Source organism: Phacochoerus africanus, chromosome 15 (genome assembly GCF_016906955.1).
Source record: "Phacochoerus africanus isolate WHEZ1 chromosome 15, ROS_Pafr_v1, whole genome shotgun sequence".
Lineage (NCBI taxonomy): Eukaryota > Metazoa > Chordata > Mammalia > Artiodactyla > Suidae > Phacochoerus > Phacochoerus africanus.
In genome coordinates, this window is record NC_062558.1 from 58,632,685 (window position 1) to 58,776,863 (window position 144,179).

Sequence of the window (144,179 nt, forward strand, 5' to 3'; positions counted from 1 at the left end):
CATTGGCCGGAATTTAGCCATATAGCCACATGGAGCAGCAAAGGACACTGGAGGGTGTGACCTTTACTCTGGGCAGCGTACTGGGTAAAGTTCATGGTTTTATTAGTAAAGGAAGAGGGGACAGCTAGCAGGATCCACTTCCGTTTCTCACAAGCAGTCACTGAGACCATTAGAAAGATGTGAAAGAGTCCAGTCCAGCCCTCCCTCATTCCGATTTCTCTTCATCCCAGTTCTGTCTCTCAGTGGCTGTCCTCTGCGCCCTCTGGGGAACCATGTCCATGCCAGTGGGCACTGGAGTGACATTTCCCTGTAATTTCAGGATAGAGGGTATGGGAGCCATGGCATCTTTAAAGCGGCATTTTTCAGCCCTCAGCTCACTGTTGGAGGCACGCAGGTTGTAATGCCTGGAAGGACTGAACTGGCTGGGAGGGCCCCAGAGAGGGCGGATTCTGGCGACTTTTCCTAAATTAGCAGGGTCAAGCAGATACAGGCTTGGCATTTAAGGCTTGCTTCTCTCCCTGGCATTGGCTCTAAAGTGAAAGCTTCAGTTGCTTATTACCAGCAAATGGTCTTCCCTTTTTCTCTTTCCCTTTGTCCCCGTCTCCCCACCCAGATGTTCACAGTGGGATGGTGACAAGGGGTGCTCTGGCTTTTGACAGAGAGAGACAGCCTCTAGGTGGTGGAGGACCTGCAAGCATTCTGTCACTTCGCTGAAGCTTTGGCCTCTGTGATGCCTGTCAGGTTCAAACCATCAAACCTCCCTCAATTTCTTGGACTTTGCACATTACACATAGGCTACAGGGACCCCCTTAGCTTTTGAGAGTTATCAGGGCAGAGCTGGAAGTCCACACAGAGCTGGAAAGAACAGCAAGGAAATGGATCACTTTTCCAAGTTCAAGGTGACTCGGCCTCCTTAGAGATTCCAGAGCACAGCACCTTGGGCCACTTTCAGACCCCAGCACTGCACCTTAGTGCCACACTAAGACCCCAGCACAGTGCCTTGGTGCCACACTCAGATACCAGCACAGTGCCTCGGGGTCACACTCAGACCCGTTTTTCTCATCAGAGGCTCACGCATGGCGAGCAGGGTGGGCAGCTAGCACTTGTCACAGGTGGGTGACAGAAACCACCCCTATGCCCGTTTTCCTTCTCACTTCCTAACTGCGGAGTGGAGAAGGTCTAGCCCCTTCCAGGAAGGCCCAGCTCTGGGCTTCCTCTGGCCAGGGAGGAGCTGCAAGAAGATCAATGCCCCTGGCCTAACTGCGTCACCACCCTGGCCCTTCGGGACCTGCATTCCAAGCAGCTTCTCAGTACATAAGCCCAGTCTCCTAGGATGGGGACGGGGCCCGGGTCAGAGCTCTCTGGCTCTTAGCGCTGATGAACTGGCAGTAAATTCCATAAGAAAATCCCTTTCCTTTCCATAATTTTCACTGGGTGAAGAAAAACACCTGACTCTTTCCTTAAGGCCTAGATTTTCCTAAGAGATTTAAAGCTTCTGGTTTTTCAAAGCCCAGTGACTGGATTGTTATATTTCTATATAGAAATGCCTCAAGGATATACTTCTTCCATTCCCTGAGCTTATATGTCGATTCATTGAAAACCATACCAATTAATTGTCTTCAACCCTGTCAGCAGAACTGCTTCATAGTGTGGTCATCATATTTTCTGAAGCCCAAACCAGGATTCATATCTTTATTACATGTTCAGTCAATAAACAGTTTACACTGTGACCAATCTGGAAAATCTGGGACATCTGACAAATTCCTTGGGTCCAGGCAGCCACTTGGTGTTTGGAGGGGGGGGGGCTCTGATCGGTGGCATGAGTAGCAGCACGCTTTCCGTGTTCCAGGCAGTGGGCAGAATGCTTTCAAGATAGAGCTATGTTGCTGGCTTGGGACAAGCGATGTGCAATGACCACCACCATGCCGACTAGGACCCTTCCCCCGTCCTTCTCTAATTTAACGGAGGGCTGCCATCCTTGCTGCTAGGGATGACCACGTGATGCCCTTCGGCCTAATGAGAGGTCAGATGAAATTTCTTCTCCTTTGGAGAAAGTAACAAAGCTTCACAGCAGAAGGCTTTGTCTGCTCTGCCGTCTTCCCAGCAGGATGGCAGACACAAACCCTGGACAGGACGCATGAGGATGAGAGGTACAAATCAAAGACGGTGGAAAAGAAAGTGCCCGAGTCCTTGGTGACACTGCTGAGACCCTGCTGGACTGCACAGCCTGGGACCCTAGCTGTGTGATAGGAACAGCACCTGTTCTGTTTAAGTCCGGGTTAACTGAGTTTTCTGTTAGCTGCAGCTAAAGAGTAGCAAATACATAAGTCATTTTCACTGAAGGAGCCCAAGAGATGGTTCCTGCTCTGGGCTGCCATGCAGCCCACTGCTGCTGATGCAGGGTCCAGTCTGTCCAGTTCCAGTGCCTGTGCAGGACCAGTGTGCTCTTTCCCTTCTTCAGAACCAGGGGTCTGGAGCCATGCAGGGGTGCAGGAGCCTCCTGCAGCAAGCTCACTGATGGTCTTCTGTCCCGATGTGGTCCTGTGACTTCAGCCTCCCTCCCAAATATGGTCCAGGACCTTCCTGGGATTGGTGGTGCACATCCCTCCCATCAGTGGGCCCCGGACAAGGAGCTTGACCCCAACCCCAGCCAGGCATGGGCCTGCTGGCCAATCTCCCGTGTCTCTCTACTGATCCCATGGCCCTTACCTGAGGGCAGCCTTCAGGTAAAGGTCTCCTTTCTAAGGAGAGCAACTCAGGTTTTGGTTACCTCGAAAGAACCCTTGGTACTTTTTCAAAAACCCCTCAGGGCCCACAGGTAAGGAGCAGTCTTACCGATGATGTTTCCACGTCCCTTGGACTAGGCAGCACATTCAAGACGGGCTCAGTCTGTTTGGTCCCCCTTAGGCAGTTGGGCTAAGGGGGCCCATCTGTGTCACACCAGACCTCAGGGGGTCCTGACTTCCAGCCCGATATCCCCGCTCACCCCAGGATCTGCATCAGGCAGTGGGTGAGGGCCAGCTCAAAATATCAGACCATGTCTGAATTCTCTCATTAACAATGGGGTTCATATCACTGGTTTCCTGATTGACTTGACTAAAAGGAAATTGTGTGCCCAGTTAGTGCTTCATGAATTCTTTTTTTTTTTTTTTTTGGTCACCCCAGTGACCTACATAAATCCCAGGCCAGAGACTGAACCCACACTACAGCAGTGACATGAGCCACAGCAGGAACATGAGCCACAGCAGGGACAACACCAGATCCTTAACCCACTGAGCCACCAGGAAACTCCCTTCATGAATTCTTTTCATCCTTATTTTACCCTCACTCTGATGTAGTCTCCAAATTCTGATATATGTATATTTTGAAGGTCACATGAAGTCCCCTCTGGTGAGAGGGGTGTGTGGACAAGTAAAACGTCACTCACCCCCGGACCTTGCTGACGGCTCCTTCCTCAGATGTTCCTTTTTCTGTTGCCAACTTTCCTCAAAACTAGGGGAGTCCCCAGGCACCATCCAAAATATAATGGGCAGTGACAGCTTCTCCATTGCTCACTTAGGCTGGAGCTGGCATCAGCTGAGGGTCCTGGATCTTGGAAAAGAAATCTGAGGACACCTGTCAAAAAGAAAGAGGGACACAAGGTTTCTCCAGTGCAATTAAGTGTTCTGACAGGTAATTATTTCTCTCAGTCAACCTCACCTAAACATTCAGGGCTTGGCAGTCAGTATGCAGATAAGAGATCTTTCTCTTATCAGCACTGTGTCATCATGACACCTGGAAATTCCAGCCACTGGGGCCCAGAGATTAGACCTGGAGCCTGGGGTCTTGCCAAGCAGGATGGCAGTGGCCTAAGCCCAGGAGAGGCCAGTGGAGTCATGCCCTTTGCCAATCGGCCCTGCAGTGAGTTTCAGAATGTATGGTTGAGATTCGGGGCTTTGAAGAAGTGGATCTAAATGTTAACTGAGGGGAGCATTAATAAGACCAGAGATCTCCACCCAGTGATCAATACGCACAGTTTTATTTCAAGAGCATCTCATATTCCTTTCAGTGAAATGATATTGTAGGAATTCTGTGTCTTTGTTCATGTGGCGGGCTATTTAGACATGTGCGCTTTGGGTAGAACTTTAAGATGCTCTTCGTATCTTAGATTGAACAAACTCACCTTCACTATCAAATATTGCCAAGGAGCACTCCCTTGTCTCTGGGTCAAGGCCCTTTTCATTTTTAATATCATGCTAGATTGCACAAATGGTCACAGGGTCTTCCCCCCTCCTATTATTCATACCCTTGCATGTGGCTTCATAACTCCTTCCATCAAGAGTCGGGCATGGGAGTTCCCGTCGTGGCGCAGTGGTTAACGAATCCGACTAGGAACCATGAGGTCTCGGGTTCAGTCCCTGCCTTTGCTCAGTGGGTTGACGATCCGGCGTTGCCGTGAGCTGTGGTATAGGTTGCAGACGCGGCTCGGATCCCGCGTTGCTGTGGCTCTGGCGTAGGCCGGTGGCTACAGCTCCAATTCAACCCCTAGCCTGGGAACCTCCATATGCCGCAGGAGCAGCCCAAGAAATAGCAACAGCAACAACAACAACAACAACAACAACAACAAAAGAGTCGGGCAGGTTTCCTTTATCCTATGTTTGGGCTGACCATGTGGCCTTCTTTGGACAGTAGCAAATGTGATGCAGTCAGAGACCTGAAAAGCACTTGCCCTATTTTGGACTTGGAACTTTCTGCCCCATGTTGAGTAAGCCCAAGCTAGCCTGCTGGATGACGAGGATATCACAGACATATGACATATGACCTTCATTCCTGTTGCCCAGCTCACAGCAGCATACCCCCAGCACAGAGACTATGAGCTGAATGGGAGTGGAGAGGTCACAAACATGTGAGTGAGCCTAGCCAAGGCCAGCAGAGAAGAACCAGGTGGCTGAACCCAGCCGGAATTGGCAACCCTCAACATCATGAGATAATACACGCTTATCGTTTAAACAACTGCATTTTGTAGTGGTACATTACATAGAAAAATGACTGATTAAATGTCTAGGCTCTCCCAGGAAAAGAAAATTGCAGCATGACTTTTTTTCAATCACATGCTAAAGGATGCCCTGGTTTTCTTCATTGAAGCATGCATATAGCGTCTAGTTTGGTATCAGGCACTAAGGAGTAATTTTAAAACATTATTTAAATTATCTATCTCAGAGTACTTGTCGTGGCGCAGCGGAAACGAATCCGACTAGGAACCATGAGGTCGTGGGTCTGATCCCTGGCCTTGCTCAGTGAGTTAAGGATCCAGCATTGCCCTGAGCTGTGGTGTAGGTTGCAGACGTGGCTCGGATCCTGAGTTACTGTGGCTCTGGCCTAGGCTGGCGGCTACAGCTCCGATTGGACCCCTAGCCTGGGAACCTCCATATGCCCTCAAAAGGACAAAAAGACAACAACAAAAAAATTTATCTCTCTCTTTTATTATATGTCTTTTTCTTTTTTGGCCACACTCACAGCATATGGAAGTTCCTGGGCCAGAGATCGAATATGAGCTGGAGCTGCAGCAATGCCAGATCCTTCATCCACTGCACCTGGCCAGAGATCAGACTAGCGCCACCACAGAGACAAGTGGGATCATTAACCCACTGCATCATTGTGGAAACTCCTCTATTGAGTTCTTTTTGTTTGTTTGTTTTCTTCCCTTAAGTAAAGTATAGTTGATTTATTTCTTTTTAAATGGCTCTGAGTTACTCTCTGGTGTCCTTTCTTTCACCCCTTAGAACTTCCTCAAACATTTCTTACGGCAGGTATAGTGGTAATGAACTCCTTTAGCTCTTGTTTATCTGGAGATGTCTTAATTTCTCACTCACTTCTGAGAAATAATTTCACCAGATGTGGGCTTCTTGGTTGGCAGTTTTTCTGTTTTGTTTTGTTCACAGCGCTTTGAATACATCCTCCCACAGCTTGCTGGACTTCAGTTAATGGATGTGTTCCTTCCCTATTGCTGCTGTAACAAATTACTGCAACTCAGTGGCTTTACACAGCACCAATCTACTATCTTCCACTCTGGAGGTAATAAGTGCTAAAAATCAAGGTTTCAGTAGAGCTGTGTTCCTTCTTGTGGCTTGAAGGGAGAATGCATGTCCGTGCCTTTTCCAGCTTCTAGACACTGTCTGCCTTCCTCCATCAACAACGCCAACAGCGGCAGATTGAGCCCCCACGTCGCCTTACACCACCCTTACTTCTAGCATCACATTTGAATTTCCTCTTCTGATTGGCTATTCCGCTTATAAGAGCCCTTGTGGCTACACTGGGCTCACCCCAGTAATCCAGATTAATCTCTCCATTGTAGGGTCACCTGATGAGCAAATTTAGCTCCATCTGCAAACTTAATTCTCTTTTGCCATGTAGCCCAATATATTCACATACTCCAAGATGTGGACATCTTTGGAGGCCATTATTCTGCCTGCTTCACTGGACAAACCATGCCCCTTCTTCCTCACGGGCATTGAAGCCTGGAATTTTTTGTCAGAGAGCTATTCCTTTTTGTCAACGTGTCACTGCAGGCAATACCAGTGAGCCTTCAGGAACTCTGAATTATTTCGCTCCTATCATTCTGATTTCCATGTTATGAGTCACTCTGGTGATAGAAAATTTCTTCCCATACAAACAAGTATAGATGAAATCATATTTTCCTCTAAGACTCTAAGACCTTCAGCCTCAGGCTTGTATGGGGGGGCAGGGAGGCTGTTGATACTCTTTGTTGAAAGCTGTTTATAAGCTGTGGGTCTTCAGCCCTTTTGAGCTAGTATTAGAGTCTGGATCACAGAACTGTCAGGAGAGACACAAATTGAACCAGGTTGCTCCTACTGAGATATGACGAATTCTAACTGCATCTTTAAAACCTAGAGCTTGCAAGTCAGAATGATATTGTGGAAGAAGCATTCATGTTTTTTAAAAAATTATAGTTGATTTACAGTGTCCTCTGTCAATTTCTGCTGTACAGCAAAGTGACCCAGTTATACATAGATACACATTCTGTTTTTTGTGTTATCTTCCATCATGTTCTATCACAAGTGATTGGATATGGTTCCCTGTGCTGTACAGCAGGACCTCATTGCTTATCCATTCTAAATGGAATAGTTTCCATCTACTAACCCCAAACTCCCAGTCCATCCCACTCCTTCCCCCTCCCCCTTGGTAATCACAAGTCTGTTTTCTATGTCTGTGAGTCTGTTCATATTTTGTTGATAGGTTCATCTGTGCCATATTTTAGATTCTACATATAAGTGATACCATATGGTATTTGCCTTTCTCTTTTTGAATTACTTCACTTAGTATGAGAATCTCTAGTTGCATCCAAGTTGCTGCAAATGGCATTATTTTGTTCTTTTTTATGGCTGAGCAGTATTCCATTGTGTATATATACCACATCTTCTTAATCCATTCATCTGTTGATGGACATTTAGGTTGTTTTCATGTCTTAACTATTGTAAATAGTGCTGCAATGAACATAGGGATGCATGTATCTTTTTGATTGAAAGTTTTGTCCAGATGTATGCCCAAGAGTGGGATTGCTGAGTTCTATATGTAGTTTTCTGAGGAACCTCCATACTGTTTTCCATAGGGGTTGTACGAATTTACATTCCCACCAACAGTGTAGGAGGGTTCCCTTTTCTCCACACCCTCTCCAGCAATTTTTATTTGTAGAGAAGCATTCATGTTTGAGGCTGAAAGAACTGAGTCCAAACCCATCTCTGTGATCATTTACTTGTGTGGCCTTTGGCCAGTTACTTCAAGATCACTGGTTTCTTCATTCGTAACATTATTTTTTACGTATATTGTTAACTCGTTAGGATTATAGATAGTATAATAAACCACTTCTCATAGCGCATGTTGAACAAATTTTAGCCACTATTACTATTTAACCTCCAAATCAATACATGCACCCAATAGAGAATGGCTGACATCCATGCTGGTCTCTGTGAGGAGCTCGGAGTAGAAAACACAAGACCTGCCTTGAGGCAGGTGGTGCAGAATGATAAGAACTCTCACTGGATACAAAGAAGGGAAGAGGAGGATCTTAATGCATTAGCTTTTCAAGGCTTCTGTTTCCTAATCTAAAAAATAATCTATCTAGATTAGGTGATACTTAAACACATCTTAAGATATTTAAGAACATCTTACTGTGCTGATGTTCCATGGTTTTAAGAAGCAGCCTGACTCTTGGTAGATATGACTAAGTCAGAATTTCCACCAAAGGTATGTGTAAAGAATGAAAAGTTATTATGTCTAGTCCTGACCTCAGGACCTTGAAAACAACATCACTGTCTTTCCACCACCTCACTTTTCATGTCTTCTTTAGACACACAAGGTATCTTGGAGCCAAAAGACACCATGATCTAGAACAAAATGGCACGCAGCTGATTTGAAGAGAAGTTTCACACAAAACACAGAGGAAGCAGTCACTCTGGCCATGAAAATGGGCCAGAAGGAAAGCGTTTAAAACAACTGGCTGAATTAGAGCTACTGGAATTCCAGCAGTGATGAGGTGACCATCCAACACTAATGAATGTCTTCCATTTGTCCCCAGTATTTTCTGATACCTTTTGCTTTTTTGTCCTCTTTAGGAAATAACAGGAAGATTTTGGTTTGGGTACCATTGGCTTTTAGGCTTTCTTTTAATGTGCAATTGTCTCAACTGTACAGCAAGAACAAATTATATGTCAACCCGTGATTGCATAATAGAACTAATTTCCATTTGAAAAAAGAGACCAAAAAAGACAATGTATTCTCTCTTAGGGATGTCCTCTCTTGCCGAGTGATGGGCTCAAGCACAAAGCCCAGCCAGATCCAGCCCAGAAACAGTCCAAAGAGACAGGATGTGAATTAGCAGCTGCCCATGGTGACAGCTCCATGACAGAAGGAGAAGGCCTGGAAAGACGAGCCTGGGGAAGGCAGCTGACATTGGGGTGTGTGAGTACTAACAGATAAGCGAGCAAACTCAAACTTCATGGAAAATAGGAATCTGTGAACAACACCCACACATAAAGAGGAAGTTGTCACAAACGCGGGACTTAAACAGTTTGGGAATTCAGAGCTCCTGGTTGTTAGAGATGCACGTTCAATGTTAGTCGAGAAGTATTTACAGACTATTTATTGAATCGACCCTACCAGATTGTCACTGGGTGTCCCATGGGAAGGTCCTGGTGTCAGAAGTGACCTGCCCAATATTGGGACAAAGATTTTGAAAACTAGAGAAACAAAGCAGATTGTATGACCTTCCTTCAGGACGTCTCATTCTAATTCTCTTATGGCTAGCAATGACAAGGAGTTGACTAGAACCTATTCCTGAAGTTGTATCAGCATAAGAATTCATTACAGAGACAACTTGTATTTCCCCATCTTTGGGGGTTTTGTCTCTTCTATGACTCAAATTGTCACTTTTCATTTTTGTTGATGTGTTTCCACTTAGCACATTTTAGAGTTTTACCTTTTTTTTTTTTGGCTTTTTATTAGGGCTGTACCTGCGGCATATGAAAGTTCCCAGGCTAGGGGTTGAATTGGAGCTACAGCTGCTGGCCTACGCCACAGCCACAGCCACAGCAGATCCTCAACGCATCTGTGACCTACACCACAGCTCACAGCAACGCCAGATCCTTAACCCACTGAGTGAGGCCAGGGATCAAACTCGCATCCTCATGGATACTAGTTGGGCTCGTTACTGCTGAGCCACAATAGAAACTTTCCAGAGTTTTACTTGTATTTGTCTTTTTATTTACTTGGCTGCACCCATGGCAGGTGAAAGTTCCTGGGCCAGGGATCGAACCTGAGTCACAGCAGCCACCTGGGCCACTGCAATACTAGATACTTAACCTGATGTGCTACAAGGGAACTCCTGGAGTTTTACTTTTAAAACTATTGCACCTGCTCTTTTCTGGGTTGGTGACGCCAGTGAATAGTCGCAGGAGCAGGGAACCTATAACTTGCCCAAGGGTGGCATGAATCAACAAAACTGGCCTCTATATTTCTAGTCCCTTCTTCCCCCTTGTTCCATGGGATGCACAGAAGTTATTTATGCAATGCTCATTTTTTAAGAATTCAAAGAAAGATGCAACTGGGTAAGAGTGAAAAATGAACATTTTGAAAGTTTGCCATGCACAGAGTTGATCACCAACAAATATTTATTCAATGAAAGAAAGTGGGAAAAGGAAAGAAAGAGAGAAAAAGAGGAAGGAAGGGAGAGGGAGAGGGAGGAGCTGGGGATCTGGGGAGCATCTTGAGTAAACATAAAGCTTCTGACCACCATTGAATGTATTTCTGGCATTATCTTAACACAGCTTTCAATTTCATCAGAACCACATTTTATGCTGAAAGGTACACGACACAAGCTTGACTCAGTTCTGAGGGCTTTTTTTTTTTTTAGATAGCTTTAACATCAAACTCTCTTTAACACTTTACTTTCAGCTCTCCAGAAAGTAGACATCAAGTTCCCTGCATTTCTTCCTCATTCACATCTTTCTTGTGTCTCTTCATCTCTTACGTATAGGCTGGAAGAGGAGGGGGTTAAGGTTAATTGAGGGGAGGGCTTCCTATAGGGTTGCCAGATAAAATATGGCATCGAATTAAATTTGAATTTTGGATAAAGAGTACATTTTTGGTTGTTTGGGTTTTTTTGGTCTTTTTTTTAGGGCCACACTCGTGGCATATGGAGTTTCCCAGGCTAGGGTTGGAGTCAGAGCTACAGCTGCCGGCCTACACCTCAGCCACAGCAACATAGGATCCAAGCTGCATCTGTGACCTACACCACAGCTCACAGCAACGCTGGATCCTTAACCCACTGAGCAAGGCCAGGGAATGAACCTGTGTTCTCATGGATGCTAGTCAGATTTGTTTCTGCTGAGCCACGAGGGGAACTCCAAGAGTAGGTGTTTCTTTTGAGTATAAGTATATCCCAAATATCATATGGAACATACTCATACTAAAAAAAAAATCTGTTGTTTATTAGAAATACCAAGTTAACCAGGCATCCTGCATCTTTATTTGCTAAACCCAATATCCTTTCTAAGGTTTTCTACTGCAGGTGGCTCCAATCCCTGCCACTCTCGAGTTTATCACCTGAAATCATGTGGCCAGCTTACTACCCCCCAGACAGAAGCGGCTTTCAGAATCTCAGAGGCTCTGAAAACCTGGCAAAACCCCTCCTGACTTGGGGAATGAAAGTTTTCTTTCCACCCCCCTGATTTTCCTCCATAATGTCATGCCCTTTAAAAGCAGCATTTGTACAACATTGCATCTCATTAAATCACATAATGTTACACATAAATTGACCCAACTGGATTAAAAAAAAAAAAGCCATGCTTTTGTTTTCTTCTGCCCATAATCTGAGTTTAAAAGTGAAAGTGACAGCACTATGGCTTGAACCTAGCCAGAACCCAGTCTGGGACTTGAACCCATGTACTAGGACTCGAACCCAGCCTAAACCCAGATTGGGACTTAAACCCATGGTTTTAAATTAGAATCACTCACCCAGTGTCTGGACTTACTGAGGTTCAAGTTCTTTGGGCCTAAAAGCAGAAAGAATTCAGTGATAGACAAAGTGATAGGCAGGAAATAGATTTATTAAGATAGGATGCTTGTAAGAGATACAAGCGGGCAGACAAGAAGGCTCTGCCCTGAGGATTAGGTGGGCTACAATTTTATCATCCAAGGGTTGTGGGGGTGGGAAAAGACCACCTCTTCCTCTTTTTTGGAGTAGTAGTAGCTCCTCCTTAGTATCCAGTAAGAGAGTATTTGACCTTATGAGGTCAAACTAGGACTGTCATGGTTCTTATTCAAATCATCAGAAGAGAGTCCTCAAACTCCTGCCCTTGGTCTGAATCTGAATGCAGTCCTCACCCCATCCCCCACCCAATTTCCTGAGGCATCGCCTCCACTAGTCAAACAAGCCTGCCTCCTTCTTTTTTTTTCTTTTTAATTTATGCTTTTTATTTATCATAGTAGAGATTTCATTTATTCCTAATAGTCTTTTATGACGGCTCGAGCAGTCATTAACTTACAGTGATCTCCCTAAGTCCCCTAGCTTTCCCTCTCTAACTATGGTCTCTCATTGGAACTTCTACAACCCTACCTGTGCCTATTCCAACCCTATCAAAAGCACTCATATGTAGACTTGTGTGAGCTTTGAAAGAAGCACAGAGTCTCCTTCCCAGTGTCCTTCCTGTGGTGGTGGCTATGTCTGTGTCACAGGGATGCATATAGCAGCTCTCTGCTCTGCTTGCCGGGCAGCAGGGCTGTCTGTACCTTGCCCAGGAGCAGGGACTGCTCAGCCTCCAGGTAAGAGGAGAGAACTGCCTGCTGGGGGCCCCTCGTGTCCCTAGCTTCCACATGGAGGGCTGGGCAGGAGCAAAAACCATCCTACTCATCACCTTGCTTCCTCAGTGGGAAGGAATTATCGAGACATGTCACTATTTTGACCAATTTTGTGTCTATAAAACCCAGAATTCACGCCCATGAACATGCCCATGAATAGTCAACAATTTGATACTGTTTATGAGTAAGAGCTACACACACACACACACACACACACACGCACGCACGCACGCACATTAACAGACACACATGCACACGTATTTTCTGCTCCTATGATGGTTCATTCAATAGAGAGAGGAACACCAGGAAGGTGAAGAAGCCACCCTGTGGGGCTCCTGGGCACACAAGCCTTTTTGGGTCCCCCATTTCTTGTTTTTAGGGAATAAGCTTCAGATTACAGACCTTCCCTGAGTTCCAAAGGGCAGCTGCTAATCAGAGAAGGGAGGGGATGCAGAGGTCAAGAGACAACAGTGCAGTCTTGGGACAGGGTCCTGGTTCCTCTTCAAGGAACATACATAAAAATATCTTTGAGCCTTTCTGCAGAACTACCCCCCTGCCCCCACCCCCAAAGGGAAGAACTACTAGATGAAGAACTACATTCTTCATTCTTCAGAGAAGAAGGACCACCAGAACCAGTCCAGGGGCCACTAAACACCAGCTGTGAAAGACAATGCAAGCTTACACCTACTCTGATCTTTATCTGCAGCCCTATTTTCCACTCCTAAACTATAAAACCAACTCCTAACCCCTCCCAAGGGCAGCACAGTATTTAAGGCAATAGTCTGCTGTGTCCTCCTTTGCCTGGCAAAGTAATAAAGCTATCTTTTTCTCCTTGAACTCTGTCTCCTCATTTGTATTCCGCACCCAAGCTCCCACAGAGGGAGATTCCCAACTTACATATGGAGGGGATTGCCCATGTGAAGGTGAGAGACTGCAAAACGAAATGGCTCAGTGAGGATGTCCTTGTGGGTGGGAAGCCAGGAGAAGCAGCTGGACTTGAATCAGTCACAGCAAGTTCTGCCTTGAACTGGCCAGAAGCAGGAAGGTAGCTGGGGTCTGTCCACAGTGTCCCTGGAGCCACGATGCCTTGAGTGTGCAGCTGATGGGAGACACCTCTGGGACACTCAGTCCTGCCTGGCCACACCGGATGGGTGGCTTTGCTAAGGTCACCAGACTCAAGCAGGAGCCAGAGGAACTGCAGGCAGGAGGGGAGGGGCCGATGGCTGCAGAAGGAGCCTAGGCTTGGGAGGCAGACCTTTCGGATGCACCACCTCCTGGCACCCTGACCTCACCTGAATCTCTGGGCAGTCTGATGAGAATCGGTGAAGGAAAAGAAAAGTAACAGAAAGCAAACAAAATGTCTGGCATCAATTTGGCCAGAGGAGCCAGCCTTCCAAACCTGAGCAGAGATGGAGAGTGGCCAGGTGCCTGGAGAGAAGCTGGAGAGCAAGGGCTCTGACGGTTACCAGCTATCAGTCCCCGGTCAAGTCCTTGACTCAAAAAGCCTCAGCACCTCCTTCAGAGAGATGCAAATGATGTGCACAGCGTGTTTATGGGAGGGGTGGGGGTGGAGGTGGAGGTGGAGGAGGTGGCGAGAGGAAGTACTAGCTCAGTGCCTGGTCTGCGGGAAGCTCTCGAAAAGCTAATGAAGGTTCTCAGAGCCTGGCTAGGACAGGGCCCCTCATTTTCTTTATTTTAATTTATTGAAGTATAGGGCCCCTCATTTTTGGAGCCCAGAGGTCACCATGCCATCTCTGAAGAACAATCTGGAGGCGGGGTTACACAAGTTGCAAGCTGCTCCATGGAGGGGAAGAGTGGTGACACTCCCACAGCCCCTCTGCTCCTAGAGCGGCATCATTGGCCCTGATGCCCATGACCTGTCTGTTTCCAGCATCTTTTTCTAAATGTACACAATGGCATCTGCATGGGTTCCTGGGACCCTGGGATGAAGTAGCCCCAGTACCCTGGAAAAGTGCCTCTCTTTTCCTGGGAGCCCCGGCTTTCCCAGCCTCCCTGGCATGGCCTGTCCCCCCATCCACCCCCACCTCCACACCCAGCCACCGCAACTGTGGGGACTCAAAGTTCTACCAAAGAGATAGTCAGATCCCCAGGCAGATGCTACAACTTGATCCAACATAGCTGTCACTGGCAGCACAGGAGAGCAAGGACCCTCTCAATGTCTCTCTCCCCAGCACTTCTTCCTTTTCCTACAGACCTTCCCTTTGGTCCCCCAGCCTGTTGTCCTCAGCACCTCCGTCAGGAAATTCTACTCTTTCCGGAAGGAGGAGGAGCTTCTGAAGCTCCCTCCTGGGCTGGGAGCCTCAGGCTGGATGCAGGAGATTGATTCCCTTTCCTTGGGGCCTCATGCCCATGGGAGGGAGTCCCGAGGGAGAGAGGCTCCCAGGAGCTGGATGGAAGGTACCAGTTCTACATCTGCTTCCTGACCAGCAAGACTGGAAGCCGTTCTCCTCACAAGTGAGGGAGATGCAGGTGAGCCAGGCCTGCCTTCATTCTTACTGGGAGGGAACACAGCCTAGTTTTGCTGTGGGAGAACATTTCCTTCATTCTCGGGCCTGGGACCCTGGCCCTTGTGAAATACAACCCAGCATTATCAGGCTGAGGGGACCTGCATCTTTTCTGGACCTTGCTTTAGAGCCAAGTAAGAGCACACTAGCTGACATGGTGCTCCATGGACTTGCCACCCTGGCCTGGTGGCCCAGCTCATATTAGGTTACACATTTTTTTTTTGTCTTTTTGCCATTTCTTGGGCCGCTCCCACGGCATATGGAGGTTCCCAGGCTAGGGGTTGAATTGGAGCTGTAGCCACCGGCCTACGCCAGAGCCACAGCAATGCGGGATCAGAGCCACTTCTGCAACCTACACCACAGCTCACGGCAATGTTGGATCCTTAATCCACTGAGCAAGGCCAGGGATTGAACCTGCAACCTCATGGTCCCTAGTCAGATTCATTAACCGCTGAGCCACGACAGGAACTCCCAGGTTATACATTTTTAATTCCAAAACAGTCCTCCTAATCAATGGGTTTTTAGTTTCCCCTCTAAGTTTAGTCCGCCACTGTTATTGACAGCTTGTCACGAACCTACAGCCCATGTCCTAAGAGAATCTAAGAAAGATGGAATCTTTGGCCTGACAGTAGAGATCACCCCAAGAGACAGTCTGAGACCCCATCTGTCAACAGGGCAGAGGAATGGCCTTCTTTCCCAACCCACAGGCATAAAAGCTAGTGAGGGTGAGTAAGCGGAAAACTGGGGGCTCCTCAGAGGATATGTAAGTGGGAGTACTGGCTGGAGTCCACAGGAAGTCCAGGAGCTAGACTAGGATCTCCCTGATCAAGAGGGTTTCCACCTTGACTGTGGTTGAGTGTTCTTCCCCCCACCCCCCACCGCGTGCCCCATACTCATTCATTTACAAGTAAACATTGACAAGAATGAGCCATCTTGGTTAAGATATCCTTGGTTAAGATTGCACAATGGTCACAAGACAGGCAGGTCTTTAATTAAAGTGTCCGATGATTATTACCCAGGACCAGTAGGGTGGAGTTATGGGCAGTAGGTTTTGTCAGAATTAGAGAATATAGGAAAGTTACTAGCAGAATCCAGGTGTTGGGGTCAAACCCTCCATCTCCCTAGTCGCCAGGCTAGGCACCTGTGAGGTGATGGAGGGGGTTCTGGTTGCCATTGGTCTGCGCCAATAGGCCAGTATGGAGACCAGTGACCCCCAGACTGGGTGGGATTGGTAAACTGCCATCCAGTTATCCCTTGGGAACCCACGGCACCATATCCTTCCCTGTGTTCACCAGGCAGGGGGAGGTGGCCAACACTGCTGGTCAGGAGGGGCTTGGGATGGCCCAGCAGGTGTGGCTCTCATGTTCCAGGACCTGGGTGGAATGGATCCTCCAGGTGGTGAACATCACTTAGGGCCTTTGGTGCAGGTGGCTGCAGGTAGACACAGAAAGACAAAGCCCTTTCAGGAGGGAGAAAAGGTGTTGAGCAAATGGACACAAGTGGGGAGGCTCACGGTGTGTTTGGAAGAGCAGGAGTTTTGTGCTATAGCCACAAAGTCTGTGAAGGAAGATGTAATTCTGGAGAGAGCTTGGAATGCAGGGTGTGGCCTTTCTGTTTATCATTACTGCAACCTCTGGCTTTCCCCCTGGTGTGAGAGGCATCCAGATAGGGACCGGGGGGTGGGGAGGGCTTGAGTCAGTTCCATTTCAGCCTGTGAGGTTAGCTTTCAGGTCCAGGGAATACAGCTCATGGCGGAAGATCCCGCAGGAGTTTCTTGAGTGGTAGCGGGTGCTCAGAGCTGAACTCAGTCCCTGCTGGTGCCAATGAAAACCCACCCATTCCAAAGCAGGATAGAGTGACCATTCTCCCCATCCTGGGGGAGGTCTGAACGGAAGTAGATTCTTGGCCTCTTTCCACAGAGCCAGGGGGGAAGGGAAACCTTGACAGCTACTCAGGAATGATTAGACAGGGTGGAAATGTGGGAGGATGGAAGAGGATGAGAAGAGGGTGACTCTGGGGGCTTCCAAGCCCTTTTGAGCAGCGGAGCTCCTTTCCCCCCAGTGGAAGCCCAGTCCCGGGCTGAGGAAGACAGCTGCCTTAGAGGGGTAATGACCCCACCCCCACTGACCCCTTGTCATCACCCAGGCAGCCGCCTCTGAGGGTCTCAGTCAGCTCATAGCGGAGCTGACAACCCACTGGTTTTCATTTTAACAAAAGGGGGAACAAGTTTAGAGTTTTAAGCTCTAAAATTCTGTCACTTATTCAGCCTTAAAAAAGGAAGGGAATTCTGACACTTGCTACAACATGGATGAAGCTTCAAGACCTTATTCTAAACAAAATCAGCCAGTCACAAAAGGACAAAGACTGAATGACTCTCAAGTACATGAGGTCCCTGGAGGAGCCAACTCCCTAGAGACACAAAGTAGAATGTGGTTGCCAGGGGCTGGGGAGGGGGATGGGGGTGCCGTTTAATGGGGACAATTTCAGTTTGGGAAGATGACGAGGTCCTGAGGATGGATGGTGCTGATGGCTGCAGAGCGACGTGAATGTACTTGATATCGCTGTAGGCAGACCCCGCACCCACCTCTTCTCCCCCAGGCAGGAGGGGTGAGCTTGTCCTAGAGGTGACTGCACCCTGGAGCAGGCCACGCTGTGGGGGCCAGGCTCAGAGTCACACAAACACAACCCCATATCTCTTCCTTCTCTTGCCTCTGTTATTTCTTTTTGTGTCTTTTAAGGGCCACACCCTTGGCATATGAAGGTTCCTAGGCTAGGGGTTGCATCGGATTTGTAGCCAATGGCCCACACCACGGCCATAGCAACTTGGGATCTGAGCTGCATCTGCGACCTACACCACAGCTCATGGCCACACCAGATCCTTAATCCAATGAGTGAGGCCAGGGATTGAATGCATGTCCCCAAGGATGCTAGTTGGGTTCATTAAACGCTGAGCCACAATGGGAACTCCTGTTATTTCTTTTCTTAAATCCTGTGTTGGATCAGAACAGTGGCCAAGGGCCCCAGAAGGAAGGTGAGGTCACGACCCCAGAGGTGGCAGGAAAAAGGGGTCTAACACAGCTCTCTAAAGAAATTGGACTTGAGAGGTAACAAATGTAGGATAAAGAAGCCCCAGGCTCAAAACTGCTGTGAGGGCCAGAGGAGGGACAGGACAATGGGTCAGACGGGGTGATGTCAGGGAAAGTTTCAGGAAGAGGAAGAGAAGCGTCCTGGTATTAACTGCAGGCAGACACTCCATCTGCTGAGGGTTCCAACCAGGCCCCAAAGCAGGGATAGCATTTTGGAAGACTGTCCTCTTTATTAAACTAAACATCCATATAATTTTGTTGTCAGTATTCATTTGCTTTGTGAAAACCTTTCTTCATAAAATATAAGCTGTAATAAAAGTCAGCTCAGCCCAGGCACTCCAAACCAGGGAAATAGGAATCACCTGTGCATTCAGAGCCAGGTCATGGGGACGCAGGGGCCTGAGGGGACGCAGGACGCATGGCGGTGACCGGGGCCAGGCGGAGTTGGATGAGAAAAGAATCTCGAGGGAGGTAAGCACTGTGCTGAGCTGAATGGGAAGGGCAGGAATGGGCAGGAGGGAAGCTGGGGGACACTCAGCCTACGGAGGAAAAGGACCTGAAAAGAGGTAATTCTACAGACCCTAGTCCAGCAGGGGTAACTAGTAATCTTCTCTTAACAGTGACCTCAGAGGATGGTCCAGCAGAGTGCAGCAAAACCGGAAACCAGATGAACGTGAGGCCAAGTGACTGCTTTCTGTGTCCTTGCTATCCTCTCCAGGTCCTCAGGTGCCCATCAAGTGGCTCTTAACCCTTCTTTCTCCATCTCAGAGATAGAATGGGTGAGGCACTCAGCTCAAGGCAAACAAAACCAACTAGCAATTCGGGAGCTTCTCAAAGGAACCCCAAGCTTAAACCCACAGCCAGACCTGTTTCAGAGCAGAGGGAAAGAGGCTCACCGGGACCTTTGTGAATGGTCCTCAGCAATGACTGAGGTCTTGGGGGCCCCAGAGACCAGCATTTCTAGGCACAGTTGTCCCTGGAGAAGCTGTGGACAGCGGGGCTCATCTGGTGATACTGCATCACCTCTGCTGAGTCTCCTTCTAAGGAGACTGCCATTCCCGTTGGCTTGGCAATTCCCTGGTTTTAGTCCTGAAAGTTCCACAGCTCAGGAAACTCCTCAGGTCCGGGAAAACTGGGACAGTTTGTCACCCTACCTCCTCATCAGTTTCAGAAGCCCTGATTTTGCATGTGAGCCCAGAAACCTACCCTTCCTCGGTCAACTCACGGAGTCCCCAAACTAATTAAAAATATGGTTCCAAACTCCAATAGCAATGAGGCCAGGGAGGTGACATACATGGGTAGATTTACATCACTCATTATCATTTATATTATTTATTATGGGGAGGAATGTTTGATTTGTTTCATAAAAGCTCCTTAGGTGTCCTTTCAGCATTCTTTGCTTGCATATTAAGCATGTATAATGACATGTACAATGGCCCTTGGGCTCCATGTTGGGGAGAAGACCAAGAGCCATGGGATTTGCACCCCTGGAGAAGCACAGCCCCATAGGAAGAGGCAGTGGCAGCTTGGTGCCTATGGGTGGCTACACGTGGGAATGGTGGCTCTGGGGGGACCAGGCTTTCTGATTCTTTAAGAGAAGCTAGAATTTGCAAATGTTATGTGGAATCAGTTTTGTAATGGGGATGAACAATAGAATATTCAAAAAAAATGCAACATGGTCCAAATTTGTGGGGGTGGGGGAACCAAAACACATCCGTGGGTTGCATCCAGCCCACAGGCTGCCCATCCCATGGGTTGACCATCCCGAGCAGTTATAGCAATCTTCCTCCCTCCAATCCCTGAATTGTGGCCTTAGCAACATGACATTTTAAACCTTGTTCACATACATCTGCTAGTTTCCAGGAAGGGTCATTGCAGTGGCCCTGGGAGGCAAAGCCTTAACCACACTCTACCTCAGCTTCCTCCACTGTGCTGTCTTCCCTAGGGATGGCTCTGGATGAACCTGCAATCCCAGGCATACCTACTCTGTCACCCCTCCATTCCTTCAATAGCCATCAAAGGAAGGAACCAAAGGGTGAGAAATGAACAAATGATCTTATCTCATGGGAGGGGCATGGGGTACCATCACCAACCATCTCTTCCTCCCTCCCTATCTGTAGAGATCTCCAGAGCTGAGGCCAGTCTCCTCAGGTTAGAGCATCCACCACCAACTCAACAGGCAAGGTTGTGTCTCCAGGGTAACAGCCCAGGCAGCAGCACCTAACAGCCAAGACCTCATGCCCTCCAGCCTGGAGAAAAATGGTTGGAGGATACAGCTATGCATGTGGCAAGGAGAAGCAGTCTTCTCTGGATATTTAAAGAGTCTAGCTTAAGGCAGGAGATGAGGAAGGGAGAGAAAGAAAACTTTGTACTTAAACATAATCAAAACGATTTCTTGTTGAAGTGATCTCTGGTTGGGGAAGAGGCCCTTGTCTCCTCTAGCACAACAGTCATTATCGTCATGTTCATCCCAGCCTGGAATTGCCCAGCTAATGGGCCAATGTGAGAACCCAGACATCTGCAGATGCTTCGTAAAAATAATCATTAAAAATTCATCTCAAAGATCACATCATAATAGGAAATTAACTGATTATGCTGTGTTAACTGGGATCTGTGTCTTATGACTGGAAGCCAGCAGTTACAACATGATATTTAATGAGTTAGTCAAATCAGATCTGAGAAGCAGGATCAGTTCCCTGGGGTTGTTAATCTATGCCCATATCTGGACATCACCTTTGTTCATAAGGGGCTGGGACCTTCTGCCAACTTCATCTTACTGCCAACATCATCTTCTAGGAAAAATGACCCTGTGTGTGGTCAGCTCTCAGGGAAACAAGCCTTCCCTTTTTGTTCACAGGGAAAGGAGACCCAGAGACTCAACAGGTTCAACAGGCATGGATAGCAGCCTGTGAGTCTTCCTGGAGGTTCAAAGGCCACCGAGTCCTGCAGAATGCCAAGGTACACACAGTGCCCAGACTCCCATGATTAGACTGGACGCCTATCTGGCCATTTTGTCATCCTTCCCTAAAAGTTTAGGCTTCCTCCTTCAATCTCCATTGAATACATCAGCCTCTTTCCATAGAGGTTAATACTTCGAATGCATTCCTGACAGACAAGATCTTCTCTCGGTATTTTTAAATATGTGATATGATTCCCTCGCTTGCAAATAGGGTAATGTATCTATTGTACTATATATATAAGTATATATAGTATCTATTGTATTTTATGTGTGTGTGTGTGTGTGTATCTACGATAGCCTGATCAAATATTTTAAGATTTAGTGAATGAAGTGGATATTTCTGCATGGATAGGTTTGCATTTCATGCCACAATGACTGGAATGACTGGATGAGTGAATGATAAACTGAACATCAGATGAATAACAATAAACCAGGTCAAGCAACCTCAATTCTCTGTTACTGTCACCTTCACTAAACCCAGTTGGAGAGTGCATCAGGAAGTCCTGGGGTCTGCTTTACTCCAGGATATGTCCTAAAGCTGCATCTGGTTTTATCTCTCATCTTGCATGCATATAAGTACACAACACACACACACACACACACACACACACAAAACCACTCTCTTTGTCAGGTGCTCAGTAAATATAGATACATAGAATTGATCTCAGAGAGTTATCAAGCAGATATGTACCTGATGAATAAATCACAGAGTAGCTACCCTTCATTAAAAAAATTCAAGAGTAAATCTTTAATGTGCCAGGTATTTGCAGAGCACTGTGCTATGCGCTATGGTGAGAAAAAAAAAAAAGTCATAGTTCTTGACCTTAAGGAGCTGACAGCTGTATCAGCTGGGTTTAACCAGAGGCAGAACCAGTAGCACAGATGACAGATAAAGAGATAGATGGATAGATGTTGGTTAGACAGACAGATGGATAGACAGATAGATAGAGGGATCTACAGATCTACTACAAGGAACTGGCTTATGTGGTTGTTGATCTGGTTAAGCAAATCCAGTCTGTTGGGGCAGCCATCTGGAAGGGACGATTGGGAGCAGCTGGAACCCTGTGGGCATGGGCTGAACTGTTGTCCAAAAGAAGGACCCCTCCTCAACTGACTAAGGCCCACCTAGGATAACTTCCCGAACTTAAAGTCAACAGATTAAAGACTTAATTACATCTGCCAAGTCCCTTCACAGCAGTAGATTCATGTTTAGTGGAATTCTTGGGAGAGGGAGGGTATGTATGCTACAAAAAGCTTGCTGCTTCCCTTCCCCACCTTTCAGGAGAGAGTGTCTCTTATAGCCTCTCACACCTTGAAAGGGAATGCTTGGGCATGTGGTTTGGCCTCATCAAGCTGACGCACCACAAAACCAGCATAACAGCATAGTTTAAAAACAAAACAAAATATGAACACCCAAAACAAGGAAATAGCATACAGCTAGGGGCCAACCAAAGTGAATGGAGTCTAAAGCGGATGCAGACTCACACTTGCACGTCCATCTGTGATCTTGTCCCCTCTAGTCCTTAAAGGAGTGGGGGTCTCCTTGGTCTGGCTGATGGAGGGATAGAAGTGCCAATGTGTTTGTCACACGCAGAGGCAAAAGAGGCTCTGACCTCCAGCTCAACCATCTGGGATCCTTGCCGATGGGCAGCAGACAGGTGATATTTGGTACAATAACAACCATAAACTATAGTGAAACATATTGAAAATGTCCAAAATGGCTCCACTGGGCATGGTGAGACCTACCAAGCATGAATTTTTCTCAGCAAACCGCATCTCTTCCTGGTTGGAGCACGTCTGTCTCGATTTTTGTGCCAGGCTGGGGATGGAGTGTTTTTCTTCTGCTAATCAGCCCCTGCTGTTGACACCAACGGTTGTTGAAACATGTCTGATGCTGAAACGCCAGTTCAAAGACCAACCCTGGTTCCCCAGGGCTTCAACACATCCGCTCCTGCTGCAGGGTTGAAGGGAATTGGGGCCACCACATTCCTTGCGATTAAACACTCTATCAGGTCATAGGGTTCAAACAAAACACGCCAAGCAGGGAGGGGCGGGGTGAAACCACAGCCTTCCTGGCTCTGGATAACTGCTTCTCAGAGCATGTTGAGCATCCTTGGTGAGGAAGCAGGGGGCGTTATTGCCTTGCCTGCTTGCAAGGTTTTGGAGCTTGCCCTAACCTAATTAAGTGTCTGTTTACCCTTAGGCCCGGCTCTTTTTCTAGATGAAGCAACAGCTGCAACACTGCAAGAAGCCACATGGAGGGCAAAATATTTGCTCATCAGTTGCTGCTATTTTCAGCCTTGCTAGAGTAAATAATGATGGGCTTAGCCCTACTGACTCCTTTTAAAAATGTATTGCATTGCTGCTTATGAGATAGAGGGAAGTGCTTGCAGAGAGCACAAGTTGGGAGAAGGCATCACCTGAGCCAGACGGTCTGGGGAAGGGACTTGTTCTATTTGTCCTATTTCAGTAAAGTGTACAAAGCACTGTTGTCAGCCTTATGGCATAAACAAGCAGTGCTCTAGGAATTCCTTTACCTGTGGGCTTCTGGTGTGTCCTCAGAGACTGATGCAGGTTTAGGGATGTAGGAAATCTGCATGTTTACAAGTACTGGACCATGTGATTCAGACAAAGATGTTTTGAAAAGCACGAAAGAATGGTGTCTAGGTTACAGCTGAAGAGAATCTTGGAAGATTTTAAATATAATTTTAACATGTAGTAAGAAAGGGCTGTGATCCATGGAAGCAAAGTGATGAAGTCTTATTCAAAGACTCAAAACAATAGCCAAAATGAACTGGGAGACTTCTACTAGATCTGATGGGAGAACTTATTTTCATAAAAGACAGAGAGAGGCAGAGACAGAAATGAGAAACTTACACAATAAGGTCCTGAAAGGGTACATGACAAAGCTGTACCTCCAGATAAGACTAAAGAGGAAACGGATGAGTTTTTTTTGTTTTCTTTTTTTGATTTTTTTTTTTTTTTGTCTTTTTAGGGTTGTACCCATGGCAGCAGATGGAAGTTCCCAGGCTAGGGGTCAAATCACAGCTACAGCCACTGGCCACAGCCACAGCCACAGCAACATGGCATCTGAGCCGCATCTGTGACCTACACCACAGCTCAAGGCAAGGCAGGATCCTTAACCCACTGAGGGAGACCAAGGATCGAACCCATGTCCTCATGGGTGCTAGTTGGGTTCGTTAACTGCTGAGCCACAACGGAACTCCAGGAAACAGATGAGATTAATGACCTTCTTTTGGGTTGACTTTAGATTTGAGGCACCTTGCATGAAGAGACCTCTGTCACATTATAATATGATTGAAAGCCAGTGACAAGGATGGAGAGGGGTCTGGAGACCATGATTCTTTCCCCACAGGGATGTGTGAGAACAAAACGAGATCATATAAGAAGAACACATAGTAAGCACTCAATAATGATTCTCTTAGGTTCGAGAACCTGCAAGTTTCCCCTGGAGAAGAGACACTATTAGAGGGAGACCCAATCACAGTTTTCTAACATTTAAAGAGTCTTGTGTCCACTCTGAGTGTGGTTGCAAGAAAATAGGTTGCAAGTCAATGAAAGGAAGGATTTCCAAACCTATGGCGGTGAATTCCTATCTTTGCCTCCATCTCCATCACTAATGGGGCTCCATGGTGATGGCCTGTCAAGGCTGTTTCATGGGAGGCTGGACCAGCCTGGTTGTAGGGTACCTTCCAAGTCAAGCTTGAAGTGTAAATCAAGTGAATCATCCATGAGAATCAAGTCAAAATAAGTTGCCTGATTGGAAAGTAGATCATACTAATCCACTGCACATATGGTCAATCAATGTCAGGAAAGGAGAATCAGAGGAGCCATCAGTGGTGTCATGTCAAGGTTTTTGAACTCGCCTCGAATGGTTCTTTTTTCTCTGATAGTAAGCTAGCTAACATATACAGTATTATGGTATAGGTTAGAACCTCAATATTATATGCAAGGAGTTTCATCAAAGATCCAAAATAATTTTATTAATTGGGTGTGTTTGCAAGTAAAAGCATAAAGAAAAGACATCCTTATAAAGAGTTCTAGGGGCATTTACTTACTTCCCAATGTCAGGAGACATCACGGTAGGAAACACTCAAGAAACAGTGTTTCAGATGACCGGCAGGCCAGTCTAATTTTCTCCAGAAATTGGGAAACACAATGCAGTGGAGTAGAGTGGAAAGAGCTGCAATTTTTAGGGTCAGTTCAAGCCCTGGCTCTGCCATAGGTTAGTGAGTTACTACGAGAGGCTTCATGTCATCTGCAAAATAGGAATGATGCCAGATAATGAAAAAATGAGCCAATGCACACATCAAATACCCAGGCCATCAAGACTTACTAAACATTAGTTTCTTTCTATTCTCCTTTTTTATAGTACATTCCCTGCCCACCACTATTTTCTCAAGAAATAAAAGTGGAAGATTGTGATGACTCCATCTGACCCCAAGATTTCCTCAGTGCTTGCCAGGGCCCTTCAGGGGAGCAGCGAGGAGTGCAAAACAGACACATCATGTCTTCCAGCTGTGCACCAAGGGAGAGACAGACATGAAGCCACCTTTGGATTCCCATGGTTTTTATAATTGGGGTAGGCATCATTTATGCTCACACATACTCAATTTCAGTTTAGAAAGTGTTGTTTTAACATGTTTAAAAATTATTACACAAATAAAGCATATTCTCGGACAAAAGATTGTAAACCACCAAAAAGAAAATAGGGTGAAATAAAACTCACCTATAATTATACCACCTAGAGGGAAACACTTTTAATAGGAAGTAGGTATCTTTCAACAGGTAGTAGATAGATAGACAGATATGTATCTAAACAGGTACATAATAATATTTGCAGTAGAATTATACATGTACTATTTGATGTGTATCTTGATTTAAAAATAATGCAAACAGGAAGTACAAACAATTCTGCTTCTGGGAAAATGGAATCTTAATGATATATTCACCTATTCTATATCCATTAAAATGCCAGATCTCAGTGACAATTTTCAATAGGGAAAGAAGAGAAAAAAATTACTATATCCAAAGGTTCTTTTTCCCCCCATACAGAATGTGGTTTCTTCTTGTTGGCCAAGGTGTAGGAGGGCTAGAACTTTTGCATCTAGAAATAGTGGGAAGTAGGCTTCCAATCAACAGTTTATGGTCTTTTTATTCCTGGAACTTCCTCCCTGGCAATCCATGAAGACAGAACAGAATTTCAATGTTCAGTAGGAGTATTTAGGCACATGTGAGAGCCTGAAAGGAGATGGTTGGAGCATTCTGTACAACACCAGGGGGCCATCTGCCTCCAAATATGCTGCCCGGGTGGACAACAAACCATTTACAAGATGGGTAGACAGATAAAATATCATGACAACATGGAGAAAGCCCTGTGCACTCGTAAAAAATGCTGTCCTAGGTAAATAAGACAGCTTGAGTTCATGGAGTCTCTCATATTCTAGCCATAAATATGGACTTTAGAGGCCAGAATTAACTGCCTATGTTTGTGACTAATGATACAATGGCATATGGGCATATATCCTGTGAGGTGAATATTTTATATACTTAACCTTATTAAAACAGCTTGGCTGAATAGATTCCTTCAGGCAGTTTTAAAGCATTATCCTATATCTAGGAAAGCAAACATCTTCTGGCTATTGTGTGAGCAGATGGGAAATGCTGAGAAAATCTGGAGCTCAGACAGCTTGGCAACTACTGTACCCTGTTAAATTGGTTTATACAGTGATGGATCTCACAATAAACTAACAAGGTGTTTTCTGATGTTGCCAGAATTTCTGGTACTTCAGTTATAAAAGAGGTGCAAATACTCTGCAGATTCGTCTTTGGGTGTGTAGAATAAAGAGAGAGAAAGAATCAGAACTCAGGGGTTCTCTCATAATTCCAAGGTCATTTTTTTTTTGTCTTTTTGCCTTTTCAGGGCCACTTCTGTGGCATATGGAGGTTCCCAGGCTAGGGGTTGAATCGGAGCTGTAGCCACTGGCCTACGCCAGAGCCACAGGAACGTGGGATCCGAGCCGCGTCTGCAACCTACACCACAGGTCACGGCAACGCTGGATCCTTGACCCACTGAGCAAGGGCAGGGATCGAACCCGCAACCTCATGGTTCCTAGTGGGATTCGTTAACCACTGAGCCACAACGGGAACTCCTCCAAGGTCATCTTGATTACAAGTCACTCCCTCATCAGCTTTGGGCTGCTCAACCTTCCTGCTGCTCTTACTAAAGGAAGTGATGTTATACCCAGCATGGTGTTTCAAAAACCAGTCATTTAATTTCTATTGATTGTAAAAAGAACAGAACTGAGTCATTCTTAAAGATAAGAACAGCTTTAGAACAATTTTATCCACTTCTAGAGCATACTTTCAGTGGATCTCTTACGTTTACCTAATTAGAGGTCAACGGTATCAAAAGTTGCTGATGAGGGCTATTATATTCCATTTCAAAAGTTAAACCTAGTAGGAAGCCAAATACCCTCTTTAAGACATTTAACTGAGTAGAAAACTTCAATCAGTATATCTATCGGTCTACTTCTGTATCAAGCCATTAACTTAGCTGACCCTTCAAAGTCATCATCAGTATTGAAAGGACCAGTTTAGGAGAGTGATTTTGGTATAGCCTTAAAGACATCAATGGATCCTAGGGATTTTAGAGATCCCAGGGTTGATTTCTAAATGATCATAACCCTGCTTTATTTTACATAGAACTTGGTGAATCATGGACCCTTGGTTCTGTCCTAGCTGTCCAAGAAGGAAGTTATTGCTGAAATATCTGCAGCTGGAAGTGAAAAAGATCATATACTGTTACTAGAATCCACTTTCCACCATTTCTGGGGATTAAGCCTCCAACACCTCTACAGGTGTGGCAGAGACTAGAGTCTGTATTCAATGAGGGGACTTAGATTTCTCAGGCTACTGGAAATCTTAAACATCAAGCAATTATAAATTAAAGGAGGATTAAGCTTTTTGGAAGAATGGCATTCCTAAATAGAACACCTTCTGATGAGACATCTGAGTATATTATCTGGCTTCTTTAAATGAAATCAACCATGCACCATCCTGCACAGACACCAGCTCTGCCCAGTGGTTCAGCAGTCACCATTAGAATGAGGTTCAGCAGTCAGGGATTTCAGACATTTTTCTGTCACTGGGCATTTCTGAACTCTCAGTGGATAACTGGGAGAAATAAAACATTGATTTTTCCACTGTATAAACTGACAAGGAAGAGTCATGACATTTTGTCCAGCCTGCTCTGTGAAGATACCTCCAAACCCTATGGAGATACTGCCAGCTTTAGCCTGAGTCTCCATCCCAAGATTTTGCAATTATTCCCTCCCCCACGGCTGGAGCCAGGCCATCCTCACCAGCAGGATCAGCAATGTGCTTTGTCCACAGAATCAGTTTTGGTCTTGGGCAGGAAGCATTGGGCCAGTTTCCTAAGGTGATATTCTAAGAAGATAGGTAGGTAGGTAGGTAGGTAGATAGATAGATAGATAGAAAAGATACAGAAGATAGACCATAAGTAGATAGGGAGATAGATAGATAGATATATAGATAGATAGATAGATAGATAGATAGATAGATAGATAGATAGATAGATAGATAGATAGATAGACAGACAGACAGATAGATAGACAGATAGATAAAGTAGGTATTTGGATACAAGGATAGAAATAGGTAGGTAGGGATATGTATGTATGTACATATTGCCACCTTCTATTGGTTTGTCCTTGCTGTTAGTCTGACCTGATATTGTGGTACCCCAGCTGCACTAAGTTTCTCTCTTCACCTTACTTTTAGGTGCCAGTCTAGGATCCCAGTACACTCTATTCTGGGTCTCTATTTGGATCTCATTAGGCCTTCTCCTGGGACCAGAACTTGTACACAGTTGATGTCCTATGTACTGACTACCAACCAGGAAGCTTCCAGCACTGCCCACCAGAGCACCTTCCTTCCATGAGCACTTCTTACCAGGAGGCTCTAACATCTCTGCTGGGAACAGACTGAACCCTCTGCTTACAGTGAACACCAATGGCTCTACTAGTGGACATCCTTTCTGTCTTTCTCATCAGACCACCACTGTACTTAGCCAGCTCCATTCATCTAGGTGCCCAGCAGGGCTGGTTCCATTACTCAGCCATTTCCCACCTCCCAGACTAGGATGTCAGAAAATACTACTGGAAAGTCACTGGGAATAAGAGTTGCCAGATTTAGCAAATAAAAGAGGACGCCCAGTTAAATGTGAATTTCAGGTAAACAATGCATACATTTTTAGTATAAATGTGTCCCGTGCTATTCTAAGTTCCCCATTGTTTTTGTAAAGTTCACATTTATCTGGGTGTCCTGCGATTTATCTGGCAACCTTAACTGGAATGCCATGTTGAATTCATAACTGGTTTTTGAAGATGGCAGCCACCGAAATCCATCCTGTTACTAACGTTTGCTCACTGGAGCTGGCCCCACTGGTCTCATCACTGTCTCCTACAGGAAGAACATAGTCTGTCCTGCCCAGTGCCATTGCTAACCCAGGGAGGAATCCTGGTTCTTCAAGCTTATTTTCTTTTTCTTTTGGGGGGCTGCATGTGCAGCATATGGAAGTTACCAGGCTAGAGGTTGAATAAGAGCTGGGACTGCTGGCCTATGCCACAGTCACAGCAATGCTGGATCTGAGCCATGCCTGTGACCTACACTACAGCTCATGGCAACACTGGGTCCTTAACCCACTGAGCAAGGCCAGGGATCGAACCCGCATTCTCATGGATACTAGTCAGGTTCATTTCTGCTGAGACACAATTGGAATTATTTCAAAGCTTGTTTTTGGATTTGTTCAAGTTGTTTGAAGTTAAGAAGACTCTCAAGATCTTTTGTCCAAAGAGACAGACCATTGTCCACTGTGGACCATTGTCCACCACTGTCCACTTGACCACTGTCCACTGTCTCCTATGCTCAAGGAATCCCAACAATATTCTAGCTCTTTTGCTGTGTCTCTGGGCTTCAGGGTGTTGAGAAAAGGAAACCTCTAGCTCTCTTTCCCACTTTGGACAAAATGTAAGCATTCCTTAGCTATCTAGCCTGAAACCTGTCATGTCTTTCTCTCTTGCACTGATTTTTTTTGGCCCCCTTCCCACTAGCCTCATCTCTGTTCTTCTGTCACTGTCAGTTCTGCAGTTAATTTCATTTGCTATTCTGCTTCTCCCAAGGGCAATGGTTCTCAATTCTTCTGTAAACTGTAATAACCCAGAGAGGTTTGAAAAAATAGCTGTGCCTGGCCCCCATCCCCAAGGATAAGAAGGAATTGGTGTAGAGTTGGCCCCAGGCACTGATAGCTGTAAAAGTTCCCTAGGTGATTCTAACGTGTAGTGGAATTTGGAAACCTTGCCTTAGGGCATCCTTCCAGAATGAGGATTCACAGGTGCAGTTGCAGTCCAGGTGCTGGGGCAGCTGCTGACCCAGCACATTACAGACCCCACGTCCACATTCAAGCACCGTCACCCTCTCCCAAGGCCATTCAAGTGATTTCTGATGATGCTGGCAAACAGCCTCAAATCCATCACAATAGAACAAAAACAGAAAACTAGAGAATTACAACCCCGTAGCATTTTTTTCAGTAAATTCCTGTGTAATTTGGGTACATTTGTTCCAGGTTTTGAGGTTCATGACTCTATTTTCTTTTAAAAAAAAAATCATAGTTGATTTACGATGTTCTATCAATTTCTGCTGCACAGCAAAGTGGCCCAGTTATACAAATATATACATACATTCTTTTTCTCACATTATCCTCCATCACGTTCCAACACAAGTGACTAGATATAGTTCCCTGTGCTGTACAGTAGGACTTCATTGCTTATCCATTCTAAATGGAATAGTTTGCATCTACTAACCTCCAACTCCCAGTCCATCCCACTCCCTTGCCCTCCCCTTTGGCAACCACAAATCTGTTCTCCTTGTCCATGAGTTTGCTTCTTTTCTGTAGATAGGTTCATTTGTGCCATGTATTAGATTCCAGATATAAGTGATATCATATGGTATTTGTCTTTCTCTTTCTGACTTGCAGCACTATTCGCAATAGCCAAGACAGGAAACAACCTAAATGTCCATGGACAGATGAATGGATTAAGAAGATGTGGGGAGTTACTGTTGTGGCTCAGGGATTAACGAACCTGACTAGTATCCATGTGGACACGGGTTTGATCCCTGGCCTCGCTCAGTGGGTTAAGGATCTGGCATTGCCATGAGCTGTGGTATAGGTCGCAGATGTGGCTCAGATCCTATGTTGCTGTGGCTGTGGCATACACCGGTGGCTACAGCTCTGATTCTACCCTTAGCCTGGGAACCTCCGTATGATGCTGGTGCGGCCCTAAAAGACCAAAAAAAAAAAAAAAGACAAGAAGATGTGATACATATACACAATGGAATACTACTCAGCCATAAAAAAGAACAAAACAATGCCATTTGCAGCAACATGAATGCAACTAGAGATTCTCATACTAAGTGAAGTAAGTCAGAAAGAGAAAGACAAATACCACATGTCTATACTTTCAATTTAAGGCTATGCTTGCATATCCAAAATGGAAAGTGAAATACATAATCCTATAGTGATCATTACATTCTAGAATGTATCCAACTATATATTAATTAAAATCTTTAAAGCTCAAGTCACAGTTCTCTATTATACATTTTATTTTCTATTTAACTCTCACTCACCTTCTGCCATTTTAAAATATTTCTCTTCAAAACGGTTCACTAAAATGAATTTATGATTTCTCAGGCTCATTGATATTTTCATCTAGTCCACAGAGCATTTCTCATCACACAGGGCTCTTTTATAACTTTCAATAGCCTTGAACACTTACAGGAAGAAATATTGTGTCTGCTCATAAAGAGAGGCAAAGAAAATTCCTGGAGATAACCTGCTCACACCAGATGTTCCCTGGAGCTTCCCTGCTGACCATGATTAGGGAGTGAGCTCTTCCTCTCTCTACTGATATTCAAGTAGTAAGTCCCCAGCCCCATTCACTGCACACATCACTACTGCGCTCTGCCTCTGAGGCTGAAGGATTTCTGGGCAATTGACTGCTGCATAGTACTGGCTTTCTTTACCAAATATAAGGGAAATATTTGAAGAAAGCAAAGGAAGGAACAAAGGGAGGGAGGGAGGGAGAAGGGGAGGAAGAAAGAAGGGAAGGAAGAAGGGGGAGGAAATTTATGTAGCAAAAAATTTATGTAGAAATTTATGTTTCAAGCAAGACTTGAAAACGAATAATATGCAGTAAAAATAAAAATGTAGGCTTTAATGACTTCTCATATTCCAGTCCTAGAATTTTGGCATTCTTCAGAAATGTGTTTGGGTTGAGATACCTGGAATTATCAATGTCCCATATCCGAAACATGAAAAAGCTTCATCAGTTTCACTAAGAAAAGTAATGGGTCTTCAGACAAATTAGCCATAGCTAAACTTCCAGCACACCACACCATCTTTGCCATGTAAGTGTAAATTCAAACCAGAAATGGCTATCGTGCCACACTCATATTTTCAAGCCAATGCATGGCACACAATATTCAGGTTTTTTAATTTTTTTAACTTTTTGTCTTTTCTAGGGTCTCACCCATGGCATACGGAGATTCCCAGGCTAGGGGTCTAATCAGAGCTGTAGTTGCCAGCCTATGCCACAGTCACAGCAATACCAGATCTGAGCCTCGTCTCCAACCTACACCACAGCTCATGGCAATGCCAGATCCTTAACCCAATGAGTGAGGTCAGGGATTGATCCTGCATCCTCATGGTTCCTAGTTGGATTCGTTTCTACTGTGCCACGACAGGAACTCCATATTCAGGGTTTTTGAATGAAAAAGAAAAAGGGATTATATCTTACTATCACTATTTCTTCCAATTCACCATCTAGATGCTTGAAGACATCCCTTTGAAAGTTGCTCCTTTCTTAACCTGGTCACTTCAACTTACATCCTTAGGGTATGTGGTGGATTCCCCCACACACACCCAGCTGTCCCTTTCCTTGCTGACTTTCCCTTAGAGGACACCTGCACCATTGCATTCATCCTGGCGACCAAAGATTTCAACTCTGTTCTGACCAAGGCATAGCATGGGAGCTAAGCCAGGGCAGTCAGATGCTGTTCTTTTGGTAATTTGGGATTTGAGAGGGGTGAAATCACTGTTAATGCTGGCCACCCTAACATCCACAACCCATCCCAATATCTCGAAGTAAAGTTTATTTCACAGCAGCTCTGGTGAGCTAGCTGGCCAGATCCAGCTTGCTGCTCTTAATTAAAAGGAGCTATTATTTTTCAACACCACCCTTAGGTCTGAACACCCCACACTCTGTTTTGAATCAAGTCATTTCCTTTGGAGAGCTTTAGACTTCTCTTTCTCTCTCTCTCTCTTTTTGTTTTTTATTTGTTTGTTTGCTTTTTAGGGCCACACTCGCAGAATATTGAGGTTCCCAGGCTAGGGGTCTCATCAGTGCTGTAGCCACCGGCCTATGCCATGTCTGCAACCTATACCACAGCTCACGGCAATGCCGGATCCTTAACCCACTGAGCAAGGCCAGGGATCGGACCTGCAACCTCATGGTTCCTAGTCGGATTCATTTCTGCTGTGCCACAATGGAAACTCCTCTCTCTCTCTCTTTCTTTTTTTTTTTTTAGGGCCACATGTATGGCATATGGAATTTCCCAGGCTAGGGGTCAAATCCCAGCTGCAGCTGCCGGTCACAGCCACAGCCACAGCAACATTGGATCCAAGATGCATCTGTTGCCCATGCTGCAGCTCGAAGCAACGCTGTATCCTTTAACTCGCTGAGTGAGGCCAGGGATCGAACCTGCATCCTCATGAATATTAGTCAGATTCTTAACCTGCCAAGCTACAGTGAGAACTCCTAGAGTTCTCTTCTTATTGCTTGCTTCTCTCCTGGACAAAACATCTGAGTCACTACTCTGCATGCAGGCTGGGAAATATCTCTGGTCTTTTTGACTCTTCCCTCCTGATGTAGAATCTTTATTACTAAGGAGGGGTGAGGCAATGAGGGTCCCAGGATTTTTGGCGTGCCCTGCCTATAGTGGAGAGCCATTCTCTCTGAGTATGGACTGGATGCAGGAAGGTCGCTGCCAGCCTCTCTGCCGCATTACCAAGAACTTAGCCTCTTCAACTTGGAGGTAGAACAGATGATGCATGCTGACTGCCTGCCCTCCCAATGGCAGGTAACCCTCGGTTGGGAGCTGAGGGGAGAGAGAAACATGTATTTTTGGCCACAACCTACTTGGAGTGGAAATTCCATCAAACTGAGCTGAGTTGGGATGGGGACGAGGGAAAAGGCAGGCTGCTGTTCAAATATCATAGACTCTTACAGTTCTCATGGAGTCTTAGTAGCTTTTCTTTTCTCTCTCTCTCTCTTTTTTTTTTTTTTTTTTTTGCTTTTCAGGTCTGCACTTGCCACATATGGAGGTTCCCAGGCTAGGGGTTGAATTAGAGCTACAGCTGCCAACCTACGCCACAGCCACAGCAATGCAGGATCTGAGCCATGTCTGCAGCCTACACCACAGCTCATGGCAATGCCAGATCCTTAACCCACTGAGCAAGGCTGGGGATTGAACCTGCACCCTCATGGATCCTAGTCGGGTTTTTTTTACCACTGAGCCACAATGGGAACTCCCTAGATTTGATTGAATAAATATTTCTTCATTTGTTGTATGCTCTTAGGAGAGTTTTTGGAGACTTTAAATGACTTGGTTTTTGAACATTAGTTTTCACCAGCTTTGCTTGTTTCTCTGGGGTGTGGGCCCACGGAGTTCCTCATACTGACCTTAGGAAGCAGAACTCACTGCCTAGAAGGGTTATTTCATCGTGCAGGTGGGCTACGGTCACAGGCTTGGGAGTCTATGCATCTGGTTTGGATTCCCATCATGGATTTGATGTGTGATTCTGGAAAGATAGGTACATTCTCTAAGCATTACTTTCATAATATGTACGTAGGGCAAATGTGAATCCTTATTTCAAAGAGTTATCAGAGCAATGCAAAATGACAGCAGAATAAAAATACAGCGCTTGGCACATTGTGAGCCCTTAATACATTTCAGTTTTATTCTAATCTTATGGGAAATGAGGGGCCATGGATGGAGCTCAAGCAAGAAAGTGTCATGAGGATACCTGCAGTTTAGAAGGATTACTCTTGGGAGAGGTCAGGTGATTAGGAAACCAAAATAAAGTATGAATGCTGGGGTGGGATCCCTGGAGACTGATGAAGGAGCTGTGAAGGAGGAAGAGTTATCTGGACTTGGTCTCCAGAGAGATGTGGTCATCGGAGATGAGGGAAAGGGCCATGGGATAACCTCTGGGCATCTGGCTTGGATGGAAACACTAAACCTCTTTTCATGACCAAGTCTTACTGTTTGATAGACATGGCCTTCAAGGGCTTGACTCCCCAGGGGCTGGTGTGAACTTCAAATCCAGGTTCTTTATTTCCAGCTTCCAGATCTTAGACCTCTTGGGTTGTTGTGATTTAGTGCACTGAAAGTTACTCAGTGTCTAACTATGTTTTCAAAACATCACAACATCAATTATTGGTGAGAACATGGAGAAACTGTGGGTATATAAAAGGGCACAATCACTTTGTACAGTGGAAACTTCTTAGGAAGTTAAATATACATCTACCCCATAACCCAGTGATCCTACTCCTGGATATGAATCCAACAGATAAAAAACATCCACATTTTTTATTTTTTACAGAAGCTCATCTATTTATATAGTTTAAATTGAAATGAAAATTTTTACCCAAGAATGTTTATAGCTTCTTTACTCCTAATAGCCTCAAACTAGAAACAGCAGGAGTCCATTAATAGAAAAATAGGTGAACTCTCTATTGGTATACTTTTATGCAACAGAATATACTCCTTGTCAATAGGAATGAGTGAATGACTGATAGTGTGACATGCAACATAGATTAATCCCCAGAACCTCTTTCATGAAGAAGCCTCATGCAAGAGTACGTACTGTATGAGTCCATCTATATGCCATTCTACAGTTAGGAAAAAATGAATCTGTGGTGACCAAAATCAGATCAGTGGTCACCTGGGAGAGGGCGACAGAGGGACTGATTGGAAAAGGGGACAAGAAAACTTCTTGGTGTGATAGAAACGTTCCATATATTGACAGGGATGTGAATTATGTGGATGTATCATTTGTCAAAAATGACTCAATGGTAGACTGAATGGTCTGTGAATTTCACCCTTTGTAAATTATATCTCCACACCCACCTGTCCCCAAAATTCCTAAACAGTAGTTAAAACTCATCTGCACTCTTTTTTTTTCTTTTCTTTTTATGGCCACACCTGCAGCATACAGAAGTTTCCAGGCTATGGGTCAAACTGGGGCTGAAGCTGAGGCCTGTGCCACAACCAAAGAAACACTAGATCCGAGCCTCATCTGTGACCTTTGCTGCATCTTGTGGCAGCCAGATCCTTAACCCTCTGAGTGAGGCCTGGGATCAAACCTGCATTCTCACAGATATTATGCTGGGTTCTTAACCCACTGAGGCATAACGGGAACTCCCTCATCTGCATTGTTAACACTCGCCTTGCTATTCCTTTTCTACCTCGCCTCCAAAAATAAATAAATAAATAAAAGGTAGACTTAGCCTTAATCCAAACAAAAGCTTACTTTCCTTGCTCTTGTCATCTGCCCAATCTTTTTCAAAAAGGTCATACCAAAAAGAAAAAGAGAAAGGCACTCTCCATTAAGAGCTAGAAGAGCTGAATTAACAGTAAAAGTCACTGAAGACTTTACCTTCTGGGATATGATATCCACTCAGTAAGCCTGAAAGGTGTAGGTATCTGGGCCTGGAGGCGACAGGCCACCCAGCCTGCAGATGCCTCTGGCAAATCCTGTCCAGGGCTGGATTCTGGCTACTGAATCACAGAGACATTACTCAGCAAAAGTCCAGAAAGAGTCTGAATAACTTTCCAAGGGCCTCTGAAGCTGTGGGTTATGCCTTCTATGATGAATTAGTGCTCTACTTAATTATACGCTTTTCAGAAGTGCACCAAAGAGAAATGACTTGGGATTATTTTTGGCTTATTCGATGGGAATGAAAATGAGATTTCTTTTTGACAACCCTCCAAGTTACTGCTTGAACAAGTAGAATTTGGGTGTGATTTCTTCCCTCTTGACTACCTGCAGCAACAATGGACATTCAAAATGGGGACAGATGAGCAAATGAGTTCCCTGAGTGGTGAGACACATTAAATGGCTAAAAACCACAGGCTCATTTGTTCTCCCATTCAGGAGGCAGTCACTTGTTCTGAGACTTGCTGACATTGTCAGGTGTTTTCCCTCCTGGGACATTCAACCACAGTCAGACCACAGTTGGATCATGACATCAGAGCCTCGAAGTGCTGTATCGGGTCCACGGATACAGGACTCCCAGCATGCAAAAATTTATTAGAGGCTTCTGAGGTTTGACTTTTGTGTCTCCCCTTTTCAAATCATCCTTTTATCTCACACATGACTTAATTTCAGTCTCTCCCATGAAAGTGGTGAATCAGCATTAACCAGGCCACTCTGGACTGTGTTGCACAGCCGTTGTAATTTACCTTCCATATGGGCGTCACTTTAAAAACAAGTGCCACACTTAGTGGCAGTGCTCACTTCCAAGAGCTGGTGAACAAATACATTATTTACAAAGTATGTAATCAGGGAACCTGATCCAACTCATTAACTTTGTGACATCCCACTCTTTATTTAGACAGTTTACTGGCTACGGGCTTTCGTATGGGATCTGTCATTTACACTTCCTGATAATAAAACTTAATTGAAATTTCATTCCTGTACAAGCAAGATGCCAGTTTAACAGATGGTCTGTAATTGTTATGTCCACATATTTTATATGGGATGGTATCACACACAATTTCACACAACTGCTATTCATTTAAATGCTACGTTCACTGAAGTCATTTCTTTCATATTAAAAATCTTATTGTTTAACAGGAGTGTAAAATCTATCATTGAAATTAATCAGTGGAAATTTAAAAAAACAATTAAAACAGTCCTACTGAAACTAAATAATAATTGATGATTAAAATCTGAGCTGCTGTTGTGGGGGAAGGACATTGGAGGCAAAGGTCTCAGGAATCTTCATCAGCATGTGTTCCTCTACAGGTGGCCATTTTGGAAAAATCTGGCCCCACCCATTAGTGATGAGAAGGCCCAGGCCAAACAAGAATCCAGGTGGGATCACAGCCCCACCCATCATGAAACAGGCTGCCTAAAGACCCCCCAGGAATATCTAGCTACCTCTAATATCACCCAGAGACAAAGCCCCACCCACAAGAGGGACAAGAATCAGCTCCACCTACCATTGGGCAGGTACCAGTCCCTTCCCATCAGGAAGCCTACAGCAAGCCCCAGTACCAACTTCATGCACCAGGGGGGCAAAGATTGAAGCAAGAGAGGCTACAGCTCTACCGTCTGCAAAAAGGAGACCACACCAAAAAAACTATAAAAAATGAAAAGGTGGAGAATTATGACTCAGATAAGGGAGCAAGGAAAAAACCCAGAAAAACAGCTAAGTGATCTGGAGATTATCAACCTCCATGAAAAAAACTTTAGACTGATGATAGTGAAGATGATTCAAGACACTGGAAATAAACTGGAGGCACAGATTCTTCAATTACAAGAAACACTGAGCAAAGAAATACAAGATTTCAGAATTAAGCAAGCAGAGATGCAAAATACATGAACTGAAATAAAAAATTCATTAAAAGCAACCAACAGCAGAATACAGAAGGCAGAAGAACAAATAAGCAAGGTGGAGGACAGACTAGTGGAAATCACTTATGTGGAACAGAAAAGAGAAAAAAGATTGAAAACAAATGAAGGCAGTCTAAGAGAATGCTGAGACAATGTTAAATGCACAAAGATATGTATTACAGGGGTGCCAGAAGGAGAAAAGAGAGAGAGAAAGGACCAGAAAAAATATTTGAAGAGAATATAGCTGAAAACTTCCCTAACATGGGAAAGAAATCACTCACTCAAATCCAGGAAGCACAACAAGTACCATATAAAATAAACCCAAGGAGGAACACCCCAAGACACATATTAATCAAACTGACCAAAATTAAAGACAAAGAGAAATACTGAAAGCAGCTAGGAAAAAGAAACAAATAAAATCTGAGCTGTGTTACTGAGGAGAAAATATATGTACAGAAACAATTAGGTTCTTGTGGATGAAGCAGGAATTGACACATGAGAAGGGCAGAGTATACACCGAGAATATCATATTTTAACAAGTGATCTGTCTTGAAATTTTAACGCTTCTTTGATCATTCCAAAACCTTTCTGTGTTCTTCTTAAATCTTGATTTTGAGTCCACTGACTTTAGTACTCTGTTTTCAGAATGCTAAGAATTCTCACCATCAAGATTGGGATGAAAAGGGGTTTGCAGAAAGGAATACAAAAGAGGCCCTGAATAAGAATTGCAAATATTTTCATATAACCCCGGTGCCATTCTATCTCAAGTGTTATAATTAGCAGAGTTTGAATACTTATCATTAGGATAATTTTAATTATTAGTGTTATATTTAGAGAAGATTTTAAAGAAACTTAGCAATATAGTTTCAAAGTGAAGTAATTTTTTTTGGCCGTGCCTGAGGCATGCAGAAGTTCCGGGCCAGGCCTTTGCAGTGAAAATGCCAGATCCTTTAACTGCTAGCCACCAGGGAACTCCCAAAGTAAAGTAAAATTTATTTTCGCTTGAAAGGCTGACTTGTTTCTCCTTTGCAGTAGTGGTAAGTTCAACTACCCTTCTCTACCTCCTCCCCAATAATTTCTGTTACCTATTGGTCAGTTTTGCTCTTTCTTACCCAAAACCTATTCTCAAAAAAAAAAAAAAAACCTCACTCATGCCAATGCAGAAGGGACTCAAAACAGTGGTTACAGTGGTTTCCAGAGGAGTTTTACATTTCAGCAGAGCACACACCTTTCTGAAGCAAGAATCTCTAAGTATGAAATATCAGACACTGATGAGTGAGGGAAGTCTGGAGTCTCTTAAATTGGGCTACCCCCAACCCTGGTGCTTTTCTTTTCTACATCTTACCCTGCCTGCCACATTGAAGAAGCAAACCACTTAAATAAGGAGACAGGCCATACTGCTTTCCTTGGAAGGAATGAGGGAGAACACAATAAACAGAAAAGACAGGAAAGGTGAAAAGGATCTACAGAAGGTATTGAAAGTCCACTCTGGAATTCTTGGAGAAATGAGATCCTTAGTGACCAAGAGAAGGAGGGGAACATGGGGGAATTATTTGGAAATGTTTTCCACCTCTCGTGAGAGCTTGCTGTATGCCAGAAGATATCTCAGTGATATTACTCCAGTATGTATCTATTCATCCAGGATGAGTGTGAAGGTGGTACTCTGGTGATTCCGTCTCATTTTCTGATTGGACCTGAGTTGTCATTTCCTTCCTTAGAGGGAAGGAGACCACACCTGTCCCAGTCACCATTATGTCCCCGGCACTTATGCCTGGCACAGAGTAAGTATTTGATAAATATTTGCTAAATAAATAAATGAATAAATGAATGAATGGCTTAACAGTTATTAAAGAATTAGAACACAATAAAAGTACTGCTTTATTTTAAAATACATTTTAAATTAATTATAATTAATTATTATTCAGCCATAACAAGGAATGAAGTATTAATATATCTTACATCAGATAAATCTTGAAAATTTAGTTGAGCGAAAAGTCCATCACAAAGAATCACATGTTGTATGATTTCTTTTACATGAATGTCTAGAATATGCAATATAGAGGCAGAAAGCAGACTAGGGGGAAGGGGTGATGGAGAGTGACTGTTATTTAAGGTTTAAAAATATTTTGCAATTAGGTAATGGTGATGGTTGCACAATTTTGCAAATAAAACTAAAACTCAATTATACACTTTAAAAGTGTGAGTTTTATGATATATGAATTTTATCTCTATTTTTTATGGAATAAAAAAGATGCATCCAGCCAAATCCAGCACGTAGAAAAGTTTATAAAATAAATGATCAAGTTCTTTGATAAATGAACAGCAGTTAAAAAACAAGGGGAGAGGAAACAGTTACATGCCACCCAAATGCAATAGTGGATTTTGATCTTTTTTAAAACAAACCAATTATTAATTATGGAAATTTAAATGTCTATTTTTTTTTTCTTTTTAGGGCCACACTTGCAGCATACGAAAGTTCTTAGGCTAGGGGTCAAATCGGAGCTGTAGCTGCTGGTCTGCACCACAGCCACTGCAACACCAGATCCCAACCCCATCTGTGACCTACACCGCAGCTCACAGCAATGCCAGAGTTTTAACCCACTGAGCAGGACCAGGGATGGACCCTGCGTCCTCATGGATACTAGTCAGGGTTCATTACCACTGAACCACAACGGGAGCTCCCAATTTATACACTGAATCAACATACACTATTAAGAAATTTTGTTAACTTTTAGGTGTTATAACAGTATTACGGTATGTTAAAGAAAGCGTTATCTCTAGCGTTATGTATCAATGTAGTTATAGATGAAATATATGATGTCTGTGATTTGCTTTAAAATTATTCACTTGGAGGAAGGGAAAGGTAGTATTGATAAAGTAAGATTGGCCACATATTGATTATGTTGAAGCTGAGTACTGGATGTGGAAAATAATTGTGCTGTTCTCCATTTTCATGTAGGTTTGAAATTTCCATAATGAAAAGTACAAAAAGAAAAGAAAGGAGTTCCCATCGTGGCGCAGTGGTTAACAAATCCGACTAGGAACCATGAGGTTGCAGGTTCGATCCCTGGCCTTGCTCAGTGGGTTAAGGATCTGGCATTGCCGTGAGCTGTGGTGTAGGTCACAGATGCGGCTCAGATCCCGAGTTGCTGTGGCTCTGGCGTAGGCCGGCGGCTATGGTTCTGATTCGACCCCTAGCCTGGGAACCTCTACATGTCGTGGGAGCAGCCCTAGAAAAGGCAAAAAACAAAAAACAAAAACAAAAACAAAAAACAAAAAACAAAAAGGGGAAAAAAAAGAAAGAAAAGAAAAAATAATAATAAACCTTCCTCTGCAGAATTACCCCCTTGATCATACATGACAGGAACAATGTGGCCCATGCTCTCTTGGAGGTTACATTTTGGTAAGGGGAAACAGTATAAGTAAGTAAACGCAGAAAGTAAAAGAATCATTGCCTTCGTTCATCATTTAGGGAGAAATCAACAAGCTACATAATAGAGAAGTAACAGGAAAGGCGTTTCATACAATATGGCCATGGATGGCTTTGCTGGGGAAGTCCCATTTAAGTTGTGACATGAAGTATTAGGATTATATAAGCATGTGAAAAGATGGAGAACAGGCCCAGGCTAGACGACTCTATTTATCCCTATGTGCCCTATAAATACTATGGATCTACAGGTGCCAAGACATGAAACCTGGAGACATGAACAGAAGGGGAGATCAGACAATTCTGGGAAAGGGAGGCGCATAGGATGATGTCAGAAAAGGAGCAATTCTGCACAAACTCCAAGGCCCAAATAAAAAGTCTAGATTTTATTTTTTTTATTTTTATTTTATTTTATTTTATTTTATTTTATTTTGTCTTTTTGCTATTTCTTTGGGCCGCTCCCGTGGCATATGGAGGTTCCCAGGCTAGGGGTCTAATTGGAGCTGTAGCCACCAGCCTACGCCAGAGCCACAGCAACGTGGGATCCAAGCCGTGTCTGCAACCTACACCACAGCTCACGGCAACGCCGGATCGTTAACCCACTGAACAAGGGCAGGGACCGAACCTGAAACCTCATGGTTCCTAGTCGGATTCATTAACCACTGCGCCACGACGGAAACTCCTAGATTTTATTTTAAGTGCAGTAAATCACTGAAAAGTTTTAAAAGCAAAACAATTTATTCATTTATTTGAGTATTCACCTAACGAGTATTCTTTAGCCTCTGCTCTACATTATTTACATTTTCAACAGTTCACTAGGGAAGAGAAGAGATTACAGTGAGGAAAAAAAAAAAGCAAACAAACCAAAAATCCTCATAAATCATTTTAGCTGTCATGATTTTAAAACAAAAGCTCTGAAGACAATAACTTCAAAACAAAATTTCTGAAGACAGTTTTCATTTGTGCCCAGTTGAAAAAATATGAGAAAAACTGAATTAAACAACCCAGTTCTCATGCCCCAAAAGGAAGTCACAGTGAACATTAGAATGAAAGAGAATGAAAACACAATCAAATTTTCAGGATGGAGCTACAGTAGGACTTCCAGAGAGATGTACAGCAGTGAAATGAAAAGAGAATGAAAACACAACCTATCAAATTTTCAGGATGGAGCTATAGTAGGACTTCCAGGCAAATGTATAGCAGTAATGCTTATTTTAGAAAAAGCAGAAAGGTCTACAATCAATGAGTTAAGCTTTGTACCATTAGAAATAAGAGAAGGAGAGAAAATGTAATGTGAAGCAAACAGAAGAAAAAAATCAATAAGATCAGAAATGAGGAGTTCTCATCGTGGCTCACTAGAAACAAATCTGACTAGCACCCATGAGAACGCAGCTTCCATCCCTGGCCTCGCTCACTGGGTTAATAGATCCGGCATTGCCGTGAGCTGTGGTGTGGGTCAAAGATACGGCTTGGAATTGGCATTGCTGTGGCTGTGGTGCAGGCTGGCAGCTACAGCTCCAATTCGAACCCCAGCCTGGGAACCTCCATATGCCGCAGGTGGGGCTTTAAAAAGACCAAATGTATATATATATATATGAAATGAACTCATGAAAATAGAGAAACTAGAGTAAATGAACAAACTGTTTTGAAAACTGATAATCTACTATCTTAGCATTTTGTTTGCTTCATCTACTTTTTTTCCTTTCTTCATGCCTTTGAAGCAGAAAGATAATCATTTTTATTCCATTTTTTCTTACTATTTATGCCTCTTTAAAATATTTCTCAGCAGTTACCCTAAGGTTCCAATACACATCATTAATTAATCATATTCTATCTTTAAATCATTTTATACTTTTTACATGTAGTATTAATAACACCTTACAACTATAGAGTCTCAATACCTCTCTCTTATCTTTTCTGCAATTGTCATACCTTTTTTCTCTTGTCTATGTTATAAACAAACAAAAATTTGCCATGATTTTTACTTTAAACAGTTAATTATATTTTAGGGTAATTTAAACTAGAGAGAAATATATTTCATAATGCCTTCATTTTCAGAGCGCCACTCTTCATTTCTTTATCTAGATCTAAGTTTCTGCCTGATATCATATTTCTTTTGCCTGAAGGAATTCCTTTAACATTTCAGGTAAGAAGGTGAACTGCTAATGTGTTTTTTCAGGTTTTGTTTGTCTGAAAACATCTTTATTTTTTCTTAGTTTTTAAAGCGTATTTTCTACTGGATACATGTTCTGTGTTGACAGGTTTTCCTTTTGGTATTTAAAAAATGTCATTCCATTGCCTTCTGGTTTGCATGGTTTCTCGTTAAGTTTACTGTAATTCTCGTCTTTGTCCCTCTGTGTGTGTGTATTACATCTTTATTTTCTTTGGCTGCCTTCACGATTTTATTTTTTCTTTAGTTTTTGTTTTTTGTTGACTATGTCCTAGCTAGCTGGGTGAGGTGTGTGTGTGTACATGTGTAATATATGTATGTATTAAATTTATACTGCTTTACTTTCTCCAAGCTTTCTGGGTTTATTATTTGTTATCTTTCATTTGCTCTGGAAAAGTCTCAACCATTGTCTCTTCTCCTCCTGAGATTCCAGGTATATATATAGTTAAACTGTCCAATATCATCCTACAGCTCTTGGATGTACCTTTTTTAAACTCTTTTTTTCTTTTAGTTGGCCTCATTTCTATTTGCCTGCTTTTAAATACACTGCTTGTTTCCTTGTCTGTGTCGATTTATTAAGTCCACCCAAGGTGCTCTCCATCTCTGTTAACTCTGTTTTGTATTTCTGAAATTTTCATTTCATGCTTTTTTATAGTTTCCATCACTGTTCTGAAATTCTCCACCTCTTCATGCATGTTGTTCATCTTATTAATTACCATGTTAATCACTGTTACTGAGTTACTGTTAACATTCTGCATGATAATTTCAACGTGTTAATTTCTTTTCAAAAAAATTTATTATAGTTGACTTACAGTGTTGTGCCAATTTCTGCTATACAGCAAGTTGACCCAGTCATACATATATAGACATTCTATTCCTCATATTATCTTTCATCAACACGTTAATTTCTAAGTCTGGTTCTTATTGATTGGCTTGCCTCTGGACAGTGAGTTGTTTTATTTTTTTTGATTATTTGTATATTTTGTAAATTTTGGTTAAAAGGTAGGCATCATCTGTGTAAGAGGAGACACTGAGGTAAATAGTATTTATGCCTGCAAGTGAACATGCCTCTTTTTATGCTAGATCTTTATCATAGGAATTGAGATAAATTAGTCAGTCATTGAGATGGATATGGGCTTTGTCATTATAATTTCTGTAAGTGTATCACAAAAATTACCTTTTAGTATTGCCTTATTCCTCATATATTATCTTATGTTCAGTATGGAGCTCGGGCTGCTGGAGGATTTTTCTCACTGTTCCCATTCCACCCTCATCTTTAGGCTTCTGGTGTGTGCCTGAACCTCAGAGAGAAAGTCTAGGTTCTTTCTCCTTACTCAGCAGTACATTGCTGTTACTTGTTAAATGACTTTTCCTAGGCTGGTCATAGAGTGGGGGTGTTCTCTTTTGTCCTGCTTCATCTTCAGTCCTAGACAGGCCTTGTGACACTGAATCTCAGTGGTGGAGAATTCTAATGGTCTTGGCCCTCTTCCCTGGGGCCACACAACCTGCCTTGTATTCTTGGCATATCTATGTGGGCGTTTCCTGCACCGTCCCCAATGGTAGGAGATTTCTGATAATTGGAGGCTATGATGGTGTCTTCCCTCTTCTCCAGGTATAGAGAGTTTTTGTCCTTTTGCTTTTCCACAGATGAGTTGTCCTGGGGACCGTGGCTCAAGTGTTTTGTTCTATCAGGAGAAAAAGGGGACAAAGAAAAGGGGCACCTGATGCCTTTCCTAGAAGGGTGGCTGCCTCTCTCTTCCAAGGTTGTCCGAGTTGGGAAACTTTCCCTGGTCTCCTGCTCTACCCTGAATCTGCCTTGTGAGTGCACAGTGCAGCCCATATGTGGATGAGAACTTCTCTGGGATCTGAGACTCCTGGGGATGCTATACTCTCACACAAGCCAGTACTCAACCTTGAGCAGTTTGTTATAATTTTTAGCTGAAATGTTTGTAATTAATTCTCTGGAAGCTTCTTCTTCCTCTCCCATAGATACACCAGGACTCTGACCTATCACTCCTTGGAAGTGCCGGTCTCTCCTTAAGTTTTGGACAGTTGGTTGCCCTGGGACTAACCTTCTGATAAATCTGAGAAAAGGTATGATTTTGTAGACTATTTGACTTTTTCTTGTTGTTAAAATGGGAGCTGCTCTCTTCTCAGATTTCCACATCTTCAGAAGAAGCCAAAAGTCCATATACTTTGTGGAATGATGCAGGATATAAAATAAAAAAACAAAATAAAATGATAGTCCTAGCAAAGCTACAAATAACAGGATATTTTGATATGTTAAAAAATTAAAAAGGAGGCCATACTCTAAAAATATTATTAAATATGAATGATAATGTAGTAAAAAGTACAAACTATGAAAGGCAGGTGATAAAAATAAACTTGTTAAAAAAGTTAAGATCAAGAATATACTTCCCTATCAATATGTATAAGCTGACCATTAAAAGGACAAAAATTGCAAACGTAGGCTGAACCGTCTGGCCCAAACTACAAATTGGGAGACATAAAATAGATTTATCTGCAGTATAACTCCTTTCTTCTCCAGATCTCTGGGCCTTGAAACTCAAGGTTAGTTAACATTAATTTCCTTTAAATTGCTTACAATTACTTTTCAGTGATTCTGAATGTGAAAATAGGACAAAGGGCTAATGTCTATTGACTGCCGACAATATGCTAGACCAGTGTTTCTCAAGCTTTGGGGAGTTTAACAATCACGTGGGAATCTTGTAAAAAGACAAGGAATCTTCTACCTCAATGCCTGTGGGCTTCTGTATTCTTTATTAATTTGTAGATGATTATGATACACATCAGGTCTGAGGACCACTGTGCTAGGTGCTAAGAAGTGTGGTCTCATTTAATCCTTTATCCTATGAAGTAAATAGCGTTACATTTATTTCACAGAGGAAGAAACCGAGGCTCAGAGTGACCAAGTAGCCAGCACAAAGTCACAGAGCAAATGAGTGGCAGGTATAGTGTGAAAATCCAAGTGTGTCCACCTCTGAACCCACGCTCTCTCGTCTCTACCACATGAGGATTCAGACTCTCACTCTGTGCTTCTTCAAGGGCATGGTAAAGGCTTGTCCCCACTGAGCCTGCGAAACAAACCAACTCTGTTTTCTATGGATTATAACAATTATTTTGTTCACCCTTAAAAAAAAATACAAACACTGTGGATTATAAAGGTCTTCTTCCCTAGAGGATCCATTAATTGAAACCCCACTGCACCGCCATCCATATGTCTATGACAAAGCTGAAGAATTTTTGGAAATGCATAATTAAGACCCAGAGGGGAAGCCAAAATTGAAGAAAACCTTCCAAAGGATGGAGTGACTGCCAGCGAGGCTTCCCAAGGGAATGTCCTGAGATAAATGAGGTGTGAACATAGGTGGTTTTCTTACAAAACCACAGGAAGGAAAAGGATGAAGGATCCCAAGGAGTATAAACAATGTCAATTAGGACAAGAAATGAAAAGAAGATATTACTGCCAGCTAGAGGGATAAAGGGAAGTAAGATGCCCTTTTACTGTTGTGTCAGGAGAGAAGCCAACGCCAGAGAGAATCATTTTAAACCTATTAAGAAATGAAGGGAGAATTAGATCTGAAGGCCCATTTGGAAGCTAAGGTGGCAAAATTGCTTTCTGTGTCTGCTAGTGGGAAGAGCAGCAGAAAACTAGAACAATTTATAACCATATTTATCCAAGAGATTTGGACTGCAAGGAACTGTAAAAGATTGGGAAAAGGAAAAAAAAAAATCTGAAATATAAAAAGTTTAGTGTGATTAATAGTTAACCCTTAAATTCAATCTGGTTCTGTCCTAGATTAGAAGGCTCACAATATATTTTCTGCCCCCCCCAAATTAAAATAATAACTTTTTATTTTGTGATTTCTGCAGTATACTGACATTATTGCGAGTTATCAAAACAACCCATTGGGAGGGATGATTAATGGGGACCTGCTTTATAGCATGGGGACCTCTGCTTAATATTCCATGAAAATATTCTATGTAAAGAATCTGAAAAAGAATGGTTATGTGAACATGTAGAACTCAATCACTTTTCTGTGTAGTAGAAATCCACACAACATTGTAAATCACCTATACTTAAATAAAATGTTTAAAAATGGGAAAAAAAAAAACCCCACAATCCATGATCTACTGGGTATTTAACTAACTCTCACATCTAGAGTCCCTAGTAAATTTCTTAAAAATGTTCTTATTTTGTGTGTTTTGAAGGAAAATAAGTATAGTAAAGGCCCTGGCAGGCTTAAACGGATGATTTTCACGGTTTGTCTGAAGTAATGATACCTTTACTCCATATGGATGGCATTTCTTTGGTGTGACCAATTGGCCAGCTGCTAGAAATTTCCCACTTTAAGAAAAGCTGGGAATTCCTGCTGTGTTACAGTGGGTTAAGGATCCAGCGTAGTCTCTGCAGCGGCTCAGGTTACTGCCGAGGCATGGGTTTGATTTCCAGCCCAGCAAAGTGACTTAAAGATCTGATGTTGTCGCAGCTGTGGTACAGGTCACAGCTGCAGCTCAGATTTGATCTCCGGCCCAGGAACTTCCATATGCTGAGGGTGCGGCCAGAAAGAAAAAAAAAAAAAAGAAAAAAAGAAAGAAAGAAAATAAGAAAAGCTGGACCTCACTATGTCCTTTTCAAAAACATATCCTACTTATTGGGTCTCATTTGATTAATTAATTGATTATTTATCTCCGAATGGGTGCTTTTCAAACTACAGGTTGTGACCTCCTGGCAGCAGCTAGTCATGGAATCAATGCAGTGTATCCTGGGGCGCATTGAAAGAAGTTAAGTAGAATACAAAACATAAGTTCAAGCCATATCTACTTACTGTTATTCTGTCTATTGCTCTTACACGTACGTGTACATGTGTGCTGAGTCACAACACGAACGTATTTCTCACCTGAGCATGTGTGAAGGTTGGTGTTCTGTATCATGCTCTACAAGGTTTCTTGACAGATGCCCTCACTCCAGTTTCTCTCTCCTAACTGGTCCTGCACCCTACTGTCAAGCTAATCTTTACAACTATGCTTTGATTATGTAATTCTTATCCATTCATTCTTTGCTCCATTCGACAAATGTTCAGTAAATATTCATTCTCCGCCAGATCCTGGGCTACCAGAAACAAATCACACCTGTTCCACCCCCTTTCCTTCCAAGGCAAGAGACTGCACAGAAGGCGTCATTCCACTGCGCACAGCTAGTTCCCCGTCTAGGGGTCTGCCCTTGCTCCCCACTCCATCCAGATTAAATGCTTCTCATCTATCAGGCTCCTCTTTGATCTAGATTTATTCTCTCTATCCAGAATTCTTTTCCATTGCCAATGCTGGTTCTAGCTGGCCTTGCCCACAAACCTGAAAATACCTGTCTACGTACCATGTTAATTCTGACCCTCATGTTCCTCTTCCATCACTGACATTGTCTTTGCTTCTCTCTTCCTAAGTCCTCTGCAGCCCCAGGATCTCAGCCTCCCCTCCTCCCTTCCGAGCATGCAGCCTCTCTACAGGCCACGGCTGGTCATCAGCCCAATTCCCAGCCCCCTCTTGCTCCAGCCATCAGTGCAGAATTCTTCTCTGCCAAGTACTTTCGAGTCCATTGTCCCTTTATTTAGAATGTCTCCAGGGACCGTGTTTCCATCACTTTACTTGAAAGCCTATTTCACAGTCTAATAGGTCTCACTGTCTAGAGAATTTTTCTTATCTTCCACTGAAAATGGGCTTTTCTTAATTTTAATCTATTATTCCTAGTTATACCACTGATAACACTATAAATAATACTTCAAATTTTGGCAAAATAAAGTATCTTTTCCTTGCGTAACTTCAGACTGTGTGTTTAAATTAATCCTCAGTCACCACTTAATCTCACTGCTCATTATTGAATTCTAGCAGTTCATCATCATACATAATCCTGAAAACAGAGCTACTCAGGCTAAAAGCAGTTGCAGCCTAAACATGAGAACCATCATTGTTCTCTTTCTGGAAGAATCCAGGAATGATAATGGCCTGGTCTCATATGATTTCCTCTGGCTTCCTTATGCTAGTATGAGGAAAAGAATATATATATTGAGTCACTGTGCTGTACAGCAGAAATTGATATAATACTGTAAATCAACTATAATTTAAAAGGTAAATACAGGAGTTCCCGTCGTGGCGCAGTGGTTAACGAATCCGACTAGGAACCATGAGGTTGCGGGTTCGGTCCCTGCCCTTGCTCAGTGGGTTAACGATCCAGCGTTGCCGTGAGCTGTGGTGTAGGTTGCAGACGCGGCTCGGATCCCGCGTTGCTGTGGCTCTGGCGTAGGCCGGTGGCTACAGCTCCGATTCAACCCCTAGCCTGGGAACCTCCATATGCCGCGGGTGCGGCTCAAGAAATAGCAACAACAACAACAACAAGACAAAAATAAATAAATAAATAAATATAAATAAAAAAATAAAAAGGAAATACAAACATGTAAGCAAAACATTTAAAAATTGACTGTGACATATTTTCTTTGGATGTCATCATTGGTGCAGGGGATCAAAGGTGAGCTGGACCACTTAAGCTGCACACTTTCTAGCTGCGGTAACAGGTTTGTCTTGCCAGCAGATCATTACAGCACTGTATTTATTAGGCAACTTTTTTTTTTTTTGTCTTTTCACCATTCCTTGGGCCGCTCCCGTGGCATATGGAGGTTCCCAGGCTAGGGGTCGAATCAGAGCTGTTGCTGCCAGCCTTCGCCAGAGCCACAAGCAAACGCCAGATCCAAGCCACGTCTGCAACCTATACCAGAGCTCATGGCAACACCAGATGCTTAACCCACTGAGCGAGCCAGGGATCGAACCCGCAACCTCATGATTCCTAGTCGGATTCGTTAACCACTGAGCCACGATGGGAACTCCTATACAACTTTAAATGAAGTCAAAAGAATCATTGCAACGGTGGGGAAAAAAAAATCAGCCTAAGAGTCATGATGGTTTCCCAGAAAAGCTGACATTAACACTGGGTCTGGAAGGGGTGAGTGGAATCTTAGAAAGAAAGAGGAAGAAGGATATTCCAGACAAAGGAGTATGATATATGTAAATATGCAGAGACCTGAAAGTTGCTCCATACTCAGGAAGTTGTGAAAAAGAAGGATGGCTAGAACATACGGTGCATAACTAGGAACGTTTGGAAATAATCTTGGGTATCCGTGAAGGCTTTTACACATGCTAAGGAGGTTAGCATCCCTCCTGAAGCCAAATGCAAATCCCTGGAGGTTTTTTACAGGAGGTGGAAGGGTGCTGGCCAGGTTTATTTTAGGTAAGCCATGGTACAGAGAGTATAGTGGAGACAGCTCTAAACAAGCACCATCAATTTGGAGATGGTTGCAATACTGCAGGTCAGATAATATTTTATACAGAAAACAAAACAAAACACATCTACCCTTCAGGGGAAAAAAAGGGTTATTTTTTCAAAAAGAGAGAAAGTAACTGCTTCTTTTTGAAAGAAATTTGCTATATGGAAAGAGCATCTTGAAAATGGATGTTTTGAAATGTTTTCATTGCTATGTAATTTTATTGCAGAAAATGTATGTGTCACCTATAACAACTCTCTTTGGATAGAAAATTTTCTAACATCTTCTTCCATTTGAAGAATTTCAATGGGTTTTAAACATATCTTTGTGTGTATACGTGCACTTATGCATGAATATATATGTTTATACACACATTGGATAAGAAATGGACATATATAAAAACATATATAACTATATCTAACTCCCTTTCAAATCAATCTACAAAATAAATGACTCATATCAAAGGGCATAGATTAGATTTTAAGACAAATATTGTAAACAAATTGGGAGGTAGGATAAAAAATAATTTTAAAATATTATAACAGGAGTTCCCATTATGGCTCCGTGTGTTAAGAACCTGATGCGGTCTCCATAAGGATGTGGGTTTGATCCCCAGCCTTGCTCAGAGGGTTAAGGATCCAGCAATTTGTTTTTTGTTATTTTATTATTTTTTATTACTCAATGAATTTTATTACATTCATAGTTGTACAATGATCATCACAACCCAATTTTATACCATTTTCATCCCAAATTCCCAAGGATCCAGTCTTACCACAAGCTGTGGTACAGGTTGCAGATGTGGCTCAGAACCCTCGTTGCTGTGGCTGTGGCATAGGCTGACAGCTGTAGCTCCGATTCTACCCCTAGCCTGGGAATTTCCATATGCCGCAGGTACAGCTTTAAAAGGAAAAATAAATAAATAAATAAAATTAAATATATTAGAATGTTGTAAGTGTAGCCCATTATGCATCACCTCCATTTGGATGTATTTGCATTCATGAAGTAATTTATTCAGCCATGATGGATTAACACCCATTACTAAGGTGAAAACCTAAAAAGAGAATTTTGAAGACCTTTGGAAAATCATGCATCTTTGGCCCACGTAACAAGAAAAACACAGAAAGATAAAAATAATACTTCTCTAACACCTTCTAACAAAGAGCATTAGACACAGGGATACTGGATGAATGGAATTCGGAAGAAAACCAAGCCCTTTATAGTTGAACAAAGAGCTGGAGCAGCATCTTTTCTTGAGGGTGGCAGACAGAAAAGCAGGCCTGCCGTAGATAAAAAGGTTTTAGGAGGACACGGAGAAATCATGTGAGCCTTAGATAACAGTGTAGGCAAGCAAGACATTTTGGGATCTGGAAGAGCCCCAAATGTAGAAACAAATTACTCAGTCTAAAAATTCTCCCATTCTACCTCAAATTATGCCAAGAACATGGCAATGAAGCATAGTTCTGCACATTCTCTTTGTTGTGGCAATATAAGTTTCACTCAGCCACAGTGACGATATCTTGGAAAACTCCAGCACTGAATAGAAACCCAGAAGGTCAGACCTTACTAGTAGTTCAAAACGACTCCCAGAATAAGGACTATGCTAGAATTGCAATAACAAAGCATTAAAAAAAAGGCTTGTAAAAATTAAGCTGACTACCTCCCCACCTGCCAAGCAACTAAACTCACTGCCCAACAAAGTTAAATACTTTTTCAAAGGAAGACAATAGTGCTCATCAAATTCACACTAATAATGTCCAGCATCCTATCAAAATTCCTATCAAAAATTGCCAGACATGCCAGGAAGTAGGAAAATGAAATAAAACTGGAAGAAAAATTAGTCATTTGAAACAACTCAAGAAATGTCATGAATGATGGAATTAGCATTCAAGTTTATATTATAAGCATATGCAATAATTTAACGGAAAGCAAACCTAATGGGGAAAGAGATGAAAGATCTAAAAAAAGAACTAAATGAATAATTCAGATATGAAAAATTATAATATCTTAAATTAAAAAAAAATCACTGGGTAGATTTAACAACAAATTAGAAATTGCAGATGAAAAGGTTGGTGAACTGGAAAACACAATAATAGAAATTATCAAATTGCACTACAAAAGGTAAAGAGATGAAAAATAAAAAACAACACAGTTCTTCATTACCTGTAGAATACTATAAAATAGTGCAATATATGTATAATTAGTGCCCAAGAAGGAGAAGAAGGAATGGAAAACAAACTATTTAAAAAATAATGGCTGAAATTTCCCCACATTTTTGAAATCTATGAAACCACATAAAAATCAAATAGGTGAAAACAATAATAAAGAGAAAATTCATTGGGAGTTCCCGTAGTGGCTCAGTGGCTAACGAATCCGACTAGGAACCATGAGGTTGCGGGTTCAATCCCTGGCCTTGCTCAGTGGGTTAAGGATCTGGCTTTGCCATGAGCTGTGGTGTAAGTCGCAGACAAGGCTCAGATCTGACGTTGCTGTGGCTGTGGCTGTGATGTAGGCCGGCGCTACAGCTCCAATTTGACCCCTAGCCTGGGAACTTCCATATACCACGGGTGTGGCCCTTGAAAAGACAAAAAAAAAAAGGGAAAAATCATAAATGTCACCAAAGAAAAAGTGACACATTTGTATACAGGGGAACAAAGCTAAGAATGACTTCTGCATGCTCATAAAAATGCAGCAAGCCAGAAGACAACTATACTGCTTCATTAAATTACTGAAAAAAAAAGTTAATGCAAATTACATATATAGCAAAAATATCCCTGTAAATTTAAAAGGTATTTCGTAAACATAGATATTTTAAGGCAAAACAAAAGTTGACAGAGTGGTATCCAGCAGACTTGCTCTTCAAAAAATATTAAAGGAAGTTCTTCAAGCAGAAGGAAAATGACGCTAGAAAGAAATGAAGGTCTATACAAAGGTCTGGGTACCACTAAAAATAATAAATATGTAATAAATAAAAGACTTTTTCTTATTTTAAGTATCTCCAAATGATAGTTGGCTGGCTAAAGTAAAAATAAGAACAATGAGAAGTAAAATGTATGGCAAAGAGAGCAGGAAGAAAAGAAGTAGAAGTACTCTGGTTGTGAAATTCTTTTATCATATATAAAGAGGCATAATAGCATTTGAATGTAGATTATGATAAGTTGAAAATACATACTAATGCTACAAAAACTTAAAATAAAAGGAAAGGAAAGGTAAGTCATAGAGCAATAAATGGAACTCTGAGAAATACCCAATGAATCCAAAAGAATGCAGAAAAATAGGAAAAGGAGTATAGAACAGATGGGAAAATATAAAACATAAGCAAGATTTAAGGCAAGAATGTTGATATTTACATTAAACATTCATGGTCTAACATGCCAATAAAAAGCAGGAATATCAGACTGGGTAAAAAATCAGGACATAACTACATGCTGTAAAAAATAAATACATTTTAAATATAGATACACAGATACTTTAAATGTCAAAGGATGGAAAAGTAGACCATATAAACTATAATCATAGGAAAGATAACATGTATATTTAAAAATCAGGAAATGTAGGCCTTGGAACAAATATTTAGAAACAAGTATTTCTAAAGATAAAAAGGAATTGTTCCTAAAAATAAAAGAGTCAATTAATCAGGAACACATAACAATCCTAAATGTGAACTGTGCATAATAAGAGTGCTTCAAAATACATAAAGGAAACCCAGCAGAACTGGAAAGAGGCATAGAAAACTTTACAATTAATAGTTGTAAATTTCAACATTCCATTCTCGGTCATTGACAGAACAACTAGTCAGTAAGGGTACTGAAGATTTAAACAATACTATCGGTCAACTTGACCTAACTGAAATTTGTAGAACAACTACAACAACTACAACAGTATATGCATTCTTTTCAAGTGCACATGGAACATATGCCATATGCTGAGTTACAAAAATTTTCAATACATTTAGAAGGGTCCATATCATAGAGAGTATGTGCTAGAATTGTAACAGAATTAAGTTAGAAGGCAACACACACAATATACCTAGAAAATCATAAATATTTAGAAGTCGAACAAAAATATTTCTTCACAGACCACAAGTCAAAGATTAAATTAGAAAGCATTTTGAACTGAAAAAAAAGAAAATAGGGCATATCAAAATTTATGAGATGCAGTTAAATCACTGCCCGAGGGGAAATTTATAATTTTAAATTCTTACATTAGAAAAGAAGAAAGGTTTCAAATTAATGATCTTATCTTCTACTTTAGGAAGCTGGGAAAAAAGAACACATTAAACCTAAAGTAGGTAAAAAGAACAAAATAATAAAGGTAATAAGGAAATCATTGAAATACAAAATGAGGAAGCAATAAAGATCGACAAAACCAAAAACTTGCTATTTGAAAGAGCATAATATACAATTACATAGATCAATTTTTAAAAATAGATAAGACACAAATTACCAAGATCAAAAATAAAAATGTCTTTAAAATAATAATGGAATATTATGAACAAAATCATATAAGTTTGACAACTTAGATAAAAATAGATGATTTACTTGAGAGATACCAAGTGCTAAAGCTGACACATGAAACTGAATTTGTAATTAAAAAATCTTCTCACAAAGGAAATTCTAGTCCTAGTGAGATTCACTGATAAATTCTAACAAACATTTAAGAAAGAAATAATACCAGTCTTTCACAAAATCTCTCAAAATTAAAAAAGGAGTGACTACTTTCCAACTCATTTTATGAGGCCAGAATTACCTTGACTGCAATGCCAGGAAAAAGCATTACAAGAAAAAGAAGGTCCAGATCAATAGTTTTTATGAATGTGGGTTCAATCCCTGGCCTCACTCAGTGGGCTAAGGATCTGGCATTGCCATGAGCTGCAGTGTAAGTTGCAGATGTGGCTCAGATCTGGCATTGCTGTGGTGTAGGCCAGCAACTACAGCTCCAATTCAACCCCTAGCCTGGGAACTTCCATAAGCTGCAGGTTCGACCCCCCCCCCCCCAAAAAAAATGGTAAGTCAAATCCAATATTACTTAAAATGGTAATGCATCATAAAACCTTGAACATCCCAAACTGCCAGGTTTTTTATATCATAAAGTTAACCAATATAGCTATAAAGTCACTGAATATATTTATGATATTATGGTGAAAAATAACAACCACAGAGTAAGAGGAAAAAACATGATCATACTAGTAAATGCAATAAAAGTATTGGCAAAATTTAAAACCCAGGGGAAAACCCTTAGAAAACTAGATACTCTTCAAAACTAGAAACTTCTCTTTTTTTTTTGTCTTTCCTAGGGCCGTACCCATGGCATATGGAGGTTCCCAGGCTAGGGGTCTAAGAGCTGTGGCCACTGGCCTACACCAGAGCCACAGCAACGCAGGATCCGAGCTGCTGTCTGAGACCCACACCATAGCTCATGGTAACGCCGGATCCTTAAACCACTGAGCAAGGCCAGGGATCCAACCCACAACCTCATGGTTCCTAGTCAGATTTGTTAACCACTGAGCCACAACGGGAATTCTAGGAACTTCTTTACCTAATAAAAGACATCTATGAATGACCTACAACTAATTCCATCTTTAACAGCAAATTTCTGTATGACACTGGGGCAATGACTTCCACTGTCACTACTACTAGTCAAAGACTTCTAAATTGAAATGCCCAAAGCATATCCATAAAGAATAAAAATTTTTTTTTCTGATACACAGAACTTCAAAAATTGAAGTTTCTTAACCTAAGAGGGAACTAAAAGTAAGGAGCTTACTGGTTAAAGACACCAGTGGGGAAAACGAAAACACATCCCACAGACTGGGTGAAATTATTCAAAATACATTTATCTGTTAAAGGAATTCCTACAACTCATTAACTAAAAACGTAACCCAATCAAAAAGTGGTCAAAGAACTTGAGCAGAAACTTTACATAAAAAAAAATAAACACAGACAGTGTCAAGAAGATGATGTATGAGCAAAATGGAATATCAATAAAGAGACAGAAAACCCAAAAAGAAATTCTGGGGCTGAAAAGTACAATTACTGAAATGAAAAATTCACTAGAGGGATTCCAAGGCATATTCAAGTAGGCAGAAGAAAGAATCAACAGCCTTGAAGAGAGGACAATGGAAATTATCAAATCTTAGGAACAGAATAAAAAGATACTTAAGAAAACTGAACAAAGCCTAAGAGAACTATGGGACACCATCAAGTGAACCAACATACACATTGTGGGAGTCCCAGAAGAGAAAAGAGGAACTGACAGAGAGCATGTTGAAGAAATAATGGTTAAAAAAATTCCCAAGTTTCATGAAAGTCATGATTGTAAACATCCAAGAAGCCCAACAAACTCCAGGTGAGATGAACTCAGAGACCTGCACCCAAAACACATTATATTCAACCTCCAAGGGACAAAGAGAGATTATTGAAAGCAGCAAGAGAAGGAACTTTTAATATAAAAGGGATCCTCGACAAGATGATAATCAGAAATCTCATCAGAAACTGGTGGCCAGAAGGCAGTGGGCTGATATATTCAAACTGTTAAAAGAAAAAAACTGTCAACCAAATTGACAAAAAAGAAACAAACAAAAAACAGAGCTGGGGAAGTTCATTACCCCTAAACTGGCCTTGCCAGAAATGCTCAAGGGTGTCCTTCAAGGTGAAATAGAAAGACACTAGGCAGTAACTAGAAGCTGTATGGAGAAATAAACATCTCAACAGAGGTAAATACCTGGGCAATAATAAAAGTTGGTATTATTGCAACAATGATTTGCAAATCTACTTTTGTTTTCAATATTTACTATACATGAAATAATTAATACATTAGAAAAAATTATTAGTCTAAAAGTTAGGATTACTGTAAGTTTGGTTTTAACTCCTAATCTTATTTTCTACATAATTTAAGAGACTAATGCATCTTTTAAATGTTATTAGTTTATTTTGGGAAGTAGACACATCTACTGATATAATTTTGTGATATTAATAACCAAAAGGGGTGGGGATGTAGTTGTAAAGGAACAGAATTTGAGTGCCTTATTGAAGTTAACCTACTATAAATTTAAGTTAAAGTGTTATATACTTAAGGATTTTAAATGTTACCTCCATGGTAACCATAAAGAAATTAGACATAGAATATACACCAAAAAAGAGAAGGAAATTTAAACATTTCACAAAAAAATCAACTAAACAAAAAGAAGACAGTAATGTAGCAAATTGGGGACAAAAAAAGCTCTGAGGCATATAGAAAACACATAAGACAATGGCAAAAGTAAGTTTCTCCTAATCAGTAACTATCTAATTTTTTTTATTTTTTTGTCTTTTTGCCTTTTCTGGGGCTGCTCCCGCAGCATATGGAGGTTCCCAGGCTAGGGGTCTAATCAGAGCTGTAGCCACCGGCCTACGCCAGAGCCACAGCAACGCAGGATCCGAGCCGTGTCTGCAACCTACACCACAGCTCACGGCAACACCGGATCCTTAACCCACTGAGCAAGGCCAGGGATTGAACCTACAACCTCATGGTTCCTAGTCGGATTCCTTAACCACTGAGCGAAGATGGGAACTCCCAGTAATTATTTCAAATTTAAAAGGATTAAACTGTCCAGACTGGATTAAAAGGACATGAAATAACTGCTATTTACAAGAGACTCACTTTAGATCCAGACACAAATAGACTGAAACAAAAAGATGGAAAAAGATATTTCATTCAAAAAATAACCAAAAGAGAGCAGAAGTGGCTATTCTAAGATTAGACAAAATAGACTTTAAATTTTTAAAAAGGTGACAAGAGACGAAGAAGGACATTATTAATAAAAGTTTCAATACAGTAAGAAGATATAACAGTTATAAACATTTATGAACCTAATAAAAGACCATCAAAATAAACAAAGCAAAAACTGCCAAAATGGAAGGAAGAAATAGACAGTTCTACCACAATAAGTGGAGGCTTCAATACCCTACCCTGCTCTTAATAATGAATACAATAAGCAAACAGAGGTAAGGAGATGGAGGACTTAAACAATAATAAACTAACTAGACATATACAGAACATTCTACCCAACCAAAAAAAGCATACACATTCTTCTCAAGTACACATGGGACATCTTCCAGAACAGACTATATGTTAAGCCACAAATTAAAACTCAATAGACTTAAAAAGTAAAATATCTTTCCTGACCGTAATGAGATGAAGTTAAAAACCAGTAACAGAAGGAAAACTGGAATATTTACTAATTTGTGCAAATTAAACAACACACTTTTAAACAACCAATTGATAAAAAAGAAATCACAAGATTAATAAAGACATAGAATAGAGAGGAAATGAAAATGAATACACAACATACTAAAATTTTATGGGACACAGTGAAAGCATTGCTAAATGCTTACATTAAAAAAGAAGAAAGATTTCAAACCAAAAACTTACTTTAAAAGTTAAGGAAATGGAGTTCCCATTGTGGCTCAGTGGAAATGAATCTGACTAGCATCCATGAGGAGGCAGGTTTGATCCCTGGCCTTGTTCAGTTGGTTAAGGATCCAGCATTGCCATGAGCTGTAGAGTAGGTCACAGACATGGCTCAGATCCCATGTTGCGGTGGCTATGGTGTAGGCCAGGAGCTACAGCTCTGATTCAACCCTTAGCCTGGGAACCTCCATATGCCGCAGGTGCAGCCCTAAAAAGACAAAAGAAAAAAAAAGTTAAGGAAAAGAAAAAGAAAAACAAAGTAAATAAAGCTAGCAGAAGGAAGGACATAAGATTAGAGCAAAGATAAACAAAATAGAAAATAGAAAAACAATAGAAGAATTCCCTGGTGGCTTAGCAGTTAAGGATTCAACACTGTCACTGCTGTGGCTTGGGTCTGATCCCTGGCCCAGGAACTTCTGCATGTCCTGGTCACAGCAAAAAAGAAAGAGAGAAAGAGAGGAAGAAAAAAGAAGGAAGGAAGGAAAGAAGGGAGGGAGGGAGGGAAAAAAAAGAAAGAAAAAGAAAGAAAGAAAGAAAGAAAGAAAGAAAGAAAGAAAGAAAGAAAGAAAGAAAGAAAGAAAGAAAGAAAGAAAGAAAGAAAGAAAGAGAAAGAAAGACAAAGAAAAAGAAAGAAAGAAACGAAGAAAGAAAGAAAGAGAAAAAAAGAGAGAAAGAGAGAAAGAGGGAGGGAGGGAAAGAGAGAGGAGGGAAGGAAAGATATTTATGAGAGAAAGAAAAAAAGAGAGGAAGGGAGGAAGGAAGGAAAACAATAGAGAGTATGAATGAACCCAAAAGTTGCTTCTTTGAAAAGACCAACAAAATTGGCAAACCTTTAGGTAGAAGCACTAACAAAAGGGAGAAAACTTTAACTACTTAAAAGATGTAAGAGTATGGCTATTACTATCAATCCTATAGAAATAAAAAGGATTATTAGAATACTATGAACAATTGTACACTATCAATTTGTATAACTTAGATGAAGTGAAAAAAATCTTAGAAATATAAAACCTACCAAGACCAAATTATGAAGAAATAAATGTAAAATATGAATAAGCTAATAACTAGAACGAAGACTGAATCAGTCATCAAAAATCTCCCAACAAAAAAAAAGCCTTGGACCTGATGGCTTCAATAATGAATTCTACCAAACACTTTAAGAACTAACACCAGTCCTTCTCAAACTTTTCCAAAACCTGAAAAGGAGAGCACTCTTAACTAACTTAATGAGGCCAGTATCACCCTGATACCAAAGCTAGGCAAAAACGCTATAAGAAAACTAGAGACCAATATCCCTCATGAACACTGATGCAAAAATCCTAAGAAAAATACCACAAACTTATTCAGCAGCATATTTAAAAGGATTATATACTCCATGAGCAAATAGGATTTCTTCCTGGAATTCAAGAATGGTTAAAAAACTAATCAATGTAATAAAACACATTAACAAAATGAAGGGAAAAATATAATCACTTCAACTGAAACAGAAAAAGCATTTGATAAAATTTAACACCCTTTCATGATGAAAACACTAAAAAACAAACTAGGAATAGAAAAGAATGACCTCAACATAATAAAGGTCATATATGAAAAGTCTGCAGTTTTTTTGCCAAGATCAGAGAAATGGCAAATATGGCTGCTTTCACCACTTCTAATTAACAAAGTACTGAAAGTTATAGCCAGAGCAATAGAGCAAGAAAAAGAAATAAAATGCCTCTTAATAGGAAAGGAAGAATATACCTTCCCTTTTCACGCCCAAAAGCACGTGAATAGATGCTCAACAACACTAATTAATGGAAAAACAAAAATCAAAACCACGATGACCATCTAACAACCATTAGGATGACTACCACCAAAAGGAAAAAAAAAAGAAAATAACATGTTGATGAAGATATGGAAATTAGAACCATTATGCACTCTTGTTAGGGATGTAAAATGGTATAGCTTCTGTGGAATACTTTTCGGTGTTCTTCAATAAATTAAAAATAGAATTACCACAGGATTTAGCAATTCAAATTTTGGGTACATACTCAGAAGCATAGAAAGCAAGGTCTTAATTAGATAGCTGTACCCTAATGTTTATAGGGGCATTATTCACAACAGCTAAAACATGGAAGCAACCCAAGTGTGCATCAGTGGATGGATGGATACGCAAATTGTGGTCTATATGAACAAAAGGATATTAATCAGTTTTGAGAGAGAAGGAATGTGTGCAATATGCTACAACATGGATGAATCTTGAGGACTTTATGATAAGTGAAATTAGCCAGTCATAAAGGGACAAGTATTGCATGATTCCATGTATATGAATTACTTAGAAGACTCAAAATTTTAGAGGCAGAAAGTAGCCTGGTTGCAGAGTCTAGGGAAGGGGAGCATGGGGAGTTATAGCTTGATTGGTATAAAGTTTCAGTTTTATAAGATGAAAAAAGTTCTTGAGATAGATTGGAACATAGCCACACAGCATTATGAAAGTATTAATACCACTGAACTGTACACTCAAAATTCTTGATATGGGACTTCCCGTCGTGGCTCAGGCGAAACAAGCCTGACTAGTATCCATGAGGACGCAGCTTCCATCCCTGGCCTTGCTCAGTGGGTTAAGGATCCAGTGTTGTTGACAACTGTGGCCTAGGTCATAGACGCCACTTGGATCCTGCTTTGCTATGGCTGTGGTGTAAGCCAGAGGCAACAGCTCTGATTTGACCCCTAGCCTGTGAACCTACATATGACGTGGGTGCAGCCCTTAAAAAGACAAAAAAAATGTTGATATGATGTGAGAGTGAGAAAAAAAACCCGAATTCTCAAGGGAAGTGCTGGCAGTGGGGCTTGGGCATGAGGGGCTTATTGAGCAACCCCCTCAGTTCTCTCCCCTCAGGGAAACTCACTCCTACCCTGCTCCTCTGCAGTCAATGGGGCTGGGAACAAGGAGGATGGTGTTGGGAGACAGAGGAGAAGCATCTGTCCTGAGTCACCACTTGGTGCAGAGAGCTGGGTTTTCCCTTCCCCTCTCCGGGGGATGTTGACGCAGCAAACCAGACAGAGGAGGCTCTGGGACAAGAGTTGCAAAGCACAGCCTGTGGCCAAGTGCAGCCCTCCCACCCCAACCCGTTCCTGTAAGTGGGGTTTATGGGAACACATCAATGCTCACTCATGTCCACATCTTTGAAGGATGCTTTCTCACTATAATGCTAAAGTTGTCAAAGCAGAAACTACCTGGCTCACAAAGCTGAAACATGCTTACTCTCTGGCCCTTTACAGGAAAAGTCTGCTGACCCCAGCTCCAGAGGGTCACTTACAGAGGGTACACATGCCAGCAAGGGGAGACTGGCTCCTGCTCCACGGCTGGACACCTGCTGATGCTACTGGCATCCATGCCTGTCTAAACAAAGGAAAGGGGAAGAGAGGAAAATGGCAGAGCGGGGAGAGGCTTGGCCAATAAGTCACTCCCTGGCTGTTAAGGATAGGAGAATTCTCCAGGGATCAGGTGGAATGATGGAAGGTTGTAGCCCAAGCCAAGGGCTCTGTCATCTGGCAAGAGTGGGTGGGACACCGTGCCGGAGGGGATGTTTGGAAAGGGTGAACCGACATCACGGGGAAGGCCCCTTTCAGCCCTCGAGACCCCTCTGAGAACTCCTACACTCTACATGGGGAGCTGACCAGGCACACTCGCTATGCCTGTCCCCGCAGTCACTCGGCACTAGCTAGGAAGCCAGACAGTCAAAGGAGGACCAGGCAGCGCCAATTACATAAGGGGAGCTGTGGTTTTTCCATAACCCTCTACCCCCAGACCCAGCAGTGTCAGGACCAAAAGCAGGAGCTGGCTGCTTGAAAGCCTCGCCCCTTCCTGCTCTCACTTCCAGTCCCGCCTGCAGAGGCCTGGTAGTGCTGGGGAGTTAAGACGCTGAGCGGATGAGATGGGACTGTTCATCTGGACCACTTGTGGGAGGGGCCGGGCCATCCCGGAGACAGTGAAAGGGCGGTTTGATGAAGGCCAGAAGCACACGAAGAATAGAAAACAAAATTGTTTCGGGTTTATACACACCCATCCAACTTGAACCTCCAGGAATTTAGACAAAATGTATTGACCGCATTAGTATGGATTTTGTTGAACGATTTATTATCAATTTTTACATACTTCCCTTATTATATTTCTTGGTTTCCTCATTGGGTTAAAAATAATGTTATCATTTGTAAACTAGAAATACATCTTTGCATGCCTAATTTAATCAATTTTGAATTTTTAGTTGCTGAATACCTGGAACCCAGTAGCAAATGGTGCAGGAAGCTAAAGGATAGAGTCAAATTCTTATCTTCATTTTAATTTTTTTTGTCTTTTTAGGGCCACAACCCGCGGCATACGGAGGTTCCCAGGCTAGAGGTAGAATCAGAGCTATACCTGCCAGCTTACGCCACAGCCATAGCAATGTCAGATCCCAGCCCTATCTGAGACCTACACCCAGGCTCAGTCATGCTGGATCCTTCACCCACTAAGCGAGGCCAGGGATTGAACCTGTGTCCTTATGGATGCTAGTCAGATTCATTTTTGCTGAGTCACAACAGGAACTCTCCTTATCTTCATTTTTAAAATATAAGATTAAAAAATAATAATAATGCTAAAGAGATAAGTATTCCTGCAGTGCCTCTAAACAATAATAGTTGGTAGCTATGGCATCGTACCTAGTGTATCTTTGCCACCAAATGCTGTACAGAACATTAAATTTTACCTGGCTTTCATCTAGGATTCCTAGTACAAGCATAGTACATAGATTTATTTCACATTGATAGGTATCTAGGAAAAGTAGGCAACAGGACTTCAGGCAGCTTTGTTTTTATTTTTTATTTTATTTTTTACTATTAAAGAAAGTGATTTAAGTTTTTAGAAAGTGGAATTGAGAGAAATTTACTGTCTTCTCAAAAAATACATATATTTAACCCCCTAACAGAAAAGTCTTTTTCCTCTGAGGAAGGCTGTTTCGTGCTTAGCTTTTTAAAATGGACTTTTTCAAATTATTAAGCAAGATAGAAGGTCATGTTGACCCTTTATTCCAGATCATTCTACTCTGGCCAGGGTTTTGCAAGATTAAAATCGTACACTTAGGAAATGGAACGAAGGCCACAGCACTTATAAACCAGCTGGATCCTGACTGCTGGCAGGCCCTCTGATAGAGAGGGAGCATTAAGGCAGCAACATAAACGTGTTACCTGTAAGCGAAATTACCTTTTACTCTCTATATCCCCCCAAAGCTAAGCAAAAATAGTAAAATAAAAAATGTTTTTCTAACTTGAGATGCTTTCCTGTAGCTACTTTCTGAAGTTACAAAAGTGGCCAGCCCTAGAAGCTGAAATTCAGTAAAGGCTATTCTGAGCTGGTTGTAATCACCTGCTGAATGATCTGTATCTTACAGGGAATGTAAACCATGTGACCATTCGGACATTGTCTGATGTACTTCTTGTGTAGCCTTGGTGCCTTCCGCAGCATCTGATGTGTGAGAAACACTCAGTATTTGCTGAACAAACAAGGGGTGATGACAAATACTTGAGAGCAGGCACCTTGCCTACAGATAGTTGGAATATTTTAAAACTCACAATTTACTCTGAATTGTTTAGGGATCAGCTTAGATTAAAAAAAAAAAAAAAAAAAACACCTAGCCTATTCATATGACTGTGTACCGCTTCAAACTATCCTTTCAGTAAGAAGAGTTCTCATATCAAAGTAAAGTATTTGGATTTTTAGCATCTAGGGTTTTTGTTTATGTTTTCATTCTGAATGACTCTTTACTAAGCATGGCATATCTCTCTGAAATAAAAGTAATCTAAACTCTAGGATCTCAGCATCAGAAACATGTTCAGGGAAAAATTTTAAAGAAAATGTCCTGGACGCAGTGCCAGGAAAATTCAACGGAAGGAGAAGCTTCCCCACAGGGCAGTACATATATTATCAGAACTTAGAAAATAATAAGCAAAGTGCATTTGAATGGGAAGAAGTTACTTTTTTTTCAGTAATGCTAACTTTCAAGATATGTATAGGAAGAAATTCAGAGCTAATGGACTGATTTTAGTGAGCTAGGAAAAACCTGATTTGGAAAATCTGCACTTCGATTAACCTAAAGTGAAAATTGTTGAGGCAGAAAAAGGATTCAGCTAACAGAAAATATTAAACTGATGCTTTTAATAATCCAAGAAAGAGAGAAACAAATCTGTCATGATTTACACTTCACATGGAGAAAAAAATATGACTACTTTTCCAAAATAGAAATCTGTTTCAAAAGAGTTAAATGGAAGTTTTGGTCTCCTTATTATAGATCCATCTAAAGAAAACATATATAGTAGATGGGAAAGAAAACAACTCCAGTTTTTCTTTCCCTGTGCCCACACCCCTTTGCAGTAAGTCTGTAGTTTCTCACATAATAGCATAGTCTCTTTTCCCACCCCTGAATCTCACTGGACCTCATGACTTGCTTTGACTGACAGAATGAGGCAAACAGACTGTCGTGACAGTTCCAAGTCTAGTATCAGGAGGCTTTGCACGGTTCTGTTCATTCTCCTGGAACCTTGCTGCTACTGTGTGAGCCATCTTGGGCTGAGCCAGCTTGGGCTTTCCTGGTGAATTCTGGAGATCATGTGCAAGAAAGGCAGGGTGCCCCAACTCATTCACTACAGTCAAGCCTGAAGCCAAGACATTCAGCCCTGCTGAAGTTCCCTGCAGACTCCTGAGTGAGCCTGGCCACCATGCCATGGCCAAGTCAGAACCACCCACCTGACACCTGCAGTCCTGAGCTCCTAGTCTTGAGGTGCATTTTCGCACAGCAGCAAAAAGCTGACAGTTCATCCATGAACAAAAGTTCCACCCCCTTAGTTACCAAAGAAATTCAAACTAAAACAGCAAAGTATGACCAATTATCATCACCTTCAACATGGTAAAAATAAACAAGACTGTTCATACACAGAGTTTGCACATATATAGAGAGCTGAAATTGTGATCTTTTTGGAAGGTGACTTGGCAATGTGTATCAAATTTTCAAATAGTGCTAGCTATTTCTTGAATGTTATTCTTAAAAAACTGCATACATATATGGTAATTTATCAACTCATTTACAAATACTGAAGTTAGGAAATGAACTGGAATGTTCTTTAACCAGGGAGGAGTTTCAAAAATTTACTAGGGTATCTCCAATGGAAAACTCAGCAGTCATTCAAAATTATGACACTTATATATGTTGACATGGAAATTTTGTCATTATTATTAAATGAAAAAAGCATAAAGAGAATATAAATAGGATGGTTTCATTTTCCTCATCTGACAAAAAAATCTCTACATATAGGAGTTCCCGTCATGGTGCAGGAGAAACGAATCCAACTAGGAACCATGAGGTTGTGGGTTCGATTCCTGGAGTTGCTCAGTGGCTTAAGGATCTGACGTTGCTGTGAGCTGTGGTGTACGTCAAAGATGTGGCTGGAATCTGTTGCTGCTGTAGCTGTAGCGTAGGCTGGAAGCTGTAGCTCTGATTGGACCCCTAGCTCGGGAACCTCCATGTGCCACGGGTGAGGTCCTAAAAAAAAAAAAAAACCTCTACATATAGAAAATGTCTAGAAAGGTATGTGTCAAGGTATCAGTGGGGCTGTGATTCCAAGTGATTGTTCATTTCCATTTCCATATTAAAGTCATTTAAACAGAGGCATTTATTCCTTTTAAGTCTGTAAAATTCATTTCGGTTTTTAAATAGCTTCAGATTTTTATTTTGTAAGACACAATATCAAACTACGCCACCATCACTGATTATTGGCAAAGGAATGTATTTCTAACTTTCTGAAGAGGATTCTTTAGAATAAATACCTCTAAATTGTAAATTAGTATAAAATTCAGAGATGGACTTTTTTTTCAGAAGTATCAGGGGGACAATTTTTCAGACACCAGGAATGGCCTGGAAATAGCAAAATATTAATACTTTTTGGGATTTCCAACAGAGGCGTTTGTCCCAGAAGAACTAAGGAACACTCATCATGGCAGAGATTTAGTTTTCCATTTTCAAATCAAGGGAACTTTTTAAGATTTTTGAAAGAGGCCTGGAAATGAGGAGGGAGTTGGTAAAAATTAATCAGAAGCAATCATAAAGTATCTACAGTGTACAAGAGTTGTTTTGGTTGCAATGGACAGACCTACCAATCCAAAGCTGTCTTGATTTTTTAGAAGTGAATTTATTTGCTTATGCACTAAGTCCAAGAATTAACTCTTTTCAGATGTGTGAGCAGGACCCAGCGTCCGGTCTCTCTGCCTGAGTGTTGGCTCCATCTCCAGGCAGGCTCTCTCCTGACCGCTTCCAAGATGACTTACAATACACCTCATACTTCAGACCCAGTGGGGAAAAGAGAGTGTTTCTCCCAGCACAGCTTTAAAACATTTCCTGACGTGGAATCGTATGCCCATCCGATTACTGTTGCCTGGGAGAGGAAATGTGCTTGTTGTTTTAAACTAGTGGTGGGATTAAGCTCATCAAATCACATTGCTCAAGAGCAGGTGTTGAGGGGATTCCCCAGAGAAAAATTAGGGTAAATATTTTATCCCAAGAAAAGTGAATGATTTTGAGTAGCAAGATTAAGAGATGCTCACTACAGCCCTCTAGAAGATTATTTGGACAGTAAAAGAAGTGTAAAATACATTCTTAGCCACAAAATTCATCACATAGCAGCGAGGAATAAACCACAGACCCATGAAAAAATTAACTGCAATTAAAGACTGAGCATACTAAGTGGTAGGTTAGTTGTGCAAATAGCCAATGCATCTCAGAGGAGGAGACACTGCTGCATGTTTAGATAATTAGCCAGATGTCATCTCTTCATCTAATGGTTCTGGTAATAGCATGATGATTTAAAATATTCTTGCCTCATCCAAGTGGTTTTTTTGTTTTTTTGATTCTTGACTTCTCAACACTATTAAGTGATTAGACTTCAGACCTTAGACCCAAGGTCTGAGGCTTTGAAATAATTTTTCTGTGGTTGTGATAAAGGCAGTAATTTGATTACCATTTGAAATGCTTTTCCATTGGGTTTTCATGTCTTTCTCACTTTTTTCTTTTTTTCTTGAGCAAATATAATGGAAAACATCTTTGTAATTATCCCCAAGTGCTGAAACTTTAATCTCCATTGTGTAATTGAAATTTCCTCCGCAGCTAAGTGGTTTTTCTGGATCCTCAATAGGCTAAGAACATCTAAATGTTGATCGTTCCCTCAGGGGGAAAAAAGGGAATATATATGTGTGTATATATATGTATGTATATTTCAAATTCCTCTCTCTCTTTGTTAAGAAAATTTTCTCTTCAGTTTCCATTGCCACTTGTTATGAACCTCTCAAGGAAATATTTTTTTTTCCACTTGAATACATAAGTATCTACACATTGAACAAATATTTATCAAATGCAATTGTGTGCTAGAATCCAAAGAGTTGTATTAAACACGAGGGATTCATCAGGGAACAAAATAATCGTTAGGTCTGACACAAAAGGTTTACAGCTGAGCAAAGAAGACAGAAAATAAAGAAGAACAAATAGAAAAGACTGCTCTCCTACATACTTCCACCTTGTAATAAACTCTAAAGGTATCAACAGTTGCCATGATAGGAGTGGAGGTGACACAGGATGGGAAAGCTAACTGGGTGTGACCGTCATAAGGCAAATAATCTAAGCAACACAGAAACACCAGGCTTAAACGGTTTTATAAGCAAAGTGTTACCAGACTTTAAAGGTCAGATCACTCCCATCTCATCTAAACCAGTCTAGAGAACATAAATAGAAAGTTCCATGATTTATTTTTCAAGCCTCTTATAATCCTGATATGAAGAGAAGATTAAAATAGTATGAGAAAGGGCAATTACAGATAAAGTATTGGCAAATTGAAATACAGCAATATATAGAATAGGATGCATCGGGACCAGGAAAAGAATGCAAGGGTGATTCAAAACTAGAAAATCTCTTATTTTAGTCACCACATTACAAGCCTGGGGAAGAAAAAGCCAATGATTAGCCCATTAGATACAGAAAAAGTGTTTAGTAAAATTCAAGAAGTATTTATGATTAAGAAATAAATTTCAATAATAGCAATTTAAGTAGTAAAGGGAACTTCCTTCTAAAGCCTATTCATCAAGCACCTAGAGTAAACGCTGCACATCCTGGTGAACTATTTGAAGCATTCCTTCTAAGGTCAGGAATAAGAGAAGGGTGCTCATAACCACTGCTTCATTGAACACCGAGGAATCCAGCTCTAGGCCCAAATCCCACCTCTGATCTTTCAGCAGCCCCACCCCCTACAAGCCCCACCCGAACACCCCTTGGCAATGAACCACCAAAGCTTCATGTAGCAGGACTGATGGGGAAAGGACTTGGTGCAGCCAGGATGGAGAGGTGCAGTCAAGGACTCTGCCCCAGCCACCCCCTACAATACTTGTACAGATACCTATATTCCTCCCCCAAATGCCTGCATTCAGAGGCCACTTTACTGGGGACCCTCTCTCAAGTCTTAGGTGCCTCTGCCAAGACCACCTGGCCAGGGCAGGGGCCGGTGAGGTGGAGTGAGGGTGGGAGTGGCCTGAAGATACTTTTCTCCACTCTGACTCAGAACTCAGCAGTGCCCTTCTCCATCTCCCCTCCCCTGGTCACAGGGAGCCACAAATGCTGAGAGACTTTTTTGTGCCATTCTGTTGGGAAAATTAATCAGTGGGGGAGCCAGTCCCCTTTCCTGTTTAGACTCTTGCTTATACTGTGGCAGTATGGCCTGTTACTGTAATTTTGTCTTGTTTTAATTGACCATCTGAATGTTCAGCTCAGCTCTGGACAAGCACTGGACAAGAAGAGGTCCTTGCCAACACAAGTTACCCCTGGTCCTCCCCTGATAGAAGAGCTTCAGAACTGTTATTCCTAGACAATGTGATTGTCTACTATGGAGAAAAGCCAAGAAAATCTATAGATAGACCATAAGAAAAAACAGGAGCTTAGGAAGCCTGCTAGAATCAATGTCAGTGTCCAAAAATCAGTATGATTCCAATGATATAACAGGAACCAGCCAATTTGAAATATAAATTTAAAATAGGCCATTAAACAGGAGTTTCTGTTGTGGCACAGTGGGTTAAGAATCCAACTACAGGGGCACGGGTCCCTGTAGAGGCACGGGTTTGATCCCCAGCCTGGCACAGTGGGTTAAAGGATCCAGTGTTGGTGCTGCCATGGCATAGGTTGTGGCTGCAGCTCGGATTCAATCCCTGCCCCAGGAACCTCCATATGCTGTGGGTATAGCCATTAAAAAAATAAAAATAAAATGGTCCATTAACAATAGCAGCAAAACACATGAACCAGCTAATTAAAACAGTGTATAAATATAAGACCTGACAAAGAAAATGTTAAAGTACTATCGAAGGACGCTAAAACAGAGCTTAGAGTTATAGGATGATATATTGTGTTTATGGATACACAATATCATCAATATGTCAGTTATAGCAAGAGAATCTATAAATTCCAAGCAATGTAAATAAAATGTTCTGCCTATTTTGTGGAACTCCATAAGCTGATTCTAAAATTCAAAGAAGTCAAAGAATCAAGAATAGCCTAGGACAGCATTTTCAAAGCATGGATCCAGGAATCCCTAGGCATCCCTGAGACCTTCTGGGATGTTGGGCGTAGTTCATGAGGTCAGAACTATTTTCACAATTAATACAGAGACACTATTTGCCTTTTTCATTCTCGTACTCTCACTAGTGTACAATGGAGTTTGCTAGAGACTACATGACAGTTAATATCACAGCAGACTGAATGCAGGAGCAGATATGGGAATACAGCTGTCTTCTATTAACCCAGACATTAAAGAGACTGCAAAAGTATAAAACAATGCCATTCTTCTTTCTGTTTTAGAATACTATTTTCTATGGAAAAGTGTTATATTCATGTCCATATGTAATAGGCTTACAAATGCTGCATTTAAGTGAATTTCATAATTACAGATTTCAAAAACTTTGCACTTCCAATTTCTAGTAATTATTGGTAGAAATAACCCACAAAAACAAAAGCTCTTTGGAGTACTCAATAATTTCTAAGAGTGTAAAGGGTTCAAAAAGATGGAGAACTGCTAACTTTAACAATATATAAAAGGAAGAAGGGTGCGCACTGCCTTTCTAGATATTGTTACTTATCCTAAAGCTACAATAGTTAAACACAGCAACAAAAATTAAAATGTCCAGTATGCACCAAGTTTCGTGATAAAGTATAAAGAAAGAAGAATTCCCATCATAGCTCAGTGGTAGATGAACATGACTATATCCAGGAGGACGCAGGTTCCATCCCTGGCCTCGCTCAGTGGGTTAAGGATCCAGCATTGCCATGATCTCTGGCATAGGTCACAGACAAGGCCTGGATACCACGTTGCTGTGGTTGTGGTGTGGGGCAGCAGCTGCAGCTCCGATTCGACCCCTAGCCTAGGAATCTCCATATGCCGCAGGTGCGGCCCTAAAAAGACAAAAAGGCAAAAAGTATTTACATTTATAAAGAAAAAGGAGCTGTGTGCTGCAGGTGGCACAGTAAATTGCTGCTCTGGAGAGTAATGTGACAAAATGCTGAAGATGCACTTAACACAGAACCTGGCCGTGCCAGTTTCAGGTAGGAAATCCCGACAAAATTTGAGTTCATGCGCACAGAAGGACAAGAATGTTAATGGCACATAGTTGGCAACAAGAAAAATCTGGAAACGACCTACATGCCCTCCTAATGGGAACGGGAAGGGTACACAGTAACCCAGAGTAATGGTTACCCCTCGGAAGGGAGGGCAAAGGGGCTTTCAGTGGTAGCTTTATGTTTTGTTTATGAGAGAGGAAGAGAGAAGTCTGTTGGAGGGAGGATAGGGGGGCGAGTAGGGAGCCTGCAAGCATGACACAATGCCAGCACAGGGTTAAATCTGGGTGACGTGTACACAGGCCTTGGCTGTACTACTTATTCTTTTCAATGTTTAAGATGTCACACAATAAAAACAAGTGAATGGGTCCACAGACTGGAGATCAAACACATCATTTACATTCTTGCTCTTTAAGATGCACGCAGCAAGAAACTGGTTGCCTCTAAAGGGAATGTTAAGAATTTAAATCCAGGCACAAAGTGGTCTAAATACACACCACAGTCTAGCTCCTCCTAACACTGAGAGAGTGTCAAAGGAAGTTTTATTTGTTGTGAGTTTTATAACCAAGCTATTTCAAGAAATGCAGTCGAAGCACAGAGATCAGAATATTTCAAATCCTCTGCTGCTTCTTAGGAGGTGCCATATGTTAGAATAGTTGTCAGCCAGAAAAACATCCGCTACACAAGTGCACCCAGGATTCTGGGGAGTCGGCTTGCATAACCAGTCTGAGAGTAAATTTGGAGAACAGGGTGACGTCAAGGATGAGCTGGGTATGTCCCCACTCTACAGTCAGCTCCATTCCTAACCCAGGTGGGGCTAAGGGTTATCAGCCAAAAGATCTGGTTGGAAAAATCAACCACAGAATTTTGGCCTAGGTTTATTCCTTAGGATCACGAGTTAGTTTCATGGGTCACGATTCCTAGGGCCCCAACCCCTAAATTACTGGGTGGCAGAGCTCTTAGTTAAGTGGTGAGGCAGACACAGTATAGGAGACCCTAATTTATAAACTATGACTAGATCCTAGGTTTTTGGTTTTATTTGTTTTTGGCAGCGCCTGCAGCATGTAGACATCCCTGGGCCAGGGATCGAACCCATACCACAGCAGCAACCCAGACCACTACAGTGACCATGCCAGATCCCTAACCTGCTGTGCCACCAGAGAACTCCAGAACAGATGTTAGTTTTGATTATTACTTGTATTCAATTCCACCAACATCCATTAAACACCTGCCTTATGAAAGGGGCTGTGTTAGGCTCCCTGCTAGGGATGAAGGAGGAAAACAAAACTGAATAGGACATTCTCAACACATACACATGTAGCAGGTGCCTGGCACAGAGAAGGTGAGTTTTATTTATTATTTTTAAGCCAATGACTGCCAACTGCTTTTCCATAACAGGGCACAGATCACTCGCCAGAAAAGTCTTCTGGCTCTTGTCACAACACTGCAAAGGTCTCTCTTGGTTATGTAAATATAAGTAAATATATATCCATGGGCCTTTAGAATCAGATCCTTTTTGTGATTTGATAGAAACTGAGAAAAGTAAATTTGCATGGGGTTCAGTAGGCTTCAGAGAAGAGAAAGATCCAGACCCTGACTCCTTACCTATACATGTTTGAAATTATTAGGAACTCAGATGTTTTAGGATAGTTTCAGTCAAAGTTCTCTAGCAGGAAAGGATGCTGAAGACCCCAAAGCAAACAAGAAAAGTTAAGAACCTGTCCTAGGGATCCTTGCTTCGCAGTGGGTCTAGATCATCAGGTGGAAGGGCCTGAAGACAACTCCAGATTCAGCTACTCTGCAAATGTGAGCTTATGAGCAAAACCCAAAGTAACTGGCACCCTTGCAAACTGTGCTAAAACAGGGACTGGGGGTAGGGGGAGGGCAGACTGGTCTTCAGATGCCACAATTTGTCACTGCAGTAGGAAACCAAGACCAACTAGAAAGTATGCCTCCTTTATAAGCAGGAGAGGCCACTTAAGTAAGACCAAGTAAGCTTCTCAGGACCTTGGTCCTTTGGGATGGTGCAGTCAATAAAAGTAGGGTGCTGGATTTCCTGCTAACATGAATATGTGGAGCTGGCACAATCTACTCAATCATTATATCTGTCCTCCAAAGTATGGAGTGCATCATACTGGCTACACAACATTATCTCCACAGCATCTACAAAACCAACCATTTTTAGGAGTAGCTCTATTGTAGAAGTACATACCTGCACATCCTACCAAAGCCCTCCACCACTGGCTTCCTGATGACTAAGGAAGAACTGAAAGATGAGGAACTCTGGGTTGCTCTTTCTCTTTCCTTCTACATCAACATTTTCAACATCAGTGGTTGGTTAATGCAGGGAAGTAACACATGCAACTAAAGATATGATAGGATTCCCTGGTCACTCATGCTGCTTAGAACAGCACTTCTCTCTGGGTTTGAATCAAGCTCTGGCCTCTCAGGGCTGCCCAGTTGCAGATGTAACACATTCACCTGTACTGCACTGAGTCTCACTGAACTCCCACGTTGTGAGTCCACTTGGATTCTGTGCTCACGGAGTGTCCTGAACACTGCCTGCGAAAAGGGCAGCAATGGCACAGTATGCACATTGTACACATTTTTTTCTACTCGGGTACATGCTGCACTGTCCCATCAGACTTGAATTTGTATGTCTGCACAACACACATTCAAAGATAGGGTTGTTAAATAGTCCAACAGATCACAGATAACAGAACCTTAAACCATGTGCAGTGCCCTGAGTGGGGCCCTGAGTGGCAGGTAACTGTGGAAGCAGCACGGCTGTGTGCGAATAGGATGGGAAGCAACAGGGGTGGGCACGCACATGGCTCACATCTCCCCTGCTAATGCGGATGAGTTATTGCCCCGTTAGACTTCATTCATAAACACAAGTTCAAAGGGAAAGTTACTGGGAATTTCAAGGTGGCCGCAGCAGGGCACTAAACCCAGCGTGAGACTCTTGAGTCCAGGGCTTATGTGATGACACAGGCTTCATTTCCATGAACCCTGTCCTACTGACATTTCCCTGATCCCCTCCTTTTTAGGGGGACATCAAGTGTGGCTGCACCATTCTTTCTGTTGCCCACCAGAAAGTCTAACCCACAGTTACCCAAGTATGTATTTAAGGGTGCAGACGTTCGCAGAACAGCTCTTCCGACCTATCCTACGTCACAGGGACTACACCCGCTGCTGCCTCACAGCTGTCAACAATCGACCTTCTGCTCTCTTAGTTGAGTTCCTCACTCTAGGTGAGGGCCAGGCCATAGAGAGAGGGACGGGAAGTAGGCTATCAAAGGCCAAGTTTATCAACTAGAGGAAAGTACAGCGCTGAACTGACATGGAGGTAAAGTTAAATTCTCGAGGCCAGTGGGCTCATGATCTATGTGTCAGTCATCTGGTTTCTGGCAAGATCAGGTGGTACCCATGAATAAGAAGTACTCACCACCAGGATGGCCTCTTCTGGTCGACATCCCCTACCTGGACTTAACCTGTACAGATACTGCCAGGTAGTGGGCACTAACAAAAAGTCATTTTCAATGATGTCACTACTGTGGCACTTTCACCATGATGACTGGTTTCTGTGGCCTCTATGTTTCCAAAAGGTAAGCTGAGATAGTTTGCAACAAAAAAAGCATGTACACTATTGGTACAACACTTTGTTAAACTGTTTGAAAGCATCTACTATAGCTCAACACAGGAAAATCTTCACTCTTACCAACAGAAATGTGTGTACATGTTAAATTAATTATATATAACATTATATAGTATATATCATATATAACAGCATATAAATAGGTGTGTATATATACACACACACACACATACACATATATCTACAGTTCATAGCACGATTCCTAATACTGAAACACTAGATATAACCCAAATGTCCACAATAACTAGCATTTAAAGAAATTGGGCTATATGCGCATAGTGGTAACTATAAAACAATGAGATTAACTACACGTGATCAACAACTATATGCCACAATTTGGGCAGATCTAATAAGCATAAAGTTGAGCAAGGAAGCCAGACACAGAAGTATGTGTACTGTATGGTCCTGTGGACCTAACTAGGTACTGGACTTCAGGAGAGTATTTCCCTTTGCAATGGTTGGGTGACGAGCAAACTTCATTATCTGGAGCCAACTTCCTTATTTATAAAATGAAGAATCTGAACTAAATCATTGCTAAAATATCTTCTAACTCCAAGGGCTGAAAGGGAGCCTGAGGGGTCTGCCAAAATTGTGGTAATTTCAGCTCTGGATCTGGATGCTGTGACCCAAAAGCGTTATTACTTGGGGAAATTCATAGAGCTGTCCACCTGTCATTTGTGCCCTTTTAGGATGACTGCTATATTTCAATAAAAATTTGCATAAAACGTATACTACACAAAATGTACAGGGAGAGAGGGAAAGGAAGAAGGAAAGGGAGAAGAGGGGACAAAGGGAGGAAGAGAGAGGTTAAAAGCAAGATAAGGAAAATTAAGAAATAATGGTAACAACAACTGGTAACGAGTAGTGACAAAAAATAAACATTAACATTTATATCTGAGCTTTTTGGTGGCTAATGTAAAAGGTAACATGGTAAGTGATATACCTTTTTATGTGTAATAAAGTCATAATGTCTTTCAAAAAGATGAAGTTCCCCTGGTATTAAGCTTCATTCTGAAGCTGTATGTTTAAGAATATGACAGAGCAAGCACTGGAAACTTAAAAGAATGCTTCAGAGCTTGAGGATGAAACCACTTTGGCTTCGGGAAAAAGGTAAAGGTTGGTGTCACCGACAAGCTGATCAGGCTGGAAAAAAGTCTGCATATGATCAAGTTTTGAGAACTAATAATGGTTAATATATTTTGACAGGTACCAGGGATTATGCTAATCACTTACTATAATATTACTTCATTTAATATTTAAAATCCTGTGAAATAAATACTATTGATCTCTCCATTTTACAGATGTGAAAACTGAGTCCCAAAGAGACTTACCTAATATTAACAGGTGAGTGGAGGAGCCAGGACTCCATCAAACACAAACGCCCTTCCTACAGATGAATTCCCACATCTCTAGGTCAGTTCATTTTTCAGTTCATACTTTCACTATGAATGTTACAGAATGTCTGCCAGACACACAGTTGGGTCTGCTATGTTCCCAATTTGATACACAAAGTGGCACCTTCTGGAAAGATGGGGCAAGAGACAAGCAAACTTCATTATCTGGAGCCACCTTCCTCATTTATAAAATGAAGAATGTGAACTAAATAATTTCTAAATTATCTTCCAGCTCCAAATTCCTATGAATTCAAGCTTTCTTTTCTGACTGTGGTTATCTTAAAATTTCAGCTACTTTTTAATACCACACTTGTATTCATGACAGTATAATCATATTCTCAGCAAAGAGATGGGTACTGCTTTGTTGATGCAGGAGAGCATACATCAGGTTTAGTAAAAACAAGTGACTTCCAGGAGGAAAATAAAATACACAAAGATAATTGGGAGGGAGAAGTACAGCACAGTTTTATAATATTTAATATTAGAATTTCATCTGTTTATACATGATTCACTCTGATTCTGGAAATGATATAAGTACTGAAGGAATATTAACTTCCTGAGACTTATACCAAGATCCTTTCAGCTTTTCTATGAAAGTGAGAAAGGCAATGAATGTGGAAGACAGTCTCAGTTTTCTCATCTACATTAATAACTCCTAGGGTTCTCAGGGCCGCCCTTCACCAGCTATAAAGTACTATTCAGTGTCAGGAGGCATCAGTATTAAATTAATGACAACAATGGAGGCCACAAAACCAAAATACTTTTTTTCCCAGCAATTCTATCTTCTAGGGAAAAGCAAGGCCATCATTTTAGTGAAAACTCTTGATTCTTAGAGGTTGACAGTAAGAGCTTACGTTGATCAGTGAAGCCAGGAAGAGAGAACTAAGAAGTCACCTATTCTGACTGAGGAAACCGCAATCAGAGAGCAGTCACTCAAATAAGCCAGCATACAGATTTAATCATGAACATGCCTCAAACAAAATAAAATTAAAAAGAAAAAAATAAAAAAGAGTCATCAAAATCATAAAATGTGGGCAAGGGATGTTAGGAAGTAAATAACACTTTGTGTTTGTTTGTATGTTTCTCTTCTTAATTTTAATATAGTAATGAAGTGTTTGAACTTACAGGACCATCAGGCTAAAACACACAATTATGGGAAGGGGTTAGCATACTTAAAAAACAGGGCAACCACAAGCCAAAACCAAATATTGCATTTGCAAAAAAAAAAAAAAAATACACTCAAGCAGATAATAACAGGAGACCATCCAACCAAAAAAAAAAAAAAAAAAGAAAGGAAGAATGGAGAACCATAGAATCAACTGGAACACGAGGTTCAAATGGAAATAAATAATCATCTATCAATTATCACCTTAAATGTCAATGGACTGAACGCCCCAATCAAAAGACACAGAGTGGCTGAGTGGATAAAAGGGCAAAAACCTTCAATATGCTGCCTACAAGAAACTCACCTTAGGACAAAAGATACATATAGATTGAAAGTGAAAGGGTGGGGAAAAATATTTCACGCCAATAGACACGACAGAAAAGCAGGAGTCGCAACGCTCATATCAGACAAAATAGACTTTAAAACAAAAGACATAAAGAAAGACAAAGAAGGACACTACTTAATGATTAAGGGATCCATCCAAGGAGAGGATGTTACTATCGTCAACATATATGCCCCAAATATAGGAGCCCCCAGATACATACAACAAATATTAACAGACATAAAGGGAGATATTGATGAGAATACAATCATAGTAGGAGACCTTAATACCCCCCTCACATCAATGGACAGATCCTCTAGACAGAAAACCAATAAAGCAACAGAGATCCTAAAGGAAACAATAGAAAAGTTAGACTTCATTGATATCTTCAGGACACTACATCCAAAAAAAGCAGAATACACATTCTTCTCAAATGCTCATGGAACATTCTCAAGAATCGACCACATATTGGGACACAAAGGGAATCTCAATAAATTTAGGAGCATAGAAATTACCTCAAGTATCTTCTCTGACCACAATGCCATGAAATTAGAAATCAACCATGGGAAAAGGAAAGAGAAAAAACCTACTACATGGAGACTAAACAACATGCTACTAAAAAATCAATGGGTCAATGAGGAAATCAAGAAGGAAATTAAAAACTACCTTGAAACAAATGATAATGAAGACACAACCGCTCAAAATCTATGGGATGCTGCGAAAGCAGTGCTCAGAGGGAAATTTATAGCAATACAGGCCTTTCTCCAAAAAGAAGAAAGATCCCAAATTGACAACTTAACCCTCCACCTAAATGAATTAGAAAAAGAAGAACGAAAAAGTCCTAAAGTCAGCAGAAGGAAGGAAATTATGAAGATCAAAGAAGAAATCAATAAAATAGAGACTCAAAAAACAATACAGAAAATTAATAAAACCAAGAGCTGGTTCTTTGAAAAGGTAAACAAAATTGACAAACCCCTGGCCAGACTCACTCAAAAGAGGAGAGAAAGAACCCAAATAACCAAAATTATAAAGGAAAAAGGAGAAATCACAATGGATACAGCAGAAATACAAAAAAAACATAAAAGAATACTATGAACAACTATACGGCAACAAGTTTGACAATCTGGAAGAAATGGACAATTTTCTAGAATCTTACAGCCTGCCAAAACTGAATCAAGTAGAAAAAGACCAACTGAACAGACCAATCACTAGAAATGAAATTGAAGAGGTCATAAAATCACTCCCTACAAATAAAAGTCCAGGACCAGATGGCTTCACAGGTGAATTCTATCAAACATATAAAGAGGAATTGGTGCCCATCCTCCTTAAACTCTTTCAAAAGGTTGAAGAAGAAGGAATACTCCCAAAGACATTCTATGATGCCACCATCACCCTCATTCCAAAACCAGGCAGAGATATCACCAAAAAAGAAAACTATCGGCCAATATCATTGATGAATATAGATGCAAAAATTCTCAACAAAATCTTAGCCAACCGAATCCAACAACATATCAAAAAAATTATACACCATGACCAGGTTGGGTTCATCCCAGGTTCACAAGGATGGTTCAACATATGCAAATCAATCAGCATCATACACCACATTAACAAAAAAAAAGTCAGAAATCATATGATCATCTCAATAGATGCAGAAAAAGCATTTGACAAAGTCCAACATCCATTCATGATCAAGACCCTTGCCAAAGTGGGTATAGAGGGAACATTCCTGAATATAATCAAAGCCATTTATGATAAACCCACAGCAAATATAATCCTCAATGGGGAAAAACTGAAAGCCTTCTCACTCAAATCTGGAACAAGACAGGGATGCCCACTCTCACCACTGCTCTTCAACATAGTTTTGGAAGTCCTAGCCACAGCAATTAGACAAACAAAAGAAATAAAAGGCATCCATATAGGCAGAGAAGAGATAAAACTGTCACTGTATGCAGATGACATGATACTATACATAGAAAACCCTAAGGACTCAACCCCAAAACTACTTGAACTGATTCATAAATTCAGCAAAGTAGCAGGATATAAGATTAACATTCAGAAGTCAGTTGCATTTCTGTATACCAGCAATGAAATATTAGAAAAGGAATACAAAAATATAATACCTTTTAAAATTGCACCTCACAAAATCAAATACCTCAGAATACACCTGACCAAGGAGGTAAAGGACTTATATGCCAAGAACTATAAAACTTTAATCAAAGAAATCAAAGAAGATGTAACGAAATGGAAAGATATTCCATGTTCCTGGATTGGGAAAATCAATATTGTAAAAATGGCCATACTACCCAAAGCAATCTACAGATTCAATGCAATCCCTATCAAATTACCCATGACATTTTTCACAGAACTAGAACAAACAATCCAAACATTTATATGGAACCACAAAAGACCCAGAATCGCCAAAGCAATCCTGAGAAACAAAAACCAAGCAGGAGGCATCACTCTCCCAGACTTCAAGAAATACTACAAAGCCACAGTCATCAAAACAGTGTGGTACTGGTATCAAAACAGACAGACAGACCAATGGAACAGAAGAGAGAAGCCGGAAATAAACCCTGACACCTATGGTCAATTAATCTTTGACAAGGGAGGCAAGAACATAAAATGGGAAAAAGAAAGTCTCTTCAGCAAGCATTGCTGGGAAACCTGGACAGCTGCATGCAAAGCAATGAAATTAGAACACACCCTCACACCATGCACAAAAATAAACTCCAAATGGCTGAAAGACTTAAATATACGACAGGACACCATCAAACTCCTAGAAGAAAACATAGGCAAAACACTCTCTGACATCAACATCATGAATATTTTCTCAGGTCAGTCTCCCAAAGCAAAAGAAATTAGAGCAAAAATAAACCCATGGGACCTCATCAAACTGAAAAGCTTTTGCACAGCAAAGGAAACCCAAAAGAAAACAAAAAGACAACTTACAGAATGGGAGAAAATAGTTTCAAATGATGCAACTGACAAGGGCCTAATCTCTAGAATATATAAACAACTTATACAACCCAACAGCAAAAAAACCAATCAATCAATGGAAAAATGGGCAAAAGACCTGAATAGACATTTCTCCAAAGAAGATATACAGATGGCCAACAAACACATGAAAAAATGCTCAACATCGCTGGTTATAAGAGAAATACAAATAAAACTACCATGAGATATCACCTCACACCAGTCAGAATGGCCATCATTAATAAATCCACAAATAACAAGTGCTGGAGGGGGTGTGGAGAAAAGGGAACCCTCCTGCACTGTTGGTGGGAATGTCAACTGGTACAGCCACTATGGAGAACAGTTTGGAGATACCTTAGAAATCTATACATAGAACTTCCATATCACCCCGCAATCCCACTCTTGGGCATCTATCCAGACGAAACTCTACTTAAAAGAGACACATGCACCCGCATGTTCATTGCAGCACTATTCACAATAGCCAGGACATGGAAACAACCTAAATGTCCATCAACAGAGGATTGGATTCGGAAGAGGTGGTATATATACACAATGGAATACTACTCAGCCATAAAAAAAGAATGACATAATGCCATTTGCAGCAATATGGATGGAACTAGAGAATCTCATACTGAGTGAAATGAGCCAGAAAGACAAAGACAAATACCATATGATATCACTTATAACTGGAATCTAATATCCAGCACAAATGAACATCTCCTCAGAAAAGAAAATCATGGACTTGGAGAAGAGACTTGTGGCTGCCTGATGGGAGGGGGAGGGAGTGGGAGGGATCAGGAGCTTGGGCTTATCAGACACAACTTAGAATAGATTTACAAGAAGATCCTGCTGAATAGCATTGAGAACTTTGTCTAGATACTCATGTTGCAACAGAAGAAAGGGTGGGGGAAAAATGTAATTGTAATGTATACATGTAAGGATAACTGACCCCCTTGCTGTACAGTGGGAAAATAAAAAAAATATATATTAAAAAAAAAAAGAAGTCACCTATTCTGGAAAAGGAGGGCTAGAACGCAAGGCAGGGCCACATGAAAATAAAATAAAAGCCCCTTAACACTTGGCTTCTGGCTTTCACAGGCAGCAGCAGGGGGTATGGAGCACTTTGCTGACAAGACTCCAGCATTCACACTTGGAACTTTTTCAGATTAGCAAGATCTCTTCCCTCAGGTTAACAAATACTATCCCAAAGTACTTGGAAATATTCCTAAGAATTCTGCATCTGCAAGCAGTAATTTTCAGACCAACTCTTTCGATAATAAGTTCATCCACATCTAAAGCAATCCATTATTTTATTTTATGTCATTCTAAGTCCATAGTTTAGTCCCAATTCTCTCTCAAAATCACAAGGTATGAAATACAGTCCTCCAGGCACTTGCTGTGTCTGAAACTCTCTGTAACAGCTTCCCCTAATGAAACAAAAAGCAAAACCCTCCCAGGCTTCTAGGAGAACTCCCTGTATCTTTTCTTTTAGACTTTCAATATGGAGACAGGGGGTTATACTGCTCCTCCTTTAGGATTTCAGCTCAATTAAGAGTCACGACTGAATCCACTTCCTATAGCTCTTAGAGCTCAACTATAAGATTCTTCAAAAAGAACTATATTAAAACCAAGAAGAAAACAAAAATAAATGAATAAAACAAAGCATCCTAAAGTGTCAAGCCTACAAGAATAGGTTTCTGATCCTGTAATAACTGACTCATTTACTGACTCATGGATATGTTTCATTTCACATTCTTTCTTTCCAACTTATGACCTTCAGCTGCTCTCCTGCTGCACTATTATTCAGCAGCTTGTCTAATCACCTGCCCTGACCTGCTCCTGGACAAGCACAAACATTCTCTATTGAAACCCAAACCTTTCCACAAATTCCTGTTGCCAAGGGTTCTCCTACTCAGTTACAATGTCAAACAGAAAGTTTGTTTTAACCTTTTGGAAGGAAGAGGTGATTTCCTGACTGAGGTTTTATTGAAAATATATCCCCCCAGGGCAGGAATGCAGATATCACATACATTCTCTGTAATATTAAATCCACCAACTCTCTCACCTGCACATGCCCTATGTGCCAGATAAATTTTATTTGATTCAAATCCCCAAACCAATCCTATAATGAAGAAATAATCTCAAAAACAGTACAACATGATCAAAGATGCAAACACCATTCATCCATCTCCAAAGACCAGGGTTTATCACTTTAATTTGCTGCCAGGGTTAGTGGTCTCCCCAGTAAAACTGAGAAAGACACTAATTATTAGTATATTTTGGTGTCAAAAGCAGAAGTACTGTTTTTTCTCTTTGGCCCCACACCCTTTCCAGTAGAGGACCTTTGGCCCAACCCCAACTCCTCCATCACACTCAGGGTTTGGTTTCTACCCCGGGTAAAAATCTGCTCCTTCCCAAGGCCTGCTGACTGCATCTGAAGCTCATCTTGGGCTCTATTAGAAAACACTGCCTTCTCCTCTCCCAGCAGCACCTCACTGAGCTATGCTGAATTGTAGATTTCTAGACCATCGGTCATCAACCTAAGCCCCTCTGCTTTGTATCTTCCAGAATGTCCTCCAACCGTCCTGTCCACCACCAGTGTTTTCCTTGTTCTCCAGGACAAAGGCTTCATTTCATTTTACATCTCTTCTCTCATGTCAGTGGGGTTTGGAAAGGAAAGGACCATAACCAACACAGCTTTGAAGCAAAAATTCTTATTTGAATTTTCCTTTTTTGCCCCCCTAGAATTTTATACATATCATTTGTATAACAGAGACAGAAGAAATGTTTGGAAAATAAGGAAATACTTCTCCTAATATGACTTGGCACTCCAACCTAATAATGCTCATCCTGAAGTCTGTTATTTCCTGGCATGGCAGTTAGATTTCTGGAGAAAAACATTAAAAATGCCTTGGCTCTTGACCAAGTAAATTTTCCATGCATTGTTTTAGGTTAAAAAGAAGAGAAGGATCCAGCAAATCTTGGCTCATAAACTGTCAATCTGTACAACTCTCTAGATATTATAATCCAAATTAAGACATAAACAGCCTAAAGAATGGCTATGCTCTAAGTCCAAGGACAGGTTATGACTAGACAAACATAAATATTATTTATCTTATTTAGATGTTACTTAGTTATGAAATTTCTTTGCCTTGCCAGCAACACAATAGGATAATTAAAAACTTTTTTTAATGTATAGCCTTGACCTATATGTTTGCAACAAAAGTATGGTTCCTAATTTGATTCCATAATAAACGCACTTGTATAGGCAGAAAAACTAAATTAAATGTGATGTGGAAGAGAGCCTCTCAACAGAAAGTCCCAAGTGCATGAGAGTTCAGTATCACTGTTCTTTGTATCTGAAGATGTCGCAACAGCATGCACGTGACTGGAGAAACAACATACTGGATGCATGCATCTGCGGTCCTCTCCCGACCTGCTCCCAATAACAGTTCAAAGGACTGTCATCATTGACAGCTGCCTCCTAGGCTGCAGGTATTAATACTACACAGAGGTAGGTTCTAACTTCATTTCCCATTCAGCTTTGCTCACAGCAGTTTAGACACCTAAGCTACTCATAAAAGCTGGATTGCAGTAGCTTAGCTTTATAATTACACGACAGGCTCCTTTATACATGACCCGGATATACTATTTCATGTTTCAATGATTATAAGCAATTAAGGAGATAAATAAGGGTTCAGGAGTAGTATCTATTTTGATATTCTTCAAGAACTAAGTTTATAGGTTGTGGAATTAAAACAAGAAGCAGAATTTCCAGACAGGACGCAAACAGGAAGTACTAAATACATGAAAATAGGTATTTTTCACTAGAATTAAGCTAGAAGAACCACCACCACAATTCTAGAAATAAGTATTCACAGGGAAATTCAAAGAGAAGCTTATTCATCTACTCAATTTTCTGATTTAAAGTACATTAGTTCTTTAGTGTTTGTTGTACCTTAAACACAGAGTTCATCATTTCCCTCACTTATTCTCATCACAGACAACTTGCTCTCAAATAAAATATTTTTAAAGAACTATTTTTCTGATGATTCTGATATTGCTTATATTTTGTTTCCTCCATAATAATGAAAACTTGCTAACAATTTACAATCCCACTGATGTCATCTGAAAATCTCACTACAGCACCTGCCATTAAATGATTTTGATTTTGCAAGATGACACACCATATGCTTTCTATTTACCAAAAAATTAAGATCATAGCCATTAGACATTAAAAACATTTCATATTTCAAAACTTTCACTAGTAAAACTTTCTCTCAGAAATTTCTCTAAGAACTAATTTTGATAATTTAAAATATCAATTACTTAACTGGTACTCATTTACAAATTAAAATACCCTACTATTTCTATTGCTTAGGACTTCATTACTATAATGCTTGGTATTTGAAGCTCTCTACAATCTGGGACTTTTCTTACTCAACAAATTTTCTTTCTACCACTCAGTATTATCTTCCATTCTGTCAAGATAATATTTCCACATTCCATGAATACACGATGTTCACTCCTATCATCATTCTTTTATCCATACTTTTCCTCGAAATACAGTATCTTCATCTTTTAACACCTATATAAATTCCATCTACTATTATGATCATTCAAAAGATAACACATAATTATTTAATTTTTTTAAAGGAACAAAAATTAGGGCCTTGCCTCCTACATCCCAAAATATTATCTATATTTTAAAAATTAATGTAAACATTAAAATGTAACACAGATAGAAGAAAACATATGTAAATATCTGAACACAGAATAAGGTTTAAGTATAAAATCACTGGAAAAAACTTTAAAGAAATGATCACTAGACTTCATACAAACTTTCATATGTTAAAAATAACTACGTACCAAGCTGAAATGACAATAAACTGGATTTCTACATATGAAACTGTATAGGAAGACAACTTTTTTAGCTCCCTTTTCCAAATAGTTCAGAGAATACCTAAAGGATGTTAATATCTAGCAAAACAAAAATATTATAGTCAAATAACCATGTCTCCACTAAGGATAGTCTTAGTTTTTCCTTGTTTTTAGTGCTTAATTCTAATCCCTTTCATTAGGTATTTTATTTTTTTATTACCTTTTAACTTTATTTTTTACTCAATGAATTTATTACATTTATAGCTGTACAATGATCATCACAATCCAATTTTATAGGATTTCCATCCCACAACCCCAGCTCATTAGGTATTTTAAAGAATTATCTTTCTGATGATTCTGATATTGCTTATATTTTGTTTCCTCCATAATAATGAAAACTTGCTCACAATAAATGGTCACCATTTATTTGTTCAACAAGTGCTTTTACTGCACCCCAGCCAGAGACTATGCCGGATACTAAGACCATATTGGTGGACAAAACAGAAATGGTCCCTTCCATTACATAACTTACAACATATTGTGAAATAAACATTAATCACACACAGAAACTGTGGTATAAAAAATATGAAGCACAACAGCATATACAAAGGACTTCACCTGCTGGAGATATGGAATGTGTATGTGTCCAGGAAGACTTCTTAAAAATTAATATCTATATAAAACTGTAAGCTCTCAAAACTGCAGGGGCTATATCCTAAATTTTTTGTACCTTTCTGCATCTCATACAGTAAGTCTTTTATATTCATTAAATGATTTATTCCCATTAAAATGTGAGGCTATCCTTATTAACCAGCCTTTTCTCAATGCTGTGCATGAAGTCAGCTTTAGGATGACTGATATTTTGGCATACTTTAATAGAGACAGTTTAGGAAGATACTTTTATCTTATAAAACAACTTACCTAGGTTATAAGGTGACCGCATGATCTTTGTCAGATTCAGTGGTAGAATCCTATTTACCCACCAAAGGAATGACAAACATTTACATTCTGAAAAAGAATTAGTCACATAAATTTATGTGCTAAAAATAATGTAGAGATATTAAAAACTGTTTCACTAACAGTACACACAGTTTATAAAAAATTAAATGTTATTTAAAAGCACATACAGGATTACACTGTATATCCTGGAAGTTTATTTACTACTAATTCACAAATATCTTTGCATTGCTTGGAAATGTTTAGTGGACCAATATCATCGCTGTCTTCTTCAAAGTGATGTGATGTACTGCTATCCAGGACATTAAGTTCTAGTTCTGACAAATTAGACGGCAGATAAGAACTCACTTGAGATGTCCGAGGTGACTGGCTTTTTTCTGAGGACTTGCAACCAGTTCTTGTTTTAAGTTCAGTAGAGCTGCCTTGATCCCTTTTTATAACTTCGTGCATAACTGTCTGGTTTTCTTTTTCCTCAGTCTGAAGTGATGAAGAGAAATCACTAGTAGAGATATGAGATGCTTCCTCCAAACTTTTATCTTCAGTCTTTGCAAAGTGAAATCTTTTATTTGAGAGTAATGGTGATCCAGCTGAAAAAGGTGGGCTAAGAATAGAACTCTGTTCACTGCTATTTTTCCTCATGGACAATCTTGTTTCACTCGACTTACTTGTATGTTGACTATGCTTTGGATTTTCTGTCCCTGGACTGTTATCACGAACTTGTAAAATTCTGTTGCTGTCTTCAGAACAGCAAGGGCTGGTGAAGTCATCTGAATACTTCATCTCTGAGATGCTTTCACAGCAACTACTTTTACTTGGATTCTTTTCACTCATATATGCATCAGCAGTAGGAATGTCATTATCAATGGTTCTGACCTGCTTATCACCTAGCTCTTCACCTACTATAGTTCTGTCAACAAGTGCAACCTCTTGGAAAACACCCAAACTGTGGACTTTCACTTCCCCTTTCAGAATGTCTGCATGAACAAACTTTTCTGAGACAACCGAATTTGAAGAACCCACAATTTCTTCCAATAAATCATCACTGGTTCTATTTTCACCACAATCAACTGTCTTTTCAGTTGCACATTTCAGCTGAGTTTCTTGAGTTGTGCTGGGGTGATCCAAAACTACACTAATTTGCTTTGAGGTATCACTATTTTCAGCAAAAAATGCATCTGATTCATTCTTATCTTTAGGCAGTTGATGTTGTTCTGCAAAACTGAATACCTTAACTTTGGATGATGGAATTCTGAGTTTTGCATCTAACATCTGGGCTTGCATTTTTCTATACTGTTCTCTCTTTTCGTGTACTGCCAACATACCAGGGTTTGTTTGCTTTAAACGTAGTTTAAGTGTATTTGTTAAGCCATAAAGTAGCTTTCCCTTTGGAACTCTTTTTGGGAGGGCACCACCTTTCTTTTCAAAATGTTTACCTTTCTTGAGATTTTCAGTTTGGCTCCTTCTATACTGAAGACTCACTGTCTTTTCCTTTTCCCCCAGAAAAAGCTCATCCTTCTTTGATTCGGATTTACATGTGGATTTGGCAGAAAATTCTGGTGACCTCTTATCCTCAGTTCTATATAACCAGGCTAAGTGAGGGTGTATATGAGTAGGGCTTGCCATGGGTTGGCTGTATAACAGGGACAACTCAACCAACAAAGCATTTAACAAAGGCAGCTGCCTTATAGTATTAATTCTATTTTGTTCACTCTGAGGAGGGTATGTAGTTTGGTTACTGGCTTCTGTATCCTGAACATGTGGAAGATTTATAAGCCCTGGAGGCCTCTCCTGCGTTGTAGAATTTGTATGTTCTGAAGGATTAGTATGTGCTGGGGGATTTACAAGTTTTTCTTCAGGAAAAGTACCATCCAATTCCTCAGATGCGTTCATTTGAGCCTCAATAGTAATTTTACCCTGTTTAGGAGGTGTCTTTTCTTGGGTCAGATGAGTGTAATACAGAGGAGGAGGGCAAATTATGTTGGTTTCCATGTCCAACTCTGTCTCTTCCTGATCTGGGGGGCTAACGCGCCTCTCACTGCTAGCATTTGAACAAATAAGAGAGTTGGTTTTGCCATTCTCCACAGAACCTGTGTTACCAGACTTGGCCTTACTGTGGTCCTTCAAATCCTTCTGTGCTGTTGAGATGTTCACATCCACCAGAGGCTTATCAGCATCTCCTGGGTGTGGCTCTGAGTTCAGCTGCTTCGGCTGCTGTTTCTCCTGCAAGGTCTGGGAACTGACCTCTACTGCCACTCCGACTCCCGTGGAAGAGACTGGCCGCTCCAGATGACCCAACAAGCTGCTTCCCAGATCAGTCAGACGGTAGCCCAGGGCAATGTCCCCAATCCGCTCCCCCTCTTGGTTATGCAGAGGGAAGCTTCCTTGATGACCCTGGGAGCAGCCGGAGGCGGCGGGCCCCAGGACCCTGCGGGCTGCAGCGGCCAGAGAGATGCTGCAGGCCCCCAGGAGCAGCGGGGCAGGAGTCGGGCGCCCAGGGGGGAGCTGCAGCAGCAAGGTGTAAAGCGGCGTCTGAAGAAGCAGGCGGTGCAGGGTGGCGGGGTGCAGGCGGAAGAGACAGGATTTGCCGCGACCGAAGCTGACCAGGCCCGGTCGAGGTTCGGGAGAGGGGGAGGCGGGGCCGCCGGGAGGGTAAACCAGCAGCGTGGGGAAGTCCAGCAGGCGGAAGGCCACGGCGAGACACAGACCGCGCGAGCGCCGCGGCTGCGATGCCTCTTCTGCCTCCGCCTCCTCTTTCTCCTCCTGCTCCTCCAGCGCGACTACGGGCTGCTGCAGCAGCCCGGGTTCAAGGCGTACCCAATCGACGAGCAGTTCCAGCGAAAACAACCGCTCAGACAACTCGGCCGCCATTGCTGTTGACCCAGGAGGTGCTGCAAGCTGCAAGCTGGTCCTTAGTTCTCGCGAGAAACAGGAAGAACCCGATGTTTCTCTTGTTCTCTCGCGAGACTTGAAAAGATGCCGCTGCATATCAGAGCTGAGATTGCTCTGGTAACTTTCCGTGCTCAAGGTATAGTTTTGCTTTCTAGGCTTGTGTTAGCACAATGCTTAGGATAATGTTGAGACCATAGAATGACAAAAGTAAAAAAGAAAGTCATTTTTTGGTTTCGATCACATTTTATCACTGCTGGTCCCACGCAATCTTGGAGGCAGGTCAAATCTGTCAGAGGAATAGTGGAAGTAAATCAGGGCTCCCTTTCCAAACTCCCGAGTAAGGAAAGCCAGTTGACTGCCCACAGTCGGCCTTCTCTGCTGCTGCTCTACCCAGAAGGTGATGACAGTGCTCTGAAGCGGCCCAGGAGCCTCTCTGAGTGTGGTAGTAGAGGGACACACACAGTGTGGCCACATTTCCAGCTGAGCCGTCGTGGTATAAGAGTTATGTTAATAATTCCAGTTCAACAAAACTAGTTTCTCTACACAAACACGGGTGGGAGAGTCTCACTGCACTGTCCCAGATTTTCAAGGAGACATACTTCTAACCTCAGTAAGCTAGCCAGCCAGGTGGAAACAAGCCTGATAGATGGAAAGTAGTGAATGCCATAGCAAGGAATTGGGACTTCTTTATAAGTTGTTTTCAGTGAATACCTGTGATTATATTGATGTTTGGAAACGTAGCAGCACAAAGGTTGGATTCTACTAATAAGACATTGAATTCAGAGCATTTTTTTGGAAGGCTATTGCCGTGGTCTGAGTGAGAGATCATTGTGGCTGAATGTGGTTAGGGTCAGTGGAGTTGAAATAGAAGTGACAGACACAAGAGGCCTTTGTAATAGCAGAGTTTAGAATTTGGTGACCATGGGAGAGAAGTTTATGGGTGAAAATTTTCTGCTAATGAGGGAGAAAAAAATTGAGTTGGCACAGATTTGATTTTTAAAAGTTACTTTGGGTTTAGGGCATATGTAAAGTTTGAGATGCCTGCCAGATATTATGTGATATGTCCAACTTTAGACAGCTTTATAATTTATCATTGTTATACTGCATTGAAGCTCAAAAGAGCATGTCACGCTCCCCTACCCTCCCCCGCAAAAATTCAGGATTGTTGGGACGTGGTGCTTTAGTGTGAAGTTGTGAAGGAAATTTCATTGCAGAATAAATAGAAGATGGTGCTCCTGGCCTTCAGAATCTTACTGCCTACTTGCAAGAAAGCATATATCAAGTGACATACTGAAGAGATCGATGACATAGAGGAATAAAACACATGTTTGCAACTAAAAAAACAGTGAAAGATTGGGTCCATGTGTGCCAAACAGAGTAGATAAAATTCCTCATGGAAGACATCCTGCAGTGACACAGAGCAGTAAAGCACATGTTCACAAGTGAAAAGCGATGAGGTGTTGAGTCCATGTGTGCCAGACAAACACAGCAGATAAAATTCATCATGGAAGACACTCTGCAGGAAGTCTTTTGAGTAAGGTTAACAGTGTGGGATGTTAGTACTTGCATGGACAGGGAAATCAATGTGCCTCTCCTATAAGGACATTACTCCTATAATATATAAAGTTTCTTCAGGGATGATAAATTCTCTACACCACTGGTTCTATAATATATGAACAAAATTTTACAATCGTAAATAATGTTAAATGTAACGAGTACCACTTGACCTGTGACAGTCAGAAATTTCCAGTGTTCATAGATCAAACATGGAAAAATAGCATAGCGCACTGGCCGAGAGCCTGGGTTCTATAGGCAAACTACCGGGCTCAAATCCTGGCTCTGTGACCAAGTACCAGTTTCTTAACAATGTGTGAATCATTTTCCTTGCCCCCAAAATAAGGTAGTTTTAGTGTCTCTCTCATAAATAAAACTATGGAGTGAATTAATAGTCACAAAATTCTTAGAACAATGCCTGGCACATAGTAAATGCTCGTTAAAATAAATGTTATTTATTATTTTCCATATGGCAGGTTTTTGTAGCTGAGTTTTGGGGTTTTTGGGTTTTTTTTTGTCTTTTTAGGGCTGCACCTGAGGCATATGGAGGCCCCCAGGCGAGGGGTCTTAATTGGAGCTGTAGCCACCCACCTACCCCACAGCAACTCAGGATCCAAGCCATGGCTGCGACCTACACCACAGCTCACGGCAATGCCAGATCCTTAACCCACTGAGCGAGGCCAGGGATCAAACCCGAAACTTCATGGTTCCTAGTCAGATTCATTAACCACTGAGCCACAACGGGAACTCCATTAGCTGAGTTTTTTAAAGCACTTAGCTATGAGTTAGAATAAGTAGTTTATCTGCTATGGACTTATTGTTTTCAATCTTCAAAAGTTTCTGTGTTGTGTACTTTATCTTTCATGGTAGACAGCAGACAGCTGTTTGTCACAGGTAAAGGCAGGGCTAGACCAGAGGCCATTATGAGTTGATTCACACTAATACTTTGAGAAAGAAGTCTGCTGTACAATGTTAACCAGTTTGAATTTTACTGTGAGGGCCCCGGGAGGCCATTGTGGGGTGGCCTGAATTAGGATGTCGTCAGTGGGCATAGCAAGAAATGGATGGACTCAAGAAATATTTGGGTTGGTTTATTGGATGTGAAGTGTGAAAGAATGAAAAATGTAGCCCAATTCCCACTCTGGGCAATTAGGTAGATGAGATAAATAAAGATAAGCAAGTTTTTTGTTTGTTTGTTTGTTTTTTGTCTCTTTGCCTTTTCTAGGGCCACAGCCATGGCATATGGAGGTTCCCAGGCTAGGGGTCTAATCGGAGCTGTAGACACCAGCCTACACCAGAGCCACAGCAACTCAGGATCCAAGCCGAATCTGCGAGCTACACCACAGCTCACGGCAACACCAGATCCTTAACCCACTGAATAAGACCAGGGATGGAACCCGCAACCTCATGGTTCCTAGTCGGATTCGTTAACCACTGCGCCACAACGGGAACTCCCAAGCAAGGTTTCTATAATTGTTGTTGATCAGGCAGGTGAGGAAGGCCAGAGTGAAAACTGCGTTTCAGGCTGATAGGTTGAGTTTGAAGTACCTGACATACATCCAGGTGGAAAGGTCTAAGTTAGATATATGAATCTGACACTTAGAAGGGATCTGGGCCAGAAATACAGGTTTAGGAGACATTGCAATGGAGATGGTAACCTAATTTTCTCATAATAAGACCTAAATAAGTATAATGATAAGACATCATTTTCTCCTTTTATATGAATTATCTTGGCACCGTACATATTTCAAGAATTGATTTCTAGTGGATTAGCAGGATCAGATGAGATGCTAACTGTCTTTCTAGGGAAATAACATTAGGGTGAAAAGAGACAAAGGAAGTCAGAATTATTAACGAAGGTAGTATAGCTACGAGACATATTAAGCCTAACAATTTTGAGAGGAAACTGCAACTGGATTAAGTAAAACTGAGTTGAGGGTCTGGCTCTTTAAAGGCAGAACCGTATGTGATATCATAAGGCTTGTGGACCTAAAGGGATGGATCCAGCAAGGGGGCAGGGATGAGGCATGTTTTATCGGGAGTTGTAACAAAATGGCAACAGTGATGTTAAGTAGAAAAACAGCATCATGTTCTGGTGGTTAGTCCAGCTTGAAGCTGAAATGTAGACATATGGGAAAATATAAGCTCCTGGAGGACCATGGAGGCTTGCAAAAGCCAGGTACACGTCATGGCTCCAACCTAGACTACTCAGCTTCAGAAAATGAAAAGTAGTAATGGTGCTATTGAGGGAAGTGAGATGGCCATTTAGTTTTGTGGACTGAACAAATGTAGATTAGGAGGAGTCATAGATCACTGACCATAAAAATGCCCCAGACTTACTCTAGAAACACCAAATACTAATTATTCGCCCCATTTGTTGGGATGTCCTATTGCCTGTGGACTTTGTGGCTTAATTAGGATTGGCTCTAAAGCCAGGCAGGCATAACCACGTACAGTAGACACAGATGAGGAGACTGGAGATGTCTGCCAGGAGGAGGACTAAATCAAGGAAAGGAAAGGCCTGGGTGGAGATAACTCCGGGGAAGTGGGATCCAACACCTCTTGCTTGAAATCATCCTTTACACCAATGCCTCCTCACCTCTCCCCGCATTTAAAGGAATGTAATGTACAAAAAGCCAAATGCTAACATCAGACTTAATGGTGAGAAAATAGAAGCTTTCCCACTAAGATCAGGAACCAGGCAAAGCTGTCCCTTCTCACCGCTACTGTTCAACATCGAACTGAAAGTCCTAGCACTAAGACATTTGGAAAAGAAAAAGAAATCCAAGGTATACAGTTTGAGAAGGGGAAAAAATGTCTTTGTTTGCAGGTGACATGTTTGTATTAGGTAGAAAATCTGGAAGAATAAACTCTCGAAATTAATCAGTACTCATTGCATGTTGCAGGATATCAGGTTAATACACAAAAAAGTCAATAGTTTTCCTCTACAGCAATGAAGAAACAGAATTTGAAATTATAGTACATGGATCCTTATAGTAGATTTTTGACATAAATCACAGCAGTATTTTTTTGGGTTCTTCCCAGAGTAATGAAAATAAAAACAGAAATAAACAAATGGGACCTAACTAAATTTAAAAGCTTTTGCACAGCAAAGGAAGCCATTAAAAAAAAAAAAAAAAACCCAGGGAATGAGAGAAAATCTTTACAAAGGAACTTTATAAAGCTCGGTGACCCCACCCATTGGCAAAGGAGGCCTAGTCAGAGTCCTAGAAACCAGCACTCTGGGACTAGAACTGGGGAGGGGGAGGAGGGTCTTCTCCTGTATTTGTACACTAAGCCAAGAGGGTGCCTGGGACAGGCCTCCTGTGCTAACCATCCTTGTAGCTCTGTCCCCATCTTGAAATGCTGTGTGACACACAGTAAGCTCAGAAGAGATGTCGCCTTTCTAAAAGGACAGAGCCCTCTGATTTCATGGCGAGTAAGGGGCAGTGCCAGAGCTTGGACTCAAGCTTCTGAATTGGGTGTGACTTCCTCTGCCTTACACTGCTCTGCTGTGGGACATCACTGCTCTGCTGTGGGACATCGTTCGAGGGCAGGTGGAAACGTGTCTCCTGGTTCAGGAGTGCTGTCCTGTGAGCCTCCTGAGGCTGAACCACACTGTCTGTGGGTGTGTCTTCTGGGGAGAGGCTCCCTAGGTTTCAAACCCTCTCACCCCCCCCCCCTTTTCTGAAGAGATAGAATCCCAAGACCTCCTTGTTTTCACAGCTTCACCTTTGGCAGGTGGCTAGCTTGTCGTTTTAAGTAGAAGGCAAGCTGACTCACATAGGAATGTATTTTCTCTCACTTGAAGAAAATAAAGCAAATCACTTTGCAGCCCCAAAATATCTCTGTCAAGCGCGAATGACATGAGGATATCATGACGACGACTGAGAGACAGGGGCGTCCAGACATTGATCCCCACCATAACGATAGTACCTTGGAGGATGACCCAGACGGTCTCTTGAAAATCTCATCACATCACCACCCCTGAGCTGGAAAACGAAGGAAAGAACTAGGAATATTAGATTTGTACGCAAAAGGGTTTCTTCATTTTCTCTCAGGTGGTTGTGGGGGTGGTTAGAGGAGAAGTTTGGAGAAATGGGAGGAGGGGGAGAAAACCTTCTGTGACTTATTGACTTTCTCATATTTGTTCCTTAGAATGAGTATTTGTCAGGATAGGATTGATTGTGCTGTTGTAATGAATAATCTCCACATCTCAGGGGTTTAAGGCCACAAAAGTTTATTTCTGCTTATACCACACGTGTCAGGACTGCCCTGCGGGGACTCTGCTCTTCGGAATTGCTAAGGGACCCAGGCTGATGGGGGCTCCCATCAGTTTACATCGCCAGCTTCGCATGGTGTCGGAGTTGATTGGAGCAAGGTCATTGCTGCTCCTGTTCCTTTAGCTCCAGCAAGTCACATGGCTGAGCCCAGCTCCAAGGGAGGCAAGATGTGTACCCAGAAGGGAGCCCAGGTGGTACTTAATCCCCAAATCTTGTCTCAGGAAATGTTTCTCTTCTGAGCTGAGTTTGAAATGTTCATATTGCCGTGGAAGCAACCTAAATGCCCATTGACAGAGGAATGGATACAGAAGATGTGGTATATATTTACCATGGAATATTACTCAGCCATAAAAAGAATGAAATGATGCCATTTGCAGCCACGTGGATGGACCTGGAGATTATCGTACTGAGAGAAGTAAGTCAGAGAAAGACATATACCATATGACATCACTTGTATGTGGAATCTAAAAAAAAAAAAAAAAAGATACAAATGAACTTACTTACAAACCAGAAAGACATAGACACATAGACACACACATTTTCATAGACATAATAAACAAACTTATGGTTTCCAAAAGTGATAGCAGGGGCTGGGGGGAGGGATAAATTAGGAGTTTGGGATTAACATAACACATTACTATATATAAAACAGTTAAACAGCAAGTACCTACGGTATAGTGCAGGGAACTATATTCAATATTATTTATTTATTTATTGTTTTTTAGGGCCACACCTGCAGCATATGGAAATTCCCAGGCTACAGGTCTAATTGGAGCTACAGCTGCTGGCCTACACCACAGCCTCGGCAACACCAGATTAGAGCTGTGTCTGTGAACTACCCCACGGCTCACGGCAATGCCGGATCCTTAACCCACTGAGGAAGGCCAGGGATTGAACTCACAACCTCATGGTTCCTAGTTGGGTTCGTTTCCTCTGTGCCATGACGGGAACTCCTATTTATTTACTTACTTACTTATTTATTTATTTATTTATTTATTTATTCCTTTATTTATTTTTAGCGCCGCACCTTCAGCATATGGAAGTTCCTGGGCTAGGGGTCGAATCGGAGCTGCAGGTGCTGACCTATGCCACAGCTACAGCAACACCACATCCAAGCCACATCTGCGACCTGTGCTGCAGTTTGTTGCAACTTGACACTGTCTCTGTGAGGATGCAGGTTTGATCCCTGGTCTGGCTTAGTGGGTTAAGGATCCAGAATTTCCACAAGCTGTGGCATAGGTCGAAGATGGAGCTCAGATCTGGTGCTGCTGTGGCTGTGGCATAGGCCAGTAGCTGCAGCTCCAATTCAACCCCTAGCCTGGGAACTTCCACATGCTGCAGATGCAGCCATAAAAGAAAAAAAAAAATCAGTTCTGCCTGTTTGAGGAAAAAAACCAAAAGCTTATGTTCATCCCAATAAATTCCCCTACCTTATTTACCTATCTCCAAGAAGGGCATTGATGTATAGAACACTGACAATCTCCACCTCGAAAATGTATTTGGATACAGAGGAACAGTTAAATAATACCACCAGGGAGCTAAGAAAGAGGCAAATGCAGAATGTGGTATGTTCTGTGAGAAAACAGACCCAGTTTAAACGAGTCAAGGGCACAGAGAAAGAAGAGGAAGAGAAGGAGCCTTGTCCAAATTAAGAGCCGTAAGAGACATAATCACCAATGTCAAGTGTGGACCTTCTTTGGATTCTTACTCAAACTCTTTAAAAAAGCCTGTTTGAGACAATAGGGGCAATCTGATTGTAAATGTCTATCATTTTAGATGAAACCAAAGAATTATTGTTAATGTCAAATGTGCAGATCTCATTAAAATTACTTAAGAAAATGATCCTGTGTATGAAAGATGCCGACTGAAGTAGTGGGAATGAAATGACAATGACTGGAACACATTATAAAGCCTCAGGATTTTTCTAAAAATTTGAATAGGTAAAGCAAAGGTGTCAATCTTGATAATTACAGAATCTAATTTTGTGATAAGTATATGTGAGTTCATTATGTTATTTTCTATACTTTTATGTATATGTGAACCTTTCTTTTTTAAATTTTTAAATGATAGTTGATTTACAATGTTCTGTCAATTTCTACTGTAAAGTGACCCAGTTATATACACATATATATGTGTGTTTGTGTGTATATATATATATATACACAAAGAATGTGTGTATATATATATATATATATACATTCTTTTTCTCATATTCTTTCTTTTTATTTTTTATTTTTTGTCTTTTTGTTTTTTGTCTTTCTAGGGCCACACCCATGGCATATGGAGGTTCCCAGGCTAGGGGATCTAATCGGAGCTATGGCTGCCAGTCTACGCCACAGCCATGCGGGATCCGAGCCGTGTCTGCGACCTACACCACAGCTCATGGCAACACTGGATTCTTAACCCATGGAGGGAATGGAATCTGCAACCTCTTTGTTCCTAGTTGGATTCGTTAACTACTGAGCCATGACGGGAACTCCTCATATTATTTGTCATCATGTTCTATCACAAGTGATTGGATATAGTTCCCTGTGCTATACAGCAGGACCTCATTGCTTGTCCATTCTAAATGTAATAGTTTGCATCTACCAACCCCAAACTCCCAGTTCATTCCACTTCCTCCCCTTCCCCCTTGGCAACCACAAGTCTGCTTTCCATGTTTTAGTCTGTTTCTGTTCTGTTGATAGGTTCATGTGTGCCATATTTTAGATTCCACAACTAAGTGATATCATATGGTATTTTGTCTTTCTCTTTCTGACTTATTTCACTTAGTGTGAGAGTCTCTATTTGCATCCATGTTGCTGCAAATGGCATTATTTTGTACTTTTTTATGGCTGAGTAGTATTCCATTGTGTATAGGTACCACATCTTCTTAATCTATTCATCCGTTGATGGACATTTAGGTTGTTGGAACCTTTCATGGTAAAAAAAAATATTAGTGCGTTTTGTTTTCTAGGTTTCCTACCAGATCAGCCATGTGATGTAGGAACCGGTAATGTACTGGACTGTCTGTACTGTGAAAAAGAACCACGATATATCATAATGCTTCCTGGGAAAACTTCTTTTCCTTGCTGGAGTGGGGAGCGACTGGTCTGCTCAGAATTAAGTTCTGATGGCTGTCCCAAGCAGCCACTTAAAATAAGTATTTGTAAGGAGGTTATGTATAAATAGCATGCCTCCTATTTATAGATCTTAAAGGCCAAACATATTTGGAAGTCCTTGTGACCGTGCCTCATTTCTCAGTACCAGATGCCTAACTACAGCAAGAACCCTCCTCCCCACCTTTCCTGTGTATGCCTGTATTATCTCTTAATATACTGCTTTTATTTCCACCAGCTATTTTAAGGTAACAGGCACGGTTTACATTTAAAGGTTTATTTTTTCCTTCAGATATGCCTGTGTTGACCATGTCTTGAACTGGAACTTCAAAGGGGGAATTTGGCCCTGTGGATGGGTGTGTATATATATCAGTCATACAATGTTAAGTACACAGTGACATGTCCAAATTGTAAAGTACAACACAGGAGCCTCTAAGACCAGATCCCAACCAACTTTTTTGTCTTTATTTCTACCATCCAAATCAACGATTTATAGTTCTACTTTTATACCCACAGTTTCCTATGCTCAGTGCTTTTTTTTTTTTTTTTTATGGTTTGCTTTCCTTCTGCTTAGAACACCCTTTCTCTCCTTCTCCACAGGCCTCAGGCTTAAGCTGGCTTTAAAATCGAACTCAAACATCATTTCCTTTTTGAGATTCTTTGCTGGTGGTCCTGGCCGGAAGTGATCTTTCTTTTCCCAAAGCACCGAATCTCTTTTGCAAACTCTTTTTCCGTCTCGGAGTTTTCTCCTTGCACACATGAGTTATTGTCCCTTGTCCCCCATAAGCTCCTTAAAAGTGTTATTTCTTTCAGTGAACAGAGTGCCCTGTTTCTATACATAAAGATTTGTGTATATCTGATGTATTTCTAAATGAACACTATAATCTACCACTTGCTTGTGCAGAGAACAAAGTCTGAAAAATACCCCGAGCTGAAGACTTACAAAGTGAATATTTAAAAGAAAGCTCTGAGTCCTCCCCATTTGCGGCGTTCTCCTTTGTGTGGAATAGTGTTTTCTAGAAACCAAGGACAACCTCACAGAATGTGCGGGCCTTTTCAAAGGGACCCTACTGCGTTCAATTTGCCTTAGATTTTGAAGTTCTGGTTGACTGAATCCAAGGCCTTAGGTATTAGATGAAAGTAAACAGGATTAAGTGCTCTTCCCTCCATGCCAGTTTTATGATATGCGGGCTTCTCTGCGGGTTTCCTTTCTATTGAGGCCCTGGGTGTGAACATTCTCTGAAGACCTGCTCGGTGCCCACGCAACAGCAGGAGGGCCAGAATGCCTGCTGCAGCCACAGCTGAGGCTGTAAGTGATACCCAGCAACTGTGAGCTCTGCCTTCTTTTAAACAATTACTCCTAATATATGCAACCTCCGAAGGAAACTATAATCCAGCCTGGCTAAAAATAGACTCGGTGTTCACTTAGCTTAGATTTTCTTAAATCATTCTCTTGGAAGTGTCAGTCTTTTCTCTTCTTTCTCTGTTTCCCACCTGCAAAGCCTGGTGTATTGGGGCAATACTACTTGTCAGCAGTACAAAGCAGTCAGTATAGAAGGGTGGCTGCTCAACTCCTGCTTCCCAGGTCCCACATACAGGGTCACACTCCATACCCATTAAGATGGTTACTGCCAAAAAAAAAAAGGGTGGGGGAAAGAGGATTGGGGGAGGGGGGAGGGGAAAGGGGCATGGTGGCAGAGAACAACTGTTGGCTGGGGTGTTGAGAAATTAGAACCCTGTGCATTGTGGGTGGGATTATAAAATGGACTGAATTGTGCCCTTCCAAAATTTCTGCATTGCAACCCAAACCCCTGAAGACACTGCTTGGAGGCAAGGCCTTTAAGGAGGTAATTAATGTTGAATGAGGAGTTCCCACGGTGGCACAACAGGATTGGTGGCATCTTGGGAGTGCTGGTTTGATCCCTGGCCCGGCACAGTGGGTTAGGGATCCTACGTTGACACAGGATCAACCTAAGCTGGCTTAGGTCACAACTGTGTCTCAGAACTGATCCGTGGCCCAGGAACTCCATATACCTCAGGGTGGCCAAAAATGAAAGAAAAAAAAAAAAAACCTGTTAAATAAGGTCATTAAGGTAGAGCCCAAATCCTCCAACAGGACTGATGTCCTTGCAAGAAAAAGACTCACCAGGAGTGTGTGCACACAGACAAAAGGCCATATGAGGACGCTTGAGAGCCAAGGAGAGAGCCCTCAGAGGAACTAATCCTGCCTGGACCTTAATCTTGGACTTGCATCCTCCAGAACTCTGAGAAAATAAATTTGTTATGGTAGCCCTTACTGACTGATACAGGTAGTTCCCCCCAAATTAAAACTAGATCTACCTTATGATTTAGTCATCTGTCTTCTGGGCATATACATTCAAAAAGTTTGAAGGCTGAGTCTTGAAAATATACTTGAATACCTATGTTCATAGCAGCACAATTCACAATAGCCAAAAGGTAAAATCACCACAAATATCTATCAGTAGATGAATGGATAAACAAAATGTGCTGTATGTGTACATTGGAAAATTACTCAGCCTTAAAAAGGAAGGCAATCCTGGCACATTCTGCAACATGAAGGAAGACCTTAGACTAAGTGAAACAAGCCAGGCACAGAAGGACAAATACTGTGTGATTCCATGTATATGAGGTACCTAGAGGAGTGAGATTCATAGAGACTGAAAGTAGTATTGGTGGTTACTGGGGACAGGGGGCAGGGGAAAGAGCTGTTGTTTAAAGGGTGTAGAATTTCAGTTTTGAAAGATAAAAACGGTATGATCCAGCAATCCCACTCCTGGCCATATATCTGGACAAAACTACAACTCAAACAGGTACACGTGGAGTTCCCCTCATGGCTCAGTGTTAACAAACCTGTCTAGTAACCATGAGGACGCAGGTTCAATCCCTGGCCATGCTCAGTGGGTTAAGGATCTGGCATTGCCATAAGCTGTGAGCAGTGGTATAGGTCACAGACGTGGTTCAGATCTGGTATTGCTGTGGCTGTGGCATAGGCTGGTGGCTACAGTTCTGATTCGACCTCTAGCCTGGGAACCTCCATATGCTGTGGGAGCAGCCCTAAAAAGACAAAGACCCCCCCCCAAAAAAAAAGATACATGCACCTTTATGTTCATAGCAGCACTAGTCACAATAGCAAAGACATGGAAACAACCTAAATATCCATTGATACTTGAATGAATTAAGAAGATGTGTTACCTATACACAATGGAATACTACTCAGTCATAAAAAAGAACAAAATAATGCCATTTGCAGCAACATGGATGCAACTAGAAATTCTCATACTAAGTGAAGTAAGTCAGAAAGACAAAGACAAATACCATATGATATCACTTATATGTAGACTCTAAAATATGGCACACATGGACCTATCAACAGAATGGAAACAGACTCACAGACATAGAGAACAGAACTGTGGCTGCCACATGGGGGGCGGGGAATGGGATGGACTGGGGGTTTGGGGTTTGTAGATGCAAACTATTACATTTAGAATGGATAAGCAGTGAGGTCCTGCTGTATAGCACAGGGAACTATATCCAATCAGTTGTGATAGAACATGATGGAAGATAATATAAGAAAGGGAAGGTATCTATATGTATGAGTGGGTCACTTTGGTGTACAACAGAAAGTGACAGAACATTGTAAATCACCTACAATTTAATAAAAAAATTAAAAAAGATATAAAAGATCTGGACGTCTGCTTCATAACAATGTGAATACACTTGTACACTAACAAATAGTTAAGATGGTAAATTTATGTTTTTTAATAAAATAATAAATTTTAAATACAATAAACATTTTTAAAGGTTAGACAGGGTCAGAGGAAAGAAAGATGACTGGAAGACTCTAAAAACGTGGGCTGTGATGATCCTTCTGCACCCAAGAGTGAGTTGAATTAGTCATCTGATCAAGTTGTTTTTCAGACACATCCCACAGGATTCCTACATTAACATAATAAGCATATACTATTGGAACTAATAAGCTGGTGATTCTTTGGTGCTTGATCCAGGAAAAATTGTCTCAAGGCAAGACACCTGAGCTCTCCCATCCTCTGTGTCCCCAGAGCATGCAAAGTCCTCTTACCATGATGTATCCGCCTAAACCCCCTCCAATACAGAGAGACCCCCAGCACTCACACTGCACCCCCAAGGCAGACAGACCTCCTCCACTCACACTGAACCCCTTTGCTGCCTCCAATCCCCCCCTTTATCTCTTTGCCCAATTCATCCCTCATTAGCTCTGCCAAGCCCTTTAGAGTTTTAAATTAACTAACATTTAATTTGGGGGTGTTTATAAATGATAACCATTATTCCTCTCAAATAGCAATTAAAATATATGCACAGGATTTTTTGAAAATGCCTTCCAAAAGGAGTAAAAGTACTGTATTTCATTTACGAAAAAGGCAGTGAGAGGAATGTTCCTGTCTTCACCCTTGAAATGGTGTGGTTAGTGAGTATTAATCTTGTCCTCCAAACCTAGCTGCTTTTGCTATGATTTCTGATTTCATGATTTTTCCTAAAGAAAACTTTATGATCCCTTTTGTGGGGCTCTATTGAATATGTGTCATTATAAAAACATTTGCTATAAATCTGTATTATAATTTCAATTTTTTCATGATTTTAATGTCATCACTGACTCCTAAAGCCTGATTACCTGAAGGGCACTAACTTAACGAATGTATACTGAGAAGGAAGGGGGAAGTTATAATTTGGGACTTTTTCTTCCTAAATATTACTAAGTCAACTAACAAATATGATGCTTAGTTGGAAATAAAAACACAAAGTCTGGGTTTTTATTGATGGATGCTTACTTAGATAAAAAACCATGACACTTGAGTCTTTTTATAATTTTACTTCCCTCAAAAATTCAGTATATATTGATAGATGGAGCTGACCCAAACGCTTTCTACAAAAGTAACTCTCCTAGGCTTTCCTATGTAAATGGCAATCGATGCAAAAATCATTGCATTTGGCACTCACTGCAAATTAAAGAAAATAAGTAGTATTTTGAAAAGACACTCTGGCAAAATCTAAATACATAAAGTGAACATATTTGCAAAACTTGGGATGTAAACATGTAAAAAACTTCACATTTTATAATTGAATTGTTCTCCTGTATTTGAAATTCCCAATTCCTTTCTTATCAACTTCTGTTGATCAGACTCTGTGGGTGTCTGATCTGTGCAACATCAGAGCCAGTGACACTAATTACTTTGACTCCTTTCTATTCTGAGATGAGGTCAAGTTCCATCATCATTTTGTAGGACTGTTAGAATTAATAATGATAGGTTTTGCTTGTTTGTTTTTTGTATATATGTGGGATAGATTCTGAGTAATGTAACACCTGATCAAAGAGTACTTACACATTTAGTTTTGATACATACACCCCAATTTTTTTTGTGTGTGTCTTTTTGCCATTTTCTTGGGCCGCTCCCGTGGCATATGGAGGTTCCCAGGCTAGGGGTCGAATCACAGCTGTATCCACTGGCCTACACCAGAGCCACAGCAACTCGGGATCCGAGCTGCATCTGCAACCTACACCACGGCTCACGGCAACGCTGGATCCTTAACCCACTGAGCAAGGCCAGGGATCTAACCCACAACCTCATGGTTCCTAGTCGGATTTGTTAACCACTGAGCCACGACGGGAACTCCACACCCAAATTTTTATATTTAAAAAAATTTTAGGAGTTCCCATTTTGGCTCAGCAGTTAATGAACCTGACTAGTGTCCATGAGGACGTGAGTTCGATCCCTGGGCTTGCTCAGTGGGTTAAGGATCTTGTGTTGCCTTGAGCTGTAGTGTAGGTCACAGATGTGGCTTGAATCCCGCGTTGCTGTGACTGTGGTGTAGGCTGGCAGCTTCAGCTCCTATTCGACCCCTAGCCTGGAAACCTCTATATGCCATGGGGTGCAGCCCCAAAAGAAGGACAAAAACAAAACAAAACAAAACAAACTTTTAGGGAGTTCCTGTTGTGGTACAGCAGAAGCAAATCTGACTAGTATCCATGAGGATGTGAGTTCAATCATCGGCCTCCCTCAATGGGTTAAGGATCCAGTGTTGCTCTGAGCTGTGTTGCAGGTGGCAGAAACGGCTCGGATCCTGCGTTATTGTGACTGTGGTATAGGTCCAAAGCTGTAGCTCTGATCTGATCCCTGGCCTGGGAACTTCCATATGCTGTGAATTCAGCCCTAAAAAGATGAAAAAAAAATTTTTTTTAGATTTTTATTGAGGTATAGTTGATTTATAATGTTGTGTTAGTTCCTGGTATACAGTGAAGTGATTCAGTTTTATATATATAAGCTTTTCCAGATTCTTTTTCATATAGTGGTATGTGTGTGCATTAATCCCAAACTCCTAATTTATCCCTCCTTCCCCCTCCTTTTTCCCTTTGGTAACCATAAATTTGTTTTCTGTGTCTGTGAGTCTGTTCTTGTTCTGTAAACAAATTCATTTGTATCATTTTTTAGAAATACGCCAACATTATTATCCAGTTTATACTCTCACCAGCTTTGGATAGTCTCAATATTTTTATTTTTTGCTAGTGTTGTGGATAAAAAATGGTATCTCATTTGTTTCTAATTAGCATTTTTCTGACTACAAATGGCAGTAACATCTTGTGTTATGTTTATTATCTCTATGCTTTTGACTATCTTCTATGGATTGTTTTCTTTTTCCTATTAATTTATAGGAGCTTTTTATAAACATATATGGGTTTATATATATATTTGTGTGGATATGTGTATATATGAGTGTGTATGTTTAGTATTTCTAGTTGGATTGTGGAGATTATGGTTTAACTTCCTTATAATAAACTTCTATGGACAGCTGTTCTTAATTAAAATATAGTCACATTTGTCATTCTTTATGGTTTTTTTAGTGATTGCTATGTCTGGTACAATAAATCTTTTCTAACCTGAGATCATAGTTATTTTACCCAATATTTTCTTTTAAAATGTTTTAAGTGTTACCTTTTACACATTATTATACCTAGAAGTAATTTTTTTGTGTTTGGGGTAAGATAGAGATCACATTTTATTTCCAGAGTTCCCTTTGTGGCTCAGTGGTTATCGAACCCGACTAGGAACCATGAGGACGCAGATTTGATCCCTGGCCTTCCTCAGTGGGTTAAGGATCTATCTGGCATTGCTGTGGCTTCGACATAGGCCGGCAGCTGTGGCTCCGATTCGACCTATGAACTTCCACATGCCATGGGTGTGGCCCTAAAAAGCAAAAAAAAAAATGTATTTCCTTCTAATCAGTTTTTCTAGTGCTATTTATTTAAAAGTCCATCCTTTCCCCCAGTAATCTGTAATGCCATCTCCATCATAGTCTATTGCACACAAAGTTCTGTTTCTGAATTTTCTACTCTATTTCATAATTTGTTTTTGTTCTTTGTGTCATAGAGATAGTCTTTTAAAAATTTTTTTAAAGTTTTATTGAAGTTGAATTGATTTATAATGTTGTGGTAATTTCTGCTGTACCACAAAGTGATTCAGTTATACATGTACACACACCCAACAAATACTGCCTTAATTACTATAACTTCCTTAAAAAATATCTTGCTGCCCTGTGAGGAAAATCCCATTTTATTCTTCTTACTAGAAATGCCTTCTTTAATCTTGGGCTTTTCTCTAGGATGCATATTTCAGAATTTCTTTGAGTTCTTGCAGAAACACTATTGGGTTTTTTATTGGAATATCTGCATCAGTTTGGGAAGAAGTTTGGACATCTGAACATTACTGAATCTTTCTATAGAGTAACACAATGCACCTCTCCATTTATGTAGAATTTCTTTAATGTCTCAATGATTCTCCATAAATGTCTTGCACACCTTTTCTCAGATTTATTTTTAGGTACTCTGTTTATTTGTTTCTATTATAAATGCTTTCCTTTTTTATGTTTTATTGAAGTAGAGTTGATTTAAAAGGTTGTGATAATTTCTGCTGTACAACAAAGTGATTCAGTGATAAATGTACACACATCCATTCTCTTTCAGATTCTTTTCCCACATAGATTATCACAACATATTGGGTAGAATTCTCTGTGCTATACAGCAGGTAATGTTGGCCAGTCATTCCATGTACTTCAATGTGCATATGCCAATCCCAAACCCCCAGTCCATCCCTTCCTTCCCCTGTGCCTCTCTCCTTTGGTAACCGTAAATAAGTGCTTTCTTCTATTTTTTTTTTTTATTTTTTGGTCTTTTTTTGTCTTTTAGGGTACCACTCAAGGCATATGGAGATTCCCAAGCTAGGAGTCCAATCGGAGCTGTAGCCACCGGCCTACTATACCAGAGCCACAGCAACTCAGGATCCGAGCCTCATCTGCAACCTATACCACAGCTCACAGCAATGCCAGATCCTTAACCCACTGAGCAAGGCCAGGGATCGAACCTTCCTCCTCATGGATGCTAGTTGTGTTCACCCACTGCTGAGCCACAGTGGGAACTCCAATAAATGCTCTCTTTTAATAAGCTATATTTTTAACTGTTGTGGATGCATAGAAATACTTGAATTTTTTTTTTTTTTTTTTTTTTTGCTTTTTAGGGCTACACTGTGGCATATGGAGGTTCCCAGCCTAGGGGTCAAATTGGAGCTACAGCTGCTGGCCACAGCCACAGCCACAGCAATGCCAGATCTGAGCCACATCTGCAACCTATATCACAGCTTACAGCAATGCTGGATCCTTAACCCGCTGAGCGAGGCCAGGGATGGAACCCGCAACCTCATGGTTCCTAGTCAAATTCATTTCTGCTGCACCATGACGGAAACTACACACATTCATTTTTGAGTATTGATTTTATATCCAGCCAATTTGCTAAACCTCTCATTAATTCTATTATTTATTTTTATTTATGTATAAAATAATATCATCATGAAAATAATATTTTTCTTTCGTCCTTTCCAAGCCTTTATACTTTTTACTTTTTCTTACCTCACTGCACTTGTTAGGACCTCCAATAAAATGTGGAATAAATGGATAATTGTAGGAGTATAACCATAGTTCCTAAAAGATCATAGTCTTTTTTAAAAGGCAAAAATGAATCCATCTGGTTTCCCTACACTCTAAGGAAAAAGACTAATAATGTTACAACCCCCAAAATGCATGCGGCTGCTTCTTTCTACCTCCTCACAGTTCTCTTAACCTGGAAGAGTATTTCCCAAAGGCTATAAATTACAGAATCCTTTAGGGGGCGCAGTAGAGCTCCCTCCTTGGGGCTTGAGATTCACGTTAACAGATTTCCTGTCTGGAACCAGGAGAGAGCCAAGTCCCTGTTAATTTTTTTAACTACCCTATAGAATTTTTTTCTTCCTCAAAAAAGTAAAATTAGAGGTAAGCATTTTACCGTAAAAACTTAGGACAGATAATTCTCTAGAGATAGAACATTGTTTGGCAGAGTAAGTGTCCAGGATTGCAAGGTCCACTCGTGGGTCCAAGCCGGGCTTGCCGGGGGGCAGTGCTGACTCTCGGGTCCTTAGCTTTCTGGAGTAAACACCGGACGTAACAGAACACAAGATCATCTCACTTCACAAAGATGATGTGAAAACCAATGACCTAAAGTTTGGAAAGGATTTAAACTCCCCGAGAAAGTGAGTATGATATAAAAAAAAGCACTAGTGGTTATTATTATAACAATGATATAATTCTGCAAACGCAAAGCTGTAGACTCATAGGTGCTTACCAAATATTAACTGAATGAATTAATGGACACATCCAAGATTCACATTTAAAGTACAATCTGACACATCACCTTATTGTTTTCAGGATTCAAAAGTATCACATGTTTTTTAAAAAATAGAGAGGTTCTCATACAACTTATTTGGTAAAATTTCTGAAGTACTACATTTGAGATTAAGCTGTGGTGGCCATGCCATTGGCTGAGCTAATAAGAGCCATTGTCCCTTTTTAAAAAAGTCTTTGTAATATGTACACTTCATATGTATTAGATACACTTTATCAATTCTAGGTTCTCATGAACATCCAAGGACAGCAACACTGGGATTTGTAATCATATGTACTTGGCCACACATGGACAGCAGAGTGAAGCCTAGCACCAGGAAGATGAGAAATGCGAGATGTTGGAGAAGCCATTGATAACATGATCTAGCTAGTGTTCCCCAAACTTAACCGTATTTGGAAACTCATATTTATCCCGTGGAGAAATGTCATGCATCCCCACAGGACATTGGTTGTTGTTATACTTGGGAGGCCATGTCATGAAGCACAGTGGTTGCCAGAATGTGGTCCCTGAACAGCGTCACCAGCATCAGTTGGGAACACGTTGGAGACATGGATATCCTGTTCCCAGCCTCCTGAGGGCTGCTGCATCAGAGAGGGGCCAGTGGTCCAGGTGACACTGGACCTTGCAATTCTGGTGCAGCTCAGTTGAGAGCCACTGGCGTGGTGCTGAATATCATGGGCTCTGAAGTCAGACCGCCTGAATTTAAATCTAGCTGTAGCAGCTCACCACCTGCAGGACTTTCTACGCCTCAGTTTCCTCACCGAAAGAATTGGTGTAGGAGTTCTCATCGTGGTTCAGCAGAAATTAATCTGACTAGTACCCATGAGGATGCAGGTTTGATCCCTGGCCTCGCTCAGTGGGTGAAAGATCTGACGTTGCCGTGAGCTGTGGTATAGGTCGCAGATTCGGTTTGGATCCTGCATTGCTGTGGCTGTGGCGTAGCCGGGCAGCTACAGCTCCAATTCGACCCCTAGCCTGGGAACCTCCACATGCCATGTGGAGCCCTAAAAAAAACAACAACAACAACAAAAAAGAATCAGTGTAGTAGCAGTTTTGACAATAGGGTTGTGATGAATTAAGCAGTGCTGGCCACATAAAAGCACTCACTCCATACATGCATGAAAATTCCATAAACTAAGCACAATGCTTGTAAGTCTACTGATTTGAATGCTTTTTGCTATCTCTATAACCCAAGGAATCCTTGAGCAGATGATCAGAACAAAATACATCTGGCTGCGAAGGAAGTAACAGACCTGTCTAGGTGGTCAGGCAGGATTAGCACACAGTGGGGCAGCCATTAGAGCATAGTCAGTCTCTAGGAACAGGTGCCAGGGGGAATTGGGGTGTGAGGTGTTTATGAGAGATCAAACATGTGGGAGGAATGGGGCATGGCTTCCTCTCTTCCGGTCACTAAAACAGAAGACCACATGTTGGGTGGCTTATAAGCAAAAGATTTTCATTTCTTACAGTTCTAGAGGCTGGAAGGCCAAGATCAAGCTGCCCACCTCCTGGCTCCTCCCTGGCTGTCCTCTCCCTGTGTCCACAATTATAACCACCTGGACATGGGACTTGTGGTGTAGGAGCCCATGGTGTTCCTATCTCTTTTACAAGGCTGCTAGTTTGAAATGGGTTTTAATCATGAGCAATGGAGTCCTGAGAAAGTCCATGATGACTAAAGCAGTTCTACTTAGCTGCAGCTTAAACCCAGAGGCAAATCCAAACACTGATATTGCATGGGGTACTGAAGTTTAAGACAGCTGTTCAGATGATCCAGAATACACATGGTGGGGTTCCTGTGCCCGTGGCTCAGCAGAAATGAATCTGACTAGCATCCATGAGGACACAGGTTCGGCCTCTAGCCTCGCCCAGTGGGTTAAGGATTCGGCGTTGCTGTGAGCTGTGGTGTAGGCTGGTGGCTGTAGCTCCAATTTGACCCCTAGCCTGGGACCTTCATATGCCACAGGTGTGGCCCTTAAAAAAAAAAAAAAAGGAATATGCATGGCACAAAAATGTGGCTCCAATTACCATCCTGTGATGGCATGTGCACACACCCATGTATAGGCACACACACAAAATCCTTGACAAGATCTCAAGGAGCTAAGACCATACCTATATGCCTGATTTGATAAATCCCAAGCTAGTGGAAAGAGTACTGGCTGTGCTTGGTCTTCTAATGAAGGCACTAACTCACACTCATCCAATGTCAAGAGAATATCTGTCCATGAACTTGCACCTGGCAGCTTTTAAATTTTTTTTCTTAGCCCTTTCTAAAGTATAAACACTCTTATTTTAGAGCATTTGGTTTAGGAGAATTCTGGTCATATTATGCTAGAAAGATTTCAAAAATTCAATTTAAGAGTTCCTATTGTGGCTCAGTGGGTTAAGAACCCAACATAATGTCCACTAGGATGTAGGTTCGATCCCTGGCCTTGCTAAGTGGGTTAAGGATCCGACATTGCCACAAGCTGTGGTGTAGGTTGCAGATGCGGCTTGCATCTGGTATTGCTGTGGCTGTGGTGTAAGGCTGGCAACTGCAGTCTGATTCTAGCCTGGGAACTTCCATATGCCACAGGTGTGGCCCTAAAAAGAAAAAACAAAAACAAAAAAACCCCCTCAATTTATGACATTGTCAAGTTACTTGCAACTGTGGGGAAATTTGAATTAGGAAAACACATCTTTTTTTTCTTCCTCAAGGGCAAGAAGACAAAATTACATTCCTAAAGAAATGTCTCTGTGCTATAATTTTTAAAAGTAGTACCTTTAAATACTCCCTGCTCCATCAGTAACTCGTGATGGAGCGGGGAGTATTTTCTAAGAATACACTGCAGTTTTAAGCCAGGGTTGTACAAGACTGGCAGGAAATTAATAATTTGAAGCTTTCCCTCTGATATAACCTTAAAGTCAATTTGTGGGATTCTAACTTAGCACAAGTGTGGCTTTAATATTAGCCTGAAACCTAAAGTTCAGCTATTTGTGGAAATAAGATATTTCTAAGCATAGAGTTTACATGAGTGGAAACTATTAACCCAGTCTGTCCTGGCCCAGTTCTAACCTGAGGATATATTTGGAAGGAAAAGGTCAGTGTAGTAGCAGTAAGTGCAACTCAGAGTCAGAAAACCACAATTATAGTTCTGCTCTGCTGCATACGACTGTGGACAAATCAGTTACTCTTGAGTTAGTTATTTTCAAGGGGAGGCAGCGGCAGGTGTAGGGGGGTGGCATATGTCCTTGGAATGACCCATTGGGATGAAGAAGGGCAATATCAGAACCTCTAGGAGTTCCCTGGTGGCTCAGTGGGTTAAGGACCTGGCATTGTCACTGCTATGTCTCAAGGTTGCTGCTGAAGCGTGGGTTCAGTCCCTGGCCCAGGAACTTCTGCATGTAGCAGGCCCAACCAAAAATAAATAAATAAAAACAACTAAATAAAATCAGAATCTCTATTTATATCTATTTTCGTTGCATCATTTAAAAGTTTAGTATGTGTGTTGCGTTTTACAAAGTATATTAAACTTTAATAAGTAGTACGTGAATATGAGTCAGAAATACACCCCTTTTTGAGAGCCTGGATAGTTGTCCTTCGATTTTTGAGACTGCAAATATTTTCTCACAGTTTGTCATTAGCCTAGTAATTTTCTCTCTGTCCTTGAATCAGATATGCAATTGTTTAAATACAGTAAAAAAAATTAGCTCAGCACTATGTGTGTGTATATATATAATGATATATAATGATATATATACACCCCTTCTTATTAAGATTGTGAAATAAAAAATATTTAGAGACCATAGTCCTAGCCTCAGTTTCTTCCTTTATAGATTAAAAGTGTTGCACTGGGGTCCTTAATATTTGGAAAAATACACAAGCACACACACATATACATTTATGCATATTATATTTATAAAATACATTTATATATTCTACTCTTTTAACTAGCAAGAGAACCAGGGGTTCTGTGATCCTAAGAAGATAATGTACCACATAATTGAGGTGACTTTATGGTTCACCCCCAACCATGATTCTCACCAGTAAAAACTGATTTTGTTCCTGATTTTGCAGCTGATAAAAAATATGATAACTTTTAGATGAAGCTGCTGATACCGACATTAAAAACCAAATGGTACTGCCTTATGCTTGATAAATGTTTTCTCAGTTGAAAGACTAAAATGCAGAACTTCACATGTCTGACCTTCCTGGGGTCAGTATTTTGAGAAAATAGTTTCCAAATAATAAAAAATTTTGCCCCTGTGGTTTTAGTTAAAGCCAAGCTTAAGGAAATATATTCATTGCTTTTGTGTTTTTGATAAGTTCTGGCAACCGATTTAATTCTGCTACTTCCTGCACTTGTAAAAAAACTTTTAAACTTGAATTGAAAATCCTGATGGCCCAGATATGCATATGGACCCTTAGCCACATGGCAAGAGGCCCTTCCTTGTACAACCGACTACTTAGAAAAATAAAGTTGACTTACATCACCCTCCAATAGACAAGATGGATTAAAGGTGAAGACATACTAGTATTTGACTCCATAAGAATTTTGCAGTTTTTGTTTTTTTTAATGTTCTGTCAAGTCCAATGGGAAAATGGGCAAAATACAAAACCAACAATTCCTCAAAGAAGCAACAATAAGCAATATTTTATGAAATATGAAACTGTTCAATCTCATTAGTAATTAAAGTAATACAAATTAAAACAAGATGACATATTTGCCTATTAAATGGCCAACTTAAAAAAGTTCTAAATTATTCAAAGCTGGTAAAAAAAGGAGCAAAAGCTTTCTTTTTTTATTTTTATTTTATTTTATTTTATTTTTTTATTACTCAAATGAATTTATCACATCTGTAGTTGTATAACAAAAGCTTTCTTGTATTCCTTTGTGCCATATTGTTAATATCTCTTGGTGAAAGCTTAGAAATTCCTACCGCCAATATTATTAATAGACCTTTATTTTTTTCTTTTTACAGCCATACCTGCAGTATGTGAAGTTCCCAGACTAGGGGTCAAATCAGAGCTACAGCTGAGGCCTGCACCACAGCCACAGCAACTCGGGATCCTTAACCCACAGAGCAAGGCCAGGGATAGTACCCGTGTCCTCATGGATACAAGTCAGATTCGTTACCACTGAGCCACAATGGGAACGCCAGGGAAGGTCTTTTAAAAACTAATCCAAAAGGAGATGTCACCAAAAAAGCATAACAAAATTGACAGCATAAAAATGTTTGCCTCATAGAGAGCAAAGAATTTCCACAAATCAATTAAAAAAAAAAAAAGATGTTAACATTCCTGTAAGGACAGGTATGCGTAATATAAAGATCCCCAAATCCAGCAGGTTACAGACAATAGAAGTTTCTTTCTCCGATAGCAGTCCTGAACTTAGTGGTCTGTCCAGCAGGCAGGGGCAGTGGCTCTCTGAGACCCTGGTTACCTCCAGACCACTGTCCCTCCCTGTCACCAGGGATTTTCACACCTGCATGGCTAGATGGGCTGTGGATGTATCTGTTTAGCCAGTGGGAGAGAAGGACAGGTCCTCCTCTTCATGTGACGGGGGAGTCGCACACACTGTGTTCCTGAGAATTTAGATACGGGGAGATGGGGAATTGCAGTGCTGAGCTGTGTGGCATTAGCCTCGCTTTGCTGCTGTGATGAGAGGAGACCCGCCATGTCTGCGTTCGTTCACTATGGAGCAAATACATGTCCTCATACACGCGGGGAAAAGAGCAAGCCTCATTAGCAACCAAAGAAACACCAGTTAAAACTTACACGGCTCATCACTTTCCATGCACCAAATAAGCAAAGATTCTTTACCATACTAACGCTGTTTAACAGTGAAGATGAGATGTGACACCCTGATAAACTGCCTGTGCCTTGAAAGCAATTTAGCAATATAACCAAGACCCTTAAGATAGTCATACCTTGGCAAACATCTCCACATCAGTGGATGATATAGAGAATTCAAAACTAGAACCGTGCAAGAGAATTATATTAATAAATGCTAACTTTTTTGGCCTCGCTGGGGGCATGCGGGAGTTCCTGGGCCAGGGATCAACCCGAACCCACGCCCCCGCAATGACCCAAGCCACTGCAGTGTGACAACGTCAGATCCTTAACCTGCTGCAGCACCAGGAATTCCAATAAATGCAACTTCTGTTGAAGGTCTATCCTGAACCAGGATCGCTGCTGTGTACTTCATAAGTATTACCCAGTTTAATTCTAAAATCGGGTTATGAGACACTGTAGGTATCCCATTTTACCCAAGTGGATACAGGCTCAGAGAGGTTAGGTTAATTTGCCTGAAATCACAGAGCTGGTGGAGAGTTGAATTGTCATTCAAATCCAGGTCTTTCTAACACTGGTGCCCTAGCTGTCGATGAAATTAACACTTGACATTACTAGGGGAAAGAATGGGCTGTCAATATACAGTGTTATGAAAACTGGAATTTCTTTTAGAATAAAATCATCTCTTAGACTGATGACTGTAATCATTTTCAGTCCTTGAATCACTTAAAGAATCTGATGAAAAATATTGATCCTTTTCTCTCTCACACTCACACAGACACTCCACACACACACCACACATATGTATATGTACACACAGAGGTGCATATATATATATGTATATATACACAGAGATTATATATATATGTGTGTGTGTGTGTGTATATGCAGTTCTGATCGATTTTGGAACCCCTATCAGATGCCAATATGAATTCTTGAAAAGAACCCCTATCAGATGCCAATATAAATTACAGAAAAATTGAAACTTTGAACCTAAAAATTAAACATAAAAATAGCCTTCACGTGAATAAGGAAATAAGGCACCTAAATCTTCTTATTCTGGAAAAAAAATGAGGGCAGTGATATCTACAATGAAGCCTTGTTGTGAAGATTAAATGAGAAAATATACAAAATATTTAATACATTGTCTGGCAGATAGAACTTATTTGGTAAAATTTAATCATCTATATATCGACATATACACACACACATTATATGCAAAGCATATACGAATATATATGTATTCTGTAAATATTTCCAAATAGATACATTTATGAAAATATCTTCGTAAATTTGGCACAAAACAGACATCGTGGGGAAAAGATGAATAGATGTGATTCTTTTTATTTTTATTTTATTTATTTTTTTCAATTATTTAAAAACGATTTTTGTGGATGGAAGAAGTACACATTTACTTGAATGACCTAACTATGTAATTGATGTAATTATTTTTAAATGTAAACATCTGTCGTTGTTGTTAAGAACTTAACACACCAAGGCATCCACTTTCCTCCTCTAACAAATTCTTATTAAGCACTATCTTCCAGACTCCGTTCTAGATACTGAGAACATCACGGCAAACAAAACAAACCCAAGTGGGGTGGAGTTGACAGGCAGCGGATGGCTAAGCCTGGAGCAGAGCAGGGACCCGGGCTGATTCAACCTCTATATTCACAGATGAGGGCAGAAGACAGCCCCTCGGGGCTGTCCAAGATGCAGTTCATGACCAGAAGTGTGGCAGAGAGAATTGGAAAAGAGGGGACACAGTGGGAAGGGTGCAGTGAGACAGAGAGCCAAGGGGAGGGTGGACGCTGACCATGGGATCAGTACTGTGGGCACAGAAACAGTTTTCAGCATGTGGGGCTGAGCCCTGGATGCACTCACTTCCTGGAGGAACTTTGGGGACAGTACTTCTGGGAGGAGAGAGGATTGGGGTTAGGATAAAACCATCCAGTTTTGGATAATAAACTTGGACTTCAGAGTCGAATGTGCTTGAGGACCACGTAATTTCTTGTTACGGGAATAGTCTCTGTGGAAGAAGATGGAAAAAGCTTTATGTGAGCCTTAATGAGTTTGGTTATATAGGAGTTTGATTTCCATCTCATAAATAATAAAGAGTCCTCAATATGCTAATTCCAGCTTCCCTTTCAATTGCTCATGTTCATCTTGCAAAGAAAATAATCAAGACAAATATGGGAAATGCCATCTCCCTGTTGGAACAAAACCTCTCTTGGATGGTACAGTGTCTCTGCTCCGAGGTTTAGAGGCTTATTAACTGTCTCTGCCTCATTGGTTTTCTATTTAGACACTCCATCTCCCATAACCTAATCAATGTTAAAGTGAAACATGACTTTAATTGAACAATGCATAATAAGATTTGTTCAAATTGAAGTGAAATACTATGACTAAGAAATTAAGAAATTATTTCTTTTTTTTTTCTTTCTTTTCTTTTTTTTTTTTTTCTTTGTCTTTTTGCCATTTCTTGGGCTGCTCCCTCAGCATATGGAAATTCCCAGGCTAGGGGTCGGATCGGAGCTGTAGCCGCCGGCCTACACCAGAGCCACAGCAAACCCACCCGAGCCGTGTCTGCGACCCACACCACAGCTCACGGCAACCCGGATCCTCAACCCACTGAGCAAGGCCAGGGATCGAACCCACAACCTCATGGTTCCTTGTCAGATTCGTTAACCACTGAGCCACAACGGCAACTCTGAGAAATTATTTCTTTATGTTTCCCATAGTAGGTCATGTCTTTATTGATATTGTTTTAAGCATTTTAACTTTTTTTTTTTTCTCTTTTTATGGTGGCACCTGTGGCATATGGAAGTTCCCAGGCTAGGGGTCGAATCAGAGCTGCAGCTGCCTCCCTACACCACAGCCACAGCAACACCAGATCTGAGTCACGTCTGCAACCTACACCACAGCTCATGGCAACGCTGGATCCTTAACCTACTGAGCGAGGCCAGGAACTGAACTAGCATCCTCACAGACACCACATCAGGTTCTTAGCCCCCTGAATCACAATGGGAACTCCTAACCAATTTTTTAAAAAAATCGAAGAATAGTTAATTTACAATGTTGTGTTTGTTTCAGGTGCGTAACAAAGTGATTCAGTTATACATACATATATCTCTATCTATCTGTATGTGTGTATATATATATATATTCTTTTTTACATTCTTTTTTATTATAGGTTATTATAAGACATTGACTATAGCTCCCTGTGCTATACAGCAGGTCCTTGTTTATCTATTTTATACACAGTAGTGTGTACGTTAATCCCAAACTCCTAATTTATTCCTCCCCGTCCTTGTTAGTAACCATAAGTTTGTTTTTTATGTCTGTGGGTCTATTTCTGTTTTGTATACATGTTCATTTGCCTTTATTGTGGTATCTTTTATTTTATTATCTTATTATTATTATTATTATTTACTTTTTAGGGCCACACTCATGGCATATGGAGGTTCCCAGGCTAGGGGTTGAATTGGAGCTGCAGCCACCTGCCTACACCACAGCCACAACAAGTCCAGATCTGAGCTGTGTCTGAGACCTACACCACAGCTCAGGGGAACACTGGATCCTTCACCCACTGACCAAGATCAGGGATCGAACCCATATCCTTGTGGATACTAGTCAGGTTCATTTCTGCTGAGCCATGATGGGAAGTCTTACTGTGATATCTTTTAAAGGAAAGATAATGCAATGTGTCACTTGGGAAGGCAGTTTCAATGGAGAGACTGGGAATCCCTGGGTCTTACTTATTTTTTATTTCCCCAACATTTGGCTTTATCCTTTTCTCTTGACTCCAATGCTCCAAGGTCACATCTAACTCTTGAGCCTGATATCTATTCAAGTCCTTGTGCTCTGACTACATCCCTCTCCCTGGTCTTGTTGCCCACACTTAATTCCCCGCGGGCTCACCCTGAGCTGTGTGCTCATGGAGTATCGCAGCTCCTCAAACAGGATTTGCTCTGGTATCCTGTATGTCTCTGCACACACTGCTTCTTCAAACTGAAATTCTCGCCCACCTTCCCTCTGCCCCTTTCATAGGGTAGGAATGAAGAAGATGCTAATTTTGGAGCCCGCTGGTCTCCATTGACATCCCTGGGCTGCCTGGCTGTGTGAGCTTAGGCACATTCATCTCTGTGATTCCCGTTTCCCTCATCTGAAAGTGGAATGATAAAAGGATTCATTTCATGGAATTGTTATGGAAGTTAAATTACCTATGAAAGTTCTATTAGACAATGCATATGAGTGGCATAATACATTCTAAATACCCAATACTGTTTTGCCACTAGTGTGATTACAATTATCATCGCCACTTATCGATGACAATTTTACTTCTCTCCATGTACCAATCTTGTTTCCTAGGGGCTGTGGTACCAGGTTCAGGAGGAAGAGAGATAATGCACTTTTAGAAGGCGGGTTGTTATTGGCAGCATCCCTGATGCCCTGTCTAGTCCCTGTGGCAGCCCTGGAAGTCCTGGAGATGAAGAGGTTGCGTTGGTGGTGGGGATACCCAATGATGTCATTTCCATGTGTCTTCTGTAGCATTTCTCTCAAAGACCAAGCTAGGACTTGGGCTCCCAGGCTCCTCTTGAATACACACAAGCAGCCTTCTGCAGTGAATGGGAAGCTTCCAGACTGAAGGGAAGGAACTTTAACCTCCAGCTTTAACTCATCCAGTAATTGGGCATTTTCCTTGGACAAATGACTTGACCTCCCTGGGCCCAGGTCCTGGTTTATTTTAAAAAACAAGAGGGTTACCTTATGTGATCTCTAAGTATCTTTCCAATCCTGGGGTTCTGTGGTTCTAATGGGGATGCCCATGATGTATTTGCTCTCTGCAGACTCAACGGCCATCATGGGGTGTGCTGAGTCAGGCCTGCTCCGTCTGGGGATGTGGCGAGGTCCTTGGTGTTACTTTTGTCTCTCGGAGGACAGGGCTCCCAGAGTCTATAGGAGGGAAGTAGAGGGGCCTTAGGCTTTCTAAGAGACTGTCTTCTAAATGTGTGTGTGTGTATGTGTGTATATGATACATACATGTTTTAAAATAAAGCTCAATGGAGTTCCTGTCATGGATCAGAGGAAACAAATCTGACAAGCATCCATGAGGATGCAGTTTCTATCCCTGGCCTTGCTCAGTGGGTTAAGAATCTGGTGATAGGTCTCAGAAGCAGCTCAGATCCGGTGTTGCTATGGCTGTGGGGAAGGCTGGCAGCTGCAGATCCGATTCAACCCCTAGCCTAGAACCTCCATATGCCACAGGTGTGGCCCTAAAAAAAAAAAAAGAAAAAAGAAAAAAAAGAAAGCTCAATACCATATAACCAGGGTTGCATATTTATCCTTGCACAGAAGTTTCCAGAATCTAACAGAGAAAAATGGCATAAAGATGCGGCACATATATACAGTGGAATACTACTCAGGCACAAAAAGGAAAAAAATAATGCCATTTGCAGCAACATGGATACAACTAGAGATTCTCAACTAAGTGGAGTAAGTCATAAAGAGATAGAAATACCATATGGTATCACTTATATGTGAAATCTAAAATATGGCACAAATGATCCTATTTACAAAATAGAAACAGATCATGGTCATGGAGAGCAGATGTGTGGTTGCTGGGGGGCGGGGGGGCGGCGGGAAGAAGGGAGTTTGGGGTTTGTAGATGCAAACTATTATACTTAGAACAGATAATAAAATAATTGGGGTCCTATTATACGGCACTGGGAACTGTGTACAGGCTCTTGGGTTAGAACATGATGGAAGACAGTATGAAAAAAAAAAGAATGTATACATATATGTCTGGCTGGGTCACTTTGCTGTAAAGCAGAAATTGCAGGAACATTGTAAATCAACTATACTTTAATAAAAACAGTTAAAAGAAAAAAGAAAAATGGTATAGACTGGAGAATGCCAATATCTTTATTTACTTCAGTTTTTTTTTTTTTTTAAACCCTCTATCCACCTGGCAGTCCCTTCTCAGAAGGGGCAATGCAAATGTTTAGCAGACTGTTTAAGGCACAAGGAATCAAAATCAATGAACAAAACCAAACAACAACAAACGAACTTTACCAGTGCTTCTAACAGTCTTTCCTCTGAAGGGCGCAGAGGGTCAGAGATCCTTGAGGTATGATTTTCTTGGTTCTAAGAAAGAAGGGTGAAATAGCAAAAATAGAAACCGCATTGAAGATGCACAGGGAGGGGCCCTAAGTGCAGGGCCCCTTGTAGGACATCTTTATTAGCACTAAAAATGCTCCAATCTTCCTCCACCGCCGTCATAACAGATGCCTTTGAAAGTCTCCCCACAGTGGGAAGATGTCTGTTGATCTCTTCCTGCATTGCACGGAGTTTCTAGAAACAACACAAGGAGCTTCCACTGTATGATCGAGTAAGAAGTAATTGAAGACAGTGGGGAGCGGTGCCTCAGTCACTGAAAGAAACCCGCCTGCCTCCCCAGTGCTGAAGCTGGGGTTCCCATGACTGCTTCTGGGGGCGTTCAGGTTCAGCAAATTCCCTGTGTGTCTGGGTAACTGGATTCCTAAATCTTAAGACTGTTTTCATCTACCAACAAAAGGATTAAAGTAGAATGGAATCTACCTAGAAAACTTGTTTGGCTTTTCAATATTTGTTGAATTGAACATTATCAGTATGATTATGGAAAGTTACTTACTTAACTGTACATTGAGAAAAAAAATCTTCTTTCTGTTGTAAGAATCAAACCAAAATGAAACATGGAGTTTCTGTCGTGGCTCAGCAGAAACAAATCTGGCTAGTAACCGTGAGGATGCAGATTCCATCCCTGGCCTGGTTCAGTGGGTTAAGGATCCAGTGTTGCTGTGGCTGTGGTGTAAGCCAGCTCCAATTTGACCGCTAGCCTGGGAAACTCCATATGCCGTGGGTGGTGCGGGTGCGGCCCTTAAAAGACAAAAAAAAAAAAAAAGAAAGAAAGAAAGAAGAAAGAAAGAAAGAAAGAAAGAAAGAAAGAAAGAAAGAAAGAAAGAAAGAAAGAAAGAAAGAAGAAAAAGAAGAAAAAGAAAAAGAAAAAAGAACTGTAACAAAATGTAGCAATAAGATTGAGAAATACAATCAAAGAAACATATGGCTCAGAATTCCCAGGCCAGTCCTATTTCCAGTTACAGTATTGGATACCAAGGTCGCAGAAATTCTTAGAAAGCGCCCCCGAATTCTAATAGAACAACATCTAGACTGTTTGCTGTATGCTGCCTCTTACATACAAATATGGTACATAAATTCCTTGTTCAATCTTTTTTTCCTGAGGTGAGATTCAGAAAAAATGTGCTCACCATAATGGGAGACCAAGAAAGTGACTTTGTCTGGTCCCTTAAAGGTGTTGACCAGAAGAACTAAACCTTAGCCCTTAGGGTCTTAGGAAGCTGCCTAAAGGTAAATCAGAAGAGAGGCAAACTCTAACTAAAGAAATGGAAAGTAGGAGTTCCTGCTGTGGCTCGGCCGGTTAAGGACCCGATGTTGTCTCTGTGAGGATGGAGGTTTGATCCCTGGCCTCGCTCAGTGAATTAAGGATCCAGTGTCACCATAAGCTGTGACATAGGTCTGGTGTTGCTGTGGCTGTGATGTAGGCCTCTCTGAATTGACCCCTAGCTCAGGAACTTCCATATGCTGCAAGTGCAGCTGTAAAAAGGGGGAAAAAAAAAAAAGAAAGAAAAAGAAATGGAAAGCTGATTCTAAGCACAAAAAGCTGAAAGTCTTTGGGATATTTAATCTAGAGAAGAGAATATTTAAAAAGATCTATAATAATTTCCACAAATTTTATTGACGATGAAAACTAATTTTAATTATTAACTTGATGTTTGGTTAGAAACATTAACACAACAATGGATTTATATGAATTCATTCCAGCTGGGCCCTCTGTGACTATCTGTCTACCAGAAAGTGGGAGCGAGTGTTAGGGTCTCTGATTCCACGACAGGTACTAGATTCCAACTTTACAGACAGGATGTTAATTACAGTGGGTTTCTGTTCATATGTAAGTATAGGGAAAGGAGTTATGAGGTTCACCACAGCAGAGAAAATTAGTGTAAAGCATTAGAAAGAAATTCTGATAGAAGAAATCCTTGGCCATAAAAATAGTGAAATGCAATTCCAAATGTGATAGGGGATTTCTCATAGATTATGCAGCCGCCTGTCACCCAGGAGGAGGGAGGAAGTGGTTCTGGGGATAACATTTACACTTATGCTGCCGTGATAGTTTCAGGAGGAATGAATACAACTTGGGACACAGTTCGCTTAGCAAATAGCAGTTCTGGATATGTTGCTTTGTTATCTGTGGATGATTTTGTGGAGAAAGGACAATTAGAATCAAACTCAAGAGAAAAGTATCCTGGGAGAAATGCAGACCCAAGTCCTGATGGGGCTTGACCAGAGTAATTTAAGTGATGTTCAGAGGCCAGTCCAGCCTGGAGAGCCCATTTCCTCATGGTTGTGGACCACTATTGACAATATGGTGCCAGAAATGCCAGGGGGAATACATGTCCACCTATTTATACTCCGTATGTTAAATTAAACATGAACAATGCTTTAAGCAAGGTTGCTAACCTTCTCAGGTGGGATATGCATTTTCTTAAAAAGACGTGTATTCAAAAACTGCATATTCACTGCTTTTTTTCTCTTCAAAACCAGCTCCCTTACTGCTGATTTTGGGAAGTTCTCCCCAACCTCTTGCCTGTCCCAAAGCTTGTTGCATATTTCTTATGGTTCACAACATTCTTAAATCTTCTAAGACTTAGGACTTATGGCTGTGCCTGGGGTTTCAATGTGAAGCTCTTGGTTCCTGCTGGTGGTGAGTGTTCCCCACAGATCCACCTTTACATAGAAGCAGATGCCCAGAACCTTGCACCTGTTGCGCTGGGGCTGAGCTGTTAGCTCAGCGAACCCTGCCCACACCGCTGCTGAGAGCATGCCTTGCAAACAGCCATTGCAGCCTGCTTATCTGCCGGCAGTTTAAACTGTGCAATAAGATGAGCAAAGAATATGTGAGCCCAAAAAAAACCTTCTTTAATTTCACTAAACCTCTTTACAGGCACAGGTATGGGAACGTCTCAGAAGTTGGGGAAGGAAGAATAGAATTGAACTTTACTGAATATGGCGAGAAAAGAGACAAGATGAGGCTTCTGCTGCACACAATGGGCTGTGATGGTTGTTTCACCTTCTAAGACCTGTGTTACTGGCTGAGCAAATGAAACCCCTCTGGACCTCAATTGAAGGTGGATCTTTTCTGCCCACCTTGCCCCTCTGTTCAAGTCCTCTGATATTTTGTCCATATTGACATACAGATCTGACTGATCTTCCAGACCCACTGAGTGGCCACCTTTTCCCCAGATCTCCCAGTTAGAAGTCATGACTGGTCCTTTGAACTCCAGCTGCTATCTAACTGGATCTTTATGTCCTGCTTGAGAATCAGTGTTCGTAACTCCCCTTGGAGACAACTCACTCCTTGAGGCTTTGGTCTGGATTTTGTCTGATTTTTGTACCTTCTTAGTTTGCAGATGCTCCATGGATTTTCTTTTCTTTTTCTTTTTAGGGCCATACCTCCCTGGTATGCAGGTTCCGAGGCTAGGGGTGAATCAGAGCTGCAGCTGCTGGCCTATACCACAGCCACAGCAACGCCAGATCCAAACCTCATCTGCAACCTACACCACAGCTCACGGCAATGCCGTATCCTTAACCCACTGAGCAAGGCCAGGGATTGAACCCTCGTTGTCATGCATACTAGTTGGTTTTGTTACCACTGAGCCACAACAGGAACTCCAAGGAATATTTGTTATGTGAATTAATATGCCTGCCATGCCCTTATTGTGGATGTTCTTAAAATAAACTATTGGGGAAAAGGAGAATGAAAAAGAAAGCATTTCACACTTGCCTAGAGGATGATTTTTCTCATTTAGGAGATTTATTTTCACTGAAGAGCAAGGGGATGTTTTCTTTCTTGGGTAAATTACATGTGTGGTTACTGCAGCACAGTGCCAAGAGATGCTGGCCTAATGCCAAGAGCAGGTGAGGAGGATGGAGGACAAGCCCAGCAGGGTGACACAGCTGGGTGCCCAGACACCTGCCACCTGCTCCATCTGGGGTAAAGTGCCGCCCATGGTCACCAGGTAAGCCACACTGGAAAAGGTTTATTTGGGTCAAATGACATAATAGGACCCAAAAATGGAAATACGAACCTGAAGAGCATGGTGTTTTAAAACATCAGCACCACATCTGGCTAATGGTGAAACCCTCAGAGCAGAGTCCACTGCGACTCCAATATAGGCCCTTGCCCTTCAAATCACATCCCATCAAGCAGTAAACACAAAAGAACTCGGCACGGACAAGAAGACAGAATGGATCTTTATAGGAAGGAAAGGGAGAAAGAGTTTTAAAAAGGGACTTCAGCATACAGATGGCCAGGGAACACATGAGAGGATGCTCAACATGGCTAATTATTAGAGAAATGCAAATCAAAACTATTATGAGGTACCACCTTATGCCACCTGGAATGGCCATCATCAAAAAGTCTGCAAGTAATAAATGCTGGAGAGGGTGTGGAGAAAAGGGAACCCTCCTACACTGTCAATGGGAATGTAAATTGGTATAGCCGCTATGGAGAACTGTGGCTGGAGGTTGCAGAGAATGCACACTGGAGGTTCCTCAAGAAACTGAGGATAGAGCTTCCATGTGATCCAGCAATCCCATTTCTGGGCATCTATCCAGAGAGGGGCATGATTCGGGGGGGGGGGGGGGGGTGCATGCATCCTGGTGTTCGTTACCGTGATAGCTAAGACGTGGAGGTAGCCTAGCTTTCCATCAACAGAGGAATGGATAAAGAAGATATGGTACATATGTATAATGGAATATTACTCAGCCATAAAAAAGAACAAAATAATGCCATTTGCAGAAACATGAATGGACCTAGAGATTCTTATACAAGTGAAGTTAATGAAAGGCAAGCATCATATGATGTCACTTGTGTGTGGAGTCTGAAGAGAAGATGCAAGTAAACTTGTTTGCAGAACAGAAACAGACTCTGAAAAACTTATGCTTGCTAAGGGGGACAAATGGGAGGTAGGGATGGACTGGGGGTTTGGGGTTGGTATATGCACACTGAGGTGTGTGGAATGATCAGCCAGCGAGAACCTGCTGTATAGCACAGAGCACCCAGCCCAATATTCTGTGATCATCTATGTGGGAAAAGAATCTGAAAGAGAATGGATGTGTGTACATGTATCACTGAATCACTTTGTACAGCAGAAATGATCCCAACCTTGTAAATCAACTATCCTTCAATAAAACTTTAAAAAAACAAAAAAGAATTTTAAAAAATTGGAAAAAGAATCTAACGTGTAACTTAATTTTCCTGTATTGTCCTGACCTTTCATGACAAGGCTGGGGCAGGAGAAGATGAGGATTGGGGCAGAGTTAGGTAAGGTCTTTGGGAGTTTCCAGGAACTAAATAAATCTTTGTCTTTCTTAAGGGGAACTCTTATCAAGGCATTTATGGTCAAAAGTAGAAAATGATCCATGATACCATCCAATAAGCACCAAAAATGGCTGGAAATCACAATGACCTCGAGGTGAGGGGGCGCCCTGCCCTCTCCAGAACCATTGGTGCTTTCTTCAGCATGCACAGAGGGCGCTGAGAAATTCCACTGTGACACCGTTACACTCTGGGATAGACATTTTTTTTTTTTAGGTTTGTGCTTGTTGGTAAAGCTGCAAACATGACCAGCGTCTCATAAAATGTCAGGAGGAGGAAAGTAGTCCAAGTAGACATCTGTTTTTCATCTTTTTCGTATCACAGATCTCCTCGAATACATCATGGACACTGTGGATTCTCGCCTCTGGAAAATAAACACCACATATGGAACAATTCACATACAATTGTAAGGAGTTTGAAGAGTCCCTGTTATTCATGGATCCATTTGGGGGTCGATGGATTCCTGACCAGGACCTCGGGGGTCCAGAAAATCCTAATAAGATGTGCTTTCATGAACACTGGAAGATGGGAGTTCTGCCATGGCAAAGTGAGTTAAGAATCTGACTGCAGTGGTAGGTTCAATCCCCTGCCCAGTGCAGTGGGTTAAAGGGATCCGGTGCTGCATCTTCAGCTCGGATTCAATCCCTGGCCTGGGAACTTCCATGTGCCATGGGTGTGGCCATATGATGAGAATAATAATGATAATAGAGCACTGGAAGATAAATGAAGCAGTCTGAGGACAAAGAGCATCTTCCTTGCATCACCTTCCAGGACACCTGGACCAGACTGCAGGAAGGACTGTTCAGATGGAGCTATTCCAGGAACTTGAAGAGCATCGGAAGAGAGTCATCGTCATGCATGAGCCCAGGGGAGGATAATAGGGAAAGAAGCAAACTTACCTTCTTGTTCATTTGCTGAAAACCTCAAGGTCCCCAGGAGCGAAGAAGGAAAAGAGCAAAGAGCAGAGGAGCTCCCAGGACAGGATGTGTTTGCAGATGAGCTGGGCATCCGCTGTGTCTATGGAAGGTACCCACGCGGCAGGGATCCAGGCCTGGGCTTTACGTACATTCTCTTGTTCCCAGTAGACCCTCTTTCACTTTGAGAATCTGCCCCATGGGACATACTTGCCAGGACCCCATGGCACAGAGGCTGCAGGGACTTAGGAAATGTTGCTGGCCAGGTGCAATGTGAAGCAGAAAGGGACGCCAGGGGTTTCTTGCCATGGTCCTGTACTGGCCTTGGCAGTCAGAAGGCCAGTCAAATGCAAGTCCAAGTGAAGGAGGGTACAAAGCAAACAAAGAGGCTTTTATCAAGATGCTGCAATGAGATCCTGCTGTGTAGCACTGGGAACTATATCTAGTCACTTGTGTTGGAGTATGGTGGAGGATAATGAATGTGAATGTGTGTGTGTGTATATATATATATATGTATGTATGACGGGTCACTTTGTTGTACAGTAGAAAATTGACAGAACACTGTAAACCAACTATAACAAAAAAAAATCATTATAAAAATTTAAAAAAGAGCTGCAGGAAGGAGCCATTAAGGGCCCCAAGCCTATTTCATCAGAAAAGGAACAAAAGTGTATTTGCTTCTCACCAAGACATGTCAGGAAACCCGTGACCTTATGCCAAAGAAAGGAAAGTGAACTCTTTCTAAAGATTGGTTCTGAAAGCCTTTCACAGACAGAACCAATGAAATCAGAATGGTCTTTGGTGGGTAAACCATTTCAAACTCTCTGATTGACATTCCAGGCAAAGCTACTCACTCCTTTCTCTGTGCCTTTCCCAGCGAAGGAGCATTCTAGAAAGGCTCCAGCAATTTACAAAGAGCGCACATCGTCTTTGTTGTTTCTCAGACCTTTACAGACTCCTCAGGACTCCGGTACTCATCATGGGGGTTTTCACAAAGCAACACAGATCACACAGGGATAATATGCAGGACGGGATAACTTTTACTGAACTTTAAGAGCGCTGGTTAATGTTTTAAAATAGCTCCCATTGCCTCTAATAAATGCGAAACAGGAAACTCAGGCCTAAGTGGAAATGGGAAGCTAAGTTTAATCTCCTTGGACGACGAGAGGTCAGATTTTGTGTGGCGTCTACTGAAAGGGTGAACAGTGATCACACAGTTTGGCCTCCGTGAATAAAACGAATGCCAGAGGACCTTTGTCCTGTCTGACTTATGAGTGAAATGAATCTGCAGCCTCTTTCTCATGCCTAGTCCTTTAGGTCGAATGCACCCTGAAAATAGCCCTTCGTCTTCTTGGCCAGGAAGAGAGGAAGCCATTACCTGAGGAATCCATTCACAGCTTTGGGGACAGGAGACGTCGCAGGACAGAATCAGGGTGGGAGTGCTGGCTGCAACCAGCCATGCCTGGGGTTGTTGAAACCAATGGGGGAAAAAAAAAAACAAGCATCGTTTTATTTTATGGCTCTGTTGAGACCCCTTCCTGAGGAAACAATCCAGGGCTGTGATTCTTGAACTGGGTAGTTCCTGTGAAATGTGTCCCCCCGGGGCCGGGAGGAGCAGGTGAGAGGGAGAGGGTGCCGCCAACACACATGCTTTGTCGTTTAGCGCTTCCCAGAGCAATTACCAAACACACACCTGCACTTCACATCAGAGGAGGGGGCTTCCTCAGGGAAGACACGCGGGACCTGAGCGCTCAAGTGCCCCCTTCCTGGGAATGTCCCGCGTAGAACACTGCTTCCTTTAGGGGATAGTGTCCTCAGCCTGGGAACCTGTGTGTTAGCCTCACCTCAAGGACCAGAGATGTTGAGAGGCGAGGCCAAGTTAGCATGCAAGCGTGCGGAGAAACACCCAGATCTGCATCACACTCTTCCTACAAGGCTGAGGACGAGGGGCAGTTCCAGGCCTTCCTTTCGGCAGCCTGGGGAGAAAGTCATGGTCATAAGAGACCCCGTGACCATTCTGTGGAACCGCTGCATTCTCAGTGAGGAAGAGACAACTGAGAAAGTTTTGGGTCCCCAGAAATGTACGTTGTCATGAATCGTCCTCACGATTTGCATACAGTCAGTGGAGCACCTGTGAAGGTCTACCCTGTAAGAGGCATTGGGCCAGGGGCAGGGGCCAGTACGTGGGCCAGCGAGACATCCTGAGTGGCCACCAGGAGGCCCGTGGACCTGGCTAGCTTGCTCTCCTCTCCCACCCTCCCCACCTGCACTCCTTAGAGCCCTGCCAATTTGAAACTGGAGACAGCGAACACTCACGGTTGGAGGAAGGTGGGGACCAATGTCATCTTCTGTCTGTTCTCGGGGACAGTTCCACAGAGAGCCATCCTGAGCCATCGCAATGGGAAACCTCCACTCAGGAGGGCAAAGCACGCTTGTCACAAACACTTTGCTAATCCACTTCCAAGGACCGATGACCTTGGGGGAACCCACTGGATGGGTCCCCCTTGCAGACGCCGAGTGAACTTGCCTCCCCGGCTGCCTTTCCACTTTGCTGCCCGGATGGTCATTTAATCAGCATCCTCCCCACCCCCTCCCTCTCCAGGGTCTGTCTTCATGTCCCTGACACTGTCGCAGGTGCCCTGGAACCATCTCACAAGGCCCGATGTCCCTGACCCCTTGTCGGAGTCAGTCAGCTGTGAACAGAGCCAGCTGAGTGGAAGAAAGGAGAGTGAAAAGTGATGGAACTGCTGATTTCTTCAGAAGTCATCCATCCAAGGCTCTCTGTGGTTTCTTAAGAGGATTTCAGCAAATATGCCCATTTATTTTAAGCATTTTTTAAGTTTATTTTTGCAGGTCAATCTGTCATCGTCACATCTCATTTTTTGCCCAGTGAATTAAGGTAAAAAATTGAAAAATGACCATAAAATGAGAGAAAATGAAGAATGACCATAAAATGAGAGAAAATGAAGAATGCCAGCATTCACCGCCTCACTTCACTTTGTCCAGTCCATATTGTATTTTGAAGCCATTTTAAATTCTATACGAATTTCAAGCAATGCGTGCCATGTGGTCTCTGATCTCTAATCATTATTTTTGTATACTTTGTTAAATATTTTTTAAAAATAATATGGTAATATGAAGTAAACTCAGAAAATAAAATGGGAAGTAATCTAAAATCCCATCAGCCATGTTCTAAAATTTCCAGTTTAACACAAGGCCCACCAATCTTTGTGTATTTTCTTTTCCTTTCTTTCTTTCTTTTTGGTCCTTTTAGGGCTGTACCCACGGCATATGGAGGTTCCCAAGCGAGGGATTGAATCGGAGCTGTACCCGCTGGCCTACGCCACAGCCACAGCAACACCAGATCCGAGGCGAGTCTGCAACCCACACCACAGCTCAGGGCAACGCCGCCGGCACCTTAACCCCCTGAAGCGAGGCCAGGGATGGAACCTGCGTCCTCATGGATACTAGTCAGATTCGTTTCCACTGAGCCACAATGGAAACTCCATATTTTTTCATATTTTCTATCTCTGCATATTTTATTCAGAGACAACCACAGGCTATGCTTGACTTTGTAACCATTTATTTTCTATTCAATATTCTAATAAACTATACCATAAAAAAATCCCATATGCCAATGGGGACCTGCTGCAGAGCACAGGGAGCTCTACCCAAGAGTCTGTGATAATCCATATGGGAAAAAAAGAAAGGCCTGAAAAAGAATGGATGTGTGCACCTGCCTACCCGAATCCCTTTATTGTACAGCAGAAATGATCACAACACTGTAAATCAACTCTACTTCTACAACGCTTTAAAAAATGAAAAGAAGCCTCATACTGCCTCTGTCATGTCTTAATTCTAATTTCGTTTACACGCCCCTGTGCACACTCACACGTCATTTTACTTTAATGCGACAAGGCCACACACACTGGGTGTTCTGTACGGCTTACTGGCTTCCTTTTCCTCTCTTTTCTCCTCCTTTTCTTCCTGTCCTTGTCAAACTGCTGACCCAGCAACTAGCCCCACGTTTAGCTTTCTTACCGGCGTAATGTGGATTCTTCCCCACTTGTCTCCAGGCTCATGAAATATAATCATACCCACACAGAGTCCTCTGGCCTCGTTTTGCAAAAATGGAATCATATTGCTTTGCATCTTCTTTTCTCGCTCAGTTGCAGCTTTAATTCACGGTTTGTGATGGTTTTCTAAAACTCCATGGAGTGAAGTTCTCATAAATGATTCAACAATTCCTCTGTTCATAGTTTCATACAATGTTTGCAATTTTTCAACTCTACGAACAACATCTTCTATAAACATTTTATACATCTAATCTTATGATATGTTGATACTTTTGTTTCCCTGGAAAATATTTGATTGAGTGGAATTGCAATTCATTTTCTTATTTTAATAGATAGCCCCAGATTGCTTTCCCCCAAAATCCATAAATATTCATGTTCACCAGGAAATCCCAGATTGTGCTCTTCTCTTCATGCCTACCAGCAAAAGGCTCTTCCTTAAACCTGGCATTAGGCATATAAGTCATATGTCACTGTTTTTTTAACTCGCACTTTTCCCAAAACTAGTGAATATGAACGTCCTTTCATCATCTATATCAAATATGTGGCAGTGCTTTCCTGTGTATTGCTTGTTCATACCCTTTGCCCACTTTCCTATTGAGCTGTAGATCTCTTTCTTGTCCATGTGTAAGGGATCTTTGTATTGTATGATTCTTTTTTGTTTTGGCTGCACCTGCACCATCTGGAAGTTCCTGGGGCAGGAATAGAACCCGAGCCAGAGCAGTGACCCACACCACTGCAGTGACAATACCAAATCCTCAACCTGCTGAGCCAAGAGAGAATTCCTGTAGAGTATGATTTTTATTTTGCCGTCAGATTTCAAATATAATTTCTGTTATTCTGTCTTTTCCTACAATATGTTAACAGGTTTTATGTAAATATACTTATTTTCCCTGAACAGCTTCTGGATTTCCTTCCTTGGTAAGAAGGTTCCCTTGCTTTTTCTTGTGATCTCTTAGTCTTTTCCTGAAGGTTTTTGTGGTTATGTATTCACATTTCAGTCTTTTGGTCCATCTGGAATTTAAGCGTCTATATGATTTGAGATGGGAGCGTAATTTTACTTTCTTGCAGGAGATGGGCAGGGAGACAGTGACAGCCCGTGGACTAAACGAACCACTTTCCCACACAATGAAAAAAAAATCGCATTTGTCTATTTTACATTCTTATATATTCTTGGGTGCTTTTCTAGCTTAACTACCTTATTTCTGTGTTCGATATTTCTGTCCCCAAACCATTGCCACATTCATTTGATCAGATGCTTTATATAATTCTGCAAATTCTTCCTTTCTTTAAAAAAAGCAAACAGGAGTGCCCTTCGTGGTTCGGCAGTTAATGAACTTGACTAGAATTCATGAGGATGCGGGTTCAATCCCTGACTTCATTCAGTAGGATAAGGATCTGGCATTGCAGTGAGCTGTGGTGTAGGTCTCAGACACGGTTTGGATCCCACATTGCTGTGGCTGTGGTATAGGCTGGTGGCTGCAGCTCCAATTCGACCCCTGGCCTGGGAACCTCCATATGCCATGGGTACAGCCCTAAAAAGCAAAAAATAAAATAAAAATTAAAATTAAAAGATAAAAACAAAAAACCAACCAAACAAAACCCTTTCTACTTTTCTATTGGTATTTATTGTCTCATTTCAACTTTTACATACTTTCATATAATAACTTTAAAAAACCCTTTTGGGGTTTGCTTGTTTAGGGTAGAGTTTCAAAGGCTATAATAAAGAGCCAAGTAACTGTGACTTGAATAAGACAGGAGTTTTAGTTTTGTTTGTGCTTTTCTTACAGAAAAAAAAAAAAATCCAAATATAAGCAGGCTAGGGTCCGTGTGTCAGATTTATGGTAAGAAACCAAAGTTCTCTCCATCTTTTGTTTTACCATCTGCCCAAGACTATGTGTAACTCACCTGCGTTCCAGTAAAAAAGGGAAAATACGCAAGTAGAGGTTAATCCCAACCTCACCACCTTTGAAGAATGGAAGTTGCACATAGACTCGTTGCCTGTCATCCAGAAGGAATACGTTCCAAGACCCCCAGTGGAGGCCTGAGACTGTGGATAGTACTGAACCCCATGTACGCTCTTTCTTATACATTCATACCTATGATAAAGTTCAATTTATAAATTAGGCACTGTAAGAGATTAACCACAAAACTAATAATAAATAGAATTATAACATTATTTAATACAGATATATGACTGTGGTCTCTCTTTCAAAAAGTATCTTATCGTACAAAATTAATGCCTTTTACATCTTTTTTTCTTTTTGGTCTTTTTAGGGCCGCGCCTGAGACATACAGAAGTTCCCAGGCTAGGGGTCAAATTGGAGCTGCAGCTGCCAGCCTACGCTACAGCCACAGCAATGTCAGATCTAACCTATATCACAGCTCATGGGCAATGCCAGATCCTTAACCCACTGAGTGAGGCCAGGGATCAAACCCGCATCCTCATGGATACTAGTTGCGTTCGTTAAGGCTGAGCCACAATGGGAACTCCCCCTTTTCCATCCTAACTCAGCACTTATCATGCACTTTGGCCATAACTTCTGCAGTTTCAAATGCAGCAGCAAAACCAGCATGGATCTCTTCTCCTTCTTCACAATTTCACAGGTAGAAGATATGTTCTTACTGTAGATCTTAGCAACCTCAGCATATGATTTTTTCTCCTTTCCTTATTAAGTCAGGAACAAGCATTTTATGGCCTCCCTTTGGCAGATCCGAATTGCCACCATCACTACACTTGCACTTTGGGACTTTTATTAAGTAAAATAAGGGTCATTTGAACACAAGCACAACTACAAGGGCAACAGTCAACCTGATAACCCAGGCTACTACCAGGGGTCCAAAAGGCAGGGTTCATTGGACAAAGGATGATTCACATCTGGGTGGCATGGCTTGAGATTTTATCACAATCCTCAGAATGGTGAGAAATTTAAAACTTCTCCTTGTTTATGTCTGGAATGTTCCTTTTTTTTTTTTTTTTTCAGACCGCAGTTGACCATGGGTAACTGAAACCAGGAAAGGTGATACCACAGATAAGGGAAGACTATAGCTTCTGTCTGCATCTCGCTGGCATGAACTTGATCACATGACACGCCCCAGTGTAAGGGAAGCAAAAGATTCTGTGATTTAGAATAGGAAAGACATATTTGGTCTTCACCCCCAGTCCCTAGCACAAGGCTTCTAAAACCCTTCGAAGTTCCTCACTGATAAGAGCCCTGGGAGCATCTTTTGTTTCACTCAGGTGACTGTGGGTGGGCTCCTGAATGGGGGCGGGTCACCTGCAAGACCAAGTCCTGATTAGAAGCTTGGGATTTTCAGGGAGTTCCCATCGTGGCTCAGTGATAATGAACCTGACTAGTATCCTTGAGGACTCAGGTTTGATCTCTGGCCTCACTCAGTGGGTTAAGGATCCAGTGTTGTCGTGTTCTGAGGTATAGGCCGCAGATGCTGCTTAGATCTGGCGTTGCTGTGGCTGTGGTGTAGACTGGCAGCTACAACTCTGATTCCACCCCTAGCCTGGGAACCTCCATATGCCACAGGTGTGGCCTTGAAAAAAAAAGGGGTGGCGGGGGAGAGCTTGGAATTTTCAGCCCTGCCCCCTACTTCTCTAGAGAGAAGAGAAGTCTGGAAAAGGAGTTAATACTTGCTCGGGCCTGTGTAAGGAAGCCTCCATTAATCCCAACAGGAGGGTTTTGGACAGCTTCCAGATTGGTGAACACATCCACATACTGGGAGGGTGATGCATCCCAATTCCACAGGGATGGAAGCTCCTGTGAGCAGGGTCCTCCCAGGCCCTCACCCTCTGTATCTCTTCATCTGGCTCTTCCTCTGTCTCCTTCAGCACATCCTTCTTCTTCTTTTTTTTTTTTCTTTTTGGGCCTCAGCCAAAAAGTGAGCATATGGAAGTTCCCAGGCTAGTGGTGGAATCAGAGCTGCAGCTGCTGGCCTAAGCCACATCCACAGCAATGCTGGATCCAAGCCATATCTGCAACTACACCACAGCTCACGGCCACACTGCATGCTTAATCCACTGAGCAAGGCCAGGGATCTAACCCAAATCCTCACAGATACTACTTGGGCTCATTTCTGCTGAGCCACAGTGGGAACTCCTCCTTTAGCACATTCTTTGATAAACTGGTAAATGTGTTTCCCTGAGTTCTGTGAGTTGTACTAGCAAATAATCACATCCAAGTGGGAGGAGGTCATGGAAACCTGGGATTTGTAGCAGGTTGGACAGAGGCTGTGGGTCACCTGCGGACCTGCTGCTTGTGGTTGGCATCTGAGGTGGGGGCCGTCTTGTGGCATTGAGCCCTTAACCTGTGAGATATGATGTTCTCTCCAGGTGGATGGTGTCAGACTTGAGTTAAATTGTAGCACACCCAGCTGGTGTCACAGAAAATGCTTAGTGGAGAAGACACCCCCCCCCCCCCAATTTGGTTCCAGAGCATCAGAAGTGAAGCGTTCTGTGCAAAAGTGAAGGAGAAAGAGGAGGAGAACAGTGGGTTTTTCCAGAACACTGGTGGATACAGTGTTACAGCAGATAACCTGCTCTTACTAAGAAAGGCGATGGAATGAACCTGGAGGAAGAGCCCTTCTCTACCAGGGGATTCTAACAGGAACTGCATTACCCATAAACATAAAACGTAAAGATACACACTTTATGAAATGAAATTTTCAAATTCAGATTTTCTATGCCTTATCATTGTTCAGCACGTATTTTAGCTCCTTCAATATGATTTTATAATTTTCTTTATTTAGACCTCTGCCTTTCATTTTACATTTATTCTTAGCTGTTGGTAATTTTCTGTAGCTATTGTAAACAAACAAATTTTTTTCTCCTTTCATTCGCAGGTGTTATTGCTTATATAAAGAAAAGGAGTTGGATTTTGTATTTTTGACAGGCATCGCATTTTCCATTTTTTCTTTTTCATTAAGGCAGCTTTTTAAAGAGAATCTTTTGGGTTTTCTAGGTATAAAATCACATTGTCAGTGAAAATAGATGTTATTATTGCTTCTTTTCCAACGTCCTTGTGAAATTCTTTATTCATTGTTACTGCATTTGCTAGAACCTGCAACACATTGGTTAACAATACAGATAGAAGGAATTCTATGAGATTTACAATTCTAACTGAAATGATTCTGTTTCATTATTTGAAATATTTTCTTGTAAATCAACTATACTTCAGTAAAACTTTAAAAAATGTCTTATTTCAGTGATAGAAATATTTTCAAATCAAGTTGTTATCAATTCATTTTTAATTTATTTTTGTTTTTTTAATTTATTTTTAATTTACTTTTGTTCAGCATGACTATTGGATTTTTCAAATCTAATAGTTTTTCAAATCATCAAGTGGTTATCAATTCATTTTTAATTTATTTTTGTTTATTTAATTTATTTTTAATTTACTTTTGTTCAGCATGACTATTAGATTTTTTTAATGCCTTTTAGGGATTTTTTTTTTTTTATCGTTTTGCCTTTTCTAGGGCCGCTCCTGCGGCATGTGGAGGCTCCCAGGCTGGGGGTCCAATCGGAGCTGTAGCTAGTGGCCTACACCAGAACCACAGCAACGCAGGATCCCAGGATCCGAGCCATGTCTGAGACCCACACCACAGCTCACAGCAATGCTGGATCCTTAACCCACTGAGCAAGGCCAGGGGTTGAACCCGCAACCTCATCGTTCCTAGTCAGATTCGTTAACCACTGCGCCACAAGGGGAACCCCGGGATTTATTTATGTCAAGCACTATGTTGATAGATTTTGTAGTATTGAAGGATCCTTGTGATGCATGAATAAATCCAAATTGGCCATATTGTGTATTAATCTTTGGCAACATGGAGAATATTGACTTGTATTTGCTATATTTTTATTTATAATTTTTGCTTCTTTAGCAGTACATAATATTGGTTGAGGTTTTTAAAATATTACTTGTGGTAAAAATAATCATCTTTACCAGAATTTGGTACTAAAATTATGTTAGCTTCATAACTTTAGTCATGAGGGTCTTTCCATCTTTTCTTATGGTTTAGAGTTGAGAGTTTAAGGGGCTGTGAAACTATCTGGACTTTGAAACCTTTTAACGATGGATCTTTAAACATCTTTTCAATCCTTCTACGGCAATTACTCTGTGTCTGTTCTCTACTTTATCTTGGGTCAATTTTGGCCATTTATGGTGTGTAGAAAGGATTTCATATAGTTTTTCAAATTTGTTACCAGAAGTTGTATGAGATATTATATTGTTGTTCTTTTTAAATTAATCTCTGTCTATGGTTGTGTTCTTCCCAATCAAGTGTATTTTTCACTCATTTTTATTTCAACATTTAAAAATTTTTTATCATAATTAAATACATAAAGGTTTGGTATTTTCACAAAACCAGCCCTTGGATTTAGTTATGTAGTTATTCTCCTATTTTTTATTGTTTCTTTATTATTATTATTTTCACTTTTATCTTCATTAATAGCCTCTTTGTATTTTCTTTTGGTTTATGTTTTTATTGTTTTTCTAATTTTCTAGAATACAAAGTTTCATTATTTTTAATCTTTCTTTTTTAATAAAACATTTAAATTTCTAAAGTTTCCTCTGAGGACAACTTATGCTATCTTTCAGTTTTGATTGTCTCTTTGTTCCAAAATTTGTCTGTTTGTATTTCTTAATTTCTAGATATTAATTTTATTGCCTTTTATTACTTATTCTAACTCTACTGAATAATAATAAGAAATATGAAGTTTAAAATCTCTCTTTGTTCCATCAACTTAGAAAAAAATTTTTATCATCTGTTGAGGGGTTATGGATTCATAAATTTCTTCATGTCGTCTGCTACTTATGACTGATTTTAAGGGTTGTATTAAAATCTCTCACGAAGATTACCTTCTTATATAATTCCTCTTCTATTTCTAATAGGTTTTGCTTCATATATTTAGTTGCTATTTTTGTGTGTGTGCACAGAGGTTTATGAGTTACGATGTTTGTCTGGCTTGTCTGAGAAGCAGACGCCAAGATGGGATTAAATATGGAAGAATTCTATTAGGTGAAATGCCTGGGAGGCAGGCTGGAAGAGGCATCAGACCATAAAGCAAATCTGACCCTGAGTACCTGAGACTGGAGGAAGCTTCTAGACTGCCCTGAGGTCTAATGCAAAGCTCAGCAAGCCTGCCAGGAAATCCTTGGGCCCAAGTTGCCTGTCAGGGGAGTCTTGCCTCTTCCAGTAACAGGCTTACCTTAGACCCTGTTCTCTGGGTCTTTGCCTAGGAGCAGCTTCTGGGAAGGCTGGCCTCATCACAGATGTGGTGATGACTTTGGAGGGTGGCTGCTGGAACTGCGGCAGTCGTGCTCCCTGTAGTTGGAGGTGAGCTAGGTGAAAGCTAACAATGCCTGGTTTGAAGCATGCGTTTCAAGAAGTTCATTCAAATTTTACTGAGTATTTTCATATTTTCTCAATCTATTTGATTGTGGAATTTGTGTATGTGTGTGTGTGTGTGTGTGTGTCTTTTTAGGACTACACCTGTGCCATATGGAAGTTCCCAGGCTAGGGGTCAAATTGGAACTGCTGCTGCTGCTGGCCTAGGCCACAGCCACAGCCCTGCCATATCCAAGCCATGTCTGTGATCTACACCACAGACACAGCAATGCAGGATCCCAGCCACATCTGTGATCTACACCACAGCTCATGACAACGTGAGGTCAGGTATCAAGCTCACTTCCTCCTGGATACTAGTCTGGTTCGTTATCGCAGGAACTCCAAGTGGAATTTGTGTGTGTGTGTGTGTGTGTGTGTGTGTGTGTGTGTGTGTGTGTGTCTTTTTAGGGCTGCACCCATGGCATATGGAGGTTCCCAGGCTAAGGGTCGAATCAGAGCTGCAGCTGCCAGCCTACACCACAGCCACAGCAACACCAGATCCCAGTCCTGTCTTCGACCTACACCCAGCTCACTCACAACAATGCGGGATCCTTAACCCACTGAGCGAGGCCAGGGAGTAACCCCTCATGGATACTACCACTGCGCCACCACAGGAACTCTACGTGAAATTTTTTCCCCCTACAGAACACATGGACACACTCTGGGACATGTCCTTCTGGTCACATGTCCTTAGGCATTATCCTTGGTCATGTCTAAAATAGCTTACCAATGATATTTATGAACCCAGAGAAAGTATTTCTATCAAGTTTGCAGCCGGGATAGAACAAAATGGAAAACAAATTCAATCGATGCATAAAAGTTCCTCTTCCTATGGACCAATTTGGTTCTAAAAGGCATTTTGAAAAGCCGTCTGCTCATAAATGCACAGTGAGGGAGGCTGTTTTAAGTTGAAAATCCCCGGACACATTCCCACCCACTGAAACGGGCATGGGGTGCAACTTTGAGGCATTATAATTAGGCATACATTTTTCCTAGCTGATATTTGTTCTGTGGGCACTGAACGTTTTTCAGGCAGTTAATCCCCATCCCAACCCCTGGGGATCTTTGAAAGTGTCTCTGTTAACTCCTTAGATGCTGCACAACCTACAGCTGCCATTTCTGTCATTTCTCACTTGGCTTTGGGGCAGAATCAAACGACTGTAAGCTCACTCAAGCATTCAAGGCTTGTGACGGAAGTTTCTGCAGCAGTGTGGTCCCCTGGCTTTCCCTCCAAATTCTCTAACTTTGGGCAACTTAGTCTAATAAATGAAAGTTAAAAAGCTTACTCAGTAGACTTATAGCACCTAGTTTCTTGACCATCTAAATCCCTTTTCTTCATCTTGCCTGTTGCTGCCAGTGATTGACTTTACCCGTGGGAATAACTCCTAGTGTCAGCTGACCCATCTCGGGTACACCCGCTACCTCTGTCATTTCCCCACCACTTTCAACTTTTAAAAGTCACTTCCTCTGTTATCCTTGGAATTGGACATCTCTGCTCTGAACCCTATCAATATTTTCTCAGCGGTGCTTTAAAAATGTCATGCGCTTCATGATGTTCTTAAAACAGTTCAATAATAAACAGACTATTGAACAGCGGGATGTCTGAGTCTAAAATGAGTGCACAGACCGCTGATGTCATTTGTGGGTGGCATGGGGACCTGAAACAATTTGCTCAGGATGAAAGCTTGGCTTATGACTGGAGAAATGTATGGGCTAAAGACTTGTGAAGAGGTGATTTTTGTTTCATTTATATGGCTAAAGGGGGATATATAGGTATTGTAACATATGGCTAACTGGTCCCTCTGGGAGACAGATCCTTTAAGTACAAATGGTGTGGTGGTGGGTGGGTGGGTATGGGGGGGGGTGACAGCTATGGACTTCAAATAACAAACCAATTCACCCCTAAAGCCTCTTTTAAACCAACTTAGTCTGTCAGTCCTGGCTCACTGTTAACCTGGGTCTTACATTTAACTTGACTCAGGAAGCTTTAGCCTTTACCTGAAAGGCACCAATTGGTTACCAATAATCTGACATTGATACGTATAATTCCTGATTTCACTCTCATGGACAAATGACAAATCCTAACCCCAATCAAATTGGTGATATCTGGCCTGAGGTTTCAGCTCTTCCTTTACTAAAGGCAAGATTTTTGGAGTTTCCGTTGTGGTTAAGTGGGTTAAGAATCCAACTAGTATCCATGAGAATGTGGGTTTGATCCTTGGCCTTACTCAGTGGGTTAAGGATCTGGCATTGCTGTAAGCTGCAGCATAGGTTGCAGATGCGGCTTGGATCTGGCCTTGCCATGGCTGTGGCTTAGGCCTACAGCTGCAGCTTCAATTTAATCCCTATCATATGTGCTGCAGATGTAGCCCTAATAAGAAAAAAATAGTAAAAGGCAAGATTTTCATGAGTAGACAATCAGCTTAACCTGGGCTCCTTGTTATCCCAGGACCTGTACTTTGTTGTATGGTTCTTCGTTGTTTCTCTGAGTACCTGGTGGGCCTCTCCCAGGTACTTCTTACTGCTTGAATAGTGATTCAGATCTCTTAGAAGAGACATGAAATTAACCTCTAGTCTTCTGTATGGGACTCAAGAAAAGGGCCAGAGGCTTGGAGACCTCTCAGCGTTGGCATCCCTTCCTCCACCACTGCTGAGGTCACTTGGCCCTCATCTATTGTACTAGGCTGACCTCAATCCTTATGACAAACCTTTACTCCAGGCAGGAGAAAATCAAGTGCTTCCATTCCCACAACATTCCCATCCTGGGAGGCTTGGTATCTAGCCTTGGATATGGTCCTTTGACCTCCTGTGCCTGTCCCATTAACTGGGCTCCAGTCCTATTGCTATGACTCCATCTATGCTTTGTACCCCTTCTGAAAATAATCCTCTAATGAGACAACATAAAATCGTGTCAGGAGTACTTGATTGGGCCATAGGACATTTGAATAAAATGAAAAGGCAAACCTATGGAATGGGAGAAAATATTTGCAAATGTATATCTGAGAAGGGGTTAATATCCAGAACATATAACTACAACACAACAACAAAAAGCACACAATCATTTAGAAAATGGGCAAAGGACCTGGGTAAACTCCTCTCCAAAAAAAGATATTAAAATGGTGAGCAAGCACATGGAAAGATGCTCAACATCATGAATCGTTAGGAAAATGCAAACCAAAACCACAGTGGGTCACTACTTCACACCCATTAGGATGACTACTATCAAAAACAAAAACCAAAATAAGCGGTGTTGGCAAGTATGTGGAGACATTAGCCTGCTCGTGCTCTGTTGGTGGGAATGTAAAACAGTAAACTTGCTATGGAAAAAGTATGACATTTCTTCAAAAAATTAAAAATAGCATGACCACATGATTCAGCAATTCTACTTCTGGGTATGTCCCCAAAAGAACTGAAAGCAGGGACTCAAACAGGTATTTGTACATCCATGTTCATAGCAGCATTATTATTCACGATGCCAAATGATAGAAGCAACCCAGGTGTCCAGCAACAGATGAGTGGATAAACAACATGTGGTAAATACATATGACCATAATAGCACATATGATTGTGCATGTTCACATATGTACATATGTATACACCAAAAGGGAAGCCTTCGAAGGGAATGGAATTCTGATAAATGTTACGACATGGAAGAATCTTGAAGACATTATGCTAAACGAAGTCAGTCAATCACAAGAAAGAAAATATGGTCTGATTCTACTTAACAAGATACCCAGGATAGCTGAATTCATTAAGAAGGGAAGTAGCGTGATGGCTGTGAGGGGCCGGGGAAAGTTTTGTAAGGTAAAAAGAGCTCTGGGGATTGGTAGCACAATAGTGTGAATGTACTTAAGACAACTGAACTGTGCACTTAAAAATGGTTAAAAGGACCAATTTTATGTCATGTACATTTTGCCACAATTGAAAAAAAAAGTAGCCAATTGAATCCAAAGACCTAAATAGATGTCCTGACTGGTCTTGTGCATTTCCCTAACTTCTTCAGAACTTAGTTGCTTCACTGTAGAATGGGAAGCTTAACTTACATCTAGTTATATTCCAGGAACATGGAGACACATAGTCCATGGAAAATTACCTTGTGAACCATTTAGGATTATTTTAATGTAAGACATCAGTTAGGACAGTGTAAAGAGTTAAGGAGGTCCAGGATGTCTCTAAGAAGCCAATGAGTGGGGGGGGTCTGAGAGAAATGCATCGAGTTAAAAAAAATCCCAGGGATTGGAAGTACAGCTCAGACATGCAACTCAGGTGCATACATTTCACCAAGGACTTCCTGTGCATCAGGCACAAATGACACAAGAAGAGCCCCTGTCTTTGCTGAACATATGGAAACTGAAGCTTCAAAAACCACTCATATTACATCAACTGGAAGAGGAAACCTAGAGGGGTGCCAGAGACTATGGGCCTCCTGAAAAAGGCAAACTTCTCAGAGGAAACATCTAAACCAGGCCTGAATGTTCAGTATCTTTTCACCAGGCCGAGAGGAAAGAAAACACACTCTAGGAAGAAGAAACCACTTGTGAAAATGTAGGAAGGAAAGAGAACACCTGATGTGTTTGAGGAGCTAGAAGAAACTCCTCAAGGAGCTTGGGAGGGGGGAAACTGAGTCAGCAGGAATCAGATCATCTGTGGACTTGTAAAGCATATGAAAGCATTAGCATTTGATCCAAAGGGCAATAAAATGCCACCAAAGAGTTTTAAGTAGGTAGTGATGTCATCGGTTATTAATTTTATGAAGATCACAGGCTCTAGGATAGAAGAGTGTACTGGGGTAGGCAGGGAAGGAGAAGCCTGGACACAGAAAGGTCATTCAATAACCTAGACATGGGATGATTTTTTTTTTTTTCTTTTT

At 41.5% G+C, this 144,179-nt stretch overlaps 1 protein-coding gene across 3 annotated transcripts; it reads right to left on the bottom strand.

The window, feature by feature from the left end:
* Positions 1 to 1,437: 1,437 nt before the first annotated feature.
* Positions 1,438 to 90,990, bottom strand: MAP10 (microtubule associated protein 10). Of its 3 annotated transcripts, XR_007132122.1 has the most exons (4): positions 88,425 to 90,990; positions 88,041 to 88,127; positions 34,763 to 34,881; positions 3,548 to 3,615 (listed from the first exon to the last, which is right to left on the bottom strand). XR_007132122.1 is itself a non-coding variant. In XM_047759553.1 (1 exon), the coding sequence occupies exon 1, from the start codon at positions 90,942 to 90,944 to the stop codon at positions 88,251 to 88,253; it is 2,694 nt and encodes an 897-aa protein (XP_047615509.1). In that variant the 5' UTR covers positions 90,945 to 90,990; the 3' UTR covers positions 88,129 to 88,250. The 3 variants fall into 3 exon arrangements, 1 of the variants encoding a protein (XP_047615509.1); XR_007132123.1 differs by lacking the exon at positions 34,763 to 34,881 and having other exon boundaries at positions 1,438 to 3,615; XM_047759553.1 differs by lacking the exons at positions 3,548 to 3,615; positions 34,763 to 34,881; positions 88,041 to 88,127 and having other exon boundaries at positions 88,129 to 90,990.
* Positions 90,991 to 144,179: the final 53,189 nt, after the last annotated feature.

Excerpts from the sequence above, each read along its gene's own strand:
- MAP10 (XM_047759553.1), bottom strand. The coding sequence starts at position 90,944 with ATGGCGGCCGAGTTGTCTGAGCGGTTGTTTTCGCTGGAACTGCTCGTC.